Source organism: Aegilops tauschii, chromosome 5 (genome assembly GCF_002575655.3).
Source record: "Aegilops tauschii subsp. strangulata cultivar AL8/78 chromosome 5, Aet v6.0, whole genome shotgun sequence".
Taxonomy (NCBI): domain Eukaryota; kingdom Viridiplantae; phylum Streptophyta; class Magnoliopsida; order Poales; family Poaceae; genus Aegilops; species Aegilops tauschii.
Genome location: NC_053039.3, coordinates 101,780,393 through 101,924,571, shown reverse-complemented (window position 1 = coordinate 101,924,571; position 144,179 = coordinate 101,780,393). Strand labels below are relative to the sequence as shown.

The 144,179-nt window shown below is 44.7% G+C and overlaps 2 protein-coding genes and 1 pseudogene across 4 annotated transcripts in view; all 3 read right to left on the bottom strand.

Annotated features, from left to right (window-relative positions):
* Positions 1–28,419: 28,419 nt before the first annotated feature.
* LOC141022333 (uncharacterized) lies at positions 28,420–123,072 on the bottom strand. Its single transcript, XM_073498607.1, has 2 exons — positions 122,232–123,072; positions 28,420–28,657 (listed from the first exon to the last, which is right to left on the bottom strand). The coding sequence occupies exons 1-2, from the start codon at positions 123,070–123,072 to the stop codon at positions 28,644–28,646; spliced, it is 855 nt and encodes a 284-aa protein (XP_073354708.1). The 3' UTR covers positions 28,420–28,643.
* A 14,252-nt stretch (positions 123,073–137,324) lies between these two features.
* Positions 137,325–141,212, bottom strand: LOC112136073 (transcription initiation factor pseudogene; annotated as a pseudogene). The gene is made up of 2 exons (NR_154555.1): positions 139,590–141,212; positions 137,325–137,898 (listed from the first exon to the last, which is right to left on the bottom strand). The product of NR_154555.1 is annotated as a transcription initiation factor pseudogene (transcript).
* A 254-nt stretch (positions 141,213–141,466) lies between these two features.
* Positions 141,467–144,179, bottom strand: part of LOC109733535 (asparagine synthetase domain-containing protein 1) — a 5,802-nt gene continuing 3,089 nt past the window's right edge. For both annotated transcript variants that reach the window (NM_001401511.2, NM_001361138.2), the window contains exons 10-15: positions 143,919–144,012; positions 142,773–142,948; positions 142,561–142,660; positions 142,364–142,480; positions 142,203–142,259; positions 141,467–141,909 (exon numbers count right to left, since the gene is read on the bottom strand). In NM_001401511.2, coding sequence (NP_001388440.1) covers positions 141,802–141,909; positions 142,203–142,259; positions 142,364–142,480; positions 142,561–142,660; positions 142,773–142,948; positions 143,919–144,012 — 652 coding nt within the window. In that variant the 3' untranslated portion in view covers positions 141,467–141,801. The remainder of the gene's footprint in view (positions 141,910–142,202; positions 142,260–142,363; positions 142,481–142,560; positions 142,661–142,772; positions 142,949–143,918; positions 144,013–144,179) is intronic.

The window sequence follows — 144,179 nt, the reverse complement described above, 5'->3', positions numbered from 1 at the left end:
GCGTCTCCGGCGTCGGCGTCTTCGGGCTCCGGCGTCGGGCGGCTCCGGCGGGCTTCGGTCGGGGTGGGACGGGGTGAGGGAGGCGGCGGGGTGCGGGGTATATATAGGTGGGGGGGCTGCCGTGGGGGAGGGGGCAAGGCGGCGGGAGGCGGCGTCGATCGTGACTCGGGCGGCGGCGCGGACGTCTCCAGCTCGGAGACGACGGGGAGCTGGGCTGGGCCGCTCGGCTGGGCTTCGGCCCAGTCGGCGCTCGCGGGATTTTTTTTAATAATTTCGCCGAATCTAAAAAAAATCCTAGAAAAATAAATAAAAATCTAAAAATGCCAAAATAAATTTTCACCATCTAATTAAAATAATTATAACGAAATGAACATTTTCTTGGCCCAAAAATGCAGTTTTGAAAACGTGAAAATTTTCTAATGCAAATAAAATTGCATATAAAATCCGAATAAAATCAAATATTTGATTTTAATATTTTTCCTCCAATATTTCAATTATTTCGGAGAAGTCATATTTTCTCCTCTCATTTATTTTAATATGAAATATTTTCCGGAGAGAAAAATAATTAAAACCAAAATCCTCGTTTCATTATTTGATAAAAAATCAAATATGAAACCGGGGAAAATCCCCAACTCTCTCCTAGGGTCCTTGAGTTGCTTAGGATTTCAAGGATTTGCCAAAATGCAATAAAATATGCTATGCAATGATGATCTAATGTTTAACATTCCAAATTGAAAATTTGGGATGTTACAGCCACCAAGTCTAGAATCTAGGCTTTCACCCTGAAGAATCAGTCCGAGCATTCCGAACAATGCCTTCAACGAGGTAACGATGTAAAACAGCGCCATTGTCAGGTATACCCAACTGGGGTCTGACCTAGACTTTCACCCCTAGAGCTCAAGACTGGGTGCTCAAATAGCACCACCATCGAAGTCATTCATGGTTGTCGCCACCACTTTTCCACAACCCCACCAGCTACATGCAGTACGATAAAGGGTTTCCCCCCGTTTTATAGATAAAGCAACATCCGATACAACTAGCTCGCTGGGGCCGCAGCACAAAGAAGCCCAAAGAAAAGAGAGAAAAGGAAAGAGAAAGTAATGCCAACAACGACAGTTCAACGAAACGAAGCTGGCCGGCACCCGCTGCACCCACCAAAGAAGTACCTCCACGCACCCAGCACTCCGAAGCGCCGTGTACCAAGCAACACTTTCAAGAAGGAGGGGATGACGACGCCACTGTTGCCCGGACTAGTCCTAGGGTTTCCCCCGGTACGCGAGGGGGGAGTGGGGGAGGGAGTACCCGACGCACTTCAGGAAGGTTCGGCGACACCCGCAGGCGTCGCCGCGTCGGGGCCGGACGAGCCGCCAAAGATTTCTCCCGACCCAAACCCCCACCATCACCCCAGACGATCCAAAGTGCACCGCCCAACACGCCGCCCACCAACATGTGCCACCACGGTCACCGAACCAACTCCGTTGTCTCCCTGAGGCCACCGACACGAGACCTGGAGGATGGGAGAAGAGATACAACACAGCCGACATGAGGGAACATCCACCACCACCACCGTGGAGCCGACCGGACGCACGGACAACGGGCCTGCCAAGCGTCGTGGCCCCGCCGGACCCAAAGCGTCCGGACAGCCCCTATCGTCGCGCTGCAGCTCGCCGGCCGACGAAGCCGCCACCACCCGCAGACCACCGCCTCCTCGCCACCAACACCAGGGAGGACCATCACTGCGCACTGATGACCCACAAGTATAGGGGATCTATCGTAGTCCTTTCGATAAGTAAGAGTGTCGAACCCAACGAGGAGCAGAAGGAAATGACAAGCGGTGTTCAGTAAGGTATTCTCTGCAAGCACTGAAATTATCGGTAACAGATAGTTTTGTGATAAGGTAATTTGTAACGGGCAACAAGTAATGAAAGTAAATAAGGTGCAGCAAGATGGCCCAATCCTTTTTGTAGCAAAGGACAAGCCTGGACAAACTCTTATATGAAGGAAAACGCTCCCGAGGACATATGGGAATTATCGTCAAGCTAGATTTCATCACGCTCATATGATTCGCGTTCGTTATTTTGATAATTTGATATGTGGGTGGACCGGTGCTTGGGTACTGCCCTTTCTTGGACAAGCATCCCACTTATGATTAACCCCTATTGCAAGCATCCGCAACTACAAAAGAAGTATTAAGGCAAACCTAACCATAGCATGAAACATATGGATCCAAATCAGCCCCTTACGAAGCAACGCATAACCTAGGGTTTAAGCTTTTGTCACTCTAGCAACCCATCATCTACTTATTACTTCCCAATGCCTTCCTCTAGGCCCAAACAATGGTGAAGTGTCATGTAGTCGACGTTCACATAACACCACTAGAGGAAAGACAACATACATCTCATCAAAATATCGAACGAATACCAAATTCACATGACTACTTATAGCAAGACTTCTCCCATGTCCTCAGGAACAAACGTAACTACTCACAAATCATATTCATGTTCATAATCAGAGGGATATTAATATGCATAAAGGATCTGAACATATGATCTTCCACCAAATAAACCAACTACCATCAACTACAAGGAGTAATCAACACTACTAGCAACCCACAGGTACCAATATGAGGTTTTGAGACAAAGATTGGATACAAGAGATGAACTAGGGTTTTGAGGAGATGGTGCTGGTGAAGATATTGATGGAGATTGACCCCTCCCGATGAGAGGATTGTTGGTGATGACGATGGTGATGATTTCCCCCTCCCGGAGTGATGTTTCCCCGGCAGAACAGCTCTGCCGGAGCCCTAGATTGGTTCCGCCAAGGTTCCGCCTCGTGGCGGCGGTGTTTCGTCCCGAAAGCTTTCTTATGATTTTTTCCAGGGTAAAAGACTTCATATAGCAGAAGATGGGCACCGGAGGCCTGCCAGGGGGCCACGAGGCAGGGTGCGCGCCCAGGGGGGTAGGGCGCGCCCCCTACCCTCGTGGATGGTGGGTGGCCCCCTCTGGTTGATTCTTTCGCCAGTATTTTTTATTAATTCCAAAAACTGCCTCCGTGAAGTTTTAGGACTTTTGGAGCTGTGCAGAATAGGTCTCTAATATTTGCTCCTTTTCCAGCCCAGAATTCTAGCTGCCGACATTCTCCCTCTTCATGTAAACCTTGTAAAATAAGAGAGAATAGGCATAAGTATTGTGACATAACGTATAATAACAGCCCATAATGCAATAAATATCGATATAAAAGCATGATGCAAAATGGACGTATCAACTCCCCCAAGCTTAGACCTCGCTTGTCCTCAAGCGGAAACCGATAACGAAAAATATGTCCACATGTTTAGAGATAGAGGTGTCGATAAAATAAAATACGGACATGAGGGCATCATGATCATTCTTATAACATCAACATATATAAATATTGTCATATGATTTCTTATGCTCAAGTAATAATCTATTCACAATGTAAAGTATGAATCAGAAACTTCATTGAGAACTAACAAACTATGATCTCGGTCATTGAAGCAATTGCAATTTATCATAAATCGGAAAGAGTCAATATAAGAGCTTTTCAGCAAGTCCACATACTCAACTATCATTTAGTCTTTCACAATTGCTAACACTCACGCAATACTTATTGTTATGGAGTTTTAATCGGACACAGAGAAAGATAGGGGCTTATAGTGTTGCCTCCCAACCTTTTACCTCAAGGGTAATGTCAATAATAATAGTTCATGATAACTCACATCCAATTGGATATATATATCAGGATCTTTCCAACACAATGTGCTTGCCAAAGGATAAAATGTTAAAAGGAAAGGTGAAGATCACCATGACTCTTGTATAAGGTATAAGACAAGAATAAAAGATATGCCCTTCGCAGAGGGAAACAGAGGTTGTCATGTGCTTTTATGGTTGGATGCACAAAATCTTAATGCGAAAGAACGTCACTTTATATTGCCACTTGTGATATGGGCCTTTATTATGCAGTCCGTCGCTTTTATTGCTTCCACATCACAAGATCGTATAAAGCTTATTTTCTCCACACTAATAAATCATACATATTTAGAGAGCAATTTTTATTGCATGCAGCGATGACCACTTACTTGAAGGATCTTACTCAATCCATAGGTAGGTATGGTGGACTCTCCTGGCAAAACCGGGTTTAAGGATATTTGGAAGCACAAGTAGTATCTCTACTTGGTGCAAAGAATTTGGCTAGCATGAGAGGGAAAGGCAAGCTCAACATGTTGGATGATCCATGACAATATAATTTATTTCAGATATAAGAGAACATAACTCATTACGTTGTCTTCCTTGTCCAACATCAACTTTTTGGCATGTCATATTTTAACGAGTGCTCACAATCATAAAAGATGTCCAAGATAGTGTATTTATATGTGAAAACCTCTCTTTCTTTATTACTTCCTATTAATTGCAACGATGACCAAAACTATGTTTGTGAACTCTCAATAACTTTTATTCATCGTACTCTTTATATGTGAAATCATACTCTCCGTAAGATCAATATGATCTCTTTACTTCTTTTTATTCTTTCTTTTATTCCCTCAAGATCATAGTAAGATAATCAAGCCCTTGACTCAAAACTAATCTTTATTATATATAGCTCACGGACTCGATTACATAGAAGGATCATAAAGCAAAACTCAAACTAGATCATACTAAAACTTTATTCTACTAGATCAAGATATTACCAAAAGGATCGAACTAAGAAAAAGGTAAAGACAAGAGTGTGATGGTGATACGATACCGGGGCGCCTCCCCCAAGCTTGGCAGTTGCCAAGGGGAGTGCCCATACCCATGTATTTATTGCTCTTTCTTCGGAGGTGGTGATGTGATATTCTTGGCGATGATGCCCCTCAGGATACGATTCTCTTCCTCGAGCTTATTGACTTGTTGCTTGAGGTACATTATTTCCTTACGGAGCTTACATGTGACGGCCAAAGCTCCTTTCACCCATGGATGTTGCATAGCTGCGGGAGAACAAGTAACACTCTTTTTCATATTTTCATAAGAGAGAAATTTAACATTGGAGGGGATGACCGAGTTTGGAATAGCTGAGCTCTGTAGTTCCCCCATCGTGAATCCGGCTCAGAAACGGGAAGTAACTTCTTGATCCTCCTCCATGGCATCTATCCTTTTCAAATCGGCCTCCATCTCTTCCTCTGTTGATGGCCCAAAGTGGTCAGCATCACTGTTTTCTCTTGGTCCCGGTGTCGGATTAGACATCCGGCTCTCCCCGACTGACTCTTGAGAAGACATCTTGCTCTAATCTGCGGCAGAAACAACTCGAAACAAAAACAAAGGATATTTGCGTGGTACGGTGGTCAAAACCTTCGGGAGATTATATAATGAATTTTTATCGACCAAAAGAAGTATCGTACAAGAAAACAGAGTCCGAAGGGCACACGAGGTGCCCACGAGGCAGGAGGCGCGCCCAGGGGGGTAGGGCGCGCCCTCCACCCTCGTGGATGCCTCGTGTCCCTTTCGGACTACTTCTTATTTTCCTATTTTCTTAAATATTCCAAAACGGAGGAAAATTGCCATTAGAACTGTTTTGGAGTCGGTTTACTTACCGTATCACATACGTATTCCTTTTCGAAGTCTGAAACGTTCTGGAAATTATCCCTTATGTACTCCTCCGGGGTCACGGCGTCAATAACATTAGTTTCAACATTTATAGGATTACCTGAGATATAATGTTTGATTCTTTGACCGTTCACCACCTTCGGATTTGTGCCTTCGAAGTTGTTGATTTTTATGGCACCGGAACGATAGACCTCCTCGATAACGTAAGGACCTTCCCATTTAGAGAGAAGTTTTCCTGCAAAAAATCTTAAACGAGAGTTGTATAGCAACACATAATCACCTACATTAAACTCATGCTTTTGTATTCTTTTGTCATGCCATCTTTTAACCTTTTCTTTAAACAGTTTGGCATTCTCATAGGCCTGGGTTCTCCATTCATCAAGTGAGTTAATGTCAAATAGTGTAATGCCCCGAGACCAACGCTCCAGATGCGTTCCATGTTTTGCGTGTCAGCTCTGTTATTTATTTTGTTGTTGCATTCTTCATCGCATCATTCGCATTGCATCGACACTCGTTGTCGTCTTTGTTTTTAAAACTTGCTTTCGCTCGTAGTTGACGCGTTCCCCTTATCTTCGTTGACCGTTCCGAGACCAACCGTGTTTTCGGTTCCCTCTGGTCAAACCAACTAACCTCTCTCGTCAACCACCGAACCCCTCCTTGCGCAGTGCATAGACCCCTCTCGCGCGTCCGGAACTTCCCCGAACCCGACCCGGGTTGATATTACCGTTGGATTCGGATCATCCCCAAACATCTACAAAACATCACCGTTTTCTTCATTGGACGTCCTAACCTTTAGTTTCTCAGCCGCCCGATTAAATCGAAAGGCCCGAACCTAATCCTATTGTTCCATATATAGACCAACCCCACCCAAATCAGACCAAACCCTATTTTTCTAGGGATCCTCCCATGTCCCATCCATCTCACCGCCGCCGCCACTGTTCTCTCGGGATCCATCCCGAGCCAACCACTGTCCCTCCTGCCCGATCCATCCAGCCAGCGCTCTCCACTACTCCTCCTCGATCTAGGTGTCCGCGCCCCCGATCCAAACTCCCTCTCGATCTCTCCTCGCCAACTAGTGCCTCCCCTGGATCCCGTCGTCTTCGCGTGCCACGCCGGAGTTCCACCTCGCCGGAGCACAGGACCCCCTCTGCCGCCGGTGAGATGCCCTGCTGCTGCTCCTCCGTTTTCCCCTGCACCTCCCGTGCCTCACATCTCCCTCTCGACCTCCTAATGCAGCGCCATGGATGGCTGCAGCCCAAGCTCGCGTCCGACCACTTGGATCCACCTTTGCTCTGCCTCAAGCCGCATCCTCGCCGGGCCTCTCGCGCGCCCGAGCTCCACCTTGCGTGCCCGCCTCCTCGTCCTCGTGGCCGAAGCAGCCGAACAAGAGGCCGAGCGCCCAAGCCCAGTCCCCATAGCCTCCCGTCCATGTCGTCTTGTCCCGGACCTCGCCGGTGAGACCCCGCTGCCGCGTGTCCCTGTCCCTCTCTCTTTTGCCCTCTCTGACCTCCCTGCTCTCCCCTTCTCGGTTGAACAGGAAGGAGCATCACCACATCATCCCTGGAGCCGTCCCTGCCGGATCCGCGTCCTCGCCATGCCGATGATCCGCCCGTCGTTCCTCACCCGCCCGAGGGCGCCATCTTCCCCCGTTCCAGCGCGGCTGCAGCCGGCCTCGTCTCTCTGCGAGGGAGACGAGCCCCTTGCTCGTTGACCTCGGCCTCCTCAAGCCCGGCGCCGCCAAGCCGCTTCCTCGCCAGTTTCTCCTCCCCGCCACCACCTGCGCCGCCCCGGTGACGCGCCATCGACCGCGAGACCCGCCGCGCCAAGCCCCTCCAGTCACCGGTCTCCTTCGCTGCATCGAGCAGCATCAGTTCAGGCAGAGGAGGGCGATGCCTCTGCCTCGACACCTCCCGTTGACCGCGACTCGTGGCCCAGCAAGGCGCTGCAGCCAGCCCCTCTCCTCCAACCGGCCCATGAGGCCTGGTGAGAAACCCCCCTTGTGCCCATGTCCTGTTTCGGCCCGTGACTTGTTTTTTCCCCGTGCTGTGTTTTTGTCATTAAATCCTGGACATGCTTATTACAGAAATGCCCCTGTTTTAAACTGGTAATAACTATTTAACCATGCATCCAAAGAAAACATGTCATATATGTAGCATGCTTAGAATTTCATCTAGTTTCACAATATCCCACTTTCATCCATGTTTAAAATGTTTAAATTACTGTTTGCATTTAATTTGCATAAATGCCATGTTTAAATGATTTATTTCATAGCTAAATAACCGTAACTCGGTTTTTAATAAACTTTATATGTAAATGGGGTAGAAAATGCCTAGTTTAACATGGTACACTTTATTTTGCTGTTTAACATCATTAAAATATGGTTTTAGGCAGAACAGTACCAAATCTAAATTATGGACATGAGGATTTTCCGGAAATTGTTGTTTGTCATTCCGGCCTCATTTAAATTGCCTAATATGTGTATTTTACTTATGTCTCACCTCTTGCCATGTTAATCAACATTTAACATTGTTGGGTACATAAACAAGAGAGAACTAAATAATTGTTGTGGTGTTTCGTCAATATGCAACTCGTTGCATATTGCGCTCCACTTAATTTGTAGTATTGTGTGTTGCACTTTGCCATGCCATGCCTCATTAAACCGGACATGCATCATACTTGATTGTGCATCATGCCATGTTTTCTGTGATGGTTGTTTACTATGTTGTTTGTTTCTTTCCGGGTTGCTTCTCTCGTTAGCTTCGGTTTCGTTCCGGGGTTGTGAGGATTCGTTGGACTACATCCGTTTGTCTTCTTCATGGACTCGTTCTTCTTCCTTGCGGGATCTCAGGCAAGATGACCATACCCTCGAAATCACTTCTATCTTTGCTTTGCTAGTTGTTTGCTCTATTGCTATGTCGCGTTACCTATTCACTTGCTCTTCAAGCCTCCCAAACTGCCATGAACCTCTAACCTTTGTCACCTTCCTAGCAAACCGTTGTTTGGCTATGTTACCGCTTTTGCTCAGCCCCTCTTATAGCGTTGTTAGGTGCAGGTGAAGATGAAGATTGCTCCATGTTGGATTATGTTTATGTTGGGATATCACAATATCTCTTATTTAATTAATGCATCTATATACTTGGTAAAGGGTGGAAGGCTCGGCCTTATGCCTGGTGTTTTGTTCCACTCTTGCCGCCCTAGTTTCCGTCATACCGGTGTTATGTTCCTTGATTTTGCGTTCCTTACGCGGTTGGGTGATTTATGGGACCCCCTTGACAGTTCGCTTTGAATAAAACTCCTCCAGCAAGGCCCAACCTTGGTTTTACCATTTGCTACCACCTATCCCCTTTTCCCTTGGGTTCTGCAGACTCAAGGGTCATCTTATTTTAACCCCCCCGGGCCAGTGCTCCTTCGAGTGTTGGTCCGAACTGAGTAGACTGCGGGGCCCCCTCGTGGAAACTCGAGCTCTGGTTTTACTCGTAGGATGTCTCATCCGGTGTTGCCCTGAGAACGAGATATGTGCAGCTCCTATCGGGATTTGTCGGCACATCGGGCGGCTTTGCTGGTCTTGTTTTACCATTGTCGAAATGTCTTGTAAACCGGGATTCCGAGACTGATCGGGTCTTCCCGGGAGAAGGTTTATCCTTCGTTGACCGTGAGAGCTTATAATGGGCTAAGTTGGGACACCCCTGCAGGGTATTATCTTTCGAAAGCCGTGCCCGCGGTTATGTGGCAGATGGGAATTTGTTAATATCCGGTTGTAGAGAACTTGACACTTGACCCTATTTTAAAACGCATCAACCGCGTGTGTCGCCGTGATGGTCTCTTTTCGGCGGAGTCCGGGAAGTGAACACGGTTCTTGTGTTATGTTTGACGTAAGTAGGAGTTCAGGATCACTTCTTGATCATTGCTAGTTCACGACCGTTCCGTTGCTTCTCTTCTCGCTCTTATTTTGCGTATGTTAGCCACCATATATGCTTAGTCGCTGCTGCAACCTCCCCACCTTACCCTTGCCTACCCTTAAGCTTAAATAGTCTTGATCTCGCGGGTGTGAGATTGCTGAGTCCTCGTGACTCACAGATACTTCCAAACAGTTGCAGGTGCCGATGATACCAGTGCAGGTGACGCAACTGAGCTCAAGTGGGAACTCGATGAAGATCTTGTTCGTTGTGTTGTTTCTTTTCATGTTGATCAGTAGTGGAGCCCAGTTGGGACGATCAGGGATCTAGCAGTTGGGTTGTCTTCTTTTATTTTGGTTCCGTAGTCGGACCTATGCGTGTATCTTGAATGTTGTATGATTTCATTCATGTATTGTGTGAAGTGGCGATTGTAAGCCAACTCTTTATCCCATTCTTGTTCATTACATGAGATTGTGTGAAGATGACCCTTCTTGCGACAAAACCATAATGCGGTTATGCCTCTAAGTCGTGCCTCGACACGTGGGAGATATAGCCGCATCGTGGGTGTTACAAGTTGGTAATCAGAGCCATCCCCGACTTAGGAGCCCCCTGCTTGATCGAATCGCTGGCGTTGTTGAGTCTAGAACAAAAATGTTTTGAGTCTGAGGATTATATATATCGGAGAGTAGGATTCTTTTTACTCCTCAGTCCCTTCGTCGCTCTGGTGAGGTCTCCTGACGTAGAAGTTTTGACTCTTCTCTCCTCAAATTTCACTAAAAAAAATTTAGGATCACGCGGGTATCTTGGAATCGTTCTGATGGTTTTGTGATGAGAACATTGTTCTTGGTGCCTCCTGACATTTAGGGGTTGTGGTAGTGTCTCGGGGAGTTGAGCTCCAAGGTGTTGTCGTCACAATTTTATCGTTGCAGTTCTGGAATACCTGAGTTTCGCCGACATCGAAATCTCTTTTATGCAGTTGTTGATGAGATCACCTTGACGCCACCCAGTACTGGGGCGAGAGTTCGGGAGTATTGCCATAACTCGTATAACGGATGCTTTTCGAAGGTTGAGGTAAATGATTTCCAAAGGTTTCTTGGTTATGTGTTGAAGGATGGATGCAGCTGGATCTAGGTATTGTTAGTTTGGGTGATATATTTTGTGTCCCCTATATCCCCAACACCTGATTGCATAACCAGAAAGTTTTGGGAGTTTATAAGTGGGAATTCAAGTAGCTCCTAGGATATCTTTCCGACAGATGCATGATATGAGATTGGGGTTCGACGTCTAGTGGTCCGCCTGTACACGGTTGGTTTTACAGTGGTCTCGTAGTGTCTTAAAGAGTCCTTGGCTATGCCGACTCGGGGACGCTTCGTATGTCATGTGCACTGCCTTGTACATGATGGTGTTGTACGATCGAGCCCGTGTGGGCCCCACCACGAAAACTTCGGACGAAATCTCTATCATATGTTTGTTCCGGCTTATTCTGCAAGCCAAATCCCTTGTTTTGTTTCATTTGTGGTATTCGAGTTGCTTCAATGACAAGTGTTGATTCCATACCTTTCCTAAACGGTGTTCTCATATTTCTATGTGGATGATAATCCTTCTTGATTATCGAGATTGTCATGTCAATTCTTTTCCAACCGGTGTGCTTCTCTTCAAGTGGATCCGATCATTTCAACATTCGCGAGATCAATTCTTAGTTCTTTGCAACGGTGTTTGCTTCATCCGTCCCAAGTTGTCTTTGTTTTCCCGCCCTCCCACCCTTTTTCTTGAAACACTCAGATTTCTTAATCAAGTATCCATCTTATGGATGTGAAGTCTCTTCATTCTTTTCCTCCATGTTCTTAACCGGTGGTTCTCATGAAGATGTTCTTCGAGTTTATCATTATTCGTTCTCTTTCTTCTCCAGTGGACTAAAGTCAAGCTTTCAGTGTTGATCGTATTCTTGTCCTCGTTTAAAATGCTTTCTCATGCCGGTGAACCTCTTAATCATCCACTTCTCGCCATTCATTTGTTCCGGAGTGCTGAAGATATCTCTGAAGATTCGTGTTTCCACTCCACATCAATTCTAACTATTTCGAGGTTGTTACCTCATTCAAGCCATTTAATTCAACCGGTGCAATCTCCTTTTAAAGTAATCATTCCAACGGTGTTTCTTTGAGTGGGCCCTAACCCACAGGTTTTTTTCCCAGGATCTTACCTGACTCTTCTAATTTTTCTGGAGTTATTCTCAAATTCATGGCAAAGTTTGACATAAGAATGGGTTATCATCAGTCATATGTCTTTCTCGAAGATCTTTCAAATTCTTTCATCGTTGGTTCATCATTTCTTTTATCCATTGTTCCGGAGTGCCTCAATAATTCATGGTGGTGTTTCTCATCGTCATTCTCAACATTTGAAGACCGAAGAAGGATTTCTCCTAAATCTTGGTCCGTTCTCTTGAAGATTCATGGTTCTAACTTGTTGCCATCCTCTCAAATTGTTTCCAATCGTGCAATTCTTTTCATACCCATCCGGAGCATTTCAGAGTTGTTTTCATTTCTTGATCATCCAAAGGCCATCATTTCAGAAGATTTCTTCGTTCTAAGCTTTCAGCTCTCGTTCTCCAAATCTTATCGGTGCATCATTCAAGTATTCTCTAGTCAGCTCGCGATCTCTTCATTCTCTTGTATCTAAATTTCTCTCAAGTATCTTCGTTCATTTTCTAATTCTTCCCGATGTTTCTTTATCTTTTCTTCGTTCATTTTCAATTATCGCGGTGGTTCGTTCAAGCTTTCTCTTCCTTCGTTATCATATCAATTTATTCATTGTTTCAATCCTACCGGTGGTTCGATGAAGACCTTCACAAGTTTGCGCAATATCTATCTTAATCCTTTCTACGAGAATAAGTAGTATGCAAGATCCGTTGCTTGTCATCAATTTAAATTGGTGAAGGCTAAGCATAATGTAATTCTTATTCTTGTTTCATCCAAGTGATTAATTCCTTCTTCCGGAGTTCGTTCACGATATCAAATTCTCGGTTCCAAGTTGTTCATCTTTTCTTTCCGGAGTTCCAAGTTTTCTCGGTTATATCATTTCAAAGCTTCATCTAATCATTGCAAGGCTTCTCTCGGAGTTCTTTTCAAGTTTCCATTTTGTTGGATCATTCTTTTATTACCGGAGTTCTTCATGGAGGCTATACATGGTGGTTCATCAAGGATTTAATTCATTCTCGAAGTGTTCTTCAAGATTCTTGTTGGAGCTCAAGCATTCTTGCATTCCGAAGTGCAATTCTTTCTACCTTATCTTTTGAGGTGGTGTTATGTCATTCTTGACAATTTCCCTTCATGCTTCATGATTCACATGTTGTCAAGAATGAGGTATTTCAAATCCATCAATCTCTTCATTGGAGTTATCTTGGGTTATATTTCACCTAAAGCTTTCCCTAAGGTTTGTTGCTATTTATGGTGCTTATAAATGACCCAAGTTCTTCATTTGTCCTCCCGGTGAAATAAGTTTCTCGTCTCCTTGTTGATATCAATCTAATCAATGGTTTTCGTTAGTGGCCGGTTGTCACCTCATAGTCTTGAGATGTTTTTTTTCCATAAGTCCACAACAAGGTTGTTCTTTTCGTTGTTGATTTTTCCAACAACTCTTCCAATCCTACTTCGTAAGGATGCTCTTAAAATTCATTTAGGGTAGGAGATGTTGGTTTCAGTCTTCGTTCTATTCACTCCAACTATCTAACTATCATGCATTGTTCCCGGAGGCTTTGTGATGTTGCTCTCTTCGACCAATCATCTTGTTTTCTCAAGATCATGTAATTTTCCCTTTCTTATCCGTTTAGCCGGAGTGTCATGTTTTCATTCGAGTTCTCTCATCTTATCAAGTTTTGTCTCCTTCCTCAACCGGAGTGCTGTCTGAAATCTTTCTTACCCCTTGTGTCATTCTTTCATTAGTTCCGGAGGCAATGTGTTGGTAATTTCATCGAGTATCCTCTCATCTTGTCAAGATCATGTTCAATTCCTTCCATTTACAGTCGGAGTGCTGCCCAAATTATATCATTCTTATTCTTTCCCTATCTTGTTTTAACCGGAGTGGTTCAAATATCTATTGTGTCACTTAACCTCAAGGTTCTCATGCGTTCCTTGTCTCTCTTTTCTACCGGAGTCTTCTCAATTTTGTTCATCTCCGTTGTGTCATTTCCTCAAGCTTTGCGACCTCTCAAGGTTCTTTGTTTTCACTCGTTTGTCAAAGAAGCAACTTAGCTTTACCTTTTCTCTTCCTCTTCCGTCTTTCTCCGGTGCCATCCTAGATCTCGGGACGAGATCCTCTTGTAGTGGTGGAGTGTTGTAACGCCCCGAAACCGACGCTCCAGATGCGTTCCATGTATTGCGTGTCAGCTCTATTATTTATTTTGTTGTTGCATTCTTCATCGCATCATTCGCATTGCATCGACACTCGTTGTCGTGTTTGTTTTTAAAACTTGCTTTCGCTCGTCGCGTTCCCCTTGTCTTCGTTGACCGTTCCGAGACCAACCGTGTTTTCAGTTCCCTCTGGTCAAACCAACTAACCTCTCTCGTCAACCACTGAACCCCTCCTTGCGCAGTGCATAGACCCCTCTCGCGCGTCCGGAACTTCCCCGAACCCGACCCGGGTTGATATTACCGTTGATTCGGATCATCCCCAAACATCTACAAAACATCACCGTTTTCTTCATTGGACGTCCTAACCTTTAGTTTCTCAGCCGCCCGATTAAATCGAAAGGCCCGAACCTAATCCTATTGTTCCATATATAGACCAACCCCACCCAAATTAGACCAAACCCTATTTTTCTAGGGATCCTCCCCTGTCCCATCCATCTCACCGCCGCCGCCACTGTTCTCTCGGGATCCATCCCGAGCCAACCACCGTCCCTCCTGCCCGATCCATCCAGCCAGCGCTCTCCACTACTCCTCCTCGATCTAGGTGTCCGCGCCCCCGATCCAACTCCCTCTCGATCTCTCCCCGCCAACTAGTGCCTCCCCTGGATCCCGTCGTCTTCGCGTGCCACGCCGGAGTTCCACCTCGCCGGAGCACAGGACCCCCTCTGCCGCCGGTGAGATGCCCTGCTGCTGCTCCTCCGTTTTCCCCTGCACCTCCCGTGCCTCACATCTCCCTCTCGACCTCCTAATGCAGCGCCATGGATGGCTGCAGCCCAAGCTCGCGTCCGACCTCTTGGATCCGCCTTTGCTCCGCCTCAAGCCGCGTCCTCGCCGGGCCTCTCGCGCGCCCGAGCTCCACCTTGCGTGCCCGCCTCCTCGTCCTCGTGGCCGAACAGCCGAACAGGAGGCCGAGCGCCCAAGCCCAGTCCCCGTAGCCTGCCGTCCACGTCGTCTCGTCCCGGACCTCGCCGGTGAGACCCCGCTGCCGCGTGTCCCTGTCCCTCTCTCTTTTGCCCTCTCTGACCTCCCCTGCTCTCCCCTTCTCGGTTGAACAGGAAGGAGCATCACCACCTCATCCCTGGAGCCGTTCCTGCCGAATCCGCGTCCTCGCCATGCCGATGATCCGCCCGTCGTTCCTCACCCACCCGAGGGCGCCATCTTCCCCCGTTCCAGCGCGGCTGCTGCCGGCCTCGTCTCTCTGCGAGGGAGACGAGCCCCTCGCTCGTTGACCTCGGCCTCCTCAAGCCCGGCGCCGCCAAGCCGCTTCCTCGCCAGTTTCTCCTCCCCGCCACCACCTGCGCCGCCCCGGTGACGCGCCATCGACCGCGAGACCCGCTGCGCCAAGCCCCTCCAGTCGCTGGTCTCCTTCGCTACATCGAGCAGCATCAGTTCAGGCAGAGGAGGGCGATGCCTCTGCCTCGACACCTCCCGTTGACCGCGACCCGTGGCCCAGCAAGGCGCTGCAGCCAGCCCCTCTCCTCCAGCCGGCCCATGAGGCCTGGTGAGAAACCCCCCCCCCCCCCAGTGCCCATGTCCTGTTTCGGCCCGTGACTTGTTTTTTCCCTGTGCTGTGTTTTTGTCATTAAATCCTGGACATGCTTATTACAGAAATGCCCCTGTTTTAAACTGCTAATAACTATTTAACCATGCATCCAAATAAAACATGTCATATATGTAACATGCTTAGAATTTCATCTAGTTTCACAATATCCCACTTTCATCCATGTTTAAAATGTTTAAATTACTGTTTGCATTTAATTTGCATAAATGCCATGTTTAAATGATTTATTTCATAGCTAAATAACCGTAACTCGGTTTTTAATAAACTTTATATGTAAATGGGGTAGAAAAATGCCTAGTTTAACATGTTACACTTTATTTTGCTATTTAACATCATTAAAATATGGTTTTAGGCAGAACAGTACCAAATCTAAATTATGGACATGAGGATTTTCCGGAAATTGTTGTTTGTCATTCCGGCCTCATTTAAATTGCCTAATATGTGTATTTTACTTATGTCTCACCTCTTGCCATGTTAATCAACATTTAACATTGTTGGGTACATAAACGAGAGAGAACTAAATAATTGTTGTGGTGTTTCGTCAATATGCAACTCGTTGCATATTGCGCTCCACTTAATTTGTAGTATTGTGTGTTGCACTTTGCCATGCCATGCCTCATTAAACCGGACATGCATCATACTTGATTGTGCATCATGCCATGTTTTCTGTGATGGTTGTTTACTATGTTGTTTGTTTCTTTCCGGGTTGCTTCTCTCGTTAGCTTCGGTTTCGTTCCGGGGTTGTGAGGATTCGTTGGACTACATCCGTTTGTCTTCTTCATGGACTCGTTCTTCTTCCTTGCGGGATCTCAGGCAAGATGACCATACCCTCGAAATCACTTCTATCTTTGCTTTGCTAGTTGTTTGCTCTATTGCTATGTCGCGTTACCTATTCACTTGCTCTTCAAGCCTCCCAAACTGCCATGAACCTCTAACCTTTGTCACCTTCCTAGCAAACCGTTGTTTGGCTATGTTACCGCTTTTGCTCAGCCCCTCTTATAGCGTTGTTAGGTGCAGGTGAAGATAAAGATTGCTCCATGTTGGATTATGTTTATGTTGGGATATCACAATATCTCTTATTTAATTAATGCATCTATATACTTGGTAAAGGGTGGAAGGCTCGGCCTTATGCCTGGTGTTTTGTTCCACTCTTGCCGCCCTAGTTTCCGTCATACCGGTGTTATGTTCCTTGATTTTGCGTTCCTTACGCGGTTGGGTGATTTATGGGACCCCCTTGACAGTTCGCTTTGAATAAAACTCCTCCAGCAAGGCCCAACCTTGGTTTTACCATTTGCTACCACCTATCCCCTTTTCCCTTGGGTTCTGCAGACTCAAGGGTCATCTTATTTTAACCCCCCCGGGCCAGTGCTCCTTCGAGTGTTGGTCCGAACTGAGTAGACTGCGGGGCCCCCTCGTGGAAACTCGAGCTCTGGTTTTACTCGTAGGATGTCTCATCCGGTGTTGCCCTGAGAACGAGATATGTGCAGCTCCTATCGGGATTTGTCGGCACATCGGGCGGCTTTGCTGGTCTTGTTTTACCATTGTCGAAATGTCTTGTAAACCGGGATTCCGAGACTGATCGGGTCTTCCCGGGAGAAGGTTTATCCTTCGTTGACCGTGAGAGCTTATAATGGGCTAAGTTGGGACACCCCTGCAGGGTATTATCTTTCGAAAGCCGTGCCCGCGGTTATGTGGCAGATGGGAATTTGTTAATATCCGGTTGTAGAGAACTTGACACTTGACCCTATTTTAAAACGCATCAACCGCGTGTGTCGCCGTGATGGTCTCTTTTCGGCGGAGTCTGGGAAGTGAACACGGTTCTTGTGTTATGTTTGACGTAAGTAGGAGTTCAGGATCACTTCTTGATCATTGCTAGTTCACGACCGTTCCGTTGCTTCTCTTCTCGCTCTTATTTTGCGTATGTTAGCCACCATATATGCTTAGTCGCTGCTGCAACCTCCCCACCTTACCCTTGCCTACCCTTAAGCTTAAATAGTCTTGATCTCGTGGGTGTGAGATTGCTGAGTCCTCGTGACTCACAGATACTTCCAAAATAGTTGCAGGTGCCGATGATACCAGTGCAGGTGACGCAACTGAGCTCAAGTGGGAGCTCGATGAAGATCTTGTTCGTTGTGTTGTTTCTTTTCATGTTGATCAGTAGTGGAGCCTAGTTGGGACGATCAGGGATCTAGGAGTTGGGTTGTCTTCTTTTATTTTGGTTCCGTAGTCGGACCTATGCGTGTATCTTGAATGTTGTATGATTTCATTCATGTATTATGTGAAGTGGCGATTGTAAGCCAACTCTTTATCCCATTCTTGTTCATTACATGGGATTGTGTGAAGATGACCCTTCTTGCGACAAAACCACAATGCGGTTATGCCTCTAAGTCGTGCCTCGACACGTGGGAGATATAGCCGCATCGTGGGTGTTACAAATAGCCTCTTCTCACCGGCAAGTTTGAAATCATAATTGAGCTCTTTAATGGCCCAATATGCCTTATGTTCTAGTTCGAGAGGTAAGTGACATGCTTTTCCATAAACCATTTTATACGGAGACATACCCATAGGATTTTTATATGCAGTTCTGTAGGCCCATAAAGCATCATCAAGTTTCTTGGACCAATTCTTTCTAGATCTATTAACAGTCTTTTGCAAAATTAATTTGAGCTCTCTATTACTAAGTTCTACTTGACCACTAGACTGCAGGTGATATGGAGATGCAATTCTATGATTAACATCATACTTAGCAAGCATTTTACGAAAGGCACCATGAATAAAATGTGAACCACCATCAGTCATTAAATATCTAGGGACTCCAAACCTCGGAAAAATAACTTCTTTAAGCATCTTAATAGAGGTGTTATGATCAGCACTACTAGTTGGAATAGCTTCTACCCACGTAGTAACGTAATCAACAACAACTAAGATATGTGTATACCCATTAGAGGAAGGAAACGATCCCATATAATCAAAGCCCCAAACATCTAATGGTTCAATAACAAGTGAGTAGTTCATAGGAATTTCTTGATTTCTACTAATATTACCAATTCTTTGACATTCATCACAAGACAAGACAAACTTACGGGCATCTTTGAAGAGAGTAGGCCAATAAAAACCGGATTGCAATACCTTATGTGCAGTTCTATCTCCAGCATGGTGTCCTCCATAAGCCTCGGAGTGACACTTGCGTAGGATCTGTTCCTGTTCATGCTCAGGTACACAACGTCTAATAACACCATCTACTCCTTCTTTATAAAGGTGTGGGTCATCCTAGAAGTAATGTCTTAAATCATAGAAAAACTTTTTCTTTTGTTGGTATGTGAAACTAGGTGGTATAAATTTAGCAACAATGTAATTAGCATAATCAGCATACCATGGAGTAGTACGAGAAGCATTTATGACAGCTAATTGTTCATCAGGGAAGCTATCATCAATAGGTAGTGGGTCATCAAGAACATTCTCTAACCTAGACAAGTTGTCTGCAACAGGGTTCTCAGCTCCCTTTCTATCAATAATATGCAAATCAAATTCTTGTAGTAGGAGAGCCCATCTAATGAGTCTAGGTTTAGCATCTTTCTTTTCCATAAGATATTTAATAGCAGCATGATCGGTGTGAACAGCTACTTTAGAATCAATAACATAAGGCCTGAACTTATCACAGGCAAATACAAGTGCTAAAAATTCTTTTTCAGTTGTAGCATAATTTCTCTGGGCACTGTCTAGAGTTTTACTAGCATATTGGATAACATTTAATTTCTTATCAACTCTTTGTCCTAGAACAGCACCTACAGCATAATCGCTAGCATCACACATAATTTCGAAGGGTAAATTCCAATCAGGTGGCTGAACAATAGGTGCAGAAATCAATGCTTTCTTAAGTATTTCAAATGCTTCTACATAATCATCATCAAAGACAAAAGGAACATCTTTTTGTAAGAGATAAGTCAAAGGCCTAGATATTTTTGAGAAGTCTTTAATGAACCTCCTATAAAAACCGGCATGACCAAGGAAACTTCTTATACCTTTGATGTCCTTATGACACAACATCTTTTCAATAGCATCAACTTTAGCTTTATCAACTTCAATACCTCTTTCAGAAATCTTATGCCCCAAGACAATACCTTCATTAACCATAAAGTGGCACTTTAACCAATTCAAGACAAGATTAGTTTCTTCACATCTCTGCAAAACTCGATCAAGGTTGCTCAAGCAATCATCAAAAGAAGTTCCGTATACGGAGAAATCATCCATGAAAACCTCAACAATCTTTTCACAAAAGTCAGAGAATATAGCCATCATGCATCTTTGAAAGGTAGCAGGTGCATTACATAAACCAAAAGGCATACGTCTGTAAGCAAAGGTACCGAAAGGGCAAGTAAAAGTGGTATTTTCTTGATCCTCTTTTGACACAGGTATTTGAGAGAAACCGGAATAACCATCTAGAAAGCAAAAATGTGTATGTTTGGATAATCTTTCTAGCATTTGATCGATAAAAGGTAAAGGGTAATGATCCTTTTTAGTAGCTTTATTTAATTTGCGGAAATCAATTATCATTCTATAACCTGTAATAATTCTTTGTGGGATCAATTCATCTTTATCATTAGGAACAACAGTAATACCTCCCTTCTTGGGGACACAATTGACAGGACTTACCCACTGACTATCAGCAACGGGATAAATTATACCTGCCTCTAGAAGCTTTAGTATTTCTTTTCTTACCACTTCCTTCATCTTGGGATTTAACCGTCATTGGTGATCAACAACTGATTTAGCGTATTTCTCCAATTTTATTTTGTGCTGGCATAAAGTGGGACTAATGCCCTTAAGATCATCAAGAGTATATCCAATAGCAGCACGGTGCTTCTTCAGAGTTTTCAATAATTTATTTTCTTCATGCTCTGAAAGGTTAGCACTAATAATAACAGGATATATCTTCTTTTCATCAAGATAAGCATATTTAAGAGTATCAGGTAATGGTTTAAGCTCAAACACGGGATCACCCTTGGGTGGAGGAGGATCCCCTACGATTTCAACAGGCAAGTTATGTTTCAAAATAGGTCCATGTTTAAAGAATACTTCATCTATTTCCCTTCTTTCATTCATAAACATATCATTTTCATGGTCGAGCAAATATTGTTCTAAAGGATCATTAGGAGGCACGACAATAGAGGCAAGACCAATAATTTCATCTTTACTAAGTAATTATTTATCATGGGGTTGTCTATGAAATTTAGCAAAATTAAACTCATGAGACATATCCCCAAACCAATAGTAACAACATCCTTTTTGCAGTCTATCCTAGCATTAACAGTATTCAAGAAGGGTCTACCAAATATGATGGGACAAAAGCTATCTTGTGGGGAACCAAGAACAAGAAAATCAGCAGGATATTTAACTTTCCCACACAAGACTTCAACATCTCTAACAATCCCAACTGGTGAAATAGTATCTCTATTGGCAAGCTTAATTGTAACATCAATTTCCTCTATCTCAGCAGGTGCAACATCATGCATAATTTCTTTGTATAAGGAATGGGGTATTGCACTTGCACTAGCACCCATATCACATAAGCCATGGTAGCAATGATCTCCTATTTTAATAGAAATAATAGGCATGCCTACAACAGGTCTATGTTTATTTTTAGTATCAGGTCTAGCAATTCTAGCAGCTTCATCACAGAAGTAAATAACATGCCCATCAATATTATCAGCCAAGAGATTTTTAACCATAGCAATACTAGGTTCAACTTTAATTTGCTCAGGGGGTGTAGGTGTTCTAGTGTTACTCTTACGAACCACAGTTGAAGCTTTAGCATGATCCTTTATTCTAACAGGGAAAGGTGGTTTCTCAATATAAGCAGTAGGAACAATAGGATCAACATTATCAGTGATAGTCTTTTCTTCAACTTTAATAGGTGCAACTACTTTTACTTCAATGGGAGGATTATATTTAAACCACTTCTCGTTAGGGAGATCAACATGAGTAGCAAAGGATTAATAGAAAGAAGCTACTATCTCAGAGTCAAGTCCATACTTAGTGCTAAATTCACGGAAAACATCGGTATCCATAAAAGATTTAACACAATCAAACTTAAGTGTTATACCTGACTCCTTACCTTCGTCGAGGTCCCAATCTTCAGAGTTGCATTTAATTCTTTCCAATAAATCCCATTTGAATTCAATAGTCTTCATCATAAAAGAGCCAGTACAAGAAGTATCGAGCATGGAGCAATTATTGAGAGAAAGCCGAGCATAAATTTTTTGAATAATAATTTCTCTTGAGAGCTCATGATTGGGGCATGAATATGACATTGACTTAAGCCTCCCCCAAGCTTGAGCGATGCTTTCTCCTTCGTGAGGCCAAAAATTATATATATAATTACGATCACGATGAACAAGATGCATAGGATAAAACTTCTGATGAAATTCCAATTTCAATCGGTTGTAGTTCCATGATCCAATATCATCGCATAGCCTAAGCCATGTCAATGCCTTTCCCTTCAAAGATAAAGGGAAGACCTTCTCCTTGATAACATCCTTGGGCATACTTGCAAGCTTAAATAATCCACAAACTTCATCCACATAGATTAGGTGCAAATCGTGATTTAATGTTCCACCTCCTGTAAAAGGGTTAGCTAGCAGTTTCTCTATCATACCCGAAGGAATTTCAAAGTAAACATTTTCAGTAGGTTCAGTTGGTTGAGGAGGAACTCTTTGCTCTACTGGTCGGGGTGAAGATACCCCGAACAAGCCCCTCAAAGTATTATGTTCCATAGTAACAAGTGACAGTAAATTTCAACACACTATATAAATTTTTTCTTACCAAATTCCACCTACCAAAGGCGCTTCACTCCCCGGCAACGGCGCCAGAAAAGATTCTTGATGACCCACAAGTATAGGGGATCTTTCGTAGTCCTTTCGATAAGTAAGAGTGTCGAACCCAATGAGGAGCAGAAGGAAATGACAAGCGGTTTTCAGTAAGGTATTCTCTGCAAGCACTGAAATTATCGGTAACAGATAGTTTTGTCATAAGGTAATTTGTAACGGGCAACAAGTAATGAAAGTAAATAAGGTGCAACAAGATAGCCCAATCCTTTTTGTAGCAAAGGACAAGCCTGGACAAACTCTTATATGAAGGAAAATGCTCCCGAGGACACATGGGAATTATCGTCAAGCTAGTTTTCATCACGCTCATATGATTCACGTTCGTTACTTTGATAATTTGATATGTGGGTGGACCGGTGCTTGGGTACTGCCCTTTCTTGTACAAGCATCCCACTTATGATTAACCCCTATTGCAAGCATCTGCAACTACAAAAGAAGTATTAAGCTAAACCTAACCATAGCATGAAACATATGGATCCAAATCAGCCCCTTACGAAGCAGCGCATAAACTAGGGTTTAAGCTTCTGTCACTCTAGCAACCCATCATCTACTTATTACTTCCCAATGCCTTCCTCTAGGCCCAAACAATGGTGAAGTGTCATGTAGTCGACGTTCACATAACACCACTAGAGGAAAGACAACATACATCTCATCAAAATATCGAACGAATACCAAATTCACATGACTACTTATAGCAAGACTTCTCCCATGTCCCTAGGAACAAACGTAACTACTCACAAATCATATTCATGTTCATAATCAGAGGGATATTAATATGCATAAAGGATCTGAACATATGATCTTCCACCAAATAAACCAACTAGCATCAACTACAAGGAGTAATCAACACTACTAGCAACCCACAGGTACCAATCTGAGGTTTTGAGACAAAGATTGGACACAAGAGATGAACTAGGGTTTGGAGGAGATGGTGCTGGTGAAGATGTTGATGGAGATTGACCCCCTCCCGATGAGAGGATCGTTGGTGATGATGATGGTGATGATTTCCCCCTCCCGGAGGGATGTTTCCCCGGCAGAACAGCTCCGCCGGAGCCCTAGATTAGTTCCGCCAAGGTTTCGCCTCGTGGTGGCGGTGTTTCGTCCCGAAAGCTTTCTTATGATTTTTTCCAGGGTAGAAGACTTCATATAGCAGAAGATGGGCACCGGAGGCCTGCTAGGGGGCCCACGAGGCAGGGGGCGCGCCCAGGGGGGTAGGGCGCGTCCCCCACCCTCGTGGATGGTGGGTGGCCCCCCTCTAGTTGATTCTTTCGCCATTATTTTTTATTAATTCCAAAAACTTCCTGCGTGAAGTTTCAGGACTTTTGGAGCTGTGCAGAATAGGTCCATAATATTTTCTCCTTTTCCAGCCCAGAATTCCAGCTGCCGGCATTCTCCCTCTTCATGTAAACCTTGTAAAATAAGAGAGAATAGGCATAAGTATTGTGACATAACGTATAATAACTGCCCATAATGCAATAAATATCGATATAAAAGCATGATGCAAAATGAACGTATCACGCACCGAGCTGTTGGGGAACGTAGTAATTTCAAAAAAATTCCTACGCACACGCAAGATCATGGTGATGCATAGCAACGAGAGGGGAGAGTGTTGTCCACGTACCCTCGTAGACCGACAGCGGAAGCGTTATCACAACGCGGTTGATGTAGTCGTACGTCTTCACGATCCGACCGATCAAGTACCGAACGTACGGCACCTCCGAGTTCTACACACGTTCAGCTCGATGACGTCCCTCGAACTCCGATCCAGCTGAGTGTTGAGGGAGAGTTTCGTCAGCACGACGGCGTGGTGACGATGATGATGTTCCACCGACGCAGGGCTTCGCCTAAGCTCTGCAACGGTATTATCGAGGTGTAATATGGTGGAGGGGGGCACCGCACACGGCTAAGAGATCTCAAGGATCAATTGTTGTGTCTCTAGGGTGCCCCCCTGCCCCCGTATATAAAGGAGCAAGGGGGAGGCAGCCGGCCAAGGGGAGAGGCGCGCCATAGGGGGGAGTCCTACTCCCACCGGGAGTAGGACTGCTCCTTTCCTTGTGGGAGTAGGAGAAGGGAAGGGGGAAGGAGAAAGAAGGAAGGGTGCGCCCCCCCTTCCCTAGTCCAATTCGGACCAGACCATGGGGAGGGGTGCGGCCACCTTTTGAGGCCTTTCTCTCCTTTCCCGTATGGCCCATTAAGGCCCAATACGAATTCCCGTAACTCTCCGGTACTCCGAAAAATACCCGAATCACTCGGAACCTTTCCGAAGTCCGAATATAGTCGTCCAATATATCGATCTTTATGTCTCGACCATTTCGAGACTCCTCGTCATATCACCGATCTCATCCGGGACTGCGAACTCCTTCGGTACATCAAAACTCAATAAAACTATCATCGTAACGTTAAGCGTGCGGACCCTACGGGTTCGAGAACTATGTAGACATGACCGAGACACGTCTCCGGTCAATAACCAATAGCGGGACCTGGATGCCCATATTGGCTCCCACATATTCTACGAAGATCTTTATCGGTCAGACCGCATAACAACATACGTTGTTCCCTTTGTCACCGGTATGTTACTTGCCCGTGATTTGATCGTCGGTATCTCGATACCTAGTTCAATCTCGTTACCGGCAAGTCTCTTTACTCGTTCCGTAACACATCATCCCGCAACTAACTCATTAGTCACAATGCTTGCAAGGCTTATAGTGATGTGCATTACCGAGTGGGCCCAGAGATACCTCTTCGACAATTGGAGTGACAAATCCTAATCTTGAAATACGCCAACCCAACAAGTACCTTTGGAGACACCTGTAGAGCACCTTTATAATCACCCATTTACGTTGTGACGTTTGGTAGCACACAAAGTGTTCCTCCGGTAAACGGGAGTTGCATAATCTCATAGTCATAGGAACATGTATAAGTCATGAAGAAAGCAATAGCAACATACTAAACGATCGAGTGCTAAGCTAACGGAATGGGTCAAGTCAATCACGTCATTCTCCTAATGAGGTGATCTCGTTAATCAAATGACAACTTATGTCTATGGCTAGGAAACATAACCATCTTTGATTAACGAGCTAGTCAAGTAGAGGCATACTAGTGACACTCTGTTTGTCTATATATTCACACATGTATTATGTTTCCAGTTAATACAATTCTAGCATGAATAATAAACATTTATCATGATACAAGGAAATAAATAATACTTTATTATTGCCTCTAGGGCATATTTTCTTCAGTCTCCCACTTGCACTAGAGTCAATAATCTAGATTACACAGTAATGATTCTTACACCCATGGAGCCTTGGTGCTGATCATGTTTTGCTCGTGGAAGAGGCTTAGTCAACGGGTCTGCAACATTCAGATCCGTATGTATCTTGCAAATTTCTATGTCTCCCACCTGGACTAAATCCCGGATGGAATTGAAGCATGTTTTGATGTGCTTGGTTCTCTTGTGAAATCTGGATTCCTTTGCCAAGGCAATTGCACCAGTATTGTCACAAAAGATTTTCATAGGACCCGATGCACTAGGTATGACACCTAGATTGGATATGAACTCCTTCATCCAGACTCCTTCATTTGTTGCTTCCGAAGCAGCTATGTACTCCGCTTCACATGTAGATCCCGCCACGACGCTTTGTTTAGAACTGCACCAACTGACAGCTCCACCGTTCAATGTAAATACGTATCCGGTTTGCGATTTAGAATCGTCCGGATCAGTGTCAAAGCTTGCATCAACGTAACCATTTACGATGAGCTCTTTGTCACCTCCATATACGAGAAACATATCCTTAGTCCTTTTCAGGTATTTCAGGATGTTCTTGACCGCTGTCCAGTGATCCACTCCTGGATTACTTTGGTACCTTCCTGCTAGACTTATAGCAAGGCATACATCAGGTCTGGTACACAGCATTGCATACATGATAGAGCCTATGGCTGAAGCATAGGGGACATCTTTCATCTTCTCTCTATCTTCTGCAGTGGTCGGGCATTGAGTCTTACTCAACTTCACACCTTGCAACACAGGCAAGAATCCTTTCTTTGCTTGATCCATTTTGAACTTCTTCAAAACTTTGTCAAGGTATGTGCTTTGTGAAAGTCCAATTAAGCGTCTTGATCTATCTCTATAGATCTTGATGCCCAATATATACGCAGCTTCACCGAGGTCTTTCATTGAAAAACTCTTATTCAAGTATCCCTTTATGCTATCCAGAAATTCTATATCATTTCCAATCAGTAATATGTCATCCACATATAATATCAGAAATGCTACAGAGCTCCCACTCACTTTCTTGTAAATACAGGCTTCTCCAAAAGTCTGTATAAAACCAAATGCTTTGATCACACTATCAAAGCGTTTATTCCAACTCCGAGAGGCTTGCACCAGTCCATAAATGGATCGCTGGAGCTTGCACACTTTGTTAGCTCCCTTTGGATCGACAAAACCTTCTGGTTGCATCATATACAACTCTTCTTCCAGAAATCCATTCAGGAATGCAGTTTTGACATCCATTTGCCAAATTTCATAATCATAAAATGTGGCAATTGCTAACATGATTCGGACAGACTTAAGCATCTCTACGGGTGAGAAGGTCTCATCGTAGTCAATCCCTTGAACTTGTCGAAAACCTTTCTCAACAAGTCGAGCTTTATAGACAGTAACATTACCATCAGCATCAGTCTTCTTCTTGAAGATCCATTTATTTTCAATGGCTTGCCGATCATTGGGCAAGTCAACCAAAGTCCATACTTTGTTCTCATACATGGATCCCATCTCAGATTTCATGGCCTCAAGCCATTTTGCGGAATCTGGGCTCACCATCGCTTCTTCATAGTTCGTAGGTTCATCATGGTCTAGTAACATAACTTCCAGAACAGGATTACCATACCACTCTGGTGTGGATCTTACTCTGGTTGATCTACGAGGTTCAGTAATAACTTGATCTGAAGTTTCATGATCATCATCATCAACTTCCTCACTAATTGGTGTAGGTGTCTCAGAAACTGGTTTCTGTGATGAACTATTTTCCAATAAGGGAGCAGGTATAGTTACCTCATTAAGTTCTACTTTCCTCCCACTCACTTCTTTCGAGAGAAACTCCTTCTCTAGAAAATTTCCGAATTTAGCAACAAAAGTTTTGCCTTCGGATCTGTGATAGAAGGTATACCCAACAGTCTCCTTTGGGTATCCTATGAAGACACATTTCTCCGATTTGGGTTCGAGCTTATCAGGTTGAAGTTTCTTCACATAAGCATCGCAGCCCCAAACTTTAAGAAACGACAACTTTGGTTTCTTGCCAAACCACAGTTCATAAGGCGTCGTCTCAATGGATTTTGATGGTGCCCTATTTAACGTGAATGCAGCCGTCTCTAAAGAAACACCCCAAAACGATAGCGGTAAATCAGTAAGAGACATCATAGATCGCACCATATCTAGTAAAGTGCGATTACGACGTTCGGACACACCATTACGCTGTGGTGTTCCGGGTGGCGTGAGTTGCGAAACTATTCCGCATTGTTTCAAATGTAGACCAAACTCGTAACTCAAATATTCTCCTCCACGATCTGATCGTAGAAACTTTATTTTCTTGTTACGATGATTTTCAACTTCACTCTGAAATTCTTTGAACTTTTCAAATGTTTCAGACTTATGTTTCATTAAGTAGATATACCCATATCTACTTAAATCATCTGTGAAGGTGAGAAAATAACGATATCCGCCACGAGCCTCAACATTCATCGGACCACATACATCTGTATGTATGATTTCCAACAAATCTGTTGCTCTCTCCATAGTTCTGGAGAACGGTGTTTTAGTCATCTTGCCCATGAGGCACGGTTCGCAAGTACCAAGTGATTCATAATCAAGTGGTTCCAAAAGTCCAGCAGTATGGAGTTTCTTCATGCGCTTTACACCGATTTGACCTAAACGGCAGTGCCACAAATAAGTTGCACTATCATTATCAACTCTGCATCTTTTGGTTTCAATATTATGAATATGTGTATCATTACTATCAAGATTCAACAAAAATAGACCACTCTTCAAGAGTGCATGACCATAAAAGATATTACTCATATAAATAGAACAACCATTATTCTTTGATTTAAATGAATAACCGTCTCGCATCAAACAAGATCCAGATATAATGTTCATGCTCAACGCTGGCACCAAATAACAATTATTTAGGTCTAAAACTAATCCCGAAGGTAGATGTAGAGGTAGCGTGCCGACCGCGATCACATCGACTTTGGAACCATTTCCCACGCGCATCGTCACCTCGTCCTTAGCCAATCTTCGCTTAATCCGTAGCCCCTGTTTCGAGTTGCAAATATTAGCAACAGAACCAGTATCAAATACCCAGGTGCTACTGCGAGCATTAGTAAGGTACACATCAATAACATGTATATCACATATACCTTTGTTCACCTTGCCATCCTTCTTATCCGCCAAATACTTTGGGCAGTTCCGCTTCCAGTGACCAGTTTGCTTGCAGTAGAAGCACTCAGTTTTAGGCTTAGGTCCAGACTTGGGTTTCTTCTCCTGAGCAGCAACTTGTTTGCTGTTCTTCTTAAAGTTCCCTTTCTTCTTCCCTTTACCCTTTTTCTTGAAACTGGTGGTCTTATTGACCATCAACACTTGATGCTCCTTTTTGATTTCTACCTCCGCAGCCTTTAGCATTGCGAAGAGCTCGGGAATTGTCTTACTCATCCCTTGCATATTATAGTTCATCACGAAGCTCTTGTAGCTTGGTGGCAGTGATTGAAGTATTCTGTCAATAACGCTATCATCCGGAAGATTAACTCCCGGTTGAATTAAGTGATTGTTATACCCAGACATTTTGAGTATATGCTCACTGACAGAACTATTCTCTTCCATCTTGCAGCTGAAGAACTTATTGGAGACTTCATATCTCTCAATTCGGGCATTTGCTTGAAATATTAACTTCAACTCCTGGAACATCTCATATGCTCCATGACGTTCAAAACGTCGTTGAAGACCCGGTTCTAAGCCGTAAAGCATGGCACACTGAACTATCGAGTAGTCATCAGCTTTGCTCTGCCAGACGTTCATAACATCTGGTGTTGCTCCTGCAGCAGGCCTGGCACCCAGCGGTGCTTTCAGGACGTAATTCTTCTGTGCAGCAATGAGGATAATCCTCAAGTTACGGACCCAGTCCGTGTAATTGCTACCATCATCTTTCAACTTTGCTTTCTCAAGAAACGCATTAAAATTCAACGGAACAACAGCACGGGCCATCTATCTACAATTAACATAGACAAGCAAAATACTATCAGGTACTAAGTTCATGATAAATTCAAGTTCAATTAATCATATTACTTAAGAACTCCCACTTAGATAGACATCCCTCTAATCCTCTAAGTGATCACGTGATCCATATCAACTAAACTATGTCCGATCATCACGTGAGATGGAGTAGTTTCAATGGTGAACATCACTATGTTGATCATATCTACTATATGATTCAGGCTCGACCTTTCGGTCTCCGTGTTCCGAGGCCATATCTGTTATATGCTAGGCTCGTCAAGTTTAACCTGAGTATTCCGCGTGTGCAACTGTTTTGCACCCGTTGTATTTGAACGTAGAGCCTATCACACCCGATCATCACGTGGTGTCTCAGCACGAAGAACTTTCGCAACGGTGCATACTCAGGGAGAACACTTATACTTTGATAATTTAGTGAAGGATCATCTTATAATGCTACCGTCAAACAAAGCAAGATAAGATGCATAAAGGATTAACATCACATGCAATCAATATAAGTGATATGATATGGCCATCATCATCTTGTGCTTGTGATCTCCATCTCCGAAGCACCGTGCTTGTGATCTCCATCTCTGAAGCACCGTCATGATCACCATCGTCACCGGCGCGACACCTTTATCTCCATCGTAGCATCGTTGTCGTCTCGCCAACTTATTGCTTTTACGACTATCGCTACCGCTTAGTGATAAAGTAAAACTATTACATGGCGATTGCATCTCATACAATAAAGCGACAACCATATGGCTCCTGCCAGTTACCGATAACTCGGTTACAAAACATGATCATCTCATACAACACATTATATCACATCATGTCTTGACCATATCACATCACAACATACCCTGCAAAAACAAGTTAGACGTCCTCTACTTTGTTGTTGCATATTTTACGTGGCTGCTACGGGCTTAGCAAGAACCGTTCTTACCTACGCATAAAAACCACAACGATAGTTTGTCAAGTTGGTGTTGTTTTAACCTTCGCAAGGACCGGGCGTAGCCACACTCAGTTCAACTAAAGTGAGAGAGACAGACACCCGCCGGTCACCTTTAAGCAACGAGTGCTCGCAACGGTGAAACCAGTCTCGCGTAAGCGTACGCGTAATGTCAGTCCGGGCCGCTTCATCTCACAATACCGCTGAACCAAAGTATGACATGCTGGTAAGCAGTATGACTTATATCGCCCACAACTCACTTGGGTTCTACTCGTGCATAGCATCAACGCATAAAACCAGGCTCTGATACCACTGTTGGGGAACGTAGTAATTTCAAAAAAACTCCTACGCACACGCAAGATCATGGTGATGCATAGCAACGAGAGGGGAGAGTGTTGTCCACGTACCCTCGTAGACCGACAGCGGAAGCGTTATCACAACGCGGTTGATGTAGCCGTACATCTTCACGATCTGACCGATCAAGTACCGAACGTACGGCACCTCCGAGTTCTACACACGTTCAGCTCGATGACGTCCCTCGAACTCCGATCCAGCCGAGTGTTGAGGGAGAGTTTCGTCAGCACGACGGCGTGGTGACGATGATGATGTTCCACCGACGCAGGGCTTCGCCTAAGCTCCGCAACGGTATTATCGAGGTGTAATATGGTGGAGGGGGGCACCGCACACGGCTAAGAGATCTCAAGGATCAATTGTTGTGTCTCTGGGGTGCCCCCCTGCCCCCGTATATAAAGGAGCAAGGGGGAGGCAGCCGGCCAAGGGGAGACGCGCGCCATAGGGGGGAGTCCTACTCCCACCGGGAGTAGGACTGCTCCTTTCCTTGTGGGAGTAGGAGAAGGGAAGGGGGAAGGAGAAAGAAGGAAGGGTGCGCTCCCCTTCCCTAGTCCAATTCGGACCAGACCATGGGGAGGGGTGCGGCCACCTTTTGAGGCCTTTCTCTCCTTTCCCGTATGGCCCATTAAGGCCCAATACGAATTCCCGTAACTCTCCGGTACTCCGAAAAATACCCGAATCACTCAGAACCTTTCCGAAGTCCGAATATAGTTGTCCAATATATCGATCTTTACGTCTCGACCATTTCGAGACTCCTCGTCATATCACCGATCTCATCCGGGACTCCGAACTCCTTCAGTACATCAAAACTCAATAAAACTGTCATCGTAATGGTAAGCGTGCGGACCCTACGGGTTCGAGAACTATGTAGACATGACCGAGACACGTCTCCGGTCAATAACCAATAGTGGGACCTGGATGCCCATATTGGCTCCCACATATTCTACGAAGATCTTTATCGGTCAGACCGCATAACAACATACGTTGTTTCCTTTGTCACCGGTATGTTACTTGCCCGTGATTTGATCGTCGGTATCTCGATACCTAGTTCAATCTCGTTACCGGCAAGTCTCTTTACTCGTTCTGTAACACATCATCCCACAACTAACTCATTAGTCACAATGCTTGCAAGGCTTATAGTGATGTGCATTACCGAGTGGGCCCAGAGATACCTCTCCGACAATTGGAGTGACAAATCCTAATCTCGAAATACGCCAACCCAACAAGTACCTTTGGAGACACCTGTAGAGCACCTTTATAATCACCCATTTACGTTGTGACGTTTGGTAGCACACAAAGTGTTCCTCCGGTAAACGGGAGTTGCATAATCTCATAGTCATAGGAACATGTATAAGTCATGAAGAAAGCAATAGCAACATACTAAACGATCGAGTGCTAAGCTAACGGAATGGGTCAAGTCAATCACGTCATTCTCCTAATGAGGTGATCTCGTTAATCAAATGACAACTTATGTCTATGGCTAGGAAACATAACCATCTTTGATTAACGAGCTAGTCAAGTAGAGGCATACTAGTGACACTCTATTTGTCTATATATTCACACATGTATTATGTTTCCGGTTAATACAATTCTAGCATGAATAATAAACATTTATCATGATACAAGGAAATAAATAATACTTTATTATTGCCTCTAGGGCATATTTTCTTCACGAGCCGCCGGCCCGCCCCACCCAGAAGGAGCCCGAAAGGGCCCAGATCAGGGCCATGCGGGCGCCGCCGGCCACCAGCACCGCCACGCCACCCCACGACCAACGGCCGCGCCGCTGCACCGAGGACCCCGAAGCCCGCAGGAGTCCCGCCGCCAAGCCACATCGTTGTTGCCGAGCTGCACCGCCACGCCACCCCATGACCAACGGCCGCGCCGCCACATCGAGGACCCCGAAGCCTGTGGGAGTCCCGCCGCCAAGCCATACCGCCGCCGTCGAGCTGCACCGCCGCCACCGGGAGGGCCCCGCGCCTCCCCATGCACGCGCGTGGTCCGTCGGGCCCTGCCCGCATGGCCCCGGCAGCAGCGAGGGAAGAGGGCCGGGGAGGTGGGGCGGAGGTGAGGAACCAGAGGCCCGCCCGTCGCCCGCGGGGGGGGGGGGAGCGGATGGGCGGGGAAGAGGGGGCAGGGGGAGGGAGGCAGAGTGGGACGCTCGCGGCCGGCGGCGGCGGGGGGAGGGAGCGGGGTTGAATCCTAGGGAGGAGCGGGGGGCGGGGGGCAGGAGCGAGGGCCCGTCAGTAGATTGTGAATTGACCAGCTACATGCAGTGTGACCGTTGTCGCCGCACAACCATCCCTCTGCATCAAGACTTTGTCCATAGATTGCATCTCGCTGCCAAAGTCAACCACCGGATCTGCAAAGTTGAAACTCACGGAAGATCTTTGGATGGCGATCGCAATCAGCAAGGCAAGCAGCCAGGACCATGGGCAGCAGCTAGTCAGCACTCGTCATCTGCACGCATGTGCACGTCCCAAGCGGCCGTCTGTATACAACATCCATGCACCAGCGCCACATGCTTGTCTTGATCGTACTCCTAGCCATGGACACCAACCAGATCGGAAGACCGGAATCACCGGCTAGCAACCAGATCGGGAGGCACCAAGCCATGGACGTGATTAAGATCAGAAGGCCAGCAATCACCAGCGAACGTTAGATCGGGACGCCGGCAACGCACAACAGCGACGATGGGGCCAGATTAGGAGGTGACCACCAGGGAAGAACAGAAAAAACCGGCCAAAGATGCCCCGCCGCCGCCACCCATCGGGTGGCCGGCTTCCTTCGGCGGTGGCGAGGTGAATGGGGCTGTGAGGGAGGGCTCCGAAGCAGGCTGCGATGGCGCCTCTGGAGAACACCTTCTAGTCACATGTTTTATTCATATTTTCTTGCTGCGACGTCTGTTGCTACATAGGGCAATAACCCGCTCAAAGAAAAAGTAGAGTAACTTGCTCCTAACAGCATGAGCAATGCGAGTTCAATCCAAGAAAACACTATTCTCGAGTCCACGAGCATCTCCTCCAACAGACTAAGAGCATCTCTAGTAGACTCTTTAAAAGTGGTCAAACCCTTATAATTTTTAGGCTTTAAGGTTCTGATAAAAAAGTGTCCATAACAGATCCTGTAAAAGTGGTCCGACCCTTAAATATTTTAAAGGGCACCGAAAACCCACACCTGAGACCCATATATTTGAAGGCTTGAAGGCCAAACTGAGGGTGGCCCTTATACCGGTCAAACCTCATCGAGAAGGATGCCGCCGCAATTCCACCGCATACCTCAACGGAATCGGCCGCCGCCGGTTCGATTTGGGGCCGGGAAGGGCGGGGTGAGGCGGTCGGGATGAGCGCCACCTCGCGGATGTGACCGACCGTCGTCGGGGGCGTTCGGGGGACGGCGGGGAATGAGGAGGGGAGGCGGAGGTGGATGGTGGGGAGCATCTCTGAGAGGAATATTCATTTTTAGTGCCGTTTGCAGGGTCTATTCCGCGGGAGGTAACATCGACCCTTAAAACACGTTTTTTGCAACCCTTATCATGGTTTTGAAGGTGTGCTAGAGATTTTCAAGGAAACAGCTGCGGAACTAAAAACTGAATTTTGGGTTGTTTGGGCCAAAAATTAAATCCAACATCAGGCCTAAAACTTCATGGGGATATAAAAAAATTGGTACACCTAAATTTTGATACCCAAGACCAAAATATAGGTCCACTCTACCACACTACCAGAAAACACAAAAGTGGTTGCAGGAAAGCCAACCATGCGAGCTGAAATTTCCCCATCATCACCATGCCCTGCATCAGTTTGCCAGTTCTCGCTGCCACCACCCCGCGAACGCCGCCGAAGCTTGATAGGCTGCCACCCGGAACCGCTGATCCCCCCACCCCCCACCCCACCACTACCCACTAAGATTGATTAGCGGTCGGGCAACGCGCATGTGACCCTCGCGACTGTGACCCATCCGCAGCTCTGTGCCAAGTTCTTGACGCTCGGGGCGAGGGGGGCATCGGTTGGCTGCACCCCTGGCTCCCCTCCGCTCCCAGGCTCCTCTAGACATCTTTGGTAGGCATCAAATGACCATCTCGGCCGAAGGAATTCCCCTAAGGTATTTTCGCTTTTTTATTTCTTGCGAGCTAGGGCTTGTTGTGATGGAATATGTTCTATTATGTATATGAGTTGGCGTGATTCTATCTCATATGACGATTCCTCCTCCGAGGACGAAGATGAGTGGGATGAAGATGAGGACATTTTCAAGATCATGTCGATTGCCATGGAGAAGAACAAGCGGCCGAAACATAGCAATTTCATTGTCGGCCGTAAGGTATTTCGTAGGAGGAGGCTAGACCACCATAATAGGCTCATGTTTGATTACATCTATGCAAGCCAGGTGTATCCAGACCGATGCTTTTGAAGCTGCTTCATATGTCTCCGGATTAGTTCCTCCACATTGCCAACTTCGTCAAAGAGCATGATCAATTCTTCGTGCAGATCCCAGTCCAGGCCAGATCACATCCGACCATTGAAGTCTGATCACATACGACTATTAAAGTCGGATCCAGCCTCACAAGTTCCTTTACTTATACGCACGACCCCTGAGGTTCTCGTCCACTTGGTTGGAAGTCGGATCGCATCTGGCTCGTCTAGTCGGTAGCGGCTTCTAGCAAAATGCGCCAACTCCAAGTGTCTGATGAAGCTGGTTCAGCGAACTTGTACAACCTATCTAGCTCATGTTCCTTTTGCCTCACAACATATGTTTTCGGGCTCAAGGCGAATATGCCATCCTTGTTCCAGCCCGACCTCTTTCTCGTATCGTGATCCCGACTGCCAAAACCGGACTATCTCATAAACCATGTCGCATGGTCATGCTTAGTCGAGTCACATCACATGAGGGTCTCAAGAGTGTGCCTCCAGTCGGAGGGGGAAATCCCATCTTACTCGGCCATGTATCACGACATGGATCTAGACAAGCCTTAAGCTGACCTTTATAGCAACTCATTTATGGAGTAGCGTTTGATCAACCTGATACGTCCATTTTGCATCATGTTTTATTACTATTATTTATAATGTTTTTATCCTAATAATGCTTTTTGGAGTAATTCTAATCCCTTTTCTCTCATAATTTGCAAGGTACACACAAAGTGGGAGAATTCCGGCAGCTGGAAATCTGGACCTGAAAAGCTATGTCAGGCCACCTATTCTGCACAACTCCAAATGAGCTGAAACTTCACGGAGATTTTTTATGGATTATTTAAGAAATATTGGAGCCAATAATCACCAGAGGGGGGCCACCAGGTGGGCACAACCCACCTGGGCGCGCCAGACCCCCCAGGCGCGCCCTGGTGGGTTGTGGCCTCCTCGGCCCACCTCCGGTGCCCATCTTCTGGTATATAAGTCATTTTGACCTAGAAAAACTAAGGAGAAGGCTTTCGGGATGGAGCGCCGCCGTCTCGAGGCGGATCTTGGGCAGGAGCACTTTTGCCCTCCGGCGGAGCTATTCTGCCGGGGGAACTTCCCTCCCGGAGGGGGAAATCATCGTCATCATCATCACTAACAACTCTTCCATCTTGGGGAGGGCAATCTCCATCAACATCTTCAACAGCACCATCTCATCTCAAACCCTAGTTCATCTCTTGTATTCAATCTTGTTACCGGAACTATAGATTGGTGCATGTGGGTGACTAGTAGTGTTGATTACATCTTGTAGTTGATTACTATATGGTTTATTTGGCGGAAGATAATATGTTCAGATCCATGATGCTATTTAATACTCCTCTGATCATGAGCATGTTTATCATTTGTGAGTAGTTAGTTTTGTTCTTGAGGTCACGGGATAAATCATGTTGCAAGTAATCATGTGAACTTGATATGTGTTCGATATTTAGAGATGTTGAAGTCTTTTGTGGGAAAATAAAATACCCTACTGATTTTCTTGTTCTTAGTTCTCCACAAGATGACTTCTGCCCCATTATCTTTGGTAGACCTTTCTTGAACACAGTTAATGCTAAGATAGATTGCAAGAAACAAACTGTTGGTGTTAGCTTTGGTGATGAGTCTCATGAGTTCAATTTTTCCAAGTTTACTAGAAATCATCATGAAAAAGAATTTCCTAGTAAGGATGAATTAATTGGTCTTGCTTCTATTGCTGTGCCACCTACCGATCCTTTAGAACAATACTTGCTAGACCATGAAAATGATTTACAAATGCATGAAATAAATGAAATAGATAAGATTTTCTTTGAACAACGTCCTCTGCTTAAACACAATTTGCCTATTGAAACTCTTGGAGGCCCTCCTCCACCTAAAGGTGATCCTGTGTTTGAATTAAAACAATTGCCAGACACTTTGAAATATGCTTATCTTGATGAAAAGAAAATATATCCTGTTATTATTAGTGCTAACCTTTCAGAACTTGAAGAAGAAAGATTATTGAAAGTTCTAAGGAAGCACCGGGCTGCTATTGGATATACTATTGATGATTTAAAGGGCATTAGTCCCACCTATGTCAGCACAAAATTAATATGGAACCTGACGCTAAACCAGTTGTTGATCACCAACGTCGGTTAAATCCGAAGATGAAAGAAGTGGTAAGAACAGAAATATTAAAACTTCTGGAAGCAGGTATAATCTATCCTATAGCTGATAGTAGATGGGTAAGTCATGTTCATTGTGTCCCTAAGAAAGGAGGTATTACTGTTGTTCCTAATGATAACAATGAACTTATTCCACAAAGAATTCTTATAGGCTATAGAATGGTAATTGATTTTAGAAAATTAAATAAAGCAACTAGAAAAGATCATTACCCTTTGCCTTTTATTGATCAAATGCTTGAAAGATTATCTAAGCACACACACTTTTGCTTCCTTGATGGATATTCTGGCTTTTCACAAATACCTGTTTCTCAACCTGATCAAGAAAAGACCACTTTTACTTGTCCTTTTGGAACCTATGCTTATAGACGTATGCCTATTGGTTTATGCACCTGCTACATTTCAAAGATGCATGATGGCTATATTCTCAGATTTTTGTGAAAAGATTGTTGAGGTTTTCATGGATGACTTTTCTGTTTATGGGAAGTCTTTTGATGATTGTTTAAGCAATCTTGATCGAGTTTTGCAGAGATGTGAACAAACAAATGTTGTCTTGAATTGGGAGAAGTGCCACTTTATGGTTAATGAAGGCATTGTCTTGGGTCATAAAATTTCTGAAAGAGGTATTGAAGTGGCTCAAGCTAAGGTTGATGCAATTGAGAAAATGCCATGTCCTAAGGACATCAAAGGTATTCGTAGTTTCCTAGGTCATGCTGGTTTCTATAGGAGATTTATCAAAGACTTTTCTAAAATTTCTAGGCCTCTTACTAATCTTTTGCAAAAGGATATTCCTTTTGTTTTTGATGATGATTGTCTTGAAGCCTTTGAAACACTCAAGAAAGCCTTAATTTCTGCACCTATTGTTCAACACCTGATTGGAACTTGCCTTTTGAAATTATGTGTGATGCTAGTGATTATGTTGTTGGTGCAGTTCTAGGACAAAGAGTTGATAAGAAATTGAATGTTATTCATTATGCTAGTAAAACTCTAGACAGTGCTCAAAGAAATTATGCTACTACTAAAAAAGAATTCTTAGCATTGTTGTTTTCTTGTGATAAATTTAGACCTTAATTATATTGTTGATTCCAAAGTAACTGTTCACACAGACCATGCTGCTATTAAATATCTTATGAAAAAGAAAGATGCTAAACCTAGACTCATTCGGTGGGTTCTCTTGCTACAAGAATTTGATTTAGATATCATTGATAGAAAAGGAGCTGAGAACCCCGTAGCTGATAACTTGTCTAGGCTTGAAAATGTGCTTGATGACCCACTACCTATTGATGATAGTTTTCCTGTTGAGCAGTTAGCTGCAATAAATGTTTCTCTTAGTACTCTTTGGTATGCTGACTATGCTAATTACATTGTTGCTAAATATTTACCACCTAGCTTTACTTACCAACAAAAGAAAAAATTCTTCTATGATTTAAGACATTACTTTTGGGATGACCCACATCTTTATAAAGAAGGAGTAGATGGTATTATTAGGCGTTGTGTACCTAAGCATGAACAGGGACAAATCCTACGGAAATGTCACTCTCAGGCTTATGGAGGGCATCATGTTGGAGATAGAACTGCTCACAAGGTATTGCAATCTGGATTTTATTGGCCTACTCTCTTCAAGGATGCCCGTAAGTTTGTCTCATCTTGTGATGAATGTCAAAGAATAGGTAATATCGGTAAGCGTCAAGAAATGCCTATGAATTATTCACTTGCTGTTGAACCATTTGGTGTTTGGGGATTTGATTACATGGGACCTTTTCCTTCTTCTAATGGGTATACACATATTTTGGTTGATGTTGATTATGTTACTAAATGGGTAGAAGCTATTCCAACTAGTAGTGTTGATCACAGCACCTCTATTAAAATGCTTAAGGAAGTTATTTTCCCAAGGTTTGGAGTCCCTAGATATTTAATGACTAATGGTGGTTCACACTTTATTCATGGTGCTTTCCGTAAAATGCTTGCCAAGTATGATGTTAACCATAGAATTGCATCACCCTATCATCCTCAGTCTAGTGGTCAATTTGAACTTAGCAATAGAGAAATAAAGTTAATTTTGCAAAAGACTTTCAATAGGTCCAGGAAGAATTGGTCTAAGAAATTAGATGATGCACTTTGGGCCTATAGAACATCATATAAAAATCCTATGGGTTTGTCTCCTTATAAAATGGTTTATGGAAAAGCTTGTCATTTGCCTCTTGAGTTAGAACATAAAGCATATTGGGCAGTCAAAGAACTCAATTATGATTTCAAACTTGCTGGTGAAAAGAGGTTATTTGATGTAAGCTCATTAGATGAATGGAGAACCCAAGCATATGAAAATGCAAAGTTATTCAAAGAAAAAGTTAAAAGATGGCATGACAAAAGAATCCAAAAGCGTGAGTTTAAAGTCGGAGAATATGTTCTTTTGTATAACTCTCATTTTAGATTTTTTGCAGGGAAGCTCCTCTCGAAATGGGAAGGCCTATGTCATCGTGGAGGTTTACCGGTCAGGTGCCATCAAAATAAATAATTCCGAAGGTACTAACCCGAAGGTTGTGGCAACGAATAAAGCATTATATCTCAGGTACGCCTATTAATATTGAAAGTAATATTATCCAAACTTTGACACCGGAAGAGCACATAAAAGAGTCCATCCGGAACACTCCAGAATCGTGAAAATAAGGAGGTACGTGATACGGTAAGTAAACGGACTCTGAAAAATCCGCAAAAATATTTTTTGACAATTTTGGAATATTTTAAAATTTTGGAAATAAAGAAACTTCCAGGAAGCGTCCCCTGGTGGGCACAAGACACCAGGGCGCGCCAGGCTTGCCTGGCGCGCCCAGGTGGGTTGTGCCCACCTAGGACACCTCCTGTACTCTGTTTTTCTTCCATGTACTTGTCCTCCAAGATAAAAAAAATCTATATATACTTCCCGAACCTGTTAACCACCGTATCGTGGAGAAAATCCTCCGTTCTCTTTTCTTGCTGTTTGCTGCGTAGATCTGGAAATATGTCATCCCAAGAGTATGAGGGAGAGAGCTATGTTGCTGATCTCATCGCAAACCCAATGTCCTATGGGGATGAGAAGCACTATAGATGGACTTCTGAAGAAGATCAAGATGAATTGGTTCCTCCTCGGTTCAAAAACGAAAGCATGGAGGCGTTATGCAAGAAGATAATAAAACTCGAGATAGATAATTGTGAGTTGATGATGGAGAATTTTACTCTCAGTCAGAAGTTGAAGGAGGCAAATGGGAAATCTCCTATCTTCTCACCTCCACCATTACCTTCTTCATCACCACCATCACCTTCTTAACCACCAAAGGAGAACTGAGTATCGGGTATGGGCACTCCCCTTGGCTTCTGCCAAGCTTGGGGGAGATGCCCCGGTATCGTATCATCCCACTATCTTTTTGCTTTTAGTTATCTTAGTTCGATCTTTTTGCTTTAGATGAAATAAAATTTAGTTTGATTCTTTCCTCTTTTAGATCTTGCTTAGTGATCTATCATTGTAATCATGTTCAAGTTATATAATAAAGTTAGTTTGAGTTTTTGATTTCCTTACTTTCATGTTGCAAATAAAGAAAAGAAATAAGAAAGAAAGAAAAAGAGAAAGGAAGCAAATAAAAGATAGGAAATAAATCAATAAGATTATATACTAATCCTATGATAGGTGATAGCACCACATAAGGAAAAGTATAAGTAAGAGAATTTTATTAGAGATTGACAAACATAGCATTAGTCAATGATGCAACTCATGAAAGAATCAATAAGGGAAGAGAAGATTCACATATAAATATACTATCCTAGAAATCTTTTGTGATTGTGAGCCTCATCAAAATATTATATGCCAAAATTGTTGACATTGGACAAGGAAGACAACTTAATGGTTTATGTTTGTTTATATTCACATAGAAGACATATTGGCATAGATCCTTCAACATGTGATGCTTGCCCCTATCTTTGCTAGCCAAAAATTCCGCACTAAATAGAGATACTACTTGTGCATCCAAAAACCTTTAAACCCAAATCTTTTCAAGTGTCCACCATACCTACCTATGGATTGAGCAAGATCCCTCAAGTAAGTTGTCATCGGTGCAAAAAGGCAATAAAATTTGCTTCTAAATATGTGAGATCATTTAGTGTAAAAGAAAATTGAGCATTGTACGAACTTGGATGACAAAGAAGAAAAGCGACAGACTGCATAATAAAGGTTGTCATCTTAAGGGGCAATACAACGTGACGTTCTCTTACACTAAGGGATTGAGCATGCAAACAAATAAGCGCATGGCAACCTCTGCGAAGGGCCTATCTTTTACTTTTATGCAAAGAGTCAAAGTTTTCCTTTTTTTCCTTTTTATTTTTCTCTTTTGGCAAGCATCATGTGGTGAGGAATGATCTAGGCACATATGTCCAGTTGAATATAGATAGCATGAGTTATTATTGTTGACATCACCCTTGAGGTGAGTATGTTGGGAGGCGAAACTATAAGCCCCTATCTTTCTGTGTGTCCGGTTGAAACGTTTTGCTCATGGGTACAAGGAGAGTGTTAGCAATCATATAAGACTATATGATGGTTGTGTATGTGGACTTGCTTAAAAGGCCTCGACACGTGACTCTTCCTGAAAAGATGATGAATTGCAGTTGCAAAGTTGACTAAGAACATAGTTTGTTGGTTTCTAATAGAGTTTTTGCTTTTACTTTGATTATGTGATGAACTGTTACTTATTAATGCGAAGTATATGATGCAAGTTCTGTGATAAAAGTCCCATGTTTAATTTTGTTGTTGTTATAATAATCAACATGATGCTTCTATGTCCGTATTTTGTTTTTATTGACACCTCTCTCTCAAAGCATGTGGGCATGTTTTTCGATTTCGGTTTTCGCTTGAGGACAAGCGAGGTCTAAGCTTGGGGGAGTTGATACCTCCATTTTGCATCATGTTTTCTTACTGTTATTTATAATGTTTTTATCCACAATAATGCTTTTTGGAGTAATTCTAATGCCTTTTCTCTCATAATTTGCAAGCTACACACAAAGAGGGAGAATTCCGGCAGCTGGAAATCTGGATCTGAAAAAGCTACGTCGGGCCACCTATTCTGCACAACTCCAAATGAGCTGAAACTTCACAGAGATTTTTTATGGATTATTTAAGAAATATTGGAGTCAATAATCACCAAAGGGGGGCCACCAGGTGGGCACAACCCACATGGGCGCGCCCTGGTGGGTTGTGGCCTCCTCGGCCCACCTCTGGTGCCCATCTTCTGGTATATAAGTCATTTTGACCTTGAAAAAATAAGGAGAAGGCTTTCGGGACGGAGCGCCGCCGTCTCGAGGCGGAACTTGGGCAGGAGCACTTTTGCCCTTCGGTGGAGCAATTCTGCCAGGGGAACTTCCCTACCAGAGGGGGAAATCATCGTCATCATCATCACCAACAACTCTCCCATATTGGGAGGGCAATCTCCATCAACATCTTCAACAGCACCATCTCATCTCAAACCCTAGTTCATCTCTTGTATTCAATCTTGTTACCGGAACTATAGATTGGTGCCTGTGGGTGACTAGTAGTGTTGATTACATCTTGTAGTTGATTACTATATGGTTTATTTCGTGGAAGATTATATGTTCAGATCCATGATGCTATTTAATACTCCTCTGATCATGAGCATGTTTATCATTTGTGAGTAGTTACTTTTGTTCTTGAGGTCACGGGATAAATCATGTTGCAAGTAATCATGTGAACTTGATATGTGTTCGATATTTTGATAGTATGTATGTTGTGATTCCCTTAGTGGTGTCATGTGAACGTCGACTACATGACACTTCACCATATTTGGGCCTAAGGGAATGCATTGTGGAGTAGTAAATAGATGGTGGGTTGCGAGAGTGACAGAAGCTTAAGCCCCAGTTTATGCGCTATTCTGTAAGGGACCGATTGGACCCAAAAGTTTAATGCTATGGTTAGAATTTATTCTTAATACTTTTCTCGTAGTTGCGGATGCTTGCGGGAGGGTTAATCATAAGTAGGAGGTTTGTTCAAGTAAGAACAAAACCTAAGCACCGGTCCACCCACATATCAAATTATGAAAGTAGCGAACACAAATCAAACCAACATGATGAAAGTGACTAGATGAAATTCCCGTGTACCCTCAAGAACGCTTTGCTTATCATAAGGGACCATTTTGGCCTGTCCTTTGCCTCAAAAGGATTGGGCTACCTTGCTGCATACTTGTTACTATTATCGTTACTTGCTCGTTACAAATTACCTTGCTATCAAACTACTCGCTACTTACAATTTCAGCACTTGCAGACATTACCTTACTGAAATCTACTTATCATTTCCTTCTGCTCCTCGTTGGGTTCGACACTCTTACTTATCGAAAAGAGCTACAATTGATCCCCTATACTTGTGGGTCATCACAACCCAAAGTAGGCCGGTCACCATCCTGAACCTATGTGCCAACCCCAGGTCTAGGACATAGAACACATGTCATACTAGAGACTAGCAAATGACATGGCGCCGTGTCTCATGGTCGGGACTATCCGACTCGGGCCTTATTTGAACTCGGATTCAACTATGTTGAATCCGACTCCAGATCTTTCCGGTCCATCCACCTTGTCAAATGCTAGTCTTGTCGGTTGTGAGTCCACACAATCCTTTCTACTAGGGACCATTTAGAACAATCAACATACAATGCATAGTCTCACAGACAAGTCACATGTTGACACACATCATTGACAATGTCCACGAACTATAAACACATAGGAGATGTCATCATACATGAGTTCCTCTAGGGCATATCTCCAACTGTGAAGGATGCCACCATCATTCTTGAAGTCATTGCAGACCAAGAGACATGGTTTTTATACGCCTATTTTGGAACGTTTGGAGTTTGCAATGACATCAATGTGCTCCACCAATCACCACTCTTTGCACGGTTAACCAATGAGGAAACACCACCGATGGAGTTTCAAACAAATAGTCACACATACAATATGGATTACCACCTAGGGATGGGATTTATCTAAAGTGGGCGACCTTTGTGAAGCCAATTATCAACCCCAAAGTAAGAAACAACTTCATTCCCATAATGCACAAGCAGCTTCTAGGAAGGATGTGGAAAAGGCATTTGGGATTTTGCAAGCCTATTTTGCTATTGTGCGAGGACTGGATCAGTTTTGGGACCAACATATCCATTAGTACATCATGATTGTCATCATGATCTTGCATAATATGATCATCAAAAATGAGTGTGGACAAAAGTTGGATTACTCCAACTATGACTACATAGGACGGGCGGCGCATCCGTATAGGAGAGGAGACCGCATCCCACACTTTCTTCAAGTTCACCAAGAAATATGAGTTGTGAATACTTATGAAAGTCTTCAACAAGATCTCATCAAGGGTTGGTGGATATAAAGTGGGTAACAAGACACTGGCTTGCTACTTCTTGAGCCCGCGTTGGGTTTTCCCTTGAAGAGGAAAGGGTGATGCAGCAAAGTAGAGATAAGTATTTCCCTCAGTTAAGAACCAAGGTATCAATCCAGTAGGAGAAGAACGCGCAAATCACCAATACCTTCACAAACAATCAAACACTTGCACCCAACGCGATAAAGGGGTTGTCAATCCCTTCACGGTCACTTGCAAAAGTGAGATCTGATAGAGATAGATAAAACTTAACAAAAGATAAAGTAAATATTTTTGGGTTTTTTGGTTTATAGATCTGAAAATAAGAGATTGCAAAATAGTAGATCGGAAACTAATATGATGGAAAATAGACCCGGGGGCCATAGGTTTCACTAGAGGATTCTCTCTTGAAGGAAAATAATACGGTGGGTGAACAAATTACTGTCGAGCAGTTGATAGAAAAGCGCAAAGTTATGACGATATCCAAGGCAATGGTTATGTAATATAGGCATCACGTCTGTGTCAAGTAGACCGACTCCTGCCTGCACCTACTACTATTACTCCACACATCGACCGACTCCTGCCTGCATCTAGAGTATTAAGTTCATGAAGAACTAAGTAACGCTTTAAGTAAGATGACATGATGTAGAGGAATAAACTCAAGCAATATGATGTAAACCCCATCTTTTTATCCTCGATGGCAACAATACAATACGTGCCTCGCTACCCCTACTTGGTCACTGGGTGAGGACACCGCAAGATTGAACCCAATGCTAAGCACTTCTCCCATTGCAAGAAGAACCAATCTAGTTGGCCAAACTAAACCGATAGTTCGAGAAATACAAAGATATCAAATCATGCATATAAGGATTCAGGGAAGATTCAAATAGTATACATAGGTAAGCTGATCATAAATCCACAATTCATCGTATCTCGACAAACACACCGCAAAAGAAGATTACATCGGATAGATCTCCAAGAACATCGTGGAGAACATGGTATTGAGAATCAAAGAGAGAGAAGAAGCCATCTAGCTACTAGCTATGGACCCGTAGGTCTGAGGTAAACTACTCACGCTTCATCGGAAGGGCAATAGATTTGATGTAGATGCCCTCCATGATCGAATCCCCCTCTGACAGGATGCCGGAAAAGGCCCCAAGATGGATCTCACGGGAACAGAAGGTTGCAGTGGTGGAAAAGTGTTTTCGTGGATGCTTCTGGTGGTTCAGGGATATATGTGAATATATAGGAGGCAGAACTAGGTTAGGGGGTCACGAGGGGCCCACAAGGTAGGGGGCGCGCCCTACCCCCTGGGCGCACCGTCCACCCTTGTTGTTGCCTCGTGGCTCTTCTGACTGGAACTCCAAGTCTCCTGGGTGTCTTCTGGTCCAAGAAAAATCATCGCGAAAGTTTTATCCCGTTTGGACTCTGTTTGGTATTCATTTTCTGTGAAGCTAAGAAACAAGCAAAAAAACAGAAACTAGCACTGGGCTCTAGGTTAATAGGTTAGTCCCAAAAATAATATAAAATAGCACATTAATGCATATAAAACATCCAAAATAGATAATATAATAGCATGGAACAACCAAAAAGTTATAGATATGTTGGAGATGTATCAAGCATCCCCAAGCTTAATTCCTGCTCGTCCTCGAGTAGGTAAATGATAAAAATAGAATTGTTTGTGTGAAATGCTACCTAACATATTTATCCATGTAATTTTATTTATTGTGGCATGAATGTTCAGATCCATTAGATTCAAAACAAAAGTTTAATATTGACATAAAAATGATAATACTTCAAGCATACTAACAAAGCAATCATGTCTTCTCAAAATAACATGGCCAAAGAAAGCTATCCCTACAAAATCATATACTCTGGCTATGCTCCATCTTCATCACACAAAATATTTAAATCATGCACAACCCTGATGACAAGCCAAGCAATTGTTTCATACTTTTGGTGTTCTCAGACTTTTTCAACTTTCACGCAATACATGAGCGTGAGCCTTGGACATAGCACTATAGGTGGAATAGAATATGGCAGTTGTGGAGAAGACAAAAAGAAGGAGATAGTCTCACATCAACTTGGTGTATCAACGGGCAATGGAGATGCCCATCAATAGATATCAATGTGAGTGAGTAGGGATTGCCATGCAACGGATGCACTAGAGCTATAAGTTTATGAAAGCTCAAAAAGAAACTAAGTGGGTGTGCATCCAACTCACTTGCTCACGAATACCTAGGGCAATTTGAAGAAGCCCATCATTGGAATATACAAGCCAAGTTCTATAATGAAAATTTTCCACTAGTATATGAAAGTGGCAACATAGGAGACTCTCTATCATGAAGATCATGGTGCTATTTTGAAGCACAAGTGTGGAAAAAGGATAGTAACATTGCCCCTTCTCTCTTTTCTCTCATTTTTTGTGTGGGCTTCTTTGGCCTCTTTTTTTTGTCCGGAGTCTCATCCCGACTTGTGGGGGAATCATAGTCTCCATCATCCATTCCTCACATGGGACAATGCTCTAATAATGATGATCGTCACACTTTTATTTACTTACAACTCAAGAATTACAACTCGATACTTAGAACAAAATATGACTCTTTATGAATGCCTCCGGCGGTGTACCGGGATGTGCAATGACTCAAGAGTGACATGTATAAAAAATGATGAATGGTGGCTTTGCCACAATTATGATGTCAACTACATGATCATGTAAAGCAATATGAAAATGATGAGACGTGTCATAATAAACGAAACGATGGAAAGTTGCATGGCAATATATCTCGGAATGGCTATGCAAATGCCATAATAGGTAGGCATGGTGGCTTCTTTGAGGAAGGTATATGGTGGGTGTATGGTACCGGCCAAAGTTGCGCGGCACTAGGCTAGCAATGGTGGAAGGGTGAGAGTGTGTATAATCCATGGACTCAACATTAGTCCTAAAGAACTCACATACTTATTGCAAAAATCTATTAGTCATCAAAACAAAGTACTAGGCGCATGCTCCTAGGGGGATAGATTGGTAGGAAAAGACCATCTCTCGTCCCCGACCGCCACTCATAAGAAAGATAATCAATAAATAAATCATGCTCCGACTTTATCACATGACGGTTCACCATACGTGCATGCTACGAGAATCACAAACTTTAACACAAGTATTTCTACAATCCACAATTACTCACTATCATGACTCTAGTATCACCATCCTCATATCTCTAAACAATCATAAAGAATCAAACTTCTCATAGTATTCAATGCACTTTACATGAAAGTTTTTATTATATCCCTCTTGGTTGTCTATCATATTAGGACTAAATTCATAACCAAAGTAAATTACCATGCTGTTTAGAAAGACTCTCAAAATAATATAAGTGAAGCATGAGAGTTCAATAATTTCTATAAAACGAAACCACCGTCGTGCTCTAAAAAGATATAAGTGAAGCATTAGAGCAAAATTGCCTAGCTCAAAAGATATAAGTGAAGCACATAGAGTATTCTAATAAATCACGATTCATGTGTGTCCCTCTCAAAAGGTGTGTACAACAAGGATGATTGTGGCAAACTAAAAAGTAAAGACTCATATCATACAAGACGCTCCAAGCAAAACACATATCATGTGGTGAATAAAAATATAGCCTCAAGTAAAGTTACCGATAGACGAAGACAAAAGAGGGGATGCCTTCCGGGGCATCCCCAAGCTTAGGCTCTTGGTTGTCCTTGAATATTACCTTGGGGTGCCTTGGGAAACCCCAAGGTTAGGATCTTTCCACTCCTTATTCCATAGTCCATCAAATCCTTACCCAAAACTTGAAAACTTCACAACACAAATCTCAACAGAAAATCTCAAAGTAAGCTATCACAGTAAGTTTGTGATTTTTACTAATTCTGGGACTGGGCGCAAAAGTTTTTGTTTTTCAGCAAGATCAAATCAACTATCACAGTAAGCTATCCCAAAGGTCTTACTTGGCACAAACACTAATTAAAACACAAAACACATCTAAACAAAGGCTAGATGAATTATTTATTGAAAAACAGCAAGGAAAATATTGGGTTGTCTCCCAACAAGCGCTTTTCTTTAAAGCCTTTTAGCTAGGCATTGATAATTTTAATGATGCTCGCATGAAAGACAGGAATCGAAGCACAAAGAGAGAATCAAATAGCATGTGAAAAACAAGTGTAAGTCTAACATACTTCCTATGCATAGGTATTTTATAAGCAAACAAATTATCGAAACAAGAAAAACCTAGCATATGCAAGGAAGAATCAAGAAACAATAGCAATCTCAACACAACGAGAGGTAATTTAGTAACATGAAAATTTCTACAACCATATTTTCCTATCTCATGATAATTACATGTGGGATCATATTCAAATTCAACAATATAGCTATCACATAAGTTTTTCTCTACATGATCCACATGCATGCAAAGTTGAAACTCTTCCAAAATAGTGGGAATGTCATTAATTAATGTCATGACCTCTCCAAACCACTTTTATCAAAAAATTCATAAGACTTATCAATCTCCAAAGTAGTCGGATCATTATTTAAAGTTGACACTCTTCCAAACCCACTTTCAATATTATAGCAAACATATTCATCATGAGGCTTAAATAAATTTTCAAGATCATAAGAAGCATTATCACCCCAATCATGATCATTGCAGTAAGTAGCGGACATAGCAAAACTAGCATCCCCAAGCTTGGGGTTTTGCACATCATTAGCACAATTGAAATTAATAGAATTTATAATAACATTATTGCAATCATGCTTTTGATTCAAGGAACTATCAACTATGGGTGCAATAGAAACAATCTCATGTTCAACATAAGGAACTATAGCAAATTCATCCCCATAAGTATTGGCATCATGGCCATAAGAATAGCAAGCATCATGTTCATCAAGGGGATATTTCAATCAAATCATCGGAATCATAATTATCTATAGATTCATCCATATCATTATTTTCTTCTAAAGCAACGGTCATTCTCTCAATAAATTATTTAACATAGACATTATGAGCATAGTTTTCATAGCAATATTTAAGTATGTCAAAATTTTAAGATTTGTAGAGAGTAATATCATACTTTTCAATCAAAGAAGCAACTTCATAAGCACCCTTAAAAGCAACAAATTCTTCAATTTGTTCGATATCATAGTAACTCTAAACACCCTTTTCATAAGAAGATAAGATTTCATTATCATTAAACTCACATAGGTAGGGAAGGTGGTTTTTACGGTTCTTGGAGCAACAAGGAAAATCACAAATTTCACAAAGATTCCAACCATAGCATAGCAAACAATTTATTTTATTCCATAAGAGCTTCCCTTTTTCAGACAAACGACGACGCACAAAATGAGCATGCTCGTCTAAAGATTTTCACTCAATTAAACTATTTGGGGTTTCAGCACGAGCACATATGCTTCGAAGATGATCCAGGTAGAAACTTTGAGTGGACCCATATCAATAGATTTTTAGCAAGCAAAGATGCAAGCAAAATAGAAGGGTAAATAAAAAGGCAAATCTTTTTAGAAGTGGGGGAGAGGAAAACGAGAGGAAAATGGCGAATAATGTAATGCAAGAGATGAGAGTTTTATAATGGGTACTTGGTAGGCTTGACTTGGCGAAGATCTCCCCGGAAACGGCACCAGAAATTCTTCCTGCTACTTCTTGAGCTTGCGTTGGTTTTTCCCTTGAAGAGGAAAGGGTGATGCAGCAAAGTAGAGATAAGTATTTCCCTCAGTTAAGAACCAAGGTGTCAATCCAGTAGGAGAAGAATGCGCAAATCACCAATACCTGCACAAACAATCAAACACTTGCACCCAACGCGATAAAGGGGTTGTCAATCCCTTCACGATCACTTGCAAAAGTGAGATCTGATAGAGATAGATAAAACTAAGAAAAATATAAAGTAAATATTTTTGTGGGTTTTGGTTTATAGATATGAAAATAAAAGATTGCAAAATAGTAGATCAAAAACTAATATGATGGAAAATAGACCCGGGGGCCATAGGTTTCACTAGAGGATTCTCTCTTGAAGGCAAATAATACCGTGGGTGAACAAATTACTGTCGAGCAATTAATTGAAAAGCGCAAAGTTATGAAGATATCCAAGACAATGATTATGTAATATACGCATCACGTCCGTGTCAAGTAAACCGACTCCTGCCTGCATCTACTACTATTACTCCACACATCGACTGACTCCTGCCTGCATCTAGAGTATTGAGTTCATGAAGAACAGAGTAACGCTTTAACTAAGATGACATGATGTAGAGGAATAAACTCAAGCAATATGATGTAAACCCCATCTTTTTATCCTCGATGGCAACAATACAATACGTGCCTCACTACCCCTACTTTGTCACTCGGTGAGGACACCGCAAGATTGAACCCAAAGCTAAGCACTTCTCCCATTGCAAGAAGAACCAATCTAGTTGGCCAAACTAAACCGATAGTTCGAAGAGAAATACAAAGATATCAAATCATGCATATAAGAATTCAGAGAAGATTCAAATAATATTCATAGATAAGCCGATCATAAATCCACAATTCATCGGATCTCGACAAACACACCGTAAAAGAAGATTACATCGGATAGATCTCCAAGAACATCGAGGAGAACATGGTATTGAGAATCAAAGAGAGAGAGAGAGAGAGAGAGAAGAAGAAGAATCCATCTAGCTACTAGCTATGGACCCATAGGTCTGAGGTAAACTACTCACGCTTCATCGGAAGGGCAATAGAGTTGATGTAGATGCCCTCCGTGATCGAATCCCCCTCCGGCAGGATGCCGGAAAAGGCCCCAAGATGGGATCTCACGGGAACAGAAGGTTGCGGCGGTGGAAAAGTGTTTTCATGGATGCTTCTGGTGGTTTGGGAATATATGTGAATATATAGGAGGCAGAACTAGGTCAGGGGGGTCACGAGGGGCCCACAAGGTAGGGGGCGCACCCTACCCCCCTGGGCGCGCCCTCCATCGTTGTCGCCGCCTCGTGGCTCTTCTGACTTGAACTCCAAGTCTCTTGGGTGTCTTCTGGTCCAAGAAAAATCATCACGAAAGTTTTATTCCGTTTGGTATTCCTTTTCTGCGAAGCTAAAAAACAAGGGAAAAATAGAAACTGGCACTGGGCTCTAGGTTAATAGGTTAGTCCCAAAAATAATATAAAATATCATATTAATGCATATAAAACATCCAAAACAAATAATATAATAGCATGGAACAATAAAAAATTATAGATATGTTGGAGACGTATCATGGCTCTACTTCTATGTTCTGTGTTATGTTTGATGCGCTTTGTGTTATGTTTGATGGAAAAGTGTGTTAAGTTTCGGGTTGTGGATTTATGAACTATGTAATAATTAAGTAATATTCGTGATTTATTTGTGTGAGATTTATTTGACTTATGCATAAGCTGAAATTTAGGCATCTAGTTTTAGGTCTGATGTAAAGGCATAATTGTTTTGCCTACATAAATCTTCTCTCTCCTAACCTAAAGCTGGATTTAGATAGCCAAAATTTTGGTCTATTGTTGTAGATGCTCTAAGAAAATGAATTGCTCTCCAATACTTAGCTCCTGCAAGCCTCCCAGGTACAGCCCACATGTCAGAAAAGTTGTAACTTCTTTTACTTCCTTGGCCATAGGTGGAATTGAAAGGGGGTAGGGATACTCTTAACTGTTGGGTGTGGTTGGGCTGCTGAAATTTGGGCCCACTAGCAAGCTGGCTCCGATGTTAGTGACCCAACTGCACGGTACAGTATGTTAGAGGAATTGGGTCTACGACAATGGCATCTAAGTGAGTTTTAGCACCACATGTTGCAGTGGATTAGCATCAAGTTTAGACCAACATTAATCATGTTCTAAACACATTACCAAGCATTAATTGAATATGAACTCATTAAAGGACAGACGCGGTGCATAGAAGCTCCCACACAAGGTGGGGTCTGGGGAGGGATTAGAGAAACCTAGTCTTACCCCTGCAATGTGCAATGCAGAGAGGCTGGTTCAAACCCAAGACCTCTTAGCACAAGTGGGGAGGACTTCACCACTGCGCCAGGCCTGCCCTCTGAAGATGAACTCATTGTTATTTAAAATTTTCACTAGCTTGTATTGGTTCTTCCATGTCATCGAGCAATGCAAATTTTATGAATATTGCATATAACTTGTATACAATTAATTATATGGTTCATATTGTTTTTGTTGTGACTTGTTTATTTTTATTTTTCTATAAAGGTAGGTCAAGTCCAGTAATTCTATCTATTATAGATAAAACTGTATCTCTTCTAAAAAATAGATATAATTTTTTTCAACCAATATGTGCTCATCTTATTATTATGTAGGTTGTCTTTTTATGATTTTGGGTTAGCTTCGTAGGCATGCTATGAATGAAAAAAAATCCATTTTTTGAACACAGTACAATTAAATCGCTCACACACGAGTATATACTCACCCATATAAATGCACGCACGCAGACCCTGCCCCTATGAGCACCTCCGAGAGACTAAGCTAGCATATCATCTTGATATTGACAAAGTCGCCACTGACACCTTCGTTGTCAACAGGAACTTCTCCTCCCACTGAACACACATCGCCGAAATACCTAAAATAAACTCAGGAAATTTGAGCACCAATGTCAAGTCTAGGACTTCAACTCTGGTGTGCTGGTGATACCACTATCCTCCTAACCATTGGTCTTTTTTAAGGCTTAGCTCCCCTAACTCGCGGTTAGGGTTTCTCTCTTCGCTGGCGATTCTATCGCCTACGAGTCTGCTACTCCCGATCGATCCGGTCCGTTTTCAAGTGCGCTACCTCCTGATTGATCTTCCTGATCTAAAAACAAAGACCGACTCCCCTAGCGATTCCCTTCCCTTGTATGGTTTGCACTTCGAGACTCGTCTCGGTTCCCTCGCTCCCCTGGGTAAGATGGAGTTCGGGGTGGATGCTTAGTCTGGAACCAATGGCGGCGGTGGCACCGCCATGAAAGCTGATCTTGGTGATTTTATCGAGCAACTCGATCTGGGCGATGAATCCTTTGATGATCTGGTGATTGACGAGGACGACCCTGAGATCGGCGAACGTGTGAGATGGTTAGCCCTTGCTAGGGTTCATACGGACAAAATCTTCAGCCAGGCAGCGTTCTATCGTGATATGCGTGCAACATGGAATCCGGCAAAGCATGTTCAATTCCGGTCGGTCGGCCCTAACCTTTTTGTGGTTCAGGCATCTTGCTTGGGTGACTATGAGAGGATGATGGATCAAGGGCCATGGCTATTTAGGAATTGGGCAGTACTAATGTGTTCTTTTTATGGTTTTACCAAGGCAAAATATGTGGCCAATGTTTTCATGCCGATTTGGCTCCAAATCCACAAGTTTCCAGATGGTTTTTGCAAGAAACAATTGCGGAACAGCTGCTAAAGAACTCAGGACAGATAGTAGATATGAGGCTTAACAGTAACACCAGAGGTGATTATGTCAGAATCAGAGTCCACCATGATGTTCGACAGCCCCTAACCAAGTTTGTGAGCACTATCAGAGGGAAAGAACGTTAGGTGTACCTTGTTCGCTATGAGAAACTTGCTCATTTTAGTATGTGTGGCCTTATTTGACATGATTGTAAGGAATGTGGCACTGGGGTGCATGAAGAAAATAGCAAAAAGTATGGTCCTTGCTTGTACGCTGACACACCAAATAAATTTGGTGCTGTTGAGCAGTTTGGAAGTGCTGGAGGGTCCCAGCCGAAAGGTGCATCAGGGAAAGGCTTAGCTGATCCTGAGGTGTTGGATACATATACATGTCAATCCAAACTGGGCGTTTTCCCCATGATGGTAGATCCGTCGATCAGAAAGAGGCTTGCCTTGGAGGTACAAAACAAGGAGAATGGACATGATGATTTGTCGGCACATGTGGGTACTTTGGCCTTAACACAGGGTAATGGTGAGGATGGTGTGGAAAATAAATCGCCAAGTAGCAGTACGAGCAGCAAGCATGCACGGATTGGCGTTGAGGGTGTTTCTGGAGATGTACGATGTCTACTACGCAACCTTCTTCTTGTAGACGTTGTTGGGCCTCCAAGTGCAGAGGTTTGTAGGACAGTAGCAAATTTCCCTCAAGTCGATGACCTAAGGTTTATCAATCCGTGGGAGGCATAGGTTGAAGATGGTCTCTCTCAAACAACCCTGCAACCAAATAACAAAGAGTCTCTTGTGTCCCCAACACACCCAATACAATGGTAAATTGTATAGGTGCACTAGTTTGGCGAAGAGATGGTGATACAAGTGCAATATGGATGGTAGACATGGGTATTTGTAATCTGGAAAATATAAAAATAGCAAGGTAACTAATGATAAAAGTGAGCATAAACGGTATTGCAATGCTAGGAAACAAGGCCTAGGGTTCATACTTTCACTAGTGCAAGTTCTCTCAACAATAATAACATAATTGGATCATATAACTATCCCTCAACATGCAACAAAGAGTCATTCCAAAGTCACTAATAGCGGAGAACAAAAGAAGAGATTATTGTAGGGTACGAAACCACCTCAAAGTTATCCTTTCTGATCGATCTATTCAAGAGTCCGTAGTGAAATAACACAAAGCTATTCTTTCCGTTCGATCTATCATAGAGTTCGTACTAGAATAACACCTTAAGACACAAATCAACCAAAACCCTAATGTCACCTAGATACTCCAATGTCACCTCAAGTATCTGTGGGTATGATTATACGATATGCATCACACAATCTCAGATTCATCTATTCAACCAACACAAAGAACTTCAAAGAGTGCCCCAAAGTTTCTACCGGAGAGTCAGGACGAAAACATGTGCCAACCCCTATGCATAAGTTCACGAGGTTACGGAACTCTCAAGTTGATCACCAAAACATACATCAAGTAGATCACGTGAATATCCCATTGTCACCACAGATAAGCACATGCAAGACATATATCAAGTGTTCTCAAATCCTTAAAGACTCAATCCGATAAGATAACTTCAAAGGGAAAACTCAATCCATTATAAGAGATAGAGGGGGAGAGACATCATAAGATCCAACTATAATAGCAAAGCTCGCGGTACATCAAGATCGTGCCAAATCAAGAACATGAGAGAGAGAGAGAGATCAAACACATAGCTACTGGTACATAACCTTAGCCCCGAGGGTGAACTACTCCCTCCTCGTCATGGAGAGCGCCGGGATGATGAAGATGGCCACCGGTGAGGGATCCCCCCTCCGGCAGGGTGCCAGAATATGGTCCCGATTGGTTTTTGGTGGCTATAGAGGCTTGCGGCGGAGGAACTCCTGATCTAGGTTATGTTCTGGAAGTTTGGGTATATATAAGAGGTTTTGGCGTCGGGAACAAGTCAGGGGGGTCTCCGAGGCGGCCACGAGGTAGGGGGCGTGCCCAAGGGGGTAGGGCGCCCCCCCACCCTCGTGGGTGCCTCGGGACTCTTCTGGCCCATCTCCAATACCCCGTGGGCTTCTTCTGGTCCAAAAATAATCTCCATGAAATTTAAGGTCAATTGGACTCCGTTTGGTTTGCCTTTTCTGCAATACTCAAAAACAAGGAAAAAACAGAAACTAGCACTGGGCTCTAGGTTAATAGGTTAGTCCCAAAAATCATATAAAATAGCATATAAATGCATATAAAAAATCCTAGATGGATAATATAATAGCATGGAACAATCAAAAATTATAGATACGTTGGAGACGTATCAAGCATCCCCAAGCTTAATTCCTGCTCGTCCTCAAGTAGGTAAATGATAAAAACAGAATTTTTGATGTGGAATGCTACCTAACATTTTTATCAATGTAATCTTCTTTATTGTGGCAAGAATATTCAGATCCATAAGATTCAAGACAAAAGTTTAATATTGACATAAAAATAATAATACTTCAAGCATACTAACCAAGCAATTATGTCTTATCAAAATAACATAGCCAAAGAAAGCCCATCCCTACAAAATCATATAGTTTGGCCATGCTTCATTTTCATCACACAAAATGCTCCCATCATGCACAACCCCGATGACAAGCCAAGCAATTTTTTCATACTTTAGTATTCTCAAACTTTTTCAACTTTCACGCAATACATGAGCGTGAGCCATGGACATAGCACTATGGGTGGAATTGAATATGATGATGGGGGTTGTGTGGAGAAGACAAAAAGGGAGAAAGTCTCACATCAACGCGGCCAATCAACGGGCTATGGAGATGCCCATCAATTGATGTCAATGTGAGGAGTAGGGACTGCCATGCAACAGATTCACTAGAGCTATAAATGTATGAAAGCTCAACAAAAGAAACTAAGTGGGTGTGCATCCAACTTGCTTGCTCACGAAGACCTAGGGCATTTGAGGAAGCCCATTGTTGGAATATACATGCCAAGTTCTATAATGAAAAATTCCCACTAGTATATGAAAGTGACAAAATAAGAGACTCTCTATCATGAAGATCATGGTGCTACTTTGAAGCACAAGTGTGGAAAAAGGATAGTAGCATTGTCCCTTTTACCTTTTTTTATTTTTTTTATTTGGCCTTTCTCTTTTTTTTGGCCTTTCTTTTTTTAATTGGCCTTTCTTTTTTTTCTTTTTTTTTCGGGACAATGCTCTAATAATGATGATCATCACACTTCTATTTATTTACAACTCAAAGATTACAACTCGATACTAGAACAAAGTATGACTCTATATGAATGCCTCCAGCGGTGTACCGGGATGGGCAATGAATCAAGAGTGACATGTATGAAAAATTATGCATGGTAGCCTTGCCACAAATATGATGTCAACTACATGATCATGCAAGGCAATATGACAATGATGAAGCGTGTCATACTAAACGGAACGGTGGAAAGTTGCATGTCAATATATCTAGGAATGACTATGGAAATGCCATAATAGGTAGGTATGGTGGCTGTTTTGAGGAAGATATAAGGAGGTTTATGTATGATAGAGCATATCATATCACGGGGTTTGGATGCACCGGCGAAGTTTGCACCAACTCTCAAGGTGAGAAAGGGCATTGCACGGTACCGAAGAGGCTAGCAATGATGGAAAGGTGAGAGTGTGTATAATCCATGGACTCAACATTAGTCATAAAGAACTCACATACTTATTGCAAAAATCTACAAGTCATTAAAAACCAAGCATTACGTGCATGCTCCTAGGGGGATAGATTGGTAGGAAAAGACCATCGCTCGTCCCCGACCGCCACTCATAAGGAAGGCAATCAAAGAAACACCTCATGCTTCAAATTTGTTACACAACGGTTACCATACGTGCATGCTACGGGACTTGCAAACCTCAACACAAGTATTTCTCAAATTCACAATTACTCAACTAGCATGACTCTAATATCACCATCTTCATATCTCAAAACAATCATCAAGCATCAAACTTCTCATAGTATTCAATGCACTAATATGAAAGTTTTTATTATATCCATCTTGGATGCCTATCATATTCGGACTAAATTCATAACCAAAGCAAATTACCATGCTGTTCGAAAGACTCTCAAAATAATATAAGTGAAGCATGAGAGTTCATCTATTTCTTCAAAATAAAACCACCGCCGTGCTCTAAAAGGATATAAGTGAAGCACTAGAGCAAATGAGAAACTACTCCGAAAGATATAAGTGAAGACTAACGAGTAGTTGAATAATTATGCAACTATGTGAAGATTCTCTAACATTTAAGAATTTCAGATCTTGGTATTTTATTCAAAAAGCAAGCAAAACAAAAGAAAATAAAATGACGCTCCAAGCAAAACACATATCATGTGGTGAATAAAAATATAGCTCCAAGTAAAGTTACCGATGAACGAAGACGAAAGAGGGGATGCCTTCCGGGGCATCCCCAAGCTTATGATCTTGGTTGTCCTTGAATATTACCTTGGGGTGCCTTGGGCATCCCCAAGCTTTGGCTCTTGCCACTCCTTATTCCATAGTCCATCGAATCTTTACCCAAAACTTGAAAACTTCACAACACAAAACTTAACAGAAAACTCGTAAGCTCCGTTAGTATAAGAAAATAAATCACCACTTAGGTACTGTTGTGAACTCGTTCTAAATTCATATTGGTGTAATATCTACTGTATTCCAACTAGTCTATAGTTCATACCCTCCGATACTACTCATAGATTCATCAAAATAAGCAAACAACACAATGAAAACAGAATCTGTCAAAAACAGAACAGTCTGTAGTAATCTGTATCAAACGTATACTTCTGGAACTCCAAAACTTCTGAAAAACTAGGACAACCTGTATAATTTGTATATTGATCTTCTGCAAAAATAATTAGCATTTTATCACGTTCTGGTGAATTTTAACAATTATTTTTGTGAGCACAAAGTTTCTGTCTTTTTTAGCAAGATCAAACAACTATCACCCAAGAAGATCCTATTGGTTCTACTTGGCACAAACACTAACTAAAACATAAAACCACATCTAACCAGAGGCTAGATAGATTATTTATTACTAAACAGGAGCAAAAAGCAAAGAACAAAAATAAAATTGGGTTGCCTCCCAACAAGCGCTAACGTTTAACGCCCCTAGCTAGGCATGATGATTTCAATGATGCTCACATAAAAGATAAGAATTGAAACATAAAGAGAGCATCATGAAGAATGTGACTAGAACATTTAAGTCTAACCCACTTCCTATGCATAGGGATTTTGTGAGCAAACAATTTATCGGAACAATAATCAACTAGCATAGGAAGGCAAAGCAAGCAAATCTTCAAGATTTTCAACAAATAGAGAGGAAACTTGATATTATTGCAATATGTAGAAGCATATGATCCTCTCTCATAATAATTTTCAGTAGAATCATGAATGAATTCAACCATATAACCAGCACATAAAGCATTATTTTCATGATCTACTTGCATAGAAATTTTACTACTCTCCACATAAGCAAATTTATTCTCATCAATAGTAGTGGGAGAAAACTTAACAAAATAACTATCATGTGAAGCATAATCCAATTGAGAATTAAAATCATGAGTCATCACAATAATCATCATAAATAGGAGGCATGCTTTATCATAATAAATTTTCTCATCAAAACTTGGGGGACTAAACATATCATCTTCATCAAACATAGCATCCCCAAGCTTGTGGCTTTGCATATCATTAGCATCATCGGTATTCAAAGAATTCATACTAACAACATTGCAATCATGCTCATTATTCACATATTTTATGCCAAGCATTCTATGTAATTCTTCTTCTAGTACTTGAGCACAATTTTCCTTCCCATCATTTTCACGAAAGACGTTAAAAAGATGAAGCATATGAGGCAATCTTAATTCCATTTTTTGTAGTTTTCTTCTATAGACTAAACTAGTGATAAAACAAGAAACTAAATGATTCGATTGCAAGATCTAAAGATATACCTTCAAGCACTCACCTCCCCAGCAACGTCGCAAGAAACTGCTTGATGTCTACTACGCAACCTTCTTCTTGTAGACACTGTTGGGCCTCCAAGTGCAGAGGTTTGTAGGACAGTAGCAAATTTCCCTCAAGTGGATGACCTAAGGTTTATCAATCCGTGGGAGGCGTAGGTTGAAGGATGGTCTCTCTCAAACAACCCTGCAACCAAATAACAAAGAGTCTCTTGTGTCCCCAACACACCCAATACAATGGTAAATTGTATAGGTGCACTAGTTCGGCGAAGAGATGGTGATACAAGTGCAATATGGATGGTAGATATGGGTATTTGTAATCTGAAAATATAAAAACAGCAAGGTAACTAATGATAAAAGTGAGCGTAAACGGCATTGCAATGCTAGGAAACAAGGCCTAGGGTTCATACTTTCACTAGTGCAAGTTCTCTCAACAATAATAACATAATTGGATCATATAACTATCCCTCAACATGCAACAAAGAGTAACTCCAAAGTCACTAATAGCGGAGAACAAACGAAGAGATTATTGTAGGGTATGAAACCACCTCAAAGTTATCCTTTCTGATCGATCTCTTCAAGAGTCCATAGTAAAATAACACGAAGCTATTCTTTCCGTTCGATCTATCATAGAGTTCGTACTAGAATAACACCTTAATACACAAATCAACCAAAACCCTAATGTCACCTAGATACTCCAATGTCACCTCAAGTATCCGTGGGTATGATTATACGATATGCATCACACAATCTCAGATTTATCTATTCAACCAACACAAAGAACTTCAAAGAGTGCCCCAAAGTTTCTACCGGAGAGTCAAGACGAAAACGTGTGCCAACCCCTATGCATAAGTTCACGAGGTTACGGAACTCGCAAGTTGATCACCAAAACATACATCAAGTAGATCATGTGAATATCCCATTGTCACCACAGATAAGCACATGCAAGACATACATCAAGTGTTCTCCAATCCTTAAAGACTCAATCCAATAAGATAACTTCAAAGGGAAAACTCAATCCATTACAAGAGATAGAGGGGGAGAAACATCATAAGATCCAACTATAATAGCAAAGCTCGTGGTACATCAAGATCGTGCCAAATCAAGAACATGAGAGAGAGAGAGAGATCAAACACATAGCTACTGGTACATACCCTCAGCCCCGAGGGTGAACTACTGCCTCCTCATCATGGAGAGCGCCGGGATGATGAAGATGGCCTCCGGCAGGGTGCCGGAATAGGTTCCCGGTTTGTTTTTGGTGGCTACAGAGGCTTGCGGCGGCGGAACTCCCGGTCTTGGTTATGTTCTGGAAGTTTGGGTATATATAAGAGGTTTTGGCGCCGGGAACAAGTCAGGGGGTCTCCGAGGCGGCCACGAGGTAGGGGGGCGCCCCCCACCCTCATGGGTGCCTCGGGACTCTTTTGGCCCATCTCCGATACTCCGTGGGCTTCTTCTGGTCCAAAAATAACCTCCGTGAAATTTTAGGTCAATTGGACTCCGTTTGGTTTCCTTTTTCTACAATACTCAAAAACAAGGAAAAAACAGAAACTGTCACTGGGCTCTAGGTTAATAGGTTAGTCCCAAAAATCATATAAAATAGCATATAAATGCATATAAAACATCCTAGATGGATAATATAATATCATGTTACAATAAAAAATTATAGATACGTTAGAGACGTATCAATGTATCGGTGGCCTCCTGATGTCTACTATGCAACTTTATTCTTGTAGACTCGTGTTGGGCCTCCAAGCGCAGAGTTTTGTAGGACAGTTGTTGGGAAACGTAGCATGCAATTTCAAAAAAAATCCTACGCTCACGCAAGATCTATCTAGGGGATGCATAGCAATGAGAGGGGGAGAGTGTGTCCACGTACCCTCATAGACCGAAAGCGGAAGCATTTGTTAACGCAGTTGATGTAGTCAAACTTTTTCTCGTTCCGACCGATCAAGCACCGATTGTATGGCACCAATAGTATTTGCATGTAGAAACTTACACGTAGATTGAACCTTTGCTTGACGCCAATACACATTGAATCAAAAAATTGTAGGGCTCCTCCACAACTGCTGACAATAGTATTTCTTTGATCTTAACTGATGAGGCTACATGGAGGATTATACAGCCGGCGGTAGCGGCTCAACCGCAACCCTAACTTCTTTAATGATAAATTTGCCAACTCTTTCCAATGTTGGTTCTTCTTCTCCTAGTCAATTGCGAGCTTCTTGATCCCTGAAAGAAATCCCTTCAAGAACTCAACACCATCGTGCGCAGGCCCCACGGTGGGTGCCAACTGTCGTGGAATTGTCACGGCAGATGTCCTAGTGTGAGGACTTAGTCGTGAGGCCAACGCATCTATGTGGTAGCTTGAGAGGGGTTGATCGGGATGAGAGACGCGATGCGGATTAACACACAAGACAAGGGTTTAGACAGATTCGGGCCCGGGGAAACATCATCCTGTAATAGCCCTACATGTTGTTTGTGGCTAGATCTCATTATGCTCATCATGGAGTCGCCGCATAAACCGGCTCTCCTCATTGTGTCTAACCTTAAAGATTATCTCTCCCTTCTTAGGGTGCCCTACCCCTCCTTATATAAGTTGAAGGGGCGGGTAACATGTAGAGTCCAACTCGGATTAGGACTTAACCTATTCTGACGTCTCACCATGGGCTTCTCATCATGGGCTTCTTAACGTCTTGGGCTTCTTAACTCTAGATGACTCATTTTCATGTCTAGTACTTGCCGGGTTACCAACGGGCTTACAATTTGTCGGCTTATAATCTGCTCGCCGGCTTATAATCTGGCTTACAATCCGACTTATAACTGTCCGCCGGCTTACTATCTGCCGGCTTATAATCTGGCTTACAATCCGGCTTATAACTGTCCACCGGCTTACCATCTGCCGGCTTATAATTGTCTGCCGGCTTACCATCTGCCGGCTTATAATCTGCCGGGTCAGCAATGAAACACCAAGTCCCAGCCGGGTCATATCTCCGGCCGGGTCATACCATGGGGTATATCCCCGACAGCGGGTATCATTATTTTCTGACCTTCACAGATGATTTAAGCAGATATGGGTATATCTACTTAATGAAACAGAACTCTGAAATATTTGAAAAGTTCAAAGAATTTCAGAGTGAAAAATCATCGTAACAAGAAAATAAAGTTTCTACGATTTGATCGCGGAGGCGAATATTTGAGTTACGAGTTTGGCCTTCATTTAAAACAATGTGCAATAGTTTCACAACTCACGCCACCTGGAACACCACAGCGTAATGGTGTGTCCGAACGTCGTAACCGTACTTTATTAGATATGGTGCGATCTATGATGTCTCTTATCGATTTACCGCTATCATGCATTTTGGGGTTATGCATTAGAGACAGCTGTATTCACTTTAAATAGGGCACCATCTAAATCCTTTGAGACGACACCGTATGAACTGTGGTTTGGCAAGAAACCTAACCTACCATTTCTTAAAGTTTGGGGTTGTGATGCTTATGTGAAAAAGCTTCAGCCTGATAAGCTCGATCCCAAATCGGAGAAATGCGTCTTCATAGGATACCCAAAAGAAACTGTTGGTTACACCTTCTATCACAGATCCGAAGGCAAGATCTTTGTTGCTAAGAATGGATCCTTTCTAGAGAAGGAGTTTCTCTCGAAAGAAGTGAGTGGGAGGAAAGTAGAACTTGATGAGGTAATTGTACCTTCTCTCAAATTGGAAAGTAGCTCATCTTATAAAATCGTTCCCGTGATGTCTACACCAACTAGAGAGGAAGCTAATGATAATGATCATGAAACTTCATATCAAGTTACTACCGAACCTCGTAGGTCAACCAGAAAATACGTTCCGCACCAGAGTGGTACGGTAATCCTATTCTGGAAGTCATGTTACTAGACCATGACGAACCTACGAACTATGAGGAAGCGATGATGAGCCCAGATTCCGCAAAATGGATTGAGGCCATGAAATCTAAGATAGGATCCATGTATGAGAACAAAGTATGGACTTTGGTTGACTTGCCCGATGATCGGCAAGCCATTGAGAATAAATGGATCTTCAAGAGGAAGACGGACGCTGATAGTAGTGTTACTATCTACAAAGCTCGAATTGTCACAAAAGGTTTTCGACAAGTTCAAGGTGTTGACTACAATGAGATTTTCTCACTCGTATCGATTCTTAAGTCTGTCCGAATCATGTTAGCAATTGCCGCATTTTATGAAATCTGGCAAATGGATGTCAAAACTGCATTCCTTAATGGATTTATTAAAGTAAAGTTGTATATGATGCAAGCAGAAGGTTTTGTCGATCCTAAAGGTGCTAACAAAGTGTGCAAGCTCTAGCGATCCATCTATGTACTGGTGCAAGCATCTCGGAGTTGGAATATCCGCTTTGATAAGTTGATCAAAGCATATAGTTTTATACACACTTGTGGTGAAGCCTGTGTTCACAGGAAAGTGAGTGGGAGCACTATAGCCTTTCTGATAAGTATATGTGAATGACATATTGTTGATCGGAAATGATGTAGAATTTTCTGGAAAGCATAAAGGAGTGTTTGAAAGGAGTTTTTCAAAGAAAGACCTCAGTGAAGCTGCTTACATATTGGGCATCAAGATCTATAGACATAGATCAAGACTCTTAATAAGATTTTTCAATGAGTACATACCTTGACAAGATTTTGAAGTAGTTCAAAATGGAACAGTCAAAGGAGTTCTTGCCTATATTGCAAGGTATAAAGTTGAGTAAGACTCAAAAACCCGACCACGACAGAAGATAGAAAGAGATGAAAATCATTCCCTATGCCTCAGCCATAGGTTCTATAAAGTATGACATGCTGTATACTAGACCTGTTGTGTACCTTGCCATGAGTTTGGCAAAGGGATACAATAGTGATCCAGGAGTAGATCACTGGACAACGGTCAAAATTATCCTTTGGTACCTAAAGAGGACTAAGGAAATGTTTCTTGGTTATGGAAGTGACAAAGAGTTCGTCGTAAAGGGTTACGTCGATGCAAGCTTTGACTCTGATCCGGATGAATCTGAGTCTCAATCTGGATACATATTGAAAGTGGGAGCAATTAGCTAGAGTAGCTCCATGTAGAGCATTGTAGACATAGAAAATTGCAAAATACATACAGATCCGAATGTGGCAGACCCGTTGACTAGACCTCTCTGTCGGTGTACAAAAGGAGGGGCACACTTTTTTACCCCTTTACCTGTGCATGGGCAGTCGGAGCCGCGCCCACGGTCACACCAAGCGGAACAGGGGAGGTGAGCCAAGGTAAGACCGAAGCCCAAGATAACCAAAGCAACGCCAAGGCCAAGACCACAAAGAGCAGAGGGATGAAGCAGGTTCCCCCGGCAAGACCCTTGCCGGGGCAGCCTCAGTAGCCCCGACAAGACCCTTGCCGGGGCAGCTCGCCCCACACCAACAGAGTGAGCCCCCCTTGAGCCCGCGGTCTCCAACATCATGTTGGGCCAGGGCTCGGGAGGCACCTCCATGGTGGCATGCAGATCTTTGTGAAGACAAGGAACACTCAAGATCAGATGAGGATCAGAAGACGACGATCCTCGGCAGGATCCTTGCCAAGGAAGGCCGCCAGACCCCCGGCAAGATCCTTGCCGGGGACGACAGCACGCCACGACAAGACCCTTGCCGGGCCACCCGGCAAGGCCCTCACCGAGGACGCCAGTAGGGCCACTACCAGGCCCGCACCAACGAAGTCTCCACCGTTCGCATGCAGCTGCCAGCCCAACCAGCTGGGTGGGCACCTGCGTGGCAACATGCAGCTCCCAGGCCAACTCATCAAGCGCCTGCGTGGCGGCATGCAGATCTTCGTGGAGGCTCCACCACCGCGCCACCTCAGCTGCCTGCCTGCCTACGTGGCACCGCATGCGTCGCTAGCCAGGGCACGTGTCGAAGCAAGGAGGAGCGGCGACGGACGGGACGGGCCTCGCCCCCGTCCCCGATAAAGCAAGGGGACACCTAAGCTACGCATTAAATGCGTCTTGTCCTATAATACGAGTGATAAGCTCATAGCACTGTGCGCCTTTCCACCTCCTGTGTGCCACTGTGGCAGCCCCTTTCGACTATAAAAGGAGGCCCATGGCATACTGGAGAAGGATTCGGCTCTTTCGAACCACACACTCACCACAGCTAGTTCGAGAGCTCAAGAACTCTCTGAAATACACCCACCAAAGCAGGACTAGGGTTTTACGCATCCTTGCGGCCTGAACCTGGGTAAACGATCCTCGTGCTGACTACTGATCCTACTCTTCTTGCAACCCTGCGCCCTGGCAAGCGTAGTAGGGATTCTTGTGATCCCATAGGTGTCGTTCCACACCGACATCTTTGGCGCGCCAGGTAGGGGGCGCAATTGTGAGAATCTGGTCTAGTAGTTAGCCTAGCAGCACTTCATCGCCATGGCTCCCAAGAACAAGACGGCCACGGCAATCGGCTCGTTGGGAGCCGAACGGCCCGTGCCGGTGCGGACGAGCAGTGGACTGGTCGCGGACAAGACCCGGGCCGAGGTCCGCGAGCACCAGCATCGCCCTGGCAATCAGAGCCTGGCGAGTAGCGTCGTTCACGCGCTAGACGACCGGCCGCACGTCGCAAGATCCAAAGACGGAGCTGGGCCCCCCGCAGGCGGTGCGGGGCCCTCCAGGGGTGTCGTTGTGCCACCTCCGGGCGGCGCAGCAACCTCCAAGACTCCCACACCGGCGACCACTGTGCGCTCTTCCCATGGTGTGCGCGCCGAGCAGCGTCACCACGCTGGTGACCCTGGGCACCGCCGTGGGAAGAGCCCTGTGCGTCATCCGTGGGATGAAGGGGTTCAGCATGCCCGCCGAAGTGCTGGCGAAAATGGCACGGAGCCGCTGGGTCGTAACGGAGCTCCTTCTAACGCAGTTAGAAGTCGAAGCGCGTCGCGATCCACGCAGCTGTCGCTGCCGCCCACGCCAGCAGAAGCTTTGGCGCGCGCGCAGCTGCTCCTCGACTTCCCTCCTGCTGTAGAGAAGCTCGACGAGTGGAGGGCCACCATCCGGAGCCTCGTCGCCGTCGCCAACAAAGATGATCCGCGAACGGCGAGGCCCTCGGGTCGGCACTCCATCGAGCTGCCACGTGCTGGCGCTGGGAGGACCGGGGAGCTGCGGCCACGGTGCACTCTCCTCCTCCTGGCCAGCCGCCGCGGGCCTCGGCCCGTCATGACGATGCTTGTGATAACATCTCCATAGCGTCGTCCGACCCGCGGACCCTCCGCGACCAGTGCCAAGTTCTTTGAGAACGAGCTCACGAAGATGCTCGGACCACCATCGCGCGCCGGCGCGATACACGCCACCAGTCGGACAAGCGGGTGGGACCCGCTATGGACCCCCCAGCACCGGGGGGCTCCGGCGGCCTACCTTACGAGTGGGCTGCCCGACCTTTACCCGTGAGCTGCGGCAGTTCCAGTGGCCGTCCCATCGCACGTTCAACCCTGACGTCGGTGAGAAGTACACTGGCAAGACCCATCCGTCTGAGTTCCTCAGCATCTACACCATCGCGATGCAGGCTGCCGGAGCTCACGACGACAAGGTGATTGCCGATTATTTCCCACTAACACTGAAGCCCAATGTTATGTATTGGTTGATGCACTTGCCAGCGGATTCCATTTCTTCTTGGTCGGATCTGTGCCATGAGTTCGTTGGCGCCTTCACAGGAGGCCACCAAGCTCATGGCCAGGCCAGTGATCTGCATCTCATTCCCCAGAAGGAAGGGGAAACCCTGCGCAAGTACATCCAGAGATTCAGCCGGGTGCAGTACAACATCCCCGACGTTCATCCCGCCGTTGTGATCAGCGCGTTCCATCAGAACGTGCGAAACCACAAGATGCGCGAAGAGCTGGCGATGACCAAGGTTAAGGATGTGGCCGAGCTCTACGTTCTGGCCGATAGATGCGCCCGGGCTGAAGAGGGAAGGAAGTACCCCAGCGAAGATGCCGGTGCGGAAACTGACTCTACCGACGAAGACGCCGCCGCCCCGACGGAGAAGGGCCAGCGTCGCAACAGGAAACGCAAGGGCAAGGCCATACTTGCCGTCGAGGGGTCTGACGACACCGGCGCTGCCAAAAAGGTCAAGGCAGACGGCCCCGGCAAGGAGATTGCCGGGTGCGCCGCTTGCCGGGCCTTAGCATCTGCCGACAAGCCAGGGGGCTCCCGCAAGCAGTACTGCAAGATCCACCGCACCAAGGGCCACGACCTCCAGAACTGCCGACAAGTCGAGCTGCTTGCTGAAAAGCAAAAGGCCGAGTATGAAAGGCGGGACAAGGAGAAAGGTCAGGACGGTGCCGAGGGATCCGGCAAGAAGCGTGGCGGCCAAGGAAGCCGCCCCGGCAAGGACAACCAGCGAGAGAGGCCTGCCCGGGGCCGTGACAAGAAACAAGAAGACGATGATCACGACGAGTCCGGTGAGCAAGAGTTCCAGAAGGCTACGGAGGCCATGTGCGTCAATGGGGTGCCTCGCTGCATACTTCTCACCGCCAGCTCAAGCAGTGGGCGCGTGAGATTACGGCAGCGGAGCCGTCGTTCGACGCTCGGAAGCCGCTAAAGTGGTCCAGCACGCCCCTCATCTTTGACGCCGAGGACCACCCTGACCGCACAACCGCAGTCGGGTGTTTGCCATTGTTGGTCTCACCAACGATACGCAACCTCAAGGTGAACAAGATGTTGGTTGACGGCGGGGCCGGCCTGAACTTGATATCGCCTGTCGTGATCAAAAGGCTGCAAATTCCTGATGGAGACCTCGAGGAAACGGGCACGTTTCAAGGGGTCAATCCGGGGAGGAGCCAGCCGAAGGGGAAGGTCACACTGCCCGTGACGTTTGGAGGAGAGTTGAACTACAGGACGGAGAGGATCACCTTCGACGTGGACGAGATCCCCTTGCCCTACAACGGGATCCTCGGCTGCTCGGCACTAGCCAAGTTCATGGCAGCATCACACTACGCCTACAACATGCTAAAGATGCCCGGGCCGTTGACCATCATCTCCGTCCCCTCCAACAAGAAGGACGCGCTGATCTGCACCGACCAACTCTACCGGGAGCAGTTGCAGCAGCTGCCGTCAAGGCACCTGCTCCTGCCGCTGAAGGCCCGGAAAGGAAGAGAAAGCCCGGCAAGACCCCTCGCACCCACTCCGGCAAGCACGCCTCTTCGGAGTGCTACGCTACCGTCGAGGACGTGCCAGAGGGCTCTATCGGCAAGAGCAAGAGATCCAGAGCCGAGCCACCGCAGACCAAGAAGGTGTCCGCCAGGGAGGATGGCACGGGAGGGGCCTTCACCATAGGCTCCACCCTCGACAGCAAATAGGAAGGCGCGCTCGTCACCTTCCTGTGGGCGAATGTCGACGTGTTTGCGTGGAAAGCATCCGACATCCCCGGTGTTCCCAAGGAGGTGGTTGAGCACCACCTAGTTGTCCGCCCTCATGCGCGGCCCGTCAAGCAGAAGGTCAGAAAGCAGGCTCTGGAGAGGCAGGAGTTCATCACAGAGGAGATTAGGAAGTTGGAAGCGGCAGGTTTGGTGAGAGGAGTGCTCCACCCAACGTGGTTGGCCAATCCGGTAGTGGTGCGCAAGGCGAATGGGAAGTGGAGGCTGTGTATTGATTACACAGATATCAATAAGGATTGTCCTAAGGACCCCTTCCCGTTGCCGCGCATCGACCAGATTGTTGACTGCACGACCGGGTGTGATCTGTTATCATTCCTCGACGCCTACTCGGGCTACCACCAAATCTTCATGACAAGAGAGGATGAAGAGAAGACAGCATTCATCACCCCATGTGGTACGTATTGCTTGTTGCGGATGCCTTTCGGGTTGAAGAGTGCTGGCTCGACGTTTGCAAGAGCAGTCCAAATTGGTTTTGAACCCCAGCTCCATAGAAATATGGAAGCATACATGGATGACATAGTGGTCAAGACCAAAGATGGGGCAACTCTTGTGCAAGATCTGGAAGAGACATTTGCCAACCTGCGCAATATCAACCTCAAGCTGAACCCTGAGAAGTGTGTCTTCGGCGTTCCGTCCGGTAAGCTTCTCAGGTTCTTTGTGTCGCAGCGCGGGATCGAGGCAAACCCAGAAAAAATCAAGGCTATTGAGCAGATTGAGGCACCCAAGCGGATCAAGGATGTGCATCGGCTCACCGGATGCGTCGCAACCATGAGCCGATTCATCTCCTAGTCCGCCGAGCGCGCCCGTCCTTTCTTCAAAATCTTGAAGAAGGCAGGCCCAATGGAGTGGACCCCAGAAGCCGAGGCAGCATTGCAGGATCTGAAGAAATACCTTTCCTCCACGCCAATACTGGTTGCACCTAAACCACAAGAGCTATTGCTGTTGTATCTGGCGGCGACGAATCAAGTGGTCAGCGCCGCACTGGTGGCAGAGAGGGAGGTCGACGAGGAGGCAGTGACGGCAGCAGAACCAGCGGATGGCAAACCAAAGATTCCCCCGGCAGGGCCTGGTGCCGGCAAGGCGAGGCCCCCGGCAGAGTCTAATGCCACCAAGGCAGTGCCCGCGCCGTCGAGTGAGGTGGTGCAGAAGAAGAAGATGATGTAGCACCCGGTTTACTTTGTCAGCTCCCTCTTGCAGGGAGCTAGATCGAGGTACACCGGTGTGCATAAATTACTCTTCGGCCTCCTTATGGCCTCGAGGAAGCTGTGTCATTACTTCCAAGCCCACGAGATCACTGTCATCACCCGCCTCCCGTTGCAACGGATACTGCATAACCCAGATTGTGGAATGGGCCTTGGAGTTATCAAGTTTCGGTTTGAAGTTTGAAAGTACCTCAACAATCCAGAGCAGAGTCTTGGCGGAGTTCATTGCAGAATGGACCTCAACGCCTGACGAAGAAATCTAGGAGACCACTCTCCCCGGCAAGGAAGCAGACCGCGACTGGATCATGTACTTTGATGGGGCTTTCTCGCTGCAAGGCGCCGGTGCCGGTGTGCTGCTCGTCGCGCCCACCGGAGAGCACCTCAAGTACGTGATCCAGATGCACTTCCCCAGGGAGATGTCCACCAACAACACTGCTGAGTACGAGGGATTTCTTGCCGGTCTCAGGATCGCGGCAGACCTCGGGGTTAAGAAGCTCATCATCAGGGGTGACTCGCAGCTTGTTGTTAGGCAAGTCAACAAGGATTACCAGAGCCCATTGATGGAGGCCTACGTAGATGAGGTGAGGAAGCTGGAGGAACGCTTTGACAATATCCAGGCGGAGCACGTCCCCCGAATGGAGAACGACATCGCCGGTTACCTGTCAAAGCATGCTGCATTCAAGCTACCTGTGGAACCAGGTACCTTTTTGCTCCGGTTAACTCACCATCCGTCGAGCCACCAACGGGGCAGAACAAGCGGAGGAAGTCAGGTCTCAGCAAGTACTTTCCTACCGAGCCCCCTGGGGCTGCCGGCAAGGGTGTTGTCGCGGACGCTCGGCCTGCCCAAGAGCAACTGGCTCCGGCAGGGCGTCAAGCCCTGGCCGTAGAGACAGTTGCTCCCATGGCGGAAGAGATGCCTTTGGTCCTTGCTGTCGAGCCCCAGGCTCTGGCATGGGCGCAGCATACCATCTAATTCCTCCAAATAGGGGAGCTTCCTGAGGAGCAGGAAGAAGCGGAGAAAGTAGCCCGTCGGTCCGCCCTGTACCAGTTCGTCGATGACGTCCTGTACAGGAGAAGGCCGAACGGTGTGAAACTGAAGTGCATCCCCCGGGAGGAAGGACTGGAGCTGTTGGCAGAGATACATGGAGGCATATGTGGCTCCCACATAGGGTCGAGGGCCCTTGCCGGAAAGGCATTCCGGCAAGGTTTCTTCTGGCCCACCGCCCTCCAGGATGCGACGGCACTAGTAACCAAGTGTGAAGCGTGTCAGTTCCATTCAAAGAAGCATCATCAACCAGCTCAAGCCCTTCAAACAATCCCTCTCTCCTGGCCATTCTCGGTCTGGGGGCTCGATATACTGGGCCCTTTCCCCCGCGCTGTCGGGGGCTTTGAGTACTTGTACGTTGCAATCAACAAGTTCACAAAGTGGCCGGAAGTGGAATCAGTGACAAAGGTGACTGCTCAATCAGCCGTCAAGTTCTTCAAGGGACTGGTCTGCCATTTTGGTGTGCCAAACAGAGTCATCACTGATAACGGCACGCAGTTCACAAGCCACACCTTCATGCAATACATTCAAGACCTCGGTAGCAAGGTCTATTTTGCTTCCGTGGCACACCCATGGAGCAACGGCCAAGCGGAGAGGGCAAATACTGAAGTGTTATGAGGCCTGAGAACGAAGACCTTTGACAAGCTGCACAAGAGTGGAAGGCGCTGTATTGATGAGTTGTCGGCGGTTCTTTGGTCGACCAGGACGACGCCAAATCGAGCCATCAGCCAGACACCTTTTGCCTTGATATACGGGGCAGAAGCAGTTCTCCCCACGGAACTCATATACGGGTCACCTCGAGTGCTCGCTTATGATGAGCTTGAGCAAGAGCAGTTGCGCCAAGATGACGCGACGCTCCTTGAGGAAGATCGTCTTTGGGCGGCTGTGAGAGCAGCACGCTACCAGCAAGCCTTGCGCCGCTACCATAGCCGCAAGGTTCATGCCCGAAGCTTTGAGGAAGGCGACCTTGTTCTTCGGCGCGTTCAGTCGGCCAAGAATTCCAACAAGCTGACACCAAAGTGGGAAGGCCCTTATCGGGTAATGCGAGTCACCAGGCCCGGCGCAGTCCGCCTGGAGACCGAAGATGCTGTCCCAGTGAGCAACTCCTGGAACATCGAGCATCTTCGCAAGTTTTACCCGTAAGGCGCGGATTGCCGGGCCTCCCGGCAAGCCACCTTTTGTACAAGCTTTGCCAGCAAGGCATGTAACCCTTCGTACAAAGCCAGGCGCAGACCCTGAGCATAAATAAATGAAGCGCTGGCGCCCTAAGTTATAGCATGCATGCTAGGTCGAGTCTCTTCCTTGGTTAGGGTTGATAGTGCTTAGCAGCGACTAACCACTTGCCTAGAGGTCGAGTGCGCGTCTATCTGTTTCTTTTCTGTCCTTCTTTGGTTCGCAGGGCACATGTGCACTTCTGCTGAGCTACTTGGAAGAAAGGAAACGGACCGGCGTCCCGACCCCGGCAAACCAGAGTTGCCGGGGGCTGCAAGCACAAGGATCCAACCGCGGCAAGACAAGGTTGCCGGGGGCTGCAGATCCAGATAAGTCTTTCATCCTCTATCATGCATTTTGGAACAGAACTGGGATATGTGAAATCTCATTTTATTTCTAGGCCATCGTGCTCCCCTTTTCTATACCCAAGGACTATCTCCTGGGCCCGGATTTGGTTGTAGTCGCGGTGGCAAGGAAGTAGAACGAGGAGCCTAAGCCCGCTTCATCCCTACCTCCGCCAAGAGCGCGAGAATGGTCGAGCGAAGTGGGGGGACGGCAAGGCCTGTTGCCGGGTGGAAACGTTTATCTTGAATTGTAACAAGGATTCGCTCCTTGTCGCGGGGTCTACCCACGAACGAAAAACCCGGCAAACATCCCTTTTTCATTAAAAGCATCCCACACAGGTACAGTCCGTACGGAATGAAAAACATGAACAAGGGGGATTACAAGCTTTAAATTTAACAAGGCCCGAAGGCTTACAGATTAAAAAAGAGATAAGATGCCCGTGATCCCTTTCTTGTCCCTCTCCTCAGGAGGCAGGTCAAGGAGGCGAAAGGGCAAAAGGGGCGCCTAGGCGAGCTACGGACAGCAGAAAGCACCAAGAGAACACCTCGGTGGCCACCCACGGGTGGGCCGGTGATAACGGTGCCGGGAAAGGAGCTGGAAGACGAGGCGGCAGGACCGGCAATACGCGATGAAGGCGTCGGTGCCCGCGTACTCCGAGTTGACGGCCTTGCCGCCCGCCCTCTTCCTCTTCCGCAGCCTCCCAACGCCAGCCGCCCAAGGAGATGGCCCCGAGAAGTTCAAGGAGCTGGCCCCACCCCCAACAAAACTCTGCCGGAGGAGCGGCCAGGTGCAGATGCTGCTGCTGCCGCGCCCGCCCAGGCGCGGGGCGTCCGACGCCTAGTCGGGCTCGTCCCCGTCATCTGCCCCGTTGTCCTCCTCACCACTTTCGCTCGAGCAAGAGCTTCCATCATCGGAATCTCCGTCGGAGAAGCTCTCCATGCAGCACTTCAGGCGAGTCCCGAAGTCTCCGAAGACCTTGACGGAGAGCAGGCCGTCCTCCATTAATTTGAAGTAGAGGACGAGCCCCGCCATCAGGCTTTGGATGCGAGCGAACGTCTTCCATCCACGACGGAGGTACATGACCCGAGGAGCTGGGAAGTCGACGTCGACCCGCGTGCCCCCATTCCCACAGCCCCTCATGTGCAATCTGAGGGATTGGGGCGGGTCACGCTCCATCTCCCGAGAAAACGGGGCGAGAAGACGAAGACGGCGACGCGGAGGCCGGCGCAGCCTGATGAAGAACTCGCGGGGCTGGTCTCCAACATGGCCTTCCATCGGGAAGGGCATCATTGGCGGGGGCGAAGCCGGCGCGCCACCCCTTCCTCCTCTTCCCCGAGCACCACGACTTCTGCCCCGGCCTCGCCCACGGCCTCGCCCCCTCCCCCTTCCCCTCGTGGTCGGCTCCACCAACGCGGGCTCAGGAGGAGGAGGGACGCGCTGTCGAGCGGCGACCGTCGCCGCCACCATCGAGGGACCAGGATTCCCTTTCTCCATGGCGAGTGAAAGGAAGAAGCAAAAGCGAGAGGAGATACATGACAGAAGAGTGTGGGACGCCATCCCCCCTTCCCCCTCCTTATAAAGGGGCGGGGTTGGGGCTCGGCCGCCCCGCTCGACCAATCCAGCCACCAGAGGCGCAGGGAATCAGGACCGACCCGCTGCCCCAACCAGCAACGGCCCGGTTTCCCGCCTCCACCGCTTGCCACCCCAAGCGCATGAAGGATGCGTGGCGAACATGCAGAATCGAGGGGACGGGTGAGGCGACCTCTCCCCACCCCGTGATCATGGGGTGTGGATGCCTTGAAGACCGTGACCCGGCCCCGCGCGGTACATGAGCCGCGCATCCATGCCTCCCTCTTTTTATGGGGAAGGCGCGAGCCGCCTCTTTACCACGATGTGGCGCATGCATGCAGGAACTGCCCCACGCATGCCGCCCACGTCACGCGCACCCCTCCACGCCACGCCGCGCCGCGCGCGAAAAGTTTTACCGCGGTAAAAACCGCCCCGCCTGCCCGCGCACCATTTTGGGCCTGGCCCAACAATGTGTCGCGCTTATGTGTGGCCTAGGTCCGGGGGCTCCTGTCGGTGTACAAAAGGAGGGGCACATTTTTTACCCCTTTACCTGTGCACGGGCAGTCGGAGCCGCGCCCACGGTCACACCAAGCGGAACAGGGGAGGTGAGCCAAGGTAAGACCGAAGCCCAAGATAACCAGAGAAACTCCAAGGCCAAGACCACAAAGACCAGAGGGACGAAGCAGGTTCCCCGGCAAGACCCTTGCCGGGGCAGCTCACCCCACACCAACAGAGCGAGCCACCCTTGAGCCCGCGGTCTCCAACATCACGTTGGGCCAGGGCTCGGGAGGCACCTCCATGGTGGCATGCAGATCTTTGTGAAGACAAGGAACACTCAAGATCAGATGAGGATCAGAAGACGACGATCCTCGGCAGGATCCTTGCCGAGGAAGGCCGCCAGACCCCCGGCAAGATCCTTGTCGGGGACGACAGCGCGCCATGACAAGACCCTTGCCGGGCCACCCGGCAAGGCCCTCACCGAGGACGCCAGCAGGGCCACTACCAGGCTCGCACCAACCAAGTCTCCATCATTCGCATGCAGCTGCCAGCCCAACCAGCTGGGCGGGCACCTGCGTGGCAACATGCAGCTCCCAGGCCAACTCATCAAGCGCCTGCGTGGCGGCATGCAGATCTTCGTGGAGGCTCCACCACCGCGCCACCTCAGCTGCCTGCCTGCCTATGTGGCGCCGCATGCGTCGCTAGCCAGGGCGCGTGTCGAAGCAAGGAGGAGCAGCGACGGACGGGACGGGCCTCGCCCCCGTCCCCGATAAAGCAAGGGGACACCTAAGCTATGCATTAAATGCGTCTTGTCCTGTAATACGAGCGATAAGCTCATAGCACTGTGCGCCTTTCCACCTCCTGTGTGCCACTGTGGCAGCCCCTTTCGACTATAAAAGGAGGCCCATGGCATACTGGAGAAGGATTCGGCTCTTTCGAACCAGACACTCACCACGGCTAGTTCGACAGCTCAAGAACTCTCTGAAATACACCCACCAAAGCAGGACTAGGGTTTTACGCATCCTCGCGGCCAAAACCTGGGTAAACGATCCTCGTGCTGACTACTGATCATGCTCTTCTTGCAACCCTGCACCCCGGCAACTGTAGTAGGGATTCTTGTGATCCCATAGGTGTCGTTCCACACCGACACTCTCTCACAAGCAAAACATGATCACACCTTAGTACTCTTTGGGTGTTAATCACATGGCGATGTGAACTACATTACTGACTCTAGTAAACCCTTTGGGTGTTGGTCACATGGCGATGTGAACTATAGGTGTTAATCACATGGTGATGTGAACTATTGGTGTTAAATCACATGGTGATGTGATCTAGATTATTGACTCTAGTGCAAGTGGGAGACTGAAGGAAATATGCCCTAGAGGCAATAATAAAGTTGTTATTTTATATTTCCGTATATCATGATAAATGTTTATTATTCATGCTAGAATTGTATTAACCGGAAACTTGATACATGTGTGGATACATAGACAAAACACCGTGTCCCTAGTAAGCCTCTACTAGACTAGCTCGTAAATCAAAGATGGTTAAGTTTCCTAACCATAGACATGTGTTGTCATTTGATGAACGAGATCACATCATTAGGAGAATGATATGATGGACAAGACCCATCCGTTAGCTTAGCATAATGATCGTTCAGTTTTATTGCTATAGCTTTCTTCATGTCATATACATATTCCTTTGACTATGAGATTATGCAACTCCTGGACACCGGAGGAATGCCTTGTGTGCTATCAAACGTCACAACGTAACTGGGTGATTATAAAGATGCTCTACAGGTATCTCCTAAGGTGTTTGTTGGGTTGGCATATATCAAGATTAGGATTTGTCACTCTGAGTATCGAAGAGGTATCTCTGGGCCCTCTCGGTAATGCACATCATAATGAGCCTTGCAAGCAATGTGACTAATGAGTTAGTTGTGGGATGATGCATTACGGAACGAGTAAAGAGACTTGTCGGTAACGATATTGTCAAGGATATACCCCACGGTATGACCCGGCCGGAGATATGACCCGGCTAGGACTTGGTGTTTCATTGGTGACCCGGCAGATTATAAGCCGGTAGATGGTAAGCCAATAGACAATTATAAGCCGGCGGATGGTAAGCCAGCAGACAGTTATAAGCCGGATTGTAAGCCAGATTATAAGCCGGCGGGCAGATTGTAAGCCCGATGGTAACCCGGCAAGTACTAACCATGAAAATGAGTCGTCTGGAGCTAAGAAGCCCAAGACCTTAAGAAGCCCATGATGAGAAGCCCATGGTGAGACGTCAGAATAGATTAAGTCCTAATCCGAGTTGGACTCTACATGTAACCCGCCCCTTCAACTTATATAAGGAGGGGCAGGGCACCCTAAGAAGGGAGAGATAACCTTTAAGGTTAGACACAATGAGGAGAGCCGGTTTATGCGGCGACTCCATGATGAGCATAATGAGATCTAGCCACAAACAACATGTAGGATGATGTTTCCCGGGGCCCGAAGCTGTCTAAACCCTTGTCTTGTGTGTTAATCCGCATCGCGTCTCTCATCCCGATCAACCCCTCTCAAGCTACCACATAGATGCGTTGGCCTCACGACTAAGTCCTCACACTAGGACATCTGCCGTGACAATTCCACGACAGTTGGCGCCCACCGTGGGGCCTGCGCACGATGGTGTTGAGTTCTTGAAGGGATTTCTTTCAGGGATCAAGAAGCCCGCGGTTGACTAGGAGAAGAAGAACCAACATTGGAAAGAGTTGGAAAATTTATCATCAAAGAAGTTAGGGTTGCGGTTGAGCCGCCGCCACCGGCTGTATAATCCGTCAAGAAGCCTCATCAATTAAGATCAAAGAAATACTATTGTCAGCAACTGTGGAGGAGCCCTAAGATTTTTTGATTCATTGTGTATTGGCGTCAAGCAAATATTCAATCTACGTGTGAGTTTCTACTGATGGAAACTAAAAGTCGTCAGCTACGAGTCAAACAAACAAGTGGTCGGTTTGACCACTCCAAGTTCGATCTAGTTCACAGCGAAGACAAGTTGGAAAAAAACAAAAAGGAGTCGGACCAAAGTATGAACCGGAGAAGGATTCAGACTCGGATCGAATCACCTTCTCTGATTTCCGCTCGACGGCCTGCCAAACCGCGGCCGCGGCCTCTCCGTACTGCTCGGCCACGGCCTCCAATCTGTTTCTGTTTCTGCTGCACTCCAATACCGGCCGATTGCCGTAGCACCGCCTCGCTGGGGGCATCTTTGAGACGCCCTTTCTTCGGGCTCACCCGCCTCTGAGCCGCCGACGCCGGCTCACCCGCGGCCCCTGGCTCATCTCTGCTTCCACTGCTTAAGCCACCGCAGCCGCACTCCGTTGCTATCTACGGTGAAAACCGGATTTGAACATGTTACCTCTAAGCCGGCTACAGGCTGCAATACCTCGCCACGCCCGAGTTTTCACCATTGGCCAGTAAGATTAGGAGAGTCGCCACCGCGCTCTAACTTGGGCTGCCGCCTCGCCGGCCTCGCCATTGAACTGTTCCACGCGCGACTCTGCTTCTGAGATACATCCACTTTGAGCCGCTCTGGCCGAGTTGCTCCGCCGTTGGCCGTTGAGCCTTCTGGCCTTGAACCGGCCCCTGAGTCGCCGTTGCTACTGCACGCCCCGCTCGACTTATTGGATCACACCTTTTCCTCGAGCCGCCGTAGTTCACCTCCACAGTCAGCGCCTCGCTTGGGCGAGTCACCTCCGCAGCGACCGCCTGTCTGGAGCCACCATGGCCTCGCTCTTGCTTTGCCGGCTCGCCTTCACGGCCTTAAGCCGCCCTTGGTTCGGCCTCGTTGAGCCGCCAGCCTACGGTCATCACTTCTACAGCTGCATTGCGAGTCGTCGCCGTGGTCTTGAGCTGGTTCCGGGTCGTGCCGCTCCGGGCCGCCTCTGCACCCACGTCCAAGCGGACTACGCTTCCAAGATGCTGTGGCCTTAAACCGCCCCTGCATGACCCGCCTGCTTCTGCCACAGAGCCGTCATTGAGTACCACCTCCGTCGGAGCTGTCACAAGTCGCCGCTCTGCCTCGCCTCCACTTCGTGTTGAGCCGCCGCCGCTGCAAACGTACCTCGAGTGAGCCTCCCGCTGTTGTCCCTCACGACGAACACTGCCTCAAGTCATCGTCGCCTTCGAGGCGCCACTTTCGCGATGTGCTGGTTTTGCCTAGCTGGGGGCCTCTTCGAGCCGCTGCAACTGCGACTGAGCCACCTCGCTTCGCTTTGCCGCGGACGCTCCTCCGCTAGCCTGAGCCTGGAGCAGCCGTCGCAGGGTCGTCCTGGTTTTCGGGTCGCCACTGCACCGGAGGTCTGTTCTAAGCTCGACCTCAATTCACCACTCCACCGTGGCTAGCAACACCTCCAAGTTGACGCCGCGGCCTCGCCTCACTCCCCCGAGCCACCCGGATTAGGGTCCTGCTGAGCCGCCGCCGGGTCGATCTCCTGCCTTGGAGCCTCTCAGTGTTAAATCGCCAAACTGCTGACGACGGGCTGTCGGCTGTTTATTCCACTGCGCTGCAGCTGCTGCTGTTCTAGTGCTCCGTGGCGGGCCACGGTCGCTTGAGTCGCCGACCTTGAGCTACCGTCGTCACCTCCAAAACTGCCTCTGCTGCCATCCGAGCCGGCTGAGTCGGCTGCCTGATGCCCTACACCGCGCCCCCGCGGGCTCTTCGCGTTGTGGAGTTGCAATAGCAAAAACAGGCTCTGTTGCTGGATGCCGGAAAAGTCAAAGGGTCAGCTACCAGATAACTACTACAAGTACAAGTGCTGTGTTGGTTTGCCATCGTATAAAAGAACATGGGATACGGTGCTAGGACCACATCGGACATTTGATATGCTTTGATCCCAGTATCCACGTTCGTCCGACAAAAAAAAATATCAGGTGCTATCTTGTCTATCTATTTTTAAGTGCATATTATTTTTATCAAAGAACAATTACTCTGGTCTGTGATATTTTTTCGCAGGACTATTGTTTATTACAAAGGTGTCGCACAAGGGACGCACACCAGCATTATTTTTGCACTAGTGCTTGTCCGTGTCGTGCTGCTCGACGAGTACGTGCGCAGGTCGCCGCCCCCGCTACATCAACACGACGCGGCTGACTCGCCTATCCACGCGGCTTACCGCACCTGCGATTGACTCACCCGTCCGCACCGGCTTGCAACGTTGTGGCCGGCTCATCTGTCTGCTCTCGCGGCCGACACGGTCGTGATTGATTTCAGCTCCACCATGGTGATCATCAACTTTGCGGTGGATAATTACTGGCCTAACGTATCAGGTGAAACCATCCAGTATATTTTTATATTACATCTTGCTTTCTTTAAAAGAGCAATTACTCTGGCTTGCACGTTCTCTAATGCATGACAAGTTGTCTATTGCAAAAGGGACCGTTATGTCACTGAGCTATTGAACGAATCATGCTGGGAATATATAATAGTCAAATATAGAGAATCTTAAGCCAACTCCTCGAGTCGTCTTAAGACTCGGGGGCTACATGGACATGGCTCAGTAAATGTTGCCAGTTTAAGCAGATTCAAGAATTCCGAGTCATTGGAGGGAAGATAACCCGGTCCCGGAGGCTTCCGGTTTAAAATCCGGCTCAAGAGAGATCTCTCTCCCATAAAGCTTTGAAGCTCTCAATATCCGGTTAAAAAAGAATCCATCTCTCGCAAGTTTGAGTTCTCAGAAAAATTAAAGGTTGCCAAAGAGAGCTTGATGCCATGATGCGCGGTTCAAACATGGGTATCCTGCTTATTGGCTTATCTTATTGGTCACTTGGGGGCTTCCTGCTCAATGAGCATAGCTGTGCTTACCCTCTTGCTCCGGCTTACACGCCATATTACAAATCACTTGGAGGCTTGATGCCCGAGTTACAGGGACCAAAGAGAGTTTGTTGCACAGCACAACTCAAACATAGGTACCCAGCAAGCACAACTCAGAAATATATCACTTGGGGGCTTCCTGCTCATCGAGCATAGCTATGACTACCCTTGTTGATCCGGCTTATATGTCTGAAATAAAATGTTACTTGGGGGCTCTTTGTTCAACGGACAAGAGTTTTTATGACCCTTGTAATAGGCTTAAAAGCCAGGCTTGGAAGCCAGGTGTATACACCTAAAAACCCGGGTTATCCTGCCTTTCTAAGTCTGCCACTCCGCCCAGGTAATCCTGGAACGACCCGCCGTACTTTTGACAAGTTAATCCTATACAGACCCTGAACTTGTCAAAGTTAAAACGAAGATTGGTTATGTGAGGTCCGGCTTATAAGGTTTGTATGAAGGTTTAACTCAGTGGCTGTGCGGCCCTTCAAAGCACTTGATTTTTTAGGTCTGGCCGCCTATGAAAGCCTTGATTTTTTGTTATTTGATTTGAACATTTTTTTAGGTTCCTTTCCTGTGACATATTAATAACTGGTTAAAAACCGATGAGGGCTATGATGCCTTATGGTTCATACATGAAACTACCCGGTGTTTATTAACCCGGCCTGGCTTTGGACTATAAGTCACCAGTGTATGATGATCTTATATACTTGGAAGCGCTATGCTCTAAGTTTTGGGATATTACCCCTTGCTGCATACGGCGTATTAAGCCGGCGGTATATGTTAAATTGCACAAAGATTTGTACGCTCAATCTTTTGGGTTATCACCCTTATTGCGCTGGTATAATAAGCTAATAGTGTGAACAAATATCACAGGAACTGGTTTTCAAACCGGATTATATTATTCAAATCTTGAATAGCCAACATGGCTGGATTTTTATTATGGTTATCAATAACCAGTATTATGACTGAGGTTTTTTAAATCACTTCAGCGCAATGGCTATTACTTTATCAATGGATATGATTTATTCTGCAATGGAAGGAATAGACCCGAGTCGCTGCAGGCTTACGACCCGGCACTTGGGGCCTACATTAATCAGATTAAGATTATATCAAATATGGAAGTCCCATGTCGCTGCAAGCATGCACCCTGACACTTGGGGGCTAATGCAAGGTCATTTTTTACTTGCTTTATTGAAGACCCGACTCATCACATTATAATGAGCCGGCCCTTGGGGGCTACCAATTGCTCCTGTAAAAAATTCAAGGTACACAAGCCCTAATCCATTATTTTGAAGGGTTCATTGCTCAGTTGGTAGAGTACAAAGCTCTTAACCTTATGGACGTGGGTTCGAGCCTCATGGTGGGGTTTACATCATATGATGTTATTTTCAATGAAGTATATATAAAGTCCTCGCTCAGTATTGTCTTGCTGAGCCGGGCCTTGGGGCTACACGTTGCTGCTCAAGTCTAAATGATCATATCTATAAAGTCCCTGCTCATTATTGCATAATGACTCGACCCTTGGGGGCTACACTGGTTGAAGTTTTTATGAGCATAAGGCAATTACAAGTCCCAGGTTGCTGCAAGCATGACAACTGGCACTTGGGGGCTACATATGTGGAATATTCAATTTATGACTAGTGACTGAGATGAACAACCCAGATTTCTTCAAGGTTGCGACATTGATATTGAAGCAAGTCTTAAGTTGTTACTACGCTCCCTACTTAAGGCTTGGGGGCTACAAGTGATACGCATATAAGGGAGGTACGCTTTCAAGCTTGATGTTAGCAACAATTATGACCAGGTGCCATCAATATTTACAAGCCGGCAATTTTGGCAATGATAAACCGGCGAGTTTTACATCTTCAAGCCGGCTGAAGATCAGATGAGTAGTTCAAAGATTAAAATTTTTGTTAAGCATTGGGAGCTGAGTCAAATGAATTATTCTTCACAATATTTCTCTGTGAGAAACCAACGTCAGCAAATCGAGTATGAGGCTGGCGTATTGACCTGGATTTTCTAGAAGAAGGAAATGACAAGTACTTAAGGATGATCAGGTGCTGGCTTACGAGAATTTTTAACCCGGAGCACAACCTGTCAAATTTGTTCTTGTGTTTATTTCGCAGGATCAGTTTAACATGGATAAATCCAAATTAAACTGGGGGCTAATGTCGGGGATATACCCCGCGGTATGACCCGGCCGGAGATATGACCCGGCTGGGACTTGGTGTTTCATTGGTGACCCGGCAGATTATAAGCCGGCAGATGGTAAGCCGGCAGACAATTATAAGCCGGCAGATGGTAAGCCGGCGGACAATTATAAGCTGGATTGTAAGCCAGATTATAAGCCGGCGGGCAGATTATAAGCCGGCAGATTGTAAGCCCGATGGTAACCCGGCAAGTACTAGCCATGAAAATGAGTCGTCTGGAGTTAAGAAGCCCAAGACGTTAAGAAGTCCATGGTGAGACGTCAGAATAGGTTAAGCCCGAATCCGAGTTGGACTCTACATGTAACTCGCCCCTTCAACTTATATAAGGAGGGGAGGGTACCCTAAGAAGGGAGAGATAATCTTTAAGGTTAGACACAATGAGGAGAGCCGGTTTATGTGGCGACTCCATGATGAGCATAATGAGATCTAGCCACAAACAGCATGTAGGGCTATTACCGGATGATGTTTCCCGGGGCCCGAAGCTGTCTAAACCCTTGTCTTATGTGTTAATCCGCATCGCGTCTCTCATCCCGATCAACCCCTCTCAAGCTACCACATAGATGTGTTGGCCTCATGACTAAGTCCTCACACTAGGACATCTGCCGTGACAATTCCACGACACCCGCCGCGAGCCTCAACACTCATTGGACCGCATACATCGGTATGTATTATTTCCAATAAGTCAGTGGCTCGCTCCATTGTTCCGGAGAACGGAGTTTTAGTCATCTTGCCCATGAGGCATGGGTCGGAAGCATCAAATGATTCATAATCAAGTGATTCCAAAAGTCCATCCGCATGGAGTTTCTTCATGCGCTTTACACCAATATGACCTAAACGGCAGTGCCACAAATATGTTGCACTATCATTATCAACTTTGCATCTTTTGGCATCAATATTATGAATGTGTGTATCACCACGATTGGGATTCAACAAACCATTCACATTGGGTGTATGACCTTAGAAGGTTTTATTCATATAAACAGAACAGCAATTATTCTCTGACTTAAATGAATAATTGTATTGCAATAAACATGATCTAATCATATTAATGCTCAACGCAAACACCAAATAACATTTATTTAGGTTCAACACTAATCCCGAAGGTATAGGGAGTGTGCGACGGTGATCGTATCAACCTTGGAATCACTTCCAACACACATCATCACTTCACCCATAACTAGTCTCTGTTCATTCTGCAACTCCTGTTTTGAGTTACTAATCTTAGCAACTGAAGCGGTATCAAATACCCAGGGGTTACTATGAACACTAGTAAAGTACACATCAATAACATGTATATCAAATATACCTTCGTTCACTTTGCCATCCTTCTTATCCGCCAAGTATTTGGGGTAGTTCCGCTTCCAGTGACCATTCCCTTTGCAGTAGAAGCACTCAGTTTCAAGCTTAGGTCTAGCTTTGGGTTTCTTCACGGGAGTGGCAACTTTCTTGCCATCTTTCTTGAAGTTCCCTTTCTTTTCCTTTGCCCCTTTTCTTGAAACTAGTGGTCTTGTTAACCATCAACACTTGATGCTCTTTCTTGATTTCTACCTTCGCCGATTTTAGCATCGCGAAGAGCTCGGGAATCGTTTTCGTCATCCCTTGCATATTATAGTTCATCACGAAGTTCCAGTAACTTGGTGATAGTGACTAGAGAACTCTGTCAATCACTATCTTATCTGGAAGTTTAACTCCCACTTGATTCAAGTGATTGTAGTACTCAGTCATTCTGAGCACATGCTCACTGCTTGAGCTATTCTCCTCCATCTTGTAGGCAAAGTACTTGTCAGAGGTCTCATACCTCTCGACTCGGGCATGAGTCTGAAATACCAATTTCAGCTCTTGGAACATCTTATATGCTCCATGGCGTTCAAAATATTTTTGAAGTCCCGGTTCTAAGCCATAAAGCATGGCGCACTAAACTATTAAGTAGTGATCATACCGAGCTTGCCGAACGTTCATAATGTCTGCATCTGCTCCTGCAATAGGTCTGTCACCTAGCGGTGCATCAACGACATAATTCTTTTGTGCAGCAATGAGGATAATCCTCAGATCACGGACCCAGTCCGCATCATTGCTACTATCATCTTTCAACTTATTTTTCTCTAGGAACATATCAAAAATAAACGGGGAGCTACATCGCAGGCTATTGATCTACAACATAGATATGCAAATACTATTAGGACTAAGTTCGTGATAAATTAAGTTCAATTAATCATATTACTTAAGAACTCTCACTTAGATAGACATCCCTCAAGTCATCTAAATGATACGTGATCCAAATCAACTAAACCATGTCCGATCATCACGTGAGATGGAGTAGTCATTGATCAATGGTGAACATCTCTATGTTGATCATATCTACTATATGATTCACGTTCGACCTTTCGGTCTCCAGTGTTCCGAGGCCATGTCTGTACATGCTAGGCTCGTCAAGTTTAACCTGAGTATTCTGCACGTGCAAAACTATCTTACACCCGTTGTATGTGAACGTAGAGCTTATCACGCCCGATCATCATGTGGTGTCTCGGCACGACGAACTATAGCAACGGTGCATACTCAGGGAGAACACTTAGACCTTGAAATTTAGTGAGGGGTCATCTTATAATGCTACCGCCGTACTAAGAAAAATAAGATGCATAAAAGATAAACATCACATGCAATCAAAATATGTGACATGATATGGCCATCATCATCTTGTGCCTTTGATCTCCATCTCCAATGCACCGTCATGATCTCTATCGTCACCGGCTTGACACCTTGATCTCCATCGTAGCGTCGTTGTTGTCTCGCCAACTATTGTTTCTACAACTATTGCTACTGCATAGTGATAAAGTAAAGCAATTACATGGCGATTGCATTTCATACAATAAAGCGACAACCATAAGGCTCCTTCCAGTTGTCAATAACTTTTACAAAACATGGTCATCTCATACAATAACTTATATCACATCATGTCTTGACCATATCACATCACAACATGCCCTGCAAAAACAAGTTAGACGTCCTCTACTTTGTTGTTGCAAGTTTTACGTGGCTGCTACAGGTTTCTAACAAGAACCGTTCTTACCTACGCATCAAAACCACAACGATTTTTCGTCAAGTGTGATGTTTTAACCTTCAACAAGGACCGGCCGTAGTCAAATTTGATTCAACTAAAGTTGGAGAAACAGACACCCGCCAACCACATTTATGCAAAACAAGTTGCATGTCTATTGGTGGAACCGGTCTCATGAACGTGGTCATGTAAGGTTGGTCCGGGCCGCTTCATCCAACAATATCGCCGAATCAAAATAAGATGTTGGTTGTAAGCAGTATGACTATTATCGCCCACAACTCTTTGTGTTCTACTCGTGCATATCATCTACGCATAGACCTGGCTCAGATGCCACTGTTGGGAAATGTAGCATGCAATTTCAAAAAAATTCCTACGCTCACGCAAGATCTATCTAGGAGATGCATAGCAACGAGAGGGGGAGAGTGTCCACATACCCTCGTAGACCGAATGCGGAAGCGTTTGTTAGCGCGGTTGATGTAGTCGAACTTCTTCTTGTTCCGACCGATCAAGCACCAAACGTACGGCACCTCCGAGTTCTGCACACGTTCAGCTCGATGACGTCCCTCGAACTCTTGATCCAGCAAAGTGTCAAGGGAGATTTCCGTCAGCACGACGGCGTATTGACGGTAATGGTGAAGTAATCCGCGCAGGGCTTCGCCTAAGCACTACGTGAATATGACCAGAGGCGTAAACTGTGAAGTGAGGCGCCGCACACGGCTAACAATTGTTGGTGTGTGTTCTAGGCGCCTCCTCCCCATGTATATATAGGTGGGATAGGGAGGGGAGCAGCCTTGGGGCGCCCCAAGTAGGAGGAATCCTACTTGGGGGCCTCCTCCAATTCAGCCTCCCCCTTTCCTTATCTCCGGAGGGGGAAAGGAAAGATGGGAGAGGGGAAAGGAAGGTGGAATCCTATTCCCTCTATTTCCTTTCCTCCTCCCCTTTTCTTTCTCCACTTAGATCGGCCCATATGTGGGCGCACCAGCCCACAAGGGGCTGGTCTGTCCCGCCCTAGGCCCAATAAGGCCCATATCTTTGCCCGGGGGTGCCCGGAACCCCTTCTGGTGACCCGATACGTACCCGGTACCCCCGGAACACTTCCGGTGTCCGAATACTATCGTCCTATATATGAATCTTTACCTCTCGACCATTTCAAGACTCCTCGTTATGTCCGTGATCTCATCTGGGACTCCGAACAATATTCGCTCACCAAATCACATAACTCATATAATACAAAATCGTCATCGAACGTTAAGCGTGCGGACCATACGGGTTCGAGAACTATGTAGACATGACCGAGACACCTCTCTGGTTAATAACCAACAGCGGAACCTGGATGCTCATATTGGTTCCCACATATTCTATGAAGATCTTTATTGGTCGTACCGTAATGACAACATACGTTGTTCCCTTTGTCATCGGTATGTTACTTGCCCGAGATTCGATCGTCGGTATCTTCATACCTAGTTCAATCTCGTTACCGGCAAGTCTCTTTACTCGTTCTGTAATGCATCATCCCGAAACTAACTCATTAGTTACATTGCTTGCAAGGCTCATTATGATGTGCATTACCGAGAGGGCCCAGAGATACCTCTCCGATACTCGGAGTGACAAATCCTAATCTCGATCTATGCCAACCCAACAAACACCTTAGGAGATACCTGTAGAGCATCTTCATAATCACCCAGTTACGTTGTGACGTTTGATAGAACACAAGGCATTCCTCCGGTATCCGGGAGTTGCATAATCTCATAGTCAAAGGAATATGTATATGACATGAAGAAAGCTATAGCAATAAAACTGAACGATCATTATGCTAAGCTAACGGATGGGTCTTGTCCATCATACCATTCTCCTAGTGATGTGATCCCGTTCATCAAATGACAACACATGTCTATTGTTAGGAAACTTAACCATCTTTGATTAACAAGCTAATCTAGTAGAGGCTTACTAGGGACACGGTGTTTTGTCTATGTATCCACACATGTATCAAGTTTTTGGTTAATACAATTCTAGGATGAATAATAAACATTTATCATGATATAAGGAAATATAAAATAACAACTTTATTATAGCCTCCAGGGAATATTTCCTTCAACAGTAGCAATTCTCCCTCAAGTGGATGACCTAAGGTTTATCAATCCATGGGAGGTGTAGGATGAAGATGGTCTCTCTCAAACAACCCTGCAACCAAATACAAGAAATCTCTTGTGTCCCCAACACACCCAATACAATGGTAAATTCTATAGGTGCACTAGTTCAGAAAAGAGATGGTGATAAAAGTGTAATATTGATGGTAGAAATATATTTTTATAATCTGAATAAATAAAAGTAGCAAGGTAGCAAATGTAAACGGGCACGAAAACGATATTGCAATGCTTGAAAAAGAGGCCTAGGGTCCGTACTTTCGCTAGTGCAATCTCTCAACAATGCTAATATGATTGGATCATATAACCACCCCTCAACGTGCAATGAAGAATCACTCCAAAGTTCTTATCTAGCGGAGATCATAAGAAGAAATTGTTTGTAGGGTACGAAACCACCTCAAAGCTATTCTTTCCGTTCGATCTATTCAAGAGTGCGTACTAAAATAACACATAGCTATTCTTTCCGTTCGATCTATCCTAGAGTTCTTACTACAATAACACCGAAGCAAATTCAGATTCATAATACTCAATACAACATAAAGAACCTCAAGGAGTGCCCCAAGATTTCTACCGGAGAAACAAATACAAGAACGTGCATCAACCCCTATGCATAGATTACCCCAATGTCACCTCGGGAATCCGCGAGTTGACTGCCAAAACATATATCAAGTGAATCAATACGATACCCCATTGTCACCACGAGTATTCATATGCAAGACATATATCAAGTGCTCTCAAATCCATAAAAGTATTTCCGATAACAACGAAATCTCAAAGGGAAAAACTCAATTCATGTCACATCCCAAAATTCTAAATTTCGGAATGTTATAATAAATAGATAGATTTGATTGATTGTTTGATTGATTGACTGAAAGTGAGTGAATTTGAAAATTTTGAAAGTTAAATGAGAGGGAGTAAAAGGACTTTCCCAAACTTTCATTTTGCTTTTATGATCTCCATGAATTCAAATTCTTTTCATCACAAAACCCTGGAGAGAAGATGACATGACTTCTTCCATTTATTTAAATGAAAAAGGTTGTTGAATATATTTGAATTTCATTTGAAAATATTTCAAATTCAGAAACTTTAATCAACTCAATGATTTTCATGAGAGAAGATAAAATGACTTCTTCAAAACATATGAAATATGAGTTGGAAGTTTAAAAGGATCAAATTTAAAGTCCTTTTGGAAATTATTTTCAATTTGGAGTATTTTGGTTTTATTCAAATTATTTTTCTCCAAAATAAAAATATATGGAAAATAGGGTAACACGATTCCCTACAACAGAAAATTGGAGAAAAAAATTAATTTGAAATCATTTTGGTATTTTTAAAATGATTTTTATGAGGTTTTATTGTAGCAGTAGCACTCTTTGCTTTATTTGAATTTTTGTATATTTTATTTGACGCTAGAAAAATGTTCATGTTGTAGAAAATCTTTTTCTGAAAATTGTGATATATTATATGCCTATGTAATAATTTTATTTATTTTATTTTAATTATTTTGTTTGTCTGGAAAAAAATGTTTAAAAAAATGACCGACCGGACCGGGCCGGCCCAGCTAGCCAGCCAGGCCGCGGCCCAGCCGGCCCACGCCGCTCGCCCGCACCGAGCGGGACTCCTCCCGCTGCACGCGCCGCCGCCGTGTCGGCCTCGACGTCCGAGCGTGCCACCGCCGGACTCCGCGTCCCCTGGCCCCTCCTCCAAGTCGCGCCCCTCCCCTGGCCTTTATAAGGCGAGACCGCCGCCCCGCCCCTCTCTTCTCATCCGCTGCCGCCCGCTCCCGCATCTCGCCGAGCCGCGCTGCCGCTGCATCGCCGCCGCCGCCGCTGCACCGCGCGCCGCGCCGCCCGCCGCCACCCGCGCCGCTCGCTGCCGTCGCCCGCGCCGCCTACCGTCGCCGGAGCTGCCTCGCTCGCCGGAGCCGCCGCCCCGCCTCGTCGTTAACCTCGCCGCCGTTGACGAAGAAAACCGACGAAAACCGCCGGTAAAACCGCCGAGCCGTTCCGGTTTATTTTGGATTTTCCTCGGTTTTTCCCGATCGATTTTTATTAGTGAGCGTTCGTCGTTTAGACTTCTGTAGCGAATGTTTTCGTTCGTTAACGTTCGGTAGCGTACGTTCGGTATGTAGTATTTTTTCTTTTTCTTTTAATTTCCGCCACGGACCCGTTTGTGAATAAGTTTTTTGCAGAATAGCCCCTGTTCTTCAATCGGTCACAACTTTTTACTCGTTTGTCCAAATCCAACGAAACCAATGCCCACTTCTTCGTTATGATCCCCCCTATCCAGGAATCAAACTCAAACATGTTTTTTGAAATTTTAAAATTTGAATTAGATCAGATTTGAATTCAAACTTCGTGTGATCGTAACTTGAGTTTCGTAGCTCCGTTTGAGTTGATTCTTTTTGCTAATCGAAGCTCTTGACCTAAACTTTCTGATGAGGCCAAATTCATATAATTTTGGTACTGTTAGAAATTGTTTTATGTTGCAAGAGTTATTTGCTTGGTTTTGATGTTTTCCGAACAGTATCTTCTTCGTTCTTTCTGATCTTTTGAGTGATTACTTATGTGTGGTTACCATTGCTTGCTTATGATAGATTGAACGGAGTGTGACGAGTAGATCTATCAAGAGTTATGAGTGCGAATCATCTTCATCAACATTGCAGGCAAGTTCACACTTTGATCATACCTCTTTGACTACCCAGTTTTATTGCATTAGATCAACCCTCAAACATTGCATGATTAGGATCTAATTAAATTGTGGGTTCTGGGAAGTAGATGAGGTAGTACCTATTGCCCTGTTTATTATCAAACCCTTGGGAGTTACTTCTACGTTTGCTTATATTGTTATGCTATTCTAGTAGACGTGGATTGGGTTTGAGTGTTACCATGACAAATGTGAGATTGTTAATTAATGGTTAACCTTAAGGTGGCAACTAAAACACACATCTGGGTGGATTGAGGTACCTGGGTATTCCAGGATTGCCTGTTTTTCTTTTGGACCGCCACCCAGGCTCAAAGGGATCATAAGATTATTCATACTAGAAACTTCCGTGTGCAGCCACAAGCTATTATGGGCTCTAGCATAGTTGATTAAGTCGTGTGAACTCTTACAGTGGTAGACTAGCAGATGTAGGGGATGTAGGTGGTACGGTCTACCCATCGTAAGGTGCTAACGCTTCTGAAAGACTGTGTCTCGGTCATCCGTTTCTCAAACATCCGCTTCTGAAAGAATTGAGTGGGAGGATGGTGGAGACTTGATAAGGTTATTGAACCGTCGCTTCAACTAGTGTGTAGCAGGGCACAGGAAGTTGTTCCTGTGGCACCTACACCAATTGAAGTGGAAGCTTATGATGGTGATCATGAAACTTCGGATCAAGTCACTACCAAACCTCGTAGGACGACGAGGATGCGCACTACTTCAGAGTGGTACGTGATCCTGTCTGAGATATCATGTTGTTGATACTGAACCTACGAGCTATGGAGAAGCGATGGTGGGCCCATATTCCGACAAATGGTTAGAAGCCATGAAATCCGAGATAGGATCCATGTATCAGAACAAAGCATGGACTTTGGTGAACTTGCCCGATGATCGGCAAGCCATTGAGATAAATGGATCTTTAAGAAGAAGACGGACATGGACGGTAATGTTACCGTCTATGAAGCTCGACTTGTGGCAAAGAGTATTTTCACAAGTTCAAGGAGTTGACTACGATGAGATTTTCTCATCTGTAGCGATGCTTAAATTCCGTCGGAATCATGTTAGCATTAGCTGCATTTATGAAATCTGGCAGATGGATGTCAAAACAAGTTTCCTTACCAGTTTTTCGTGAGGAAAGGTTGTATGTGATACAATCAGAAAGGTTTTGTCGATCCTAAGGATGCTAAAAGGTATGCTAGCTCCAGCGATCCTTCCATGGATTAGAGCAAGCATCTCGGAGTCAGAATATATGCTTTGATGGGGTGATCAAAGTTTTTGGGTTTATACAAAGTTTGTTGGAAACTTGTATATACAATAAAGTGAGTGGGAGCGCTACAACATTTCTGATAAGTATATGTGAATGACATATTGTTGATCTGAAATGATGTAAAATTTCTGGAAAGCATAAAGGGTTGTTTGAAAGGAGTTTTTCAAAGGAAGACCTGGATAAAGCTGCTTACATATTGGGCATCAAGATCCATAGAGATAGATCAAGACGCCTGATGATACTTTCAAAAGACAGCACACCTTGACATGATTTTGAAAGAGTTCAAAATAGATCAGCAAAGAAGGAGTTCTTGGCTGTGTTACAAGGTGTGAGTATTGAGTGAGACTCAAGATCTGACCACAGCAGAAGATAGAGAAAGGACGAAGGTCGTCCCCTATGCTTTAGACATAGGCTCTATAGTATGCTATGCTGTGTACCGCACATGTAGTGTGCCTTGCCATAAGTTGGTCAAGAGGGTACAATGGTGATCCGGGAAAGGATCTCATGACAGCGGTCGAACTTATCCTTAGCACCTAGTGGATTAAGGAATTTTCTCGATTATGGAGGTGGAAAGGAGTTCGTCGTAAAGGGTTACGTCGATGCGAACTTTGACACTAATCCGGATGACTCTGAGTAGTAAACCGGATTCGTATAGTAGAGCAATTATTTGAAATGGCTCCAAATAGCGCGTGGTAGCATCCACAAGATGACATAGATATTCGTAAAGCACACGGTTCTGAAAGGTTCAGACCCGTTGACTAACCTCTCTCACAAGCATAACATGACCAAACCAGAACACATTGAGTGATAATCACATAGTGATGTGAACTAGATCGTTGACTCTAGTAAACTCTTTAGATGTTGGTCACATGGTGATGTGACCAGTGAGTGTTAATCACATGGTGATGTGAACTAGATTATTGACTCTAGTGCAAGTGGGAGACTGTTGGAAATATGCCCTAGAGGCAATAATAAATGGTTATTATTATATTTCTTTGTTCATGGTAATTGTCTATTATTCATGCTATAATTGTATTGTCCGGAAATCGTAATACATGTGTGAATACATAGACCACAACCTGTCCCTAGTAAGCCTCTAGTTGACTAGCTCGTTGATCAACAGATAGTCATGGTTTCCTGACTATGGACATTGGATGTCATTGATAACGGGATCACATCATTAGGAGAATGATGTGATGGACAAGACCCAACTTAAGCATAGCATAAAAGATCGTGTAGTTTCGTTTGCTAGAGCTTTTCCAATGTCAAGTATCTTTTCCTTAGACCATGAGATCGTGCAACTCCCGGATACCGTAGGAGTGCTTTGGGTGTGCCAAATGTCACAACGTAACTGGGTGACTATAAAGGTGCATTACGGGTATCTCCGAAAGTGTCTGTTGGGTTGGCACGGATCAAGACTGGGATTTGTCACTCCGTGTGACGGAGAGGTATCTCTGGGCCCACTCGGTAATGCATCATCATAATGAGCTCAATGTGACTAAGGCATTAGTCACGGGATCATGCATTGCGGTACGAGTAAAGAGACTTGCCGGTAACGAGATTGAACAAGGTATTGGGATACCGACGATCGAATCTCGGGCAAGTAACATACCGATTGACAAAGGGAATTGCATACGGATTGATTGAATCCTCGACACCGTGGTTCATCCGATGATATCATCGTGGAACATGTGGGAGCCAACATGGGTATCCAGATCCCGCTGTTGGTTATTGACCGGAGAGGCGTCTCGGTCATGTCTGCATGTCTCCCGAACCCGTAGGGTCTACACACTTAAGGTCCGGTGACGCTAGGGTTGTAGAGATATATGTATGCGGAAACCCGAAAGTTGTTCGGAGTCCCGGATGAGATCCCGGACGTCACGAGAGGTTCCGGAATGGTCCGGAGGTAAAGATTTATATATGGGAAGTCTTATTTTGGTCGCCGGAAAAGTTTCGCACTTTATCGGTATTGTACCGGGAGTGCCGAAAGGGGTCCGGGGGTCCACCAGCCCCGGGGGGGCACATGGGCTGTAAGGGGTGCGCCTTGGCCTATATGGGCCAAGGGCACCAGCCCCAAGAGGCCCATGCGCAAGAGATAAGAAAAAAGGGAGAGTCCTAAAGGGGGAAGGCACCTCCGAGGTGCCTTGGGGGGAAGGACTCCCCCCTGGCCGCACCCTTCCTTGGAGGAAGGGGCAAGGCTGCGCCCCCCTCTCTCCCTTGGCCCTATATATAGTGGGGGGAAGGGAGGGCAGCAACATCTAAGCCTTGGGCGCCTCCCTCCTCCCCTGCAACACCTCTCTCTCTCTCTCGCAGAAGCTTGCGAAGCCCTGCCGGAGAGCCGCTACATCCACCACCACGCCGTCGTGCTGTTGGATCTCCATCAACCTCTCCTTCCCCCTTGCTGGATCAAGAAAGAGGAGACGTCGCTGCACCGTACGTGTGTTGAACGCGGAGGTGCCGTCCGTTCGGCACTCGGTCATCGGTGATTTGGATCACGGCGAGTACGACTCCGTCATCCACGTTCATTGGAACGCTTCCGCTCGCGATCTACAAGGGTATGTAGATGCACTCCTTTCCCCTCATTGCTAGTAGACTCCATAGAGGCATCTTGGTGAGCGTAGGAAAATTTTAAATTATGCTACGATTCCCAACATGTAGGTGGTTCGGTCTACCCATCGTAAGGTGCTAACGCTTCTGAAAGATTGTGTCTCGGTCATCCGTTTCTCAAACACCATGTAGTGCGAGAAATCCAACGGAGGAGATCGAGTCTTGTGGGGAAAAGTGCACAAACCTCTGCAGAGTGTACAAACTAATCATGATTAGCCGTGTCCCCGGTTATGGACATCTTGAGTATCTAGTTCTTGGATTATCATGTGTATCTCATCATGTTACTTTAATTAATCTTGTTGGGTTAATGATGATACTTAATTGGGATTGAGAATGCTGTCAACCATTCTCAATGTTTAACAACCACCATGATAGTTAAATAAAATTTATTCCTTTGCAGTAGGGAAAAATTGGCTTTTCGCAAAACTGTAACCATAGAGCTTTTCCACCAGCCATATATGCATGTAGTGATAGCCTTTGTTCATCATTTCTCTATGGTGTGAATTTGCCAGCATATTCCATGTGCTGACCCGTTTTCGGGCTGCAACGTCTCATGTTGCAGGAATCTTACGACGAGTAAGTGATACGTTAGGGTTACGATTTCTACACTCAACTTTGCCGTTGGTGTTGATGGGACCCCACAACCTTGTTACTTCCGCTATTTGGATTGAGGTAATAGTATTTACTTTATTTTATGCATGTGATTTACCTCTGTTATAAATCCTCGAGTACTGTGTGTGTCAGCATACCGATCCAGGGATGACACTTAAGCACAGAGACTTGACCGTCTGAGGTCGGGTTGCTACAAGATGGTATCAGAGCACATGTTGACTGTAGGACGTGACCCTAGAAACTGGCAAGCCCATAGGAAGGATTTTCTCTAAAACTTTCCTTTTCAAAAAATCTTTTACCTCTCTCCTTTTCTGAGTCTTATTCAAATATTCCCTTTTAGTGAGACCATATCCCTTTTCCCTTTGGACCACTCAAAGATTCGACTGATGAGACCACTCCAAGAAGTACAAGATATCGGACAACTAAGACCATTCAGAATGAATAGGATTTTACCATACATTATGATAATGGAAACTACAACTGTTGAAGACTCTGAAGACTAGGAGAATTGGAGACTCTGAAGAATTCCCAGATTTTTATGACCTAGGAAGGCTACCCTTATGGAACTTGGCAGACTATGGAAGATGTCAATATCCGAGATCAAGGTGTATTGGAGAAAGACCGGAATATGGAGCATTAGAACTCAAAGTTCTGTCAAGGAAAACCCTAAGGCAGGAGATATCAACTATGGAGAGATAGCTCATGGAAATGACAAGAGCAGAAACACGGCTATCCATGATGTTATCGCCCGTTTATGCTATTGTCACCGTGTTGAGTTAAGCATGCATATGCATGGAAGGATTGGATGGTAGAAGGCTGATGGAGCACCTATCAGCAAGATGAAGTTTTAACCTTAGTCGGTGTATCACCAGGATCTGGAGTATTACATCAAGAAGTTAAGATGGACCTGCAGGAAACAGTATTGATAAGGAAGCGTTTCGTGAAGAACTCAGGACCCAGAAGCTGAAAGTAGCCAAGCTAGAGGAGCAAAACCTTGAGACATCAAAGATTCGTCAGGAACTGAAGGACAGTAGGATCATGGTTCATGTCAAGGATGTTGAAACCCAGAAGTTTGGAATGCAACTCCAGAAATATAAAGGACGTCACGAGAGACTTCGCGTCAACAGAGATGATCTGGCAAAAGAACTTGAGAAATACAAGCATGATCGGAAGAAGCCATCGGAGACACGAACAAGACTTGAAGAGTTTGACGATTTTGAAGATTTGTTGACCTTTAGAAGACCAAACCCCTGTTATATGCCTACGTTAGATGCGATGTTTGTGAGCTGTCATTTGTTTGATGTTTTTTCCGACAGCCACGATAAAAATCTGTCTTTTCAAAAAAATTGTTTGTATTGTGTGCATCCCTCTCGATCTCTCTTATCCCACCGCAAACCCATGGACCCAATAGAGGACGAATGAAGATGAGCTTGTATTTTCTGGACCGATAAGTCAATTGGAGACGGACCGATGGATTCAGAACATGGAGGATCACATGAAGAATAACACTACAGTCGGAAAGGATATGACCCAGCATGCTCTTGAGTGCTTTGAAAGAGGTGCCACTACCTGGTAGAGGATGTACCAAACCATCAATGGATGGCAAGGAGTAACCACTTGGAAGGAATTTAAGTGGACTTTGTTAAAGTCTTGGCTTGTGTCCCAAAAGTTGAGGCCTTATGGAAAGGATATGAAGAAACCTTGTGCATACAAGCTTTGTGGAGAAATAGGACACAACCATAAAGAAAACAAGGATGAATACCCTCATAAGCGGAGGATTACCAAAGGAGTTAGCAGAGGATCTCAGGGAACTTCGGTTGGAGATTGTTCCCAAAGGTTTTGTTGCAGCAATGGAAGTTCAGTCTACATTGTTGGGAAAGATCCGTGAAGCTCAGAAGGATGACAAAGAGATTGCCGAGATAAAAGTGAGAATGAGCAAAGGAAAGGCCAAGGATTTTCGTAAGGATGAGCACGACACCTTATGGTTCGAGGACCGTGTATACGTGCCCAATAATGCAAAGATCAGGAAGTTAATACTTTAGGAGGCTCATGACTCACCATACTCGATTCGCCCTGGAAACACCAAGATGTATTTGGATTTGAAGGAGCATTTCTGGTGGACTGGTATGAAGAAGGATATTGCGGAGTATGTAGTCGTAGGTGATGTATGCCATAGAGAGTAAAAGCAGAGCATCAGAAGCCAGCAGGATTACTACAGCCTATGCCGATACCCGAATGGAAGTGGGATAAGCTTGGCATGGATTTCATTACCGGATTTCCCAGAACCAGATCGGGATATGATTCTATTTGGGTAGTAGTTGATTCGCTTGACCAAAGTGGCTCACTTTATCCCAGTGAAAACCACCTATACAAGTGCGAAGTTGGCCAAGATATATTTGACCAGGATCGTATGTCTGCATGGAGTTCTGGGGACCATCGTATCAGATAGAGGAACACAGTTTACCTCAAAGTTTTGGAATCAGCTGCACTAGACTTTGGGTACTAGGCTAGAGTTCAGTACAGCCTTTCATCCGCAGACAGATGGATAGACCGAGAGAGTCAATCAGATTCTGGAGGACATGTTGAGAGCGTGTGCGCTAGATTATGGATCTAGTAGGGATGATAATCTACCTTACGCGGAGTTCTCATACATAAACAGTTACCAAGCCAGTTTGAAGATGGCCCCTTTTGAAGCTTTGTATGGGAGAAGGAGCCAGACACCGTTGATGCGGGATGAAGTTGGAGACCGTCAGTTGTTTGGACCAAATGTGATCAAGGAGTCAGAAGAGAATGTTAAGTTGATTCAAGATAGACTGAAGGTAGCTCAGTACAGGTAGAAGAGTTATGCAGACTTAAAAACACAAGGAGGTAGTCTATGAAATTGGAGACAGAGCATGTCTTCGTGTGTCCCCTCTGCGAGGAATTAAACGATTTGGAGTTAAGGGAAAGTTAGCCCCGAGATTTGTAGGACCATACTGAGTTTTGGAGCGTATGGGAGAAGTGGCCAACAAGTTGGAGTCACCCGAAGGACTGTCAGGAGTTCATGATGTGTTTCATGTTTCCCAGTTGAAGAAGTGCCATGCAGAGATGGCCAATATTCCCATGTAAGGACGCTTGACCCTGGAAAGGATAATGATGTTCCACGAAGTGGAGTATGGACTTCATAAGTATAAGTTTTTTTTCTTTCTCGGTATGTGGGATATCCCCCGAGGATGAAGAGATGAATTACTATTGGATATAAAGGAGGTATGATGTTCGAAATATGGATCAATGGAAATTCCATAATGAGTCTGAGTAATCATGTCCTAGTTTGGTGCCAATAGAAGGAAGGAAGACAGTACAATTGGATGGATTTAAGAATACTAGGAAGTTGGATGTTGGATTAAGGATCAGTTTCCCCGATGATGAGTTCAAGGTTTACCAGTGATGAGATGGGCCATAACCCACAGGCCCCAGGACCTGCCAAGAAGCAAGCACATTCTTGCTGAAGGAAAAACCCCGGAAGAAGTTACGATTTTATCGACAGACGATCTTATAGGAGTTACGCAAAACCTGAGAGTTGTGAAGAAATGATAGATGTTTGTTTGGCTTGCAGAATCTATGGATTTATCCGAACCCAGTTCGTTGACAAGAGAAATTCTGCAATGCTTGTGAGGATGACCGAGTGTTAGAATGCGAGATTCACTAAACCATATACAGGGTAATGATCTGGGTGCGGGATGGATTGATCACCATACCGACTTACTCTTATTATTCGCCTTGCTATATGAGATGGTAAATCTGAGTGACTTACCTATAGTAGAGAGACGACGATCAAAACCTTGTTTAAACCTTAGAATGGTAAGACAATTACTCACCTGTACAAGGCAGCTCTTGCCAATCGTAGGTTATACGGTGAGGATCAACCCAGACCCATTTCCTGTAGGAGAAACCATAATTGGAAGACCACCATGAGATATCGATAGTTGTTTAGTATTGGCGCCTGACCCGTCAGCTAAGAAAACCCAGTCTCGGAACAACCTTACCAAGATGAAAGGACAGAAGTATTGAGGAAAAGGTTATGCCACTATCGGAAGAGCCCAGAGAAGGAATTTTCCCGAGAATTTGAGAAGACCGGCCCCATCAAGAATAAGGATCGAGTATATGAGTATTGATGAGACCGTAACCATGCTTCTAAGGGTGGTAGCACCCCAGACCCCTGAGATGATCGATGGATTTTGAGAAGACCCCAAACCTAACCTATTTCTTGCTAGCCTCTCCGAATCTCGAGGACGAGATTCCTTTTAAGGGTGGTAGGTTTGTAACATCCCAAAATTCTAAATTTTGGAATGTTATAATAAATAGATAGATTTGATTGATTGTTTGATTGATTGACTGAAAGTGAGTGAATTTGAAAATTTTGAAAGTTAAATGAGAGGGAATAAAAGGACTTTCCCAAACTTTCATTTTGCTTTTTATGATCTCCATGAATTCAAATTCTTTTCATCACAAAACCCTGGAGAGAAGATGACATGACTTCTTCCATTTATTTAAATGAAAAGGGTTGTTGAAAATATTTGAATTTCATTTGAAAATATTTCAAATTCAGAAACTTTAATCAACTCAATGATTTTCATGAGAGAAGATAAAATGACTTCTTCAAAACATATGAAATATGAGTTGGAAGTTTAAAAGGATCAAATTTAAAGTCCTTTTGGAAATTATTTTCAATTTGTAGTATTTTGGTTTTATTCAAATTATTTTTCTCCAAAATAAAAATATATGGAAAATAGGGTAACATGATTCCCTACAATAGAAAATTGGAGAAAAAAATTAATTTGAAATCATTTTGGTATTTTTTTAATGATTTTTATGAGGTTTTATTGTAGCAGTAGCACTCTTTGCTTTATCTGAATTTTTGTATATTTTATTTGACGCTAGAAAAATGTTCATGTTGTAGAAAATATTTTTCTGAAAATTTTGATATATTATATGCCTATGTAATAGTTTTATTTATTTTTGTTTTTAATTATTTTGTTTGTCTGAAAAAATGTTTAAAAAAATGACCGACCGGACTGGGCCGGCCCAGCTAGCCAGCCAGGCCGCGGCCCAGCCGACCCACGCCGCTCGCCCGCACCGAGCGGGACTCCTCCCGCTGCACGCGCCGCCGCCGTGTCGGCCTCGACGTCCGAGCGTGCCACCGCCGGACTACGCGTCCCCTGGCCCCTCCTCCAAGCCGCGCCCCTCCCCTGGCCTTTATAAGGCGAGACCACCGCCCCGCCCCTCTCTTCTCGTCCGCTGCGGCCCGCTCCCGCATCTCGCCGAGCCGCGCCGCCGCTGCATCGCCGCCGCCGCTGCACCGCGCGCCGCTGCACCGCGCGCCGCGCCGCCACCCGCGCCGCTCGCTGCCGTCGCCGGAGCTGCCTCGCTCGCCGGAGCCGCCGCTCTGCCTCGTCGTTAACCTCGCCGCCGTCGATGAAGAAAACCGACGAAAACCGCCGGTAAAACCGCCGAGCCGTTCCGGTTTATTTTGGATTTTCCTCGGTTTTTCCCGATCAATTTTTATTAGTGAGCGTTCGTCGTTTAGACTTCTGTAGCGAATGTTTTCGTTCGTTAACGTTCGGTAGCGAACGTTCGGTATGTAGTATTTTTTCTTTTTCTTTTAATTTCCGCCACAGACCCGTTTGTGAATAAGTTTTTTGCAGAATAGCCCCTGTTCTTCAATCGGTCACAACTTTTTACTCGTTTGTCCAAATCCAACGAAACCAACGCCCACTTCTTCGTTATGATCCCCCTATCCAGGAATCCAACTCAAACATGTTTTTTGAAATTTTAAAATTTGAATTAGATCAGATTTGAATTCAAACTTCGTGTGATCGTAACTTGAGTTTCGTAGCTCCGTTTGAGTTGATTCTTTTTGCTAATCGAAGCTCTTGACCTAAACTTTCTGATGAGGCCAAATTCATATAATTTTGGTACTGTTAGAAATTGTTTTATGTTGCAAGAGTTATTTGCTTGGTTTTGATGTTTTCCGAACAGTATCTTCTTCGTTCTTTCTGATCTTTTGAGTGATTACTTATGTGTGGTTACCATTGCTTGCTTATGATAGATTGAACGGAGTGTGACGAGTAGATCTATCAAGAGTTATGAGTGCGAATCATCTTCATCAACATTGCAGGCAAGTTCACACTTTGATCATACCTCTTTGACTACCCAGTTTTATTGCATTAGATCAACCCTCAAACATTGCATGATTAGGATCTAATTAAATTGTGGGTTCTGGGAAGTAGATGAGGTAGTACCTATTGCCCTGTTTATTATCAAACCCTTGGGAGTTACTTCTACGTTTGCTTATATTGTTATGCTATTCTAGTAGACGTGGATTGGGTTTGAGTGTTACCATGACAAATGTGAGATTGTTAATTAATGGTTAACCTTAAGGTGGCAACTAAAACACACATCTGGGTGGATTGAGGTACCTGGGTATTCCAGGATTGCCTGTTTTTCTTTTGGACCGCCACCCAGGCTCAAAGGGATCATAAGATTATTCATACTAGAAACTTCCGTGTGCAGCCACAAGCTATTATGGGCTCTAGCATAGTTGATTAAGTCGTGTGAACTCTTACAGTGGTAGACTAGCAGATGTAGGGGATGTAGGTGGTACGGTCTACCCATCGTAAGGTGCTAACGCTTCTGAAAGACTGTGTCTCGGTCATCCGTTTCTCAAACACCATGTAGTGCGAGAAATCCAACGGAGGAGATCGAGTCTTGTGGGGAAAAGTGCACAAACCTCTGCAGAGTGTACAAACTAATCATGATTAGCCGTGTCCCCGGTTATGGACATCTTGAGTATCTAGTTCTTGGATTATCATGTGTATCTCGTCATGTTACTTTAATTAATCTTGTTGGGTTAATGATGATACTTAATTGGGATTGAGAATGCTGTGAACCATTCTCAATGTTTAACAACCACCATGATAGTTAAATAAAATTTATTCCTTTGCAGTAGGGAAAAATTGGCTTTTCGCAAAACTGTAACCATAGAGCTTTTCCACCAGCCAAATATGCATGTAGTGATAGCCTTTGTTCATCATTTCTCTATGGTGTGAATTTGCCAGCATATTCCATGTGCTGACCCGTTTTTGGGCTGCAACGTCTCATGTTGCAGGAATCTTACGACGAGTAAGTGATACGTTAGGGTTACGATTTCTACACTCAACTTTGCCGTTGGTGTTGATGGGACCCCACAACCTTGTTACTTCCGCTATAAAATCCTATTTTTTCAGAAAAAAATCAGGGAGAAAGAATTATCGCGATCCACGAGATGGAGCGGCCGTCACCTCCTGTTCTTCATCGGGAGGCCAGATCTGGAGTCCTTTTGGGGCTCCGGAGAGGGGGATCTTCGTTCTTCGTCATCACCAACCCTTCTCTATTGTCGGATCACGGGTTCCGACAAAACCCTTAAGGTTCGAACTCTGGGGTGCGCGCAAAGTTCTCCCCCTACCGATCCACGTCCTAGCTTGCTAAGATCTCACGGACGAGCTCGACGAGCTCGCAACACAAGGGACACAGGGTTTATACTGGTTCGGGCCATCGTTGTGGTGTAATACCCTACTCCAGTGTGGTGGTGGATTGCCTCTTGGGCTGATGATGAACAGTACAAGGGGAAGAACAGCCTCCTGAGGTTGAGGTGTTCTTGCGCTCTGTGTGTGGATGAGGATCACTCAAGATCAGATGAGATGCCTCCGAATGAGTTATCTCCTACGGTGGTGGCTAGTTCTACTTATATAGGCCCTGGTCCTCTCCCCAAATATTGAGCAGGAAGGGAGCCAACAACGGCCAATTTGAAAGGGGACAGCTAATACAGCTTATCCTGACAAAAGCGGTCTTCGCCTGCAAAAGGCTCTGGTGGTGACGCCGCCTTGAGCTCCATGGTGACCTCCATCTTGCCGTCCTGCTGGTCTTGGTCTCGTTGCACCGATATGGAAACCTTTGCTTGACGCCTCGGTACTCCGCGCCTGCGCTTGCTTCCCTAGCACCAAAGGGGAGACAAGGACACTGCGCGTGCTGGCGCCCGCCTGGCGCCCGCCTGATCTTGATCGTCATGGCTCACATCACGAGAACCTTGCGAGGTTTGCCTTGCCTTGATCTCTCTGCCCCTCGCAAGCCAACCTGGTGAGGCCGCCCCTGAGGAGGTCTTGTGTCGTCCGCCTCGTGAGGCTTGGCCCCTCGCGAGGGTCTTGAACGCCTTGTTGATGAAGATGGGCTGTACGGGCCCACGCGCAGAGCCACGCCGTGGGCCGCAGGCAGGCAAGTCTGGGGACCCCCGTTCCCAGAACGCCGACATCTATCGCCCATTCCATGATGCTCCCCACGGAGTGAGTAATTCCTTCGTAGGCTCGCTGGTCGGTCAGGAGTTGGATGAGATTCATCATGTAATCGAGTTAGTTTTGTTAGGGCTTGATCCCTAGTATCCACTATGTTCTAAGATTGATGTTGCTATGACTTTGCCATGCTTAATGCTTGTCACTTTGGCCCGGGTGCCATGAACTCAGATCTGAACCGTTTATGTTATCATCATTATATCCATGTTCTAGATCCGATCTTGCAAGTTATAGTCACCTACTACGTGTTATGATCCGGCAACCCCGGAGTGACAATAGTCAGGACCACTCCCGGTGATGACCGTAGTTTGAGGAGTTCGTGCATTCACTATGTGTCAATGCTTTGTTTCGGTTCTCTATTAAAAGGAGGCCTTAATATCCCTTAGTTTCCAATATGGACCCCGCTGCCATGGGAGGGTAGGACAAAAGATGTCATGCAAGTTCTTTCCATAAGCATGTATGACTATTTACGGAATACATGCCTACATTATATTGACGAACTGGACCTAGTGTCGTATCGCCCTAGGTTATAACTGTCTCATGATGAATATCATCCAACAAGTCACTGATCCAATGCCTACGAATTTATCCTATATTGATCTAGCTAAGTTACTGCTGCTGCTGTTACTATTGCACTGGTTACAAAACTACTGCTATCACTGTTACTGTTACCGTTACTGCTGCTACTATTATCAAAACTATCATACTACTTTGCTACTGATCACATTGCTGCAGATAATTAATCTCCAGGTGTGGTTGAATTGACAAATCAGCTGCTAATACCTTCAAATATTCTTTGGCTCCCCTTGTGTCGAATCTATAAATTTGGATTGAATACTCTACCCTTGAAAACGGTTGCGATCCCCTATACTTGTGGGTTATCAAGACATTTTTCTGGCGCCGTTGCCGGGGAGCATAGCTATATTTGTTGAGTCACTTGGGATTATTATCAATTTATCACTATGAAGAATCTGAAGGATGCTAAGACTAAGATTTTTCCCTCAAAGACGAGGGGAGGTAAGGAACTGCCATCCAGTTTTGTTTAGATTCACCTTCTGTAATAAGTAAACTTGCAACACCACCACATGCTATCAATTCTAATATGTCACAAGTTATTGATGATGCTACTTCTACTATGAATGATGCTTATGATGATGCTAGTACCTTGCTTGATAATGATGATGTGCCACTTGGTGAATTTCTTGATGAACAAATTGCTAGAGTAATACAACATGATGTTGTTGAATCTGATGATGAGCTTGAAACTGAAACTCCTGAAACACCTGCTAGAACTAGCCTTCCTAGATATGAATTGCCTAAGGTACCGGAAGGTTATGTTATGAATGACGAGACAACTAGAGATATTCTTGCTTGTAAGGATAGAGATGATCTAGAGAAATTACTATGCAAGTATAAAGAAAAATCTCTAAATGCTAGAATGAAATATGATCCTAAGTTTGCTACTTCACCAATCTTTATTGATGATAAGGATTATGAATTCTCTGTCGACCCAGAGTTAATTACTTTGGTTGAATCTGATCCTTTCCATGGTTATGAAACTGGAACTGTTGTGGCACATCTTACTAAGTTGAATGACATAGCCACCCTTTTTACTCATGATGAGAAAACTCGCTACTACTTTATTCTCAAATTATTTCCTTTCTCATTAAAGGGTGATGCTAAAGCTTGGTACAATACTCTTGCTCCTGGTTGTGTCAGTAGTCCCCGGGATACGATTTATTACTTCTCTGAAAAATATTTCCCTACTCATAAGAAACAAGCTGCTTTACATGAAATATTTAACTTTGCGCAAACTAAAGAAGAGAGTCTCCCACAAGCTTGGGGAGGCTTTTCCAATTACTTAATGCTTTGCCTGATCATCCTCTTAATAATAATGAAATACTTGATATCTTCTATAATGGACTAACCGATGCTTCTAGGGATTTCCTAGATAGTTGTGCTGGTTGTGTTTTCAGTGAACGAACTGTTGGGCAAGCTGAAGAATTATTGAATAACATGTTGAAAAATTATGATGATTGGACTCTTCCTGAACCACCGCCTAAACCCACTCCGAAGAAGAGGGGTATATTATATCTCAGTCCTGAAGATATGCAAGAGGCAAAGAAATCTATGAAGGAAAAAGGTATTAAATCTGAGGATGTTAAAAATTTACCTCCTATTGAAGAAATACATGGGCTTAATACACCACCACTTCCTAAGGTGGTAGAGGTAAATTCTCTAATGAAGTTCAGTGATAATGACAATCCTCACAATATGCATCCTAGACAATGCCTTTATGAGTTTGAAAACTACATTAGAAAACAAGATCACTTCAATGCAAATGTTATGAAACAATTGAAATATAATTCTGATATGATTGCTCTCTTGAGTGACTTGTTATTTAGAATCTCAAATGATGTTAGAGGTGTTGGAAAACATGCTTCTATGGTTCAAACTCAATTAGAACAAGTTGCTAAATCTCAAAGAGAGTTGCTTGATGAAATGAATAATAATATACATGACTTTGATGTTAGAGTTGCAACTAGAGGAGGTAAAATGACTCAGGAACCACTTTATCCTGAAGGACACCCAAAAAGAATAGAACAAGATTCGGAAAGTGTTAACACTGATGCACCTAGTCCTTCTAGAAAGAAGAAGAAAAATAAAAATGATAGGACTTTGCATGCTTCTAGTGAACCTGAAATAGAAAAACCTCCTAATAATGATAATGAAACTTCTATCTCAGATGCTGAAACTTAGTCTGGTAATGAACACTCACCTTCTGATAATGAAAAAGATAATGATGAGGTTCATGAAGATGCTCAACCAAACAATGAAAAAGAACCAGACAATGATGTTGAGGTAGAACCACCAGTTGATCTTGATAACCCACAACCTAAGAATAAAAGGTATGATAAAAGAGACTTCATTGCTAGAAAACACGGTAAAGAAAGAGAACCGTGGGTTCAAAAACCTATGCCTTTTCCACCTAAGTCGACTAAAAAGAAAGATGATGAAGAATTTGAACGCTTTGCTGAAATGCTGAGGCCAGTCTTTTTGCGTACACGCTTGACTGATATCTTGAAAATGCCTCCTTATGCAAAGTATATGAAAGAAATCATCACTAATAAGAGAAAATACCGGAAGCTGAAATCTCCACTATGCTTGCTAATATACTTTCAAGGATGGAGTACCTAAAAAACTTGGAGATCCGGGAATACCAACTATACCTTGCTCCATCAAAAAGAATTATGTGAAAACTGCTTTGTGTGATTTAGGAGCTGGTATTAGTGTTATGCCTTTCTCTTTATATAAAAGACTAGATTTGAATAAACTCACACCTACTGAAATATCTTTGCAAATGGCTGACAAATCAACTGCCATACCAATCGGTATCTGTGAGGATGTGCCCGTTGTTGTTGCTAATGTTACTATTTTGACTGACTTTGTTATACTTGAGATGCCCGAGGACGACAACATGTCGATTATCCTTGGTAGACCCTTCTTGAATACTGCAGGGGCTGTTATTGATTGCAATAAAAGCAAGGTCACTTTTCATATCAATGGTAATGAGCATACGGTGCACTTTCTGAAGAAACAATTCCAAGTGAATGGTATCAATGTTATTGAAAAATCTCCGACAATATCTATTGGAAGTTTTCAAATACCTCTACCTACTGTCAAAAAGAAATATGAAATGCTTATTGTTGGGGACATTCATATCCCCATTGACGTAACTTAGTGATTTATGAAAGTTCTTCGGTTTCATGCTAATCGAAAGTGGTTGTTAATAAGACCTGATCAACCTTATTAATGAATCATTTTTGAGCGGTATGGAGTTGATGAATTTAGTAAGCACTACCTTCTGTCCCTACTTTTTGTTTTCTGTTTTTATTAGTTAAATAAAATAAAATGCCATGTTTTGCCTGTTTTCTGAGTTTCCCGTGCAATAAAAAAATGACCCAAAAATAAAAGTTCTCAGAGTGCCCTGAAAATTTAATATGATTTTTTCTGAATATTTAAGAATTTTTTGGTGCAAATAATATCAGAGGGAGGTGCACCAGGTGGGCACAACCCACCTGGGCGCGCCAGGACCCCCAGGCGCGCCCTGGTGGGTTGTGGTCCCCACGTGGGCCCCCTCACTTATCCCTTCACACCACATCATCACTTACCTCCAGAAAAAAATCTACATTGATCTCTCGCCCGTGTTCTTGCTCTCAAACCCGCGGATTTTGATCTCTTTGCTCGAAGCTCCGTTTCCGAAACTGTTTCGGGGGATTGTTAATTGGTATGTGACTCCACCATTTGTCCAATTAGTTTTTGTTTTAGTGGTTTATATTTTGAATAATTAGCTACTCTTGGTGCTGTTGTAGATGAGCTTGCATATTGAATTCTTAGAGTTCTAAGTAGTTTTGAATGCTTGCTATGGCCTCTATGTATCCCTATTAGTAGTTGCTATCAATTTTGTGAAGTTTTGTGGAGAAAAATTTATGGTTAGGAAGTTTGCTTCTAAGAAGAACTCCAAGGGTGTTATTGGGGAGTCATCTGACAGTAATCTCCATCCTCGGAGGTTGGCGGAGGTACGGTCGTGCGAATGGCCGCATGCCCAGTTCATGGAAGAGGTTGGAATCCTTCAGGAGTTCACACAATATGCTGCTAATGCCGGCCTCACCGACTTCATCGCAGATGAGTGTGAATAGCATCAAATCCTGACAAACATCTTTGTTCAAAGTTTTACTTTCCTTTCTAGGAATAATCCTCCTGAAGTGTGGTTTGATTTATATGCTGAAACCCATCAGATACCACTCACTGAATTTTGTAACATATGCATGATCCTTTCTGACGGGAGCTTAGCTGAGCCTAGGCCGGCTGAGTTTGAGGCCTTTTATCGCACCCTGACAGTGGGAGATGATAGAGGGGTGTTAGCTATCACTGCCGCTGGCTTGCATTTTCCTGCTGTTCATTACTTTGCTCTTTTCATTGCAAAATGCTTGCTTGCTAGAGAGAAGGTGGGTGCACTCAGTTCACCAGACCTTGTTGTTTTACATCGTGCACTAGAGGGCGACAACACTTCTAGCTTGGGAGCTATTGTGGCTCGTCGCCTCCACATTAATAAGTCCAAGGGTAAAATACATGGTGGGATTTATGCTACTCGTTTGGCAGCTCATTTCAATGTTGAGATACGCCATCATGATTACCCTCTGACCAAGGTTTACCTAGACCGCACAGCCCTGGAACACCACCATTTTATTGCACAAGATTACCCTGCCATTCCTATTCCTTATAACCTAGTTTTTAGCATTGAAACTTGTGATATTATTCCATTACTTGCTCCTGCTTTGTTTGATTCTGTTGCCAGGGGCGGATATAGGATTATGACTGCGGACATCATCGCCTACCGGAACGCTCAGGCTACTGCAGAGGCAGAGGAGGAGCCTCAGCAGTGGGATGAGTGGATGCCCGCTCCTCAGTACCCCAACTACTATCCAGGCTACTGATTGATTACCAAGCTAGGCCAAAAGCCTAAGCTTGGGGGAGTACGTGTTTCTCACTGACATTACATTCATGTCCACTTATTCCATTTGTCAGTGTTCACACTTTTTTATTGTATCATCCATGCTTAATTTATTTTCTTGCTTTCTTCTTGTGTGTTTGAAAAAACTTAGAAAAACCAAAAAAATTAGTTGTAGTTAGTTTACTTTCTATGCATGTTTAGTAGTAGCACTAAAAAGAAAACCCAACAAGATTTCCTTGTTCTTCTTTTGCTTGTTGGGAGCTTTCCTGTGTAAATAGTTTTTCTCGTTTTTACTTTCCCTTTATTTGCTTGTTCAAGAAAACCAAAAACTCCAAAAATATTTCAGTGTGTTTCTCTGAATTTTTTTTCTTTTTATTCGAGTCTTACCGAGGAGAAGACCACTATGAAAATGTTGAGTGGCTCTCATATGAATAAATGTTAATCTGATAAAGAGCCCATTTTACCTTGTCTTCTCCTGTTGAATAAAATGTTTTGCAGATTCCAGCTTAGTCCACGACACTCTTGCACTATTATTATTTTCACATCTTTCGGTCGTGCAAGTGAAAGGCAATAATGACGATATTCGATGAACTGGTCGTGGTAGAGAGAAACGGGTATGAACTCAACTTGTTCTGTTTGTGTAAATATGTTTAAACTAGTCTCCATGATTCAGCCCATTATGATTAAACATGTTTGCAATGACAATTAGAGATTATAGTTTCTCATGCCATGCATAAGTAGCTGGGAGTGGATAATGATTTATCTTGGATATCAACATTGCGTTAAAATGATTGTGATGTAGTATGATGATATGGTATCCTCCTCTGAATGTTCGAGTGGCTTGACTTGGCACATGTTCATGCATGTAGTTGAATCAAAACCAACATAGCCTCTATGATATTTATGTTCATGGTGTTCATATCCTACTCATGCTAGTGTCCAATGTTACTTATGCATAATGCATGTTTATGACTGTTGTTGCTCTCTAGCTGGCTGCTTCTCAATCTAATTGCTAGCCTTCGCCTGTACTAAGTGGGAATTTTGCTTGTACATCAAAAACCTTGAACCCAAAGTTATTCCAAATGAGTCCACCATACCTACCTATATGCGGTATTACCCTGCCGTCCTAAGTAAATTTGCATGTGCCACCTCTAAAAACTTCTAATAAACATCCTTTTTGTGTGCCTGGATCGTTCATAGAACGATAGGAGGTGGTTGGTATCTTCCATGCTAAGCGGGTTATTCTCAGGTCGAGTGTTTATTCACTCGCCATCGCACGAGAAAAGGGCAGTAATAGGGATGCCCAGTCCCAAACTGCAAAAGAAATGATCTCTCAAATAATCAAACAAAAACTCCCAAAGGAGTCAAAACCTTTACTTTTATCGTTTGGGAACCACCACTAGCGTGCTTAGCATGGAAGATGTTGATAACTGATGGTCCTGAAGTAAATGAGAAGGGTGCATGTCTCGAAATAGCATTTACCTCTGTTTTAAAACTTGAGCTCTGGCACCTCTGCAAATCACTGCTTCCCTCTGTGAAGGGACTATCTATTTACTTTTATGTTGTGTCATCACCATCTAAAACAAGCGCTAGAACCTGAGAGCACAGCTGTCATGACTTATGCATTGTGTGTAGCTAATGTTGGGTGCATCATGACTGGATCTTTTCTACCATGAATTACAATGTTTAGTCGCTGCTTGAACTTTGGAGGTGCTCTACATTTATGTTTTGCGGTCTCATAAAGGGCTAGCGAGATACCACTATTGTCATATTATATCATGGTTGTTTTGACAACGTGTTGCTGTTTGAGATATCTTATTATTGCTCACTAGCTAATTATGTCATTGATATGAGTTAATATAATCTTTAAGAGTTATTGTCGGCATGGTTAGTTATAATGTTGGCTCAAAACCTGGGTGTTGTTTAAGCTTATTTATGCAAACAAGAGCAAAAGAGTTCGTAAAAGTTTTTCTTTTTCACTTTCAGTTTATCAACTGAATTGCTTGAGGACAAGCAAAGGTTTAAGCTTGGGGGAGTTGATACGTCTCCAACATATCTACTTTTCCTAACGCTTTTCCTCTTGTTTTGGACTCTAATTTGCATGATTTGAATGAAACTAACCCCGGATTGACGTTGTTTTCAGCAGAACTACCATGGTGTTGTTTTTGTGCAGAAATAAAAGTTCTCGGAATGGAATGAAACTTTGTGAGGAATTTTTATACAATAAACAAGAATTTCTGGAGCCAAGACCCACTAGAGGGGGGCACCTAGGTGGGCACAACCCACCAGGGCGCCCCCCCTTCTGGCGCGCCCAGGTGGGTTGTCCCCACCTGGTGGCCCTGTAGACCCCGAAACCGACGCTATAAAATCCTATTTTTCCAGAAAAAAATCAGGGAGAAAGAATTATCGTGATCCACGAGACGGAGCCGTCATCACCTCCTGTTCTTAATCGGGAGGCCAGATCTAGAGGCTGTTTGGGGCTCCGGAGAGGGGGATCTTCGTTCTTCATCATCACCTTCATTCGTAGGCTCGCTGGTCGGTGAGGAGTTGGATGAGATTCATCATGTAATCGAGTTAGTTTTGTTAGGGCTTGATCCCTAGTATCCACTATGTTCTAAGATTGATGTTGCTATGACTTTGCCATGCTTAATGCTTGTCACTTTAGGCCCGGGTGCCATGAACTCAGATCTGAACCGTTTATGTTATCATCATTATATCCATGTTCTATTCTAGATCCGATCTTGGAAGTTATAGTCACCTACTATGTGTTATGATCAGGCAACCCCGGAGTGACAGTAGTCGGGACCACTCCCAGTGATGACCGTAGTTTGAGGAGTTCATGTATTCACTATGTGTTAATGCTTTGTTTCGGTTCTCTATTAAAAGGAGGCCTTAATATTCCTTAGTTTCCAATATGGACCCCGCTGCCACGGGAGGGTAGGACAAAAGATGGCATGCAAGTTCTTTCCATAAGCACGTATGACTATTTACGGAATACATGCCTACATTATATTGACGAACTTGAGCTAGTGCCATATCGCCCTAGGTTATAACTGTCTCATGATGAATATCATCCAACAAGTCACCGATCCAATGCCTACGAATTTATCCTATATTGATCTTGCTAAGTTACTACTGCTGATGTTACTGTTGCACTTGTTACAAAACTACTGCTATCACTGTTACCGTTACCGTTACTACTGCTACTATTATCAAAACTGTCATACTACTTTGCTACTGATCACTTTGCTGCAGATAATTAATCTCCAGGTGTGGTTGAATTGACAACTCAGCTGCTAATACCTTCAAATATTCTTTGGCTCCCCTTGTGTCGAATCTATAAATTTGGGTTGAATACTCTACCCTCGAAAGCTATTGTGATCCCCTATACTTGTGGGTTATCACTATCATGAGAGTGAAAATTAAAATCATGATGACAAGTTTCATGGTTATCATTATTCTTTATAGCATACATGTCATCACCACAATCATCATAGATAGCAACATTGTTATCATAGTCAACTGAAGCCTCATCCAAAATGGTGGATTCATCACTAAATAAAGTCATGGCCTCTCCAAATCCAATTTCATCATTATAATCATCATAAATAGGAGGCATGCAATCATTATAACAAATTTGCACATCAAATCTTGGGGGAGTAAAAATATAATGTTCATCAAACATAGCATCCCCAAGCTTATGGCTTTGCATATCATTAGCATCATGGATATTCAAAGAATTCACACTAACAACATTGCAATCATGCTCATCATTCAATTATTTTGTGCCAAACATTTTATTGACTTCTTCTTCTTCTAACAATTGAGCACAATTTTCCGAACCATCATTTTCAAGAAAGATATTATAAAGATGATCAATAATATGATGCAATCTCAATTCCATTTTTTATGAAGTTTCCTTCTGAAGGAAATATGCCCTAGAGGCAATAATAAAGTTATTATTTATTTCCTTATATCATGATAAATGTTTATTATTCATGCTAGAATTGTATTAACCGGAAACATTATAAATGTGTGAATACATAGACAAACAGAGTGTCACTAGTATGCCTCTACTTGACTAGCTCGTTAATCAAAGATGGTTATGTTTCTTGGCCATAGACATGAGTTGTCATTCGATTAACGGGATCACATCATTAGGAGAATGATGTGATTGACTTGACCCATTCCGTTAGCTTAGCACTTGATCGTTTAGTATGTTGCTATTGCTTTCTTCATGACTTATACATGTTCCTATGACTATGAGATTATGCAACTCCCGTTTACCGGAGGAACACTTTGTGTGCTACCAAACGTCACAACGTAACTGGGTGATTATAAAGGTGCTCTACAGGTGTCTCCGAAGGTACTTGTTGGGTTGGCGTATTTCGAGATTGGGATTGGTCACTCTGATTGTCGGAGAGGTATCTCTGGGCCCACTCGGTAATGCACATCACTATAAGCCTTGCAAGCATTGTAACTAATGAGTTAGTTGTGGGATGATGTATTACAGAACGAGTAAAGAGACTTTCCGGTAGCGAGATTGAACTAGGTATTGAGATACCGACGATCGAATCTCGGGCAATTAACATACCGATGACAAAGGGAACAATGTATGTTGTTATGCGGTTTGACCGATAAAGATCTTCGTAGAATATGTAGGAGCCAATATGAGCATCCAGGTTCCGCTATTAGTTATTGGCCGGAGACGGGTCATGTCTACATAGTTCTCGAACCCGTAGGGTCCGCACGCTTAAAGTTTCGGTGATGATTGTCTTATGAGTTTTTGTGTTTCGATGTACCGAAGGTAGTTCGGAGTCCCGGATGTGATCACGGACATGACGAGGAGTCTCGAAATGGTCGAGACATAAAGATTGATATATTGGATGACTATGTTCGGAGTTTTGGACATATACCAGAGTACCGGGGGGTTACCGGAACCCCCCAGGGAGTTTAATGGGCCAAGATGGGCCTTAGTGGAGAAGAGGAGGGGCGGCTAGGGCAGGCCGCACGCCCCCTCCCCCTCTAGTCCGAATTGGACAAGGAGGGGGGCCAGCGCCCCCCTTTCCTTCCTCTCTCTCCTTCCCTTCCTTTCCCCCTCCTACTCCAACTAGGAAAAGAGGGAGTCCTACTCCCGGTGGGAGTAGGAGTCCCCCCTTGGCGCGCCCTCCCTGGCCGGCCGCCTCTCCCCCCTTGCTTCTTTATATACGGGGGCAGGGGCACCTCTAGACACAACAATTGATCTCTTGATCTCTTAGCCGTGTGTGGTGCCCCCCTCCACCATATTCCACCTCGGTCATATCGTAGCGGTGCTTAGGCGAAGCCCTGCGTCGGTAGCAACATCATCACCGTCACCACGCCATCGTGCTGACGGAACTCTCCCGTGAAGCTCTGCTGGATCGGAGTTCGCGGGACGTCATCGAGCTGAACGTGTGCTGAACTCGGAGGTGCCGTACGTTCGGTACTTGGATCGGTCGGATCGTGAAGACGTACGACTACATCAACCGCGTTGTGCTAACGCTTCCGCTTTCGGTCTACGAGGGTACGTGAACACACTCTCCCCTCTCGTTGCTATGCATCACCATGATCCTGTGTGTGCGTAGGAATTTTTTTGAAATTACTACGTTCCCCAACAGTGGCATCCGAGCCAGGTTTTATGAGTAGATGTTATATGCACGAGTAGAACACAAGTGAGTTGTTGGCGATACAAGTCATACTGCTTATCAGCATGTCATACTTTGGTTCGTCGGTATTGTTGGATGAAGTGGCCCGGACCGACATTACGCGTACGCTTACGCCACACTGGTTCTATCGACGTGCTTTGCACACAGGTGGCTGGCGGGTGTCAGTTTCTCCAACTTTAGTTGAACCAAGTGTGGCTACGCCCGGTCCTTGAGAAGGTTAAAACAGCACTAACTTGACGAACTATCGTTGTGGTTTTGATGCGTAGGTAAGAACGGTTCTTTCTCAGCCCGTAGCAGCCACGTAAAACTTGCAACAACAATGTAGAGGACGTCTAACTTGTTTTTGCAGGGCATGATGTGATGTGATATGGTCAAGGCATGATGCTATATTTTATTGTATGAGATGATCATGTTTTGTAACCGAGTTATCGGCAACTGGCAGGAGCCATATGGTTGTCGCTTTATTGTATGCAATGCAATCGCCCTGTAATTGCTTTACTTTATCACTAAGCGGTAGCGATAGTCGTAGAAGCAATAGCTGGCGAGACGACAACGATGCTACAATGGAGATCAAGGTGTCGCGCCGGTGACGATGGTGATCATGACGGTGCTTCGGAGATGGAGATCACAAGCACAAGATGATGATGGCCATATCATATCACTTATATTCATTGCATGTGATGTTTATCTTTTATGCATCTTATTTTGCTTTGATTGACGGTAGCATTATAATATGATCTCTCACTAAATTTCAAGATAAAAGTGTTCTCCCTGAGTATGCACCGTTGCCAAAGTTCGTCGTGCCGAGACACCACCTGATGATCGGGTGTGATAAGCTCTACGTTTATCTACAACGGGTGCAAGCCAGTTTTGCACACGCAGAATACTCGGGTTAAACTTGACGAGCCTAGCATATGCAGATATGGCCTTGGAACACTGAGACTGAAAGGTCGAGCGTGAATCATATAGTAGATATGATCAACATAGTGATGTTCACCATTCAAAACTACTCCATTTCACGTGATGATCGGACATGGTTTAGTTGATTTGGATCACGTGATCACTTTGATGATTAGAGGGATGTCTATCTAAGTGGGAGTTCTTAAGTAATATGATTAATTGAACTTAAATTTATCATGAACTTAGTACCTGATAGTATTTTTGCTTGTCTATGTTGTTTGTAGATAGATGGCCCGTGCTGTTGTTTCGTTAAATTTTAATGCATTCCTTGAGAAAGCAAAGTTGAAAGATGATGGTAGCAATTACACGGACTGGGTCCGTAACTTGAGGATTATCCTCATTGCTGCACAGAAGAATTACGTCCTGGAAGCACCGCTGGGTGCCAGGCCTGCTGCAGATGCAACTGACGACATTAAGAACGTCTGGTAGAGCAAAGCTGATGACTACACGATAGTTCAGTGTGCCATGCTTTACGGCTTAGAACCGGGGCTTCAATGACGTTTTGAACGTCATGGAGCATATGAGATGTTCCAGGAGTTGAAGTTAATATTTCAAGCAAATGCCTGGATTGAGAGATATGAAGTCTCCAATAAGTTCTACAGCTGCAAGATGGAGGAGAATAGTTCTGTCAGTGAACATATACTCAAAATGTCTGGGTATAACAATCACTTGATTCAACTGGGAGTTAATCTTCTGGATGATAGTGTCATTGACAGAATTCTTCAATCACTGCCACCAAGCTACAAGAGCTTCGTGATGAACTATATGTTGGGGAACGTAGTAATTTCAAAAAAAATCCTACGCACACGCAAGATCATGGTGATGCATAGCAACGAGAGGGGAGAGTGTTGTCCACGTACCCTCGTAGACCGAAAGCGGAAGCGTTAACACAACGCGGTTGATGTAGTCGTACGTCTTCACGATCCGACCGATCAAGTACCGAACATACGGCACCTCCGAGTTCAGCACACGTTCAGCTCGATGACGTCCCTCGAACTCCGATCCAGCGGAGTGTTGAGGGAGAATTTCGTCAGCACGACGGCGTGGTGACGATGATGATGTTCTACCGACGCAGGGCTTCGCCTAAGCACCGCTACGATATTATCGAGGTGTAATATGGTGGAGGGGGGCACCGCACACGGCTAAGAGATCAATGATCAATTGTTGTGTCTATGGGGTGCCCCCCTGCCCCTGTATATAAAGGATCAAAGGGGGGAGGTGCGGCCAGCCTTGGGGCGCACCAGGAGGAGTCCTACTCCCACCGGGAGTAGGACTCCCCCCTTTTCCTAGTTGGATTAGGACTTGGGAGGGGGAAAGAGGAGAGGGAGAAGAACGAAGGGGGGCGCCGCCCCCTTCTCCTTGTCCTATTCGGACTAGGGGGAGGGGCGCGAGGCCCAGCCCTAGCCGCCTCTCCTCTCTTCCACCTTGGCCCACTAAGGCCCATTATGTTGCCGGGGGGTTCCGGTAACCTCCCGGTACTCCGGTAAAATCCCGATTTCACTCGGAACACTTCCGATATCCAAACATAGGCTTCCAATATATCAATATTTATGTCTCGACCATTTCGAGACTCCTCGTCATGTCCGTGATCACATCCGGGACTCCGAACAACCTTCGGTACATCAAAACATATAAACTCATAATATAACTGTCATCGAAACGTTAAGCGTGCGGACCTTACGGGTTTGAGAACTATGTAGACATGACCGAGACACGTCTCCGGTCAATAACCAATAGTGGAACCTGGATGCTCATATTGGCTCCCACATATTCTACGAAGATCTTTATCGGTCAGACCGCATAACAACATACGTTGTTCCCTTTGTCATCAGTATTTTACTTGCTCGAGATTCGATCGTCGGTATCTCAATACCTAGTTCAATCTCGTTACCGGCAAGTCTCTTTACTCGTTTCGTAATACATCATCTCGCAACAAACTCATTAGTTGCAATGCTTGCAAGGCTTAAGTGATGTGCATTACCAAGAGGGCCCAGAGATACCTCTCCAACAATCGGAGTGGCAAATCCTAATCTCGAAATACGCCAACCCAACAAGTACCTTCGGAGACACCTGTAGGGCACCTTTATAATCACCCAGTTATGTTGTGACGTTTGGTAGCACACAACGTGTTCCTCCGGTAAACGGGAGTTGCATAATCTCATAGTCATAGGAACATGTATAAGTCATGAAGAAAGCAATAGCAACATACTAAACGATCGAGTGCTAAGCTAACGGAATGGGTCAGGTCAATCACATCATTCTCCTAATGATGTGATCCCGTTAATCAAATGACAACTCATGTCAATGGCTAGGAAACATAACCATCTTTGATCAACGAGCTAGTCAAGTAGAGGCATACTAGTGACACTCTGTTTGTCTATGTATTCACACAAGTATTATGTTTCCAGTTAATACAATTCTAGCATGAATAATAAACATTTATCATGATATAAGGAAATAAATAATAACTTTATTATTGCCTCTAGGGCATATTTCCTTCAGTCTCCCACTTGCATTAGAGTCAATAATCTAGATTACACAGTAATGATTCTTACACCCATGGAGCCTTGGTGTTGATCATGTTTTGCTCGTGGAAGAGGCTTAGTCAACGGGTCTGCAACATTCAGATCCGTATGTATCTTGCAAATTTCTATGTCTCCCACCTGGACTAAATCCCGGATGGAATTGAAGCGTCTCTTGATGTGTTTGGTTCTCTTGTGAAATCTGGATTCCTTTGCTAAGGCAATTGCACCAGTATTGTCACAAAAGATTTTCATTGGACCCGATGCACTAGGTATGACACCTAGATCGGATATGAACTCCTTCATCCAGACTCCTTCATTTGCTGCTTCCGAAGCAGCTATGTACTCCGCTTCACACGTAGATCCCGCCACGACGCTTTGTTTAGAACTGCACCAACTGACAGCTCCACCGTTCAATGTAAACACGTATCTGGTTTATGATTTAGAATCGTCCGGATCAGTGTCAAAGCTTGCATCGATGTAACCATTTACGATGAGCTCTTTGTCACCTCCGTAAACGAGAAACATATCCTTAGTCCTTTTCAGGTATTTCAGGATGTTCTTGACCGCTGTCCAGTGATCCACTCCTGGATTACTTTGGTACCTTCCTGCTAGACTTATAGCAAGGCACACATCAGGTCTGGTACACAGCATTGCATACATGATAGAGCCTATGGCTGAATCATAGGGAACATCTTTCATCTTCTCTCTATCGTCTGCAGTGGTCGGGCATTGAGTCTTACTCAACTTCACACCTTGTAACACAGGCAAGAACCCTTTCTTTGCTTGATCCATTTTGAACTTTTTCAAAACTTTGTCAAGGTATGTGCTTTGTGAAAGTCCAATTAAGCGTCTTGATCTATCTCTATAGATCTTGATGCCCAATATATACGCAGCTTCACCGAGGTCTTTCATTGAAAAACTCTTATTCAAGTATCCCTTTATGCTATCCAAAAATTCTATATCATTTCCAATCAGCAATATGTCATCCACATATAATATCAGAAATGCTACAGAGCTCCCACTCACTTTCTTGTAAATACAGGCTTCTCAAAAAGTCTGTACAAAACCATATGCTTTGATCACAGTATCAAAGCGTTTATTCCAACTCCGAGAGGCTTGCACCAGTCCATAAATGGATCGCTGGAGCTTGCACACTTTGTTAGCTCCCTTTGGATCGACAAAACCTTCCGGTTGCATCATATACAATTCTTCTTCCAGAAATCCATTCAGGAATGCAGTTTTGACATCCATTTGCCAAATTTCCTAATCATAAAATGCGGCAATTGCTAACATGATTTGGACAGACTTAAGCATCACTAGGGGTGAGAAGGTCTCATCGTAGTCAATCCCTTGAACTTGTCGAAAACCTTTCGCAACAAGTCGAGCTTTATAGACAGTAACATTGTCGTCAGCGTCAGTCTTCTTCTTGAAGATCCATTTATTTTCAATGGCTTGCCGATCATCGGGCAAGTCAACCAAAGTCCATACTTTGTTCTCATACATGGATCCCATCTCGGATTTCATGGCCTCAAGCCATTTTGCGGAATCTGGGCTCACCATTGCTTCTTCATAGTTCGTAGGTTCGTCATGGTCTAGTAACATAACCTCCAGAACAGGATTACCATACCACTCTGGTGCGGATCTTACTCTGGTTGACCTACGAGGTTCAGTAATAACTTGATCTGAATTTTCATGATCATCATCATTAACTTCCTCACTAATTGGTGTAGGTGTTGCAGAAACCGGTTTCTGTGATGAACTACTTTCCAATAAGGGAGCAGGTACAGTTACCTCATCAAGTTCTACTTTCCTCCCACTCACTTCTTTCGAGAGAAACTCCTTCTCCAGAAAAATTCCGGATTTAGCAACAAAAGTTTTGCCTTCGGATCTGTGATAGAAAGTGTACCCAACAGTCTCCTTTGGGTATCCTATGAAGACACATTTCTCCGATTTGGGTTCGAGCTTATCAGGTTGAAGTTTTTTCACATAAGCATCGCAGCCCCAAACTTTAAGAAACGACCACTTTGGTTTCTTGCCAAACCACAGTTCATAAGGCGTCGTCTCAACGGATTTCGATGGTGCCCTATTTAACGTGAATGCAGCCGTCTCTAAAGCATAACCCCAAAACGATAGCGGTAAATCAGTAAGAGACATCATAGATCGCACCATATCTAGTAAAGTACGATTACGACGTTCGGACACACCATTACGCTGTGGTGTTCCGGGTGGCGTGAGTTGCGAAACTATTCCGCATTATTTCAAATGAAGACCAAACTCATAACTCAAATATTCTCCTCCACGATCAGATCGTAGAAATTTTATTTTCTTGTTACGATGATTTTCAACTTCACTCTGAAATTCTTTGAACTTTTCAAATGTTACAGACTTGTGTTTCATTAAGTAGATATACCCATATCTGCTCAAATCATCTGTGAAGGTGAGAAAATAACGATATCGGCTACGAGCCTCAATATTCATCGGACCACATACATCTGTATGTATGATTTCCAAAAAATCTGTTGCTCTCTCCATAGTTCCGGAGAACGGTGTTTTAGTCATCTTGCCCATGAGGCACGGTTCGCAAGTACCAAGTGATTCATAATCAAGTGGTTCCAAAAGTCCATCAGTATGGAGTTTCTTCATGCGCTTTACACCGATATGACCTAAACGGCAGTGCCACAAATAAGTTGCACTATCATTATCAACTCTGCATCTTTTGGCTTCAATATTATGAATATGTGTATCACTACTATCGAGATTCAACAAAAATAGACCACTCTTCAAGGGTGCATGACCATAAAAGATATTACTCATATAAATAGAACAACCATTATTCTCTAATTTAAATGAATAACCGTCTCGCATCAAACAAGATCCAGATATAATGTTCGTGCTTAACGCTGGCACCAAATAACAATTATTTAGGTCTAAAACTAATCCCGGAGGTAGATGTAGAGGTAGCGTGCCGACCGCGATCACATCGACTTTGGAACCATTTCCCACGCGCATCGTCACCTCGTCCTTAGCCAATCTTCGCTTAATCCGTAGCCCCTATTTCGAGTTGCAAATATTAGCAACAGAACCAGTATCAAATACCCAGGTGCTACTGCGAGCATTAGTAAGGTACACATCAATAACATGTATATCACATATACCTTTGTTCACCTTGCCATCCTTCTTATCTGCCAAATACTTGGGGCAGTTCCGCTTCCAGTGACCAGTCTGCTTGTAGTAGAAGCACTCAGTCTCAGGCTTAGGTCCAGACTTGGGTTTCTTCTCCTGAACAGCAACTTGTTTGCTGTTCTTCTTGAATTTCCCCTTCTTCTTCCCTTTGCCCTTTTTCTTGAAACTAGTGGTCTTATTGACCATCAACACTTGATGCTCCTTTTTGATTTCTACCTCCGCAGCCTTTAGCATTGCGAAGAGCTCGGGAATCGTCTTATCCATCCCTTGCATGGTATAGTTCATCACGAAGCTCTTGTAGCTTGGTGGCAGTGATTGAAGAATTCTGTCAATGACGCTATCATCCGGAAGATTAACTCCCAGTTGAATCAAGTGATTGTTATACCCAGACATTTTGAGTATATGCTCACTGGCAGAACTATTCTCTTCCATCTTGCAGCTGTAGAACTTATTGGAGACTTCATATCTCTCAGTCCGGGCATTTGCTTGAAATATTAACTTCAACTCCTGGAACATCTCATATGCTCCATGACGTTCAAAACGTCGTTGAAGACCCGGTTCTAAGCCGTAAAGCATGGCACACTGAACTATCGAGTAGTCATCAGCTTTGCTCTGCCAGACATTCCTAACATCTGGTGTTGCTCCTGCAGCAGGCCTGGCACCTAGAGGTGCTTCCAGGACGTAATTCTTCTGTGCAGCAATGAGGATAATCCTCAAGTTACGGACCCAGTCCGTGTAATTGCTACCATCATCTTTCAACTTTGCTTTCTCAAGGAACGCATTAAAATTCAACGGAACAACAGCACGGGCCATCTATCTACAATCAACATAGACAAGCAAGATACTATCAGGTACTAAGTTCATGATAAATTCAAGTTCAATTAATCATATTACTTAAGAACTCCCACTTAGATAGACATCCCTCTAATCCTCTAAGTGATCACGTGATCCATATCAACTAAACCATGTCCGATCATCACGTGAGATGGAGTAGTTTCAACGGTGAACATCACTATGTTGATCATATCTACTATATGATTCACGCTCGACCTTTCGGTCTCCGTGTTCCGAGGCCATATCTGTTATATGCTAGGCTCGTCAAGTTTAACCTGATTATTCCGCGTGTGCAACTGTTTTGCACCCGTTGTATTTGAACGTAGAGCCTATCACACCCGATCATCACGTGGTGTCTCAGCACGAAGAACTTTCGCAACGGTGCATACTCAGGGAGAACACTTATACTTTGATAATTTAGTGAGGGATCATCTTATAATGCTACCGTCAATCAAAGCAAGATAAGATAGATAAAAATATAAACATCACATGCAATCAATATAAGTGATATGATATGGCCATCATCATCTTGTGCTTGTGATCTCCATCTCCGAAGCACCATCATGATCATCATCGTCACCAGCGCGACACCTTGATCTCCATCGTAGCATCATTGTCGTCTCGCCAATCTTATGCTTCTACGACTATCGATACCGCTTAGTGATAAAGTAAAGCATTACAGGGCGATTGCATTGCATACAATAAAGCGACAACCATATAGCTCCTCCCAGTTGCCGATAACTCGGTTACAAAACATGATCATCTCATACAATAAAATTTAGCATCATGTCTTGACCATATCACATCACAACATGCCCTGCAAAAACAAGTTAGACGTCCTCTACTTTGTTGTTGCAAGTTTTACGTGGCTGCTACGGGCTTAGAAAGAACCGTTCTTACCTACGCATCAAAATCACAATGATAGTTTGTCAAGTTGGTGTTGTTTTAACCTTCGCAAGGACTGGGCGTAGCCACACTCGGTTCAACTAAAGTTAGAGAAACTGACACCCGCCAGCCACCTCTGTGCAAAGCACGTCGGAAGAACCAGTCTCGCGTAATGTCGGTCCGGGCCGCTTCATCCAACAATACCGCTGAACCAAAGTATGACATGCTGGTAAGCAGTATGACTTATATCGCCCACAACTCACTTGTGTTCTACTCGTGCATATGGCATCTACGCATAAAACCAGGCTCGGATGCCACTGTTGGGGAACGTAGTAATTTCAAAAAAATTCCTACGCACACGCAAGATCATGGTGATGCATAGCAACGAGAGGGGAGAGTGTTGTCCACGTACCCTCGTAGACCGAAAGCGGAAGCATTAACACAACGCGGTTGATGTAGTCGTACGTCTTCACGATCCGATCGATCAAGTACCGAACATACGGCACCTCCGAGTTCAGCACACGTTCAGCTCGATGACGTCCCTCGAACTCCGATCCAGCCGAGTGTTGAGGGAGAGTTTCGTCAGCACGACGGCGTGGTGACGATGATGATGTTCTACTGACGCAGGGCTTCGCCTAAGCACCGCTACGATATTATCGAGGTGTAATATGGTGGAGGGGGGCACCACACACGGCTAAGAGATCAATGATCAATTGTTGTGTCTATGGGGTGCCCCCTGCCCCCGTATATAAAGGATCAAAGGGGGGAGGTGCGGCCAGCCTTGGGGCGCGCCAGGAGGAGTCCTACTCCCACCGGGAGTAGGACTCCCCCCCCTTTTCCTAGTTGGATTAGGACTTGGCAGGGGGGAAAGAGGAGAGGGAGAAGAAGGAAGGGGGGCGCCGCCCCTTTCTCCTTGTCCTATTCGGACTAGGGGGAGGGGCGCGCGGCCCAGCCCTAGCCGCCTCTCCTCTCTTCCACCTAGGCCCACTAAGGCCCATTATGTTGCCGGGGGGGTTCCGGTAACCTCCCGGTACTCCGGTAAAATCCCGATTTCACCCGAAACACTTCCGATATCCAAACATAGGCTTCCAATATATCAATCTTTATGTCTCGACCATTTCGAGACTCCTCGTCATGTCCGTGATCACATCCGGGACTCCGAACAACCTTCGGTACATCAAAACATATAAACTCATAATATAACTGTCATCGAAACGTTAAGCGTGCGGACCCTACGGGTTCGAGAACTATGTAGACATGACCGAGACACGTCTCCGGTCAATAACCAATAGCGGAACCTGGATGCTCATATTGGCTCCCACATATTCTACGAAGATCTTTATCGGTCAGACCGCATAACAACATACGTTGTTCCCTTTGTCATCGGTATTTTACTTGCTCGAGATTCGATCGTCCGTATCTCAATACCTAGTTCAATCTCGTTACCGGCAAGTCTCTTTACTCGTTCCGTAATACATCATCTCCTAATCTCGAAATACGCCAACCCAACAAGTACCTTCGGAGACACCTGTAGAGCACCTTTATAATCACCCAGTTACGTTGTGACGTTTGGTAGCACACAAGGTGTTCCTCCGGTAAACGGGAGTTGCATAATCTCATACTCATAGGAACATGTATAAGTCATGAAGAAAGCAATAGCAACATACTAAACGATCGAGTGCTAAGCTAACGGAATGGGTCAGGTCAATCACATCATTCTCCTAATGATGTGATCCCGTTAATCAAATGACAACTCATGTCAATGGCTAGGAAACATAACCATCTTTGATCAACGAGCTAGTCAAGTAGAGGCATACTAGTGACACTCTGTTTGTCTATGTATTCACACAAGTATTATGTTTCCAGTTAATACAATTCTAGCATGAATCATAAACATTTATCATGATATAAGGAAATAAATAATAACTTTATTATTGCCTCTAGGGCATATTTCCTTCACTATAATATGCAAGGGATGGATAAGACAATTCCCGAGCTCTTCGCAATGCTAAAGGCTGCGGAGGTAGAAATCAAGAAGGAGCATCAAGTGTTGATGTTCAATAAGACCACCAGTTTCAAGAAAAAGGGTAAAGGGAAGAAGAAGGGGAACTTCAAGAAGAACAACAAACAAGTTGCTGCTCAAGAGAAGAAACCCAAGTCTGGACCTAAACCTGAGACTGAGTGCTTCTACTGCAAGCAGACTGGTCAATGGAAGCGGAACTGCCCCAAGTATTTGGCGGATAAGAAGGATGGCAAGGTGAACAAAGGTATATGTGATATACATGTTATTGATGTGTACCTTACCAGAGCTCGCAGTAGCACCTGGGTATTTGATACTGGTTCTGCTGCTAATATTTGCAACTCGAAACAGGGACTACGGATTAAGCGAAGACTGGCTAAGGACGAGGTGACGATGCACGTGGGAAATTGTTCCAAAGTCGATGTGATCGCCGTCGGCACGCTACCTCTACATCTACCTTCGGGATTAGTTTTAGACCTGAATAATTGTTATTTGGTGCCAGCATTGAGCATGAACATTATATCTGGATCTTGTTTGATGCGAGACGGTTATTCATTTCAATCTGAGAATAATGGTTGTTCTATTTATATGAGTAATATCTTTTATGGTCATGCACCCTTGAAGAGTGGTCTATTTTTGTTGAATCTCGAAACTAGTGATACACATATTCATAATGTTGAAGCCAAAAGATGCAGAGTTGATAATGATAGTGCAACTTATTTGTGGCATTGCCGTTTGGGTCATATTGGTGTAAAGCGCATGAAGAAACTCCATACTGATGGACTTTTGGAATCACTTGATTATGAATCACTTGGTACTTGCGAACCGTGCCTCATGGGCAAGATGACTAAAACGCCGTTCTCCGGAACTATGGAGCGAGCAACTGATTTGTTGGAGATCATACATACTGATGTATGTGGTCCAATGAATGTTGAGGCTCACGGCAGGTATCATTATTTTCTCACCTTCACAGATGATTTAAGCAGATACGGGTATATCTACTTAATGAAACATAAGTCTGAAACATTTGAAAAGTTCAAAGAATTTCAGAGTGAAGTGGAAAATCATCGTAACAAGAAAATAAAGTTTCTACGATCTGATCGTGGAGGAGAATATTTGAGTTACGAGTCTGGTCTACATTTGAAACAATGCGGAATAGTTTCGCAACTCACGCCACCCGGAACACCACAGCGTAATGGTGTGTCTGAACGTCGTAATCGTACTTTACTAGATATGGTGCGATCTATGATGTCTCTTACTGATTTACCGCTATCGTTTTGGGGTTATGCTCTAGAGACAGCTGCATTCACGTTAAATAGAGCACCATCGAAATCCGTTGAGACGGCACCTTATGAACTGTGGTTTGGCAAGAAACCAAAGTTGTCGTTTCTTAAAGTTTGGGGCTGCGATGCTTATGTGAAAACACTTCAACCTGATAAGCTCGAACCCAAATCGGAGAAATGTGTCTTCATAGGATACCCAAAGGAAACTGTTGGGTACACCTTCTATCACAGATCCGAAGGCAAAACATTCGTTGCCAAGAATGGATCCTTTCTAGAGAAGGAGTTTCTCTCGAAAGAAGTGAGTGGGAGGAAAGTAGAACTTGATGAGGTAACTGTACCTGCTCCCTTATTGGAAAGTAGTTCATCACAGAAACCGGTTCTTGTGACTCCTACACCAATTAGTGAGGAAGCTAATGATGATGATCATGAAGCTTCAGATCAAGTTACTACCGAACCTCATAGGTCAACCAGAGTGAGATCCGCACCAGAGTGGTACGGTAATCCTGTTCTGGAGGTCATGTTACTAGACCGTGACGAACCTATGAACTATGAAGAAGCGATGGTGAGCCCAGATTCTGCACAATGGCTTGAGGCCATGAAATCTGAGATGGGATCCATGTATGAGAACAAAGTGTGGACTTTGGAGGACTTGCCCGATGATCGGCAAGCAATTGAGAATAAATGGATCTTCAAGAAGAAGACAGACGCTGACGGTAATGTTATTGTCTATAAAGCTCGACTTATTGCGAAAGGTTTTCGACAAGTTCAAGGGATTGACTACGATGAGACCTTCTCACCCGTAGCGATGCTTAAGTCCGTCCGAATCATGTTAGCAATTGCCGCATTTTATGATTATGAAATTTGGAAATGGATGTAAATACTGCATTCCTGAATGGATTTCTGGAAGAAGAGTTGTATATGATGCAACCTGAGGGTTTTATCAATCCAAAGGGAGCTAACAAAGTGTGCAAGCTCCAGCGATCCATTTATGGACTGGTGCAAGCCTCTCGGAGTTGGAATAAACGCTTTGATAGTGTGATCAAAGCATATGGTTTTATACAGACTTTTGGAGAAGCCTGTATTTACAAGAAAGTGAGTGGGAGCTCTGTAGCATTTCTAATCTTATATGTGGATGACATATTGTTGATTAGAAATGATATAGAATTTCTGGATAGCATAAAAGGATACTTTAATAAGAGTTTTTCAATGAAGGACCTCAGTGAAGCTGCTTACATATTGGGCATCAAGATCTATAGAGATAGATCAAGACGCTTAATTGGACTTTCACAAAGCACATACCTTGACAAAGATTTGAAGAAGTTCAAAATGGATCAAGCGAAGAAAGGGTTCTTGCCTGTGTTACAAGGTGTGAAGTTGAGTAAGAATCAATGCCCGACCACTGCAGAAGATAGAGAGAAAGTGAAAGATGTTCCCTATGCTTCAACCATAGGCTCTATCATGTATGCAATGTTGTGTACCAGACCTGATGTGTGCCTTGCTATTAGTTTAGCAGGGAGGTACCAAAGTAATCCAGGAGTGGATCACTGGACAGCGGTCAAGAACATCCTGAAATACCTAAAAAGTACTAAGGATATGTTTCTCGTTTATGGAGGTGACAAAGAGCTCACCATAAATGGTTACGTTGATGCAAGCTTTGACACAGATCCGGACGATTCTAAATCGCAAACCAGATACGTGTTTATATTGAACGGTGGAGCTGTTAGTTGGTGCAGTTCTAAACAAAGCGTCCTGGCAGGATCTACGTGTGAAGCGGAGTACATAGCTGCTTCGGAAGCAGCAAATGAAGGAGTCTGGATGAAGGAGTTCATATCCAATCTAGGTGTCATACCTAGTGCGTCGGGTCCAATGAAAATCTTCTGTGACAATACTGGTGCAATTGCCTTGGCAAAGGAATCCAGATTTCACAAGAGGACCAAGCACATCAAAAGACGCTTCAATTCCATCCGGGACCAAGTCCAGGTGGGAGACATGGAGATTTGCAAGATACATATGGATCTGAATGTTGCACACCCATTGACTAAGCCTCTTCCACGAGCAAAACAGGATCAGCACCAAGGCTCCATGGGTGTTAGAATCATTACTGTGTAATCTAGATTATTGAATCTGGTGCAAGTGGGAGACTGAAGGAAATATGCCCTAGAGGCAATAATAAAGTTATTATTTATTTCCTTATATCATGATAAATGTTTATTATTCATGCTAGAATTGTATTAACCGGAAACATGATACATGTGTGAATACATAGACAAACAGAGTGTCACTAGTATGCCTCTACTTGACTAGCTCGTTAATCAAAGATGGTTATGTTTCCTGGCCATAGACATGAGTTGTCATTTGATTAACGGGATCACATCATTAGGAGAATAATGTGATTGACTTGACCCATTCCGTTAGCTTAGCACTTGATCGTTTAGTATGTTGCTATTGCTTTCTTCATGACTTATACATGTTCCTATGACTATGAGATTATGCAACTCCCGTTTACCGAAGGAACATTTTGTGTGCTACCAAACATCACAACGTGACTAGGTGATTATAAAGGTGCTCTACAAGTGTCTCCGAAGGTACTTGTTGGGTTGGCGTATTTTGAGATTAGGATTTGTCACTCCGATTGTCGGAGAGGTATCTCTGAGCCCACTCGGTAATGCACATCACTATAAGCCTTGCAAGCATTGTAACTAATGAGTTAGTTGTGGGATGATGTATTACGGAACGAGTAAGGAGACTTGCCGGTAACGAGATTGAACTAGGTATTGAGATACCGACGATCGAATCTCGGGCAAGTAACATACCGATGACAAAGGGAACAACGTGTGTTGTTATGCGGTTTGACCGATAAAGATCTTCGTAGAATATGTAGGAGCCAATATGAGCATCCAGGTTCCGCTATTGGTTATTGGCCGGAGACGTGTCTCGGTCATGTCTACATAGTTCTCGAACCCGTAGGGTCCGCACGCTTAAAGTCTCGGTGACGATTGTATTATGAGTTTTTGTGTTTTGATGTACCGAAGGTAGTTCGGAGTCCCGGATGTGATGACGGACATGACGAGGAGTCTCGAAATGGTTGAGACGTAAAGATTGATATATTGGATGAGTATGTTCGGACACCGGAATGGTTTCGGGGAGTTTCGGACATATACCGGAGTACCGGGGGGTTACCGGAACCCACCGGGGAGTTTAATGGGCCAAGATGGGCCTTAGTGGAGAAGAGGAGGGGCGGCTAGGGCAGGCCGCGCGCCCCCTCCCCCTCTAGTCCGAATTGGAGAAGGAGGGGGGGCGGCGCCCCCCTTTCCTTCCTCTCTCTCTCCTTCCCTTCCTTTCCCCCTCCTACTCCAACTAGGAAAAGAGGGAGTCCTACTCCCGGTGGGAGTAGGACTCCCCCCTTGGCGCGCCCTCCCTGGCCGACCGCCTCTCCCCCCTTACTCCTTTATATACGGGGGCAGGGGGCACCTCTAGACACAACAATTGATCTCTTGATCTCTTAGCCGTGTGTGGTGCCCCCCTCCACCATATTCCACCTCGGTCATATCGTAGCGGTGCTTAGGCGAAGCCCTGCGTCGGTAGCAACATCATCACCATCACCACGCCGTCGTGCTGACGGAACTCTCCCGTGAAGCTCTGCTGGATCGGAGTTCGCGGGACGTCATCGAGCTGAACGTGTGCTGAACTCGGAGGTGCCGTACGTTCGATACTTGGATCGGTCGGATCATGAAGACGTACGACTACATCAACCGCGTTGTGCTAACGCTTCCGCTTTCGGTCTACGAGGGTACGTGGACACACTCTCCCCTCTCGTTGCTATGCATCACCATGATCCTGTGTGTGCGTAGGATTTTTTTTTGAAATTACTATGTTCCCCAACAGCTTCTATAAACCAAACTAGTGATAAAAAAAGAAACTAAAAGATTCAATTGCAAGATCTAAAGATATACCTTCAAGCACTCACCTCCCCGTCAACGGCGCCAGAAAAGAGCTTGATGTCTACTACGCAACTTTATTCTTGTAGACTCGTGTTGGGCCTCCAAGCGCAGAGTTTTGTTGGACAGTAGCAATTTTCCCTCAAGTGGATGACCTAAGGTTTATCAATCCGTGGGAGGTGTAGGATGAAGATGGTCTCTCTCAAACAACCCTGCAACCAAATACAAGAAATCTCTTGTGTCCCCAACACACCCAATACAATGGTAAATTGTATAGGTGCACTAGTTCGGCGAAGAGATGGTGATAAAAGTGTAATATTGATGGTAGAAATATATTTTTATAATCTGAATAAATAAAAACAGCAAGGTAGCAAATAGTAAACGGGCACGAAAACGGTATTGCAATGCTTGAAAAAGAGGCCTAGGGTCCGTACTTTCGCTAGTGTAATCTCTCAACAGTGCTAATATAATTGGATCATAAAACCACCCCTCAACGTGCAACGAAGAATCACTCCGAAGTTCTTATCTAGCGGAGATCATAAGAAGAAATTGTTTGTAGGGTACGAAACCACCTCAAAGTTATTCTTTCCGTTCGATCTATTCAAGAGTTCGTACTAAAATAACACAAAGCTATTCTTTCCGTTCGATCTATCCTAGAGTTCGTACTAAAATAACACCAAAGCAAGTTCAGATTCATAATACTCAATCCAACATAAAAAACCTCAAGGAGTGCCCCAAGAATTCTACCGGAGAAACAAAGACAAGAACGTGCATCAACCCCTATGCATAGATTACCCCAATGTCACCTCGGGAATCCGCGAGTTGAGTGCCAAAACATATATCAAGTGAATCAATACGATACCCCATTGTCACCACGAGTATTCATATGCAAGACATATATCAAGTGCTCTCAAATCCATAAAAGTATTCAATCCGATAACAACGAAATCTCAAAGGGAAAAACTCAATTCATCACAACAACATAGAGAGGGGAAAACACCGTATGATCTGACTATATTAACAAAGCCCGCGATACATCAAGATCGTGACATCTCAAGAACACGAGAGAGAGAGAGAGAGAGAGAGAGATTAAACACATAGCTACTGATACAAACCCTCAGCCCCGAGGGTGGACTACTCCCTCCTCATCGTGGTGGCCGCCGGGATGATGAAGATGGCCACCGGTGATGATCTCCCCTTCCGGCAGGGTGCCGGAAAGGGTCTAGATTGGTTTCTCGTGGCTACAGAGCCTTGCGGCGGCGGAACTTCTGATCTAGAGTTACCCCGAGGGTTTTCGGAAATTTTGGGAATTTATAGGGTAAAGAGAGGGTGTGGGAGGCCACCGAGGTGGGCACAACCCACCTGGGCGCGCCTGGGCCCCCAGGCGCGCCCTGGTGGGTTGTGCCCCCCTCGGGGAACCCCCCCAGGTGCAGCTCTGGCCCATTGGAAGTGTTCTGGTCCATAAAAAATCCTCAAAAAGTTTCGCGGTGTTTGGACTCCGTTTGATATTGATTTCCTGCGATGTAAAAACATGCAAAAAACAGCAACTGGCAGTTGGCACTATGTCAATAGGTTAGTACCAAAAGATGATATAAAATGATTATAAAACATCCAAGAATGATAATATAGCAGCATGGAACAATAAAAAATTATAGATACGTTGGAGACGTATCACCTCCCTAGAGGAGGACCGCCGGACGCAATGAATTACTTAATTTGGAACTGTCGGGGGGTGGGGAACCGCTGGACAGTTCGTGAGGTTTGGGCCCTCTCTAAAGCCAATTCCCCGGGGCTCTTTTTTTATGTGAAACTAGACAAGCCTCAAGTAAGATGGAGAAACTTAAATGGAGACTAGGATTGAAGGGTTTTGCGGTTGTTTCCAGTGATGGTCATTGTGGAGGTATGGCACTCTTTTGGGATGAAAATCTGCAAGTGAAGGTTTTGGATTCATGCGCACGGTATATTGATGTGCGAGTGGTGGATAATGCAAAGGATACTTCATGGACATCAACGTTCGTATACAGAGAGACGCGTGTGGAGAATCGACACAGTATGTGGGAACATCTAATTAATCTACGGTCATTCTCTACTGAACCGTGGATAGTTTGTGGTGATTTCAATGAGGCGATGTGGCAAGATGAGCACTTTTCAAGAGTGTAACGAGCTAAAAACCAAATGGTGTTGTTCCGTGACTGTCTGATTTCATGCGAGCTCATGGACCTTGGTTTCTAGGGTGTCCCGTTCACGTATGACAACGGGCAGCAAGGGAATAGGAATGTACGAGTCCGGCTGGACAGAGCTTGTGCGGATGAAGCATGGAGGGATTTGTTTCTGGCAGTGCATGTGGCGCATCTCGCGTCCTCCTGTTCGGATCATTGTCTGGTTCTGATTCGTCTAACTCAAGTGGAGCCACGGCGAAATAGGACAGCAAGGTATGAGATTATGTGGGAACGCCATCCGGCGTTGGCAGTTGTGGTTGAGGACACATGGGTGAAGTGGAAACCTACTGGTGATCTTGGGTCTGTTCGTGATGCTTTGAAGGAAATGATGTTAAAACTAAGATCGTGGAGCCATGAAAATTTCGGCCATGTAACACGTGAAATAGAAAAGTTGAGGTCGGAACTGGCTGATTTACAGTTAATGGATGGTGATCGTGCTACTATCAAACAGAAAATGTTTCAGCTAGATGAATTATTGTACCCTGAGGAGATGTTGTGGTTGCAGCGCTCGCCGATTATGTGGCTTAAGGAGGGGGAGAGAAACACCTCCTATCTCCACCGCCGTGCAGTATGGCGGGCAAGAAGGAACTATATTCAGAGGCTTCGATGTACAGATGGGACGTGGTGCAATGTACCATATGATATGGAGCGTATGGCCACCTCATATTTCAAGGAGGTTTACACGAAGGACCGACCCTAACCCCGGAAGTGGTTATCGGGTGTATTACGTCCAAAGTTACTAGAGGTATGAATGATGTCTTATGTGCACCGTTCTCCATACAGGAAGTATCCGATGCTCCGTTTCACATTGGTCCTTTAAAGGCGCCTGGCACATATGGTTTTCCTGCTAGGTTCTATCAACGCAATTGGGCAGTACTCAAATCTGAAATTATTGCAGCTCTCTTGGAATTTTTTAAGTCAGGTGTTATGCCTGAGGTAGTTAATGATACCGCTATTGTTTTGATCCCGAAAGTTCCCTTCCCAAAGGAACTAAAGGATTTTAGGCCAATAAGCTTATGCAATGTTATTTACAAGATCGTTTCGAAGTCTTTGGTTAACCGGCTAAGGCCGTTGTTAATGGAGCTTATTTCTGAGAACCAGAGTGCCTTTATCCCAGGGCGGCTTATTTCTGAAAATATTTCCCTAATGGGAATTTGTTGGATACAGTATTTCCTAGCAGCCCTTCGGCGGTATGGAAAGGTGTTGTTCATGGACTTGAATTGTTGAAGAAGGCCATTATCTGGCGGGTTGGTAACGGTACACTCATTAGAACCTGGCGGGACCAGCTTGGATTCCGCGGGGTTATGATCTAAGACCAGTCACACCAAAAAGGAATTGTCGGTACAATTGGGTAACAGACTTTCTGGATGAACATGGAGCATGGGATGTGCAGAGATTAAGAGAACACTTCTGGGACATGGATGTTAATGAAATTCTGGAAATTAGGACTTCGCCAAGGAATAGGCAAGATTTTCTTGCATGGTTCGCGGAGAAGTCCAGATGTTTCTTGGTCCAAAGTGCATATCGGCTAGCTACAGCTGAACATAACAGTTGGTGGCGGGTGGGGCATCAAGTACTATTCCTAGTGGTGTACGACCCATTTGGCAATCTATTTGGGGTTCCAAGGTGCCTTTGAAAATGTGAATATTGGCCTGGAAGGTCGCATATGGTGCTCTAGCTACTAATGAGTGCAAGAAGTATAGGCACTTATCAAGACATGATGTGTGTCCCCTGTGTGGAAAGGAAAAAGAAACTACATTGCATGCATTGATCACATGCGATCATGCACGCATGCTTTGGGATCACATGCGTATGGTGTGGCCACTCCCTAATCAAAATTCTTTAATTGATACAGGGAAGGATTGGTTACTAAATGTTCTTGCAAACTGTCGTCAAGATGAGCGTGATCGTATGATTATGTTAGTTTGGAGGATTTGGACGCTACGGTCTGACTTGGCACATGGCAAGAACGTGTCGTCTCCTTCTGTTTCTGCTGATTATCTCCAGAGTTATATGTGCTCACTTGATCTGTCCAGGAGATACAGCACGGAGGAAATTTTGAAGGGGAAGATGTCGCTAATGGAGGACGGCTCGGCTACTCATGTTGTAGTGGTTTCCAGCACACTGCCATGGTCACCACCGCCGACAAATCGGGTTGCACTATTTGTTGATGGGGCCTTTTCTTCTGTGGATTGCTCGGCGGCAGACGGCATGATCTTGAGGAGACATGATGGAAGTGTGATTTTTTCTGCGTATCGCTGCCTGTTTAATTGCAACGACACACTAGAGGCTGAGTTGCATCCACTGATGCAAGGCATGGCACTGGTGGCTCAATACAGTGATGTTTCTATATAGTCCAATCGGACTCCTCGGAGGCATTGACGTCCCTGACCGGTGATAACTTGTCCCGGTCGGCATATGGACATTTGGTAGCCGAGATCAAGCATCTTATGGTACTTCGTGAGTTTATTCCACAGAAAATTAAGCGTGAGCAAAATAGAGTAGCAGATCGATTGGCTTTGTATAGTTGTATTGAGAGTGTGACTACAGCATGGCTACATCGTGGACCATCGTGCATAGAGGAACTTTTGCCTCTCGATTGTAACCCTGTTCTTATGGAATAAAACTCTTACCCTCGCAAAAAAACCATCAAACCATTGGTTGGTTTGCAAAAAAACAAGGAAATTTTGATTGATAAAGTTAGAAAAGATGCTAATTCCATTGCCCCCAATGTAGCCATATTTTGTAAGAATGTGTCTTTTTTGTGTGTGCTTATTGGCGTAGTTAGTCCTTGAGTGTTGGAGCTGGTAAAAAACAATTGTAAAGGCTTGATTTAATACTAAGATGAAAAGAACAAAATAGCATTTGTCATATGCAAATCCAATAGCTAGACTAAAAGTTACTAGGTTTTAAAAGATCGGGTAACTTTTTTTGAACTTCGGCCACTTTATTAAATTAATAATCATATCCTTTATAATAAGCGGGATAAGGAGATCAGGGGGTTTATCATGCCACACTCTTGACTACTGACCCAAAAAACTAAAACGAGCAATAGTATGAGCACACTCGTCTACCTCACGCACACAATGATTTATCATCGCTTTGTGGCCCATTGTACGTCTCCTTGTCTAAAAAAAACTTGGTACCCCCATCCGTTTCTGAAAAGAACAACTATAAATATTAGCAGGTCATCCCCTGCTAAATGGACTTGTGGCCCATTGTACGTCTGCTATGACCCGCGCTGCTAAACAGATTTGCGGCCCATTGTACGTTTGCTCACTTTCAACTCTCGATTATGCTTCTTTCTCGCATGCACCGAGATGAACAATAAATTAAGGGGGAAAATAGCAAAAATAATTAAATAATTCTGAACTTTTGTGTGATTAGCATGTTTCATCTGCGTGAAAAGTTTCATGAAGAAATAATCATTTATAACGCTATGTGCAACAATAACATAATGGATGCTCCAAAAAATTGTTTCTGAAAACATTTTAGTGCACCAATTTTGTTCTTTTTTGCTAGACTGCTACGAATGCCATTACATCACAAAAATTTGCACATGGGTGGAAAACAAAGGAATGTTTATTACCATAAAAATAAAAATGAATAGTTTGCCATCTTTGTGGATTTTACTATTCATGGTAGGAGCATTTGAGCTTGGGAATAGTGTTGCACGGGATCATGTCATGTGGAGAACTGAACTAAGCTCGGAGCCTTTCGACAAAATAGATTCACATACCAGCTGACAGATACCGAATGGGCAAGGAGCTGCCCATACAAGCAGCAAATCCTGTGTAGACATCGCTTGGGAACTTGATTAAATTTCCTTCGGAAGAAAACCCATAAGGAACTGTAAATCAGCAGAAAATATCACAGAAATATCTAGTCCAGATTATCGTACATACATAAACCGTCTAAAAGAGAGCAGATGGGAGTGACAGAGATGGAATCAACATATATGAAGAATCAAAGGGTGCCCAGCTCGGATCAGATACACAGTTGAATGAAACAGGCCAAAAGAATGTTGTATAGTACAATGCCGTTACAGCCTCAGCAGGGGCGCACTAATCAACACGCTCCAATCACAGAAAGCAATACAACGAATGGGTGATCACCATTACACGGATGCAGCTGGATTAGCCAACCAAATCAACACGTAAATCCCTTCCTCTGTGTTGAGAGGAGCGTTGGTCAGAAAAATCAAGTCAGTTTTTGTACAATCATCTCCTCTCTGTCTTCCTAGCTACAAAGGAGGAGCATCATGCCTTTGGATGGTCTCCAAAATCAGCTCCCTACGAAAAAGGCTTGCTTCATTCCAGTGATATGTCGGAACAAGCAGGAACTACAAACCTAATAATCTCCGGGGATCCCAATGCTGATGCTGACAGGAGAGACTGGGTGCAGGTTACAAAGGTTCGAGCTTGCCAGTACGCCGAAGGTTGCATCGTAGGATACCTGGCCTGCACAAATCACCAAACATCTAGTCAGAAATGACAAACTAGTTTCCTATAACTAAGTTGTGAAGCAGCATACAAAGATGACATCATATTTCAGAATGGTTCTCAACTATTCTGCTTGTTATTTTTCAGTCACTTGCACACACAAGTGTTAAATACTGTGCCAGCTACTATAACTGCTTTAACTGTGCACTTGTCATCTGAATTCTGAAAGGATGCCAAAGCCAGTTCCCAGTTAATTTCTGTCCACTCCATAATTTTCAATGGGAAGTCGTAACTTTTTCATAGAGCCAAACCAATGCAGAAATGTATTGCAATATATGATTATATATGCAAGGACATCCCACAAATTATACTGCTGAACTAACACTCGTGGGATCAAAAGGACATGCTAGCCTCACGAGTTATTAGTAAAAGCAGCATCAACACTCGAGCACAAACAGCTTACTCTGCTACATGCAGTACGTACAGGCCTGCAGGGGTGATAGAACTGACCTATTGGATTCTAGTGCCACCAAATCTTCTGATGCTACCAAAAAGTTATTCAAAGTTCTATTTTATTTTAGATTGTACTCCTTCTGTAAAGAAATGTAAGAGTGTTTAGATAACTAAAGTAGTGACCTAAATGCTCTTATATTTCTTTACAGAGGGAGTATTAATTTGTAACATAATCTAACATGCTACAAAAATTAAAAATTAAAAGGGCAGCCTGGTGCACGTAGCTCCCGCTTGCACAGGGTACGGGGAAGGGTCCGACCACTTTTGGTCTTTTGTATGCAGCCTTTCCCTACATTTCTGCAAGAGACTGTTTCCAGGACTCAACCTGTGACCTCATGGTAACAAGGAACAGCTTCACCGCTGCGCAAAAATCAAACTCAAACAAAATACATGTAACAAGCAACATAAAGGAGAAATTCTGCTGTGAATAGTACCTCCCTCCCTCAATCTCTCCAGGATACTGTCTAGTAGGAACTTAGTCACTAATCTTCGGTATAGGCCAACTCTCTTCGTGTGTTTACTGTGCCATTGATAAAAGAAAAAAGCACGCCTAGACAGGCCTTTAATGTGCGCATAATTGCGCTCAAGAAGCATGCCTAGTGCCTTTTCCCACTTAAACTCACACAACTTTCATGCAGAGTCGCTGATGCAGCCAACATAGAATGTTCTCTCTCTTAATAATCAAGTAGTAGCACATTTCTAATTTCTAAGTAGTTGGTCAAAATACTACTGTACCTGTTTTGGTCTTAACCCACAACAGAGAGTAATCAGGACTATGCTTACTATCATCAGAAATCCAACAACAGAGAGTAATCATGACTATGCTTACTACCATCGGAAACCCTAGGCCCTGGCTATTGCTCAAAATTTCTTCTCATCGCTGACAAACATTAGGGCACAATAATCCAGGCGCCCTTAGTTTAAAAGCAGGCGGTGACGCATATCAACACATAAAACTCCCAATCTAAAGTTTCTACCGTACGACATGTAGTGCAAAGTCTACATAAGATTACTTACTACAGTTGGGTATCCTTTTCCGACTTTCAGGTAACCAAAACAGACGTGCGCTGCATTGCCTAGCACAAACTTGTGTGGGCTCAATCTCATTTGATTATGTTCAGTTTAAATGAAACTCCAATGCAAGTAAGGAACTGATAGCCAGCAGCAATTATCACAAGTGAAACATTTCAACATACCTCAAGATTCCACAAATTGGAGATCCACCGTCAAACTGAAATGATCATAGATCCCTTCTCCCACACTACAGCTCGCCATAATGCAACTCCATGCTGGGCACTGCACTTCTACCAACCATATTAAATCTGGGGCAGTTCCTGTGGGTTATCCATTGATGCCCTCAATATCATCCCAGCCCTCCGCTTCCGGTCATCCTTTTGTTCCTCCTTCAAAAACGACGGGTCCTCCCTCAGATCCATGGAATTTGAATTGAGGGCCACTGCCAGGGGCTTCTTGTTTACTCCAATCTTCAGGTGCACTGGTGCCCTCACCTTTGGAACAATGCTCTTTTGGTTCTGATTCTGGTCCCAACCTGTCCCAGAATCAAGCTCCATAGCACTTGCACCCTGAATTGCTGGTGCAAATGCATCAAGGACAGAAAGTTTCTTCCGCTCAGAAGGGATATCAACCTCTGACACCTCCTTGTCTCCATGCGGCAAAGCAGGCTCAAGAAAAGGATTTCTCTTGCTCCCAGCTGGTTGTGTCTCCTTCCCTTTGGCTACACTATCCTCAGAAACCACTGGCCGAAACCCATCAGCGCCCGCAAGGGCCAATCGTTGCTGCAAACTGAGCAGCGACTTCTCGGCCTTCCTCCGCTGCCGCACCTGTTCGACCATGTCCACCCTGTCCTTGGCCGCCTGCTCACTCCACACCTCTGTCCTGACGTAGGTGTGTGGGTCCGGAAAGGCCGGTAGCCACTCGGGAACATGCCTCATCCCAGTCTCCCTCTCAGCCACAGCAAAGCTGGGTGTGGGCTGCGGAGCGCGGGGTATAGGGAACTTGGGCAACGGACGCGTGAATGGCACCTCGTCCTTGGAGTCGACGAACGCCATGAGGTCCTTGACGACGCCTGAGCCGACGAGGCAGCGGCCTGAGGTGCCGGCCCCGGCGAAGCCATCAAAGTCGGTGCCGATTTCCTCGAGGGACTGGATGATGTCGTACTCGTTGGCGAGCGCGCGGCCGGCGAGGTTGGCGTGGAAGGCCGCGGCCCTCCCGAGGTGCGTGAGGTAGCGGAGAAGGACGTCCACGAGCGCGTCCACGGCCGAGCGGTGCGTGCAGTCGAAGCCCGCGGCCTCGAGCGCCTGCGCGACCGCCGCCCGCGCCACGGCCCTCCCGAACTCGTCCCCGCTGCCGCTGCCGCTGCTGCCCGCGCGGTCACTCATACTGCTCCCTCTTGTCCTCCCGCCGCTCCCGACCGGTCATACCGTCGAGCACCTGGCGGGCGTGGCGGTCCCAGATCCGGAGCTAGGGTTAGATCTCTCCTTCAGCCACGCCGTCCGCGCCACCATCCAGGGCGAGCCGGGGGGAGCTAGACGCAGCCGCGCGCCGGAATTGCGCGCCCGACCGCCCTCCCGCCCGCCTCGAGCTCGCGCCCCCGGCGGGATTCGAATTCGGTCGGCGCGAGACGGCGCGGCGGGATCGCGCGGTGGCGGGGAGCGGGGATTGGGCGGGAAATCGAGGGCGGGATGGGTTTGATGGGGGTTTGGAAGCAGGAGACCGTTGGGGATTTAGGGTTTGGGGAGCACGCGCGGGTTCGGGTGGGCTCTGATCCGAGCACGCGGGCGAGCGAGGGGGAGGTGGAGACGAAGGCCTTGGGGAGAAGGGAAGAACGCGTCCGCTTGACTTTATAGAGGAGGGCGTGTGGAAATCCCGTGTGCGCGAGCCGGGTGAGCGGAGCTCGGCGGGGACACGTGGCGCCGGACGGTTGGTTTCGCCTCGTGGACTCTTTCCAGCGTGGACGCCGTGTTCTCCACGCGGGGTTCTGTTCCTCGGGCCTCCGCAGAGGAAGGCGGCCCAACTGGCCCAGTTACAAGTGAAATATGCGGAAGGACAACACTAAAATAGTACAGACATTTGCCTCAAAAAAAACTAAAATAGTACATACATTTGCCTCAAAAAAAAATAAAAATAGTACAGACATAAACTGGTAAAATGAAAACTAGATTCTGTTCTGTTATCCATGGTTGCAATGAACAAGACGGTATGAGAAAGAACAAAATTTTCATGGCTGAACAGCCAGTGATACAGCATTGGCATGCTTCATGCCAACATGACTACAACCCATAACAGGATGAACTGAACAGAGGAACCGGACCGATCACCGGCATCCATGCCGCTGGGAACATGTGGCAATGCAGCATCTGGCACGTCGATTTAGGTCTGTTTGCCCCGTCAGTGGTTACGCTTGTGGACCTCCACGCTGCCTGCTGACGCCAGGTTCGCGGCTCGGTTGCTGCCAAAGTTCTTGCGGTTTGATTCCCTTGCTATTCTCGAACCAAACTGCACAAAGCATCAGATGGAATGGAAGTGAAGACACATGAGTTTCCAGCACAAGAGTGCTCAGGCATATTGTATGTGCCGACAATCGAAATACAGCTGAGCAAGATTATAATGCAACAGTTATATAATCGTCGTTTTTAAGCAGAGACAGATTCATAAAAGGTTTAAACAGTGACATCGGGCCCTCGATTCACACAATTAACTTGCTCTCTTGTTGTTGCCTACTGTAACGTTTTAACACACAACACTACAACTATTCTACTGAAGGAAACAAATGGTTATAAATTATGTACCTGGATTGCTCGCTTTGGCAGAAAAGCAGCTTCTTGTAGACCCAGCAGCTTTGCAACCTGCAGCATTCTCACATTACTGAATCAGCAAAAGGGGGTGGAGAACAGAACATAGTGTGTAACAACTTAAATATAGATAGAGTTCAGAAAAACAAAATGCAAACCTCTCTCAGAATCTTCTTATCACCCTTCCCCACAGGTTCATCAAGTTTAGCGATATCCCATAGTGGAATTTCCAACAATGTTCTGATCACACTCTCATCAAGAAATGGAAAACGAGCCTGTCGTGGGCACATGGGTACACATCAGCCACTAAAAGCCTATAGCCAAAGCTGAACTAAAAAAGCATGACGAAGATTACCTCCTTGCCATGGTCAGAAATGCACCTATCGTCTCTTCCCATGTTTCTTTTCCAAATTCTTTGCACATCTAGTCTCATTTCCTCGTCCAGTGAAACCCATCTAAATAGGGGTACAAAACATGAATTTAATTTGTTTTTGCAATATCTGCAAAAAATCTCAAACGACAGTCACATTATTTAGCATGCAGTACACTAAATCAATGCATACATACCCTCCAACTCTATATTTAGTACGATGTCTACCATAACCAGCACACTGCTCATCAGCTCCAGAACCGACTAAAAGGACTCTAGATGTTGACTTGTGCTTGTAGCGATCACCATCTTGCCCATTCACCCAACCATCCCCGCTAGCAGCTAACCATAGGGCTATACCAATGTTCAAATCCTGTGCAAAAGATCCAGCACTGTAACTCAAATAAATCTAACAGGAGCAAAAGAGCATAGTAAAAATTTACCAACAGTCCATCATATTTTCAAATTAAACAGATATGTGTGAATGAATAGAGCAGCAGTGCTAAATATTATCTTCTATTGTCCAGTACATGGTGCACACACATGAAGACGATTGTGTCATATGACGGAACTATGGTGAGCTGTGATCTCAAGGATGCCAAAGGGTGTTCAGATTTCTACTCCCACCAGTCCACCACTAATCTTACTGCAGCCTCTTACACATAATCTCCCACAGAACCACTAGGAAGACGCAACCACCATAACGAACGCGCATAATAACCAGGTATTTTTATAAGTAAATATAAACTTGGTTAGAAGGGATGGGGAATTCGGGGGGCCGGGAGTTGATGGGCATGCGGATGTAAGTGAGATGAGAACTGGAAGTTTAACGGTCCAAATGTGCATCGTTGCTCAAAGAATGTTTAATAAGTCTTAGTGTTTCATCATAAATTGGGATGTCTTAAAACTACAAATCAAATTCCTCAAGAGTTTCTCGTCTCTTGCAAAACAGGGGACCAGGACTAAAAGCAAACACCCATGTCAAATCCTACCTTAAACTTCCTCCTCTAAACTCCATCTCTCAATTATTAACAAACAGGTCTAGTCCATGAGACCAGTATAAAACTCTTATCTTTTATTATATGCCAAATATGATCCCAAAAGAAAAGATGGTCTTGAGTCTTGACAGACTTTTTTTGTATTGTCATATGCAAAAAAATAAAAATAAAAAAAATGCATGATTCGAAGTTTACAACACCATTCCAAAATCCAAATCCAAGATGAATTAAATCGAGTGACACTGCATGGATGACTCGATCGTTCATACGTTGTTTGGCCGTCAGCATTGTAAACCAAGGAAACTAACCTAATGAAGCATTAGTAGGATATAAGAAGGTACACACCATATAGGTATTTGAAGGGTATATCAGTGACATCACGTGTTCACTTTCCTCTTTCAAGTTGGCCAAATTACTGTCAATCTCAACAAGACGCCATCTGCAAATAAGACAGTGAAATGGATATCATAGTGAACACTTCATTTAGTATTAGTCTGACACACTGATAAAATTTCTTTTACATGGCCAGACCAATGCATCAGCATAATATTGGCTAGCGTGGTAAAATAAAAATGCAGGACAAAAAAAGTTAATCGATAAGTGAAC

Coding starts and splice junctions, on each gene's coding strand:
- LOC141022333 (XM_073498607.1), bottom strand. CDS start 123,072: ATGGCCCGTGCTGTTGTTCCGTTGAATTTTAATGCGTTCCTTGAGAAA.